Source organism: Schistocerca americana, chromosome 9, assembly GCF_021461395.2.
Source record: "Schistocerca americana isolate TAMUIC-IGC-003095 chromosome 9, iqSchAmer2.1, whole genome shotgun sequence".
Taxonomy (NCBI): domain Eukaryota; kingdom Metazoa; phylum Arthropoda; class Insecta; order Orthoptera; family Acrididae; genus Schistocerca; species Schistocerca americana.
The window spans coordinates 75,610,773-75,754,951 of record NC_060127.1 but is presented as its reverse complement, the minus strand read 5'-3'; the positions used below and the strand labels follow the sequence as shown (position 1 = coordinate 75,754,951).

Below are 144,179 nucleotides of genomic sequence, written 5' to 3'. Positions count from 1 at the left end.
CGTCTGGTCAATGGTGGCCGAGCAACTGGCTCGTCACAATACGGCAGTCACTACTCTTGATGAATTGTGGTATCGTGTTGAAGCTCTGTTTGACTCAATGCCTGGGCGTATCAAGGCCGTTATTACAGCCAGAGGTGGTTGTTCTGGGTACTGATTTCTGAGGAACTATGCACCCAAATTGCGTGAAAATGTAATCACATGTCAGTTCTAGTATAGTATATTTGTCCAATGAATACCCCTTTTATCATCTGCATTTCTTCTTGGTGTTGCAGTTTTAATGGCCAGTAGTGTACAATGTAAACTGTGTCTGTTGCAGGATTCTAGTGCGAGTCGTTTATGAGCTATCGTATTTTGAAAAATCCCCATGCCGGCACTTGTTCAGTACATATGGCAGCACACACTAAACAACATTAGAAGTGCATACACTAGTTATGTAGATTCTGACCAGTAAGGAGACAACTGACCATCAGAGGCTGTGTTCAAACTGACAACCGGCAGCAGCAATACCCGCTTCAAGTCTGGTATGGGTTGACTGCTGTACGCATGCTAGCGTTTCAGCGGAGATGTCCGAGCAGGCTGCAGTAACACGTCATTGGATATCATCGGGTGTAGTAGGTATGTCCTTGTAGACAGCCTCTCTCAGTTTTCCCCACAGGAAAAGGTCTACAGCTATCAAATCTGGGAAACGGGCCAGCCAAGCTACAGACATGTCCTCTGTGTCCAGTCTAACGATTTGGAAACAACTCGTGAAGACGTTCTGCGGTACTTCGTGCACTGCTGGCTGGACAGCCATCATGTTGATACCAGAGGTCACTCCTAGTCTGCAGAGGAACGTCTTTTAGCATCCGTGGAAAATGAGCTGTTAGGAGGCTGCCATACTTGCGTGGGTTCAGTGATCCGTCTATGAAACATGGGCCTATTGAGCTACTCGTTCATTATCCAATACCACACGTTTACATTCCATGGCCGCTAATGTTCCGCCTGAGGAAACCATCGGGGATTGTCAACAGACCAATCGAGCATGTTTTGGTGGTTTACCTGGCCATGATTACTAAGCAACATCCATGGTACATCTGCAATACGGAATTTAATACTATTCTGATAATCATTTCCATGCAGCTGCTGATGGAGGGAGATGTGACAGGGGTGGAATGTTTGTCGATGGAGAATGTGTAGGACACTAGCCTGACTCATGACACTTCCTCGTGGGATTGTGTGGGAGCTAACGTGCGGATCAGCTGCAACAACAGCAAGAACAATAATTTCCCCCTCTTCTGTCGTCACTTGTTTCCTTCTTTTATGTTGTCTAGGTGTTACACTACCACTGTCACGCCACTGGTTGAAGAGGATGATAAATAATTGCTGAGATGGTTGACGTTGTTATGCCAGAGACAAGGTAACCCCTGAGGGCCGGCAACCCATATTACACCACAGAGTTGTCTATGTCCAAGGCATACCAAAAGTACCATGGTAAACACTGACATCTTGGGTTGTCGGGTGTTCTGCCGGATATCAGCGTCGTACTTGCACGATATTTCGGTCACGTAGCTCGAGACCTTCATCAGGTGCGACCTGAGACTGCTCCTCGAGTGGACCTGGTCCAGTATTTATGCCTATGGACTGCCCCCTCCACCAACGGCTGCAGGCGCTTCCTCCGTGGTCCGCGCCCATTTCCTGTGACCTGCTGGAGCGTTGCTGCTCCGTTTTCCGTCCGCTGCGGTTCTAGGTGTTCCCTCTGCGGTCCGCGCCCACCAAACCCGCTCCTGGGGGTTTCATCTACGGTCTGGGGTACCAGGCGTTCCCCCTGCGGTCCGCGCCCGCTCACCACGACCTGTTGGAGCGTTGCCGCTCCGTTTTTCATCTGCTGCGGCTCTGGATGTTCCCTCTGCGGTCCGCGCCCACCAGTCCCACTTCTGGGTGTTCCATCTTCGGTCTGGTGCTCCTGGCAGTCCGTCAGGGGCTCGTTTACCATCTCCATGCCTCTGGTTCTTCTGTTTGTGTAGTGTTGCAGCTGGCCCCGTTGCTCCTTTAACAATTCCAGAGCCGGATCCCAGGCTCTGCTTAGCTGGTACCCTGTGTCACGATTCATAAGATTGGCCAGACGACAAGAACTGTGGAGATCAGGTGCAAAGAACATCAGAGGCACACTAGATTAAGACAGGTGACTAAGTCAGCCATTGCTGAACACTGTCTAGAGCTAGATCATGCCATGAAGTATGAGGACACCAAGATTCTAGCACAAACACCCAGATTTTGGGACAGTGTCATAAGAGAATCGATTGAGATTAAAATGGCTGACAATCTTATGAATCGTGACACAGGGTACCAGCTAAGCAGAGCCTGGGATCCGGCTCTGGAATTGTTAAAGGAGCAATGGGGCCAGCTGCAACACTACACAAACAGAAGAACCAGAGGCATGGAGATGGTAAACGAGCCCCTGACGGACTGCCAGGAGCACCAGACCGAAGATGGAACACCCAGAAGTGGGACTGGTGGGTGCGGACCGCAGAGGGAACATCCAGAGCCGCAGCAGATGAAAAACGGAGCGGCAACGCTCCAACAGGTCGTGGTGAGCGGGCGCGGACCGCAGGGGGAACGCCTGGTACCCCAGACCGTAGATGAAACCCCCAGGAGCGGGTTTGGTGGGCGCGGACCGCAGAGGGAACACCTAGAACCGCAGCGGACGGAAAACGGAGCAGCAACGCTCCAGCAGGTCACAGGGAATGGGCGCGGACCACGGAGGAAGCGCCTGCAGCCGTTGGTGGAGGGGGCAGTCCATAGGCATAAATACTGGACCAGGTCCACTCGAGGAGCAGTCTCAGGTCGCACCTGATGAAGGTCTCGAGCTACGTGACCGAAATATCGTGCAAGTACGACGCTGATATCCGGCAGAACACCCGACAACCCAAGATGTCATTAGATCGCCGGGAAAGCCTGAAGAGTTACATGGTAAACACTGGCTATTTACATACAAGATAATGGAAACAGGCATTCCGAGCACTTCTTCCTGCAGGGGGAGCTCGAGCCACGGCCTGCAGGAAGTATCACTACGCCAAAACATGATTCGCTGGAGACAGCTATTTAGGGGCTGGAACCAACCCCGAAGTTCAGTTCACTCCGGATGCCGACCTCGTGGACTTTGGCGGCTGAAGATTACGCCTTCGTCTCTGAATTGGACTTTTACTAGTGTGTGTGTGTTACCACGAACTTTTGTGGAAATTTAGAAGTGAACTTTTGTTTGCCTCAATTAGGAGACTTTTACTGGCATCGTTATTGTTACCTTTCTTTTGTTGTTCAGTCATCAACCTTGTAAACTTACATAAATAAAAGTTCAGTTTGTGAAAAAATGGCCAATGGCCAGTTACAACAGACGTCTATTGCGATATCTTTCCGCATACACCGTACAAGAACGAACTGCATTCTTATTACACTCTCCATGCACCATGAGCAAATGGAGTGTTCTTGCATTGGTAAATCGCATCGTCCACTCACGACCTACTGCTTGGGCTGTCACACACAGAGTGACCAGCAAGTCGCAGTGCACTCAAGGAACACGCAAGCACACTGGAAGCAAACATAACAACATCGCACTTACCTACCACGCAGGCTGAATGGTACAAACAAGTGTCGGCGTGGAAACTTTTCAAGAAACGATATCTCGTGAACGACTGATTCTAGAATCCTGCGACAAGCATGGCTGACTCCCAATTTACCCTACTTTTTGTGTATTAATTTCAATAGGCATCGTTCCATTTAAAAAAGTATATGTTAGAACAAAAAAAATCACTTTCTAAGTATTATTACACTCTGTAGATTTGCTGGCAATACGAGCCCCTGAGTACCAGTCCAGTTTATTTTGTTCATTTTGCTGGTCTCGCCGTTCCTATAACTGAGCTTCAGTGAATATATCTAAGCAGACATATATCTAGCTATTCTGTAATGACGTTGGGCTGATCGCACAAACTGTTGTGGAGTGGAGCAGGCTTAACGGGTCCCGAGACGTTCGCCAGCTTGCGGAAACACACGTTGGCCTACCTCTGTGCTTAAGTACACAACATCTACCGTTGCGTCTCCACCACGGCGGATTGAGCTCCTTTAATGGTCGCGGCGGAGAGAGAGAGGGGGCAAGCAAGCCGGAAGGAGAATTTCTGCACCTCTGGGTAACGTGTACTGGATACCGACAAGGACTATGGAAATTAGTTTTAGAGCAGTGCCCGACGTGATGGAGGGGGTACCCGGAATTAAACTACAAGGTGATAACACTTAAACTTGATAGGACCACAACAAGAAACAAGTGATCTTAGGATAATGAAACTTTGTGAAAATATTTATATAATTTACACATGTTGTTCAGTCGACCTCTGTTTACATATATTTTTTGTGAAAGCCAAAATCGCTTGATCTGAAGACCTGTATTCCAGTTACTAGTTTCGACAAAATTGTGCTGTCATCGTCAGATTGGCATTCTACTGTGTGAGAAGAAAATAGGTAGTCGGTAATCTGCTCAAGATACAACCATTGTTTGGGGCGACCCAAGTTTTACAAAAGCTTTTACATACGTTTGCATATATGTTCACACACATGTGTCGTCCACGTGAGATCGCCAAAATGGTTTGCAGTTTTAACTCTACTGGTGCTATAGATTTTACACTTTTACCTTTTATTCATTTGACAACCCATCTGGGAGCGCTCTGTTTTATAAATGACAAACCATGTGGAGTTTTTTAATGTATTTACACTTTGCTCTCAGAAGTAGTACCTGGAATAAAGGTCTTAAAATCAGGCGATCGTGGCTTTCACAAAAAAATAGACTCCTGGAAATGGAAAAAAGAACACATTGACACCGGTGTGTCAGACCCACCATACTTGCTCCGGACACTGCGAGAGGGCTGTACAAGCAATGATCACACGCACGGCACAGCGGACACACCAGGAACCGCGGTGTTGGCCGTCGAATGGCGCTAGCTGCGCAGCATTTGTGCACCGCCGCCGTCAGTGTCAGCCAGTTTGCCGTGGCATACGGAGCTCCATCGCAGTCTTTAACACTGGTAGCATGCCGCGACAGCGTGGACGTGAACCGTATGTGCAGTTGACGGACTTTGAGCGAGGGCGTATAGTGGGCATGCGGGAGGCCGGGTGGACGTACCGCCGAATTGCTCAACACGTGGGGCGTGAGGTCTCCACAGTACATCGATGTTGTCGCCAGTGGTCGGCGGAAGGTGCACGCGCCCGTCGACCTGGGACCGGACCGCAGCGACGCACGGATGCACGCCAAGACCGTAGGATCCTACGCAGTGCCGTAGGGGACCGCACCGCCACTTCCCAGCAAATTAGGGACACTGTTGCTCCTGGGGTATCGGCGAGGACCATTCGCAACCGTCTCCATGAAGCTGGACTACGGTCCCGCACACCGTTAGGCCGTCTTCCGCTCACGCCCCAACATCGTGCAGCCCGCCTCCAGTGGTGTCGCGACAGGCGTGAATGGAGGGACGAATGGAGACGTGTCGTCTTCAGCGATGAGAGTCGCTTCTGCCTTGGTGCCAATGATGGTCGTATGCGTGTTTGGCGCCGTGCAGGTGAGCGCCACAATCAGGACTGCATACGACCGAGGCACACAGGGCCAACACCCGGCATCATGGTGTGGGGAGCGATCTCCTACACTGGCCGTACACCACTGGTGATCGTCGAGGGGACACTGAATAGTGAAATGGAGTACATCCAAACCGTCATCGAACCCATCGTTCTACCATTCCTAGACCGGCAAGGGAACTTGCTGTTCCAACAGGACAATGCACGTCCGCATGTATCCCGTGCCACCCAACGTGCTCTAGAAGGTGTAAGTCAACTACCCTGGCCAGCAAGATCTCCGGATCTGTCCCCCATTGAGCATGTTTGGGACTGGATGAAGCGTCGTCCCACGCGGTCTGCACGTCCAGCACGAACGCTGGTCCAGCTGAGGCGCCAGGTGGAAATGGCATGGCAAGCCGTTCCACAGGACTACATCCAGCATCTCTACGATCGTCTCCATGGGAGAATAGCAGCCTGCATTGCTGCGAAAGGTGGATATATACTGTACTAGTGCCGACATTGTGCATGCTCTGTTGCCTGTGTCTATGTGCCTGTGGTTCTGTCAGTGTGATCATGTGATGTATCTGACCCCAGGAATGTGTCAATAAAGTTTCCCCTTCCTGGGACAATGAATTCATGGTGTTCTTATTTCAATTTCCAGGAGTGTATATAAAACAAAATCTTCATTAAGATATGTGGAAGAGAAATGAAGAATAAACAGTTGGAAGAAACACGTCTTAATTTCCAAAAGAGAGGGTAACATTTGTTAATTGTGTACTATGTTTACGTTCCAGGTTACAAGCGTTGCTCAGTGCGAAGACCATCTTCTTTCACGACAGCCTGGAGGTTTGTACGGATACCATTTCACAATTGCTCGCAGAACTTTTCGGACGGTGGACCGTGGAATGTCAAGCTGTCGTAACACAACTCGTTCACTGTTCGAAGATCATACATTGCGACCAGCATTGTCAACTGGGGACACAGTAACTTTTTCAACAACTTGTTGCACAATTGGCCGTCGGCCTTTCCCGAGAGCCTTTCTCAAATCGCCAATTAAATCCAACTTCCGACTCAGGTTCGTCACTCCCCGTGCGGGAAGAGGAGCCTTTTCGTATTCCTTTAACGCATCGATACCCGCGAGTAGCAGCAGCCTACGAGTAAAGCCCTGCTCACCTTGTTCAGAGCCACGTTGACTGCGTGACCTATAATGCACACTCATGCTTGCGTTTCAACCCTACATCACCGCACCAGTACCGGAGTCTAACGACAAGTCATAACACCAACACTACGAACAACGCAAATCCTGCAGCACACATTCCTATAAGACTTTGTACCGATACGATAGATAACATTCCATCAGAATTTCTAAAATCATTGGGGGAAGTGGCAACAAAACGACTATTCACGTTGGTGTGTAGAATATATGAGTCTGGCGACATACCATCTGACTTTCGGAAAAGCATCATCCACACAATTCCGAAGACGACAAGAGCTGACAAGTGCGAGAATTATCGCACAATCAGCTTAACAGCTCATGCATCGAAGCTGCTTACAAGAATAATATACAGAAGAATGGAAAAGAAAATTGAGAATGCGCTAGGTGACGATCAGTTTGGCTTTAGGAAAAGTGAAGGGACGAGAGGGGCAATTCTGACGTTACGGCTAATAATGGAAGCAAGGCTAAAGAAAAATCAAGACACTTTCATAGGATTTGTCGACCTGGAAAAAGCGTTCGACAATATAAAATGGTGCAAGCTGTTTGAGATTCTGAAAAAAGTAGGGGTAAGCTATAGGGAGAGACGGGTCATATACAATATGTACAACAACCAAGAGGGAATAATAAGAGTGGACGATCAGGATGAAGTGCTCGCATTAAGAAGGGTGTAAGACAAGGCTGTAGCCTTTCGCCCCTACTCTTCAATCTGTACATCGAGGAAGCAATGATGGAAATAAAAGAAAGCTTCAGGAGTGGAATTAAAATACAAGGTGAAAGGATATCAATGATACGATTCGCTGATGACATTGCTATCCTGAGTGAAAGTGAAGAAGAATTAAATGATCTGCTGAACGGAATGAATAGTCTAATGAGTACACAGTATGGTTTGAGAGTAAATCGGAGAAAGACGAAGGTAATGAGAAGTAGTAGAAATGAGAACAGCGAGAAACTTAACATCAGGATTGATGGTCACGAAGTCAATGAAGTTAAGGAATTCTGCTACCTAGGCAGTAAAATAACCAATGACGGACGGAGCAAGGAGGACATCAAAAGCAGACTCGCTATGGCAAAAAAGGTATTTCTGGCCAAGAGAAGTCTACTAATATCAAATACCGGCCTTAATTTGAGGAAGAAATTTCTGAAGATGTACGTCTGGAGTACAGCATTGTGTGGTAGTGAAACATGGACTGTGGGAAAACCGGAACAGAAGAGAATCGAAGCATTTGAGATGTGGTGCTGTAGACAAATGTTGAAAATTAGGTGGACTGATAAGGTAAGGAATGAGGAGGCTCTACGCAGAATCTGAGAGGAAAGGAATATGTGGAAAACATTGGTAAGGAGAAGGGACAGGATGATAGGACATCTGCTAAGAAATGAGGGAATGACTTCCATGGTACTAGAGGGAGCCGTAGAGGGCAAGAACTGTAGAGGAAGACAGAGATTGGAATACGTCAAGCAAATAATTGAGGACGATGAAGAGGTTAGCACAGGAAAGGAATTCGTGGCGGTCCGCATCAAACCAGTCAGTAGACTGATGACCAAAAAAAAAACCGATACGAGGTCTGTTCAAAAAATTCCGGAACTTTGTCCACAAAATTTTTCTACGCTTACCTTTTACTGATGATGGTCGAAGTAGAGAGAATATAAAATGTAGACTGGCAATGGCAAGGAAAGCGTTTCTCAAGAAGAGAAATTTGTTTAACATCGAGTATAGATTTAAGTGTCAGGAGGTCGTTTTTGAAAGTATTTGTATGGAGTGTAGCCATGTATGGAAGTGAAACATGGACGATAACTAGTTTGGACAAGAAGAGAATAGAAGCTTTCCAAATGTGGTGCTACAGAAGAATGCTGAAGATAAGGTGGGTAGATTACGTAACTAATGAGGAGGTATTGAATAGGATTGGGGAGAAGAGACGTTTGTGGCACAACTTGACTAGAAGAAGGGATCGCTTGGTAGGACATGTTTTGAGACATCAAGGGATCACAAATTTAGCATTGGAGCGCACTGTGGAGGGTAAAAATCGTAGAGGGAGACCAAGAGATGAATACACTAAGCAGATTCAGAAGGATGTAGGTTGCAGTAGGTACTGGGAGATGAAGAAGCTTGCACAGGATAGAGTAGCATGGAGAGGTGCATCAAACCAGTCTCAGGACTGAAGACCACAACAACAACATACCTTTTACTTATTGTGCATGGTTCAAATGGGGTTCAAATGGCTCTGAGGACTATGGGACTTAACTTCTGAGGTCATCAGTCCCCTAGAACTACTTAAACCTAACTAACCTAAGGACATCACACACATCCATGCCCGAGGCAGGATTCGAACCTGCGACCGAGCGGTCATGCGGTTCCAGACTGTAGCACCTAGAACCGCTCGTCCACCCCGGCTAGCTATTGTGCATGGTCTCCTTCGATTTACTCTCCTCCACAAATGATACGCCGCTCCCAACGCCGTTTCGACTTCGAGAAAGTCATCGTATGCCTCTTGCTGGAACGCGATGCGAATTTTCTTTTTTCTCGTGTATTGTTGCTAACCTCCGTCCTTCCAACGGGATTTTCAACTTTGGAAATTAAAAAAATGTCTGCAGGGGTCAGGTCTGGAGAATGCGGAGGATGAAGTAGCATAGCAATTCGCACTGATTTGGTTCTTTGTGCAATAGTCACGCACCAACAGGGATGAATGAGCAGGTGCGTTATCGTGATGCAACAGCCACGAATTGTCTCGCCACATTTCAGGCCGTTTCCTTCTCTAATTTTCTCACAGGCGTCGCAAACCCTCCGATACTACCGTCGATTAACAATTTGTCCCTATGGCATAAATTCATGATAAACTAATTCTTCAAAGTGAAAGAAAACTATCAGCGTAGCTTTTGACATTTGACCTGACCTGACGAGCTTTTTTGCTCCTGGAGAGAGTTTTCAGACCTTGGTCTCAACACCATAACCGTAGACTTACGTCTCTTCACCAGTTATGATTCTCTTAAGCACTGTCTCGTTCTCATTTGCGGAATCCAAAAGCTCTTCACAGATGGCTAGGCAAAGGTCTTTCTGGTCTTGACTCATGAGACGTGGGACGAACTTGGCGGCAACATGATGCATTCCGAGATGCAGCGTCAGTATTTCGCGACATGATCCAACTGAAATTTTACATTCTTCTGCAACGTCTCGGACAATCAGTCTTCGACTGGCACCCACAGTTTCTTTGATGTCCCTGACATGAGCGTCGTCGGTAGATGACGAAGGGCGCCCTGAACGAGGGTCATCATTAAAGCTTGACTACTATGGATTGTCCCTCAGACCGCTACAGTTTTTTTTTTCTCGTGATATTTCACGAACCCCTGTGAGGTGAAGTAAATTCCTGTGTGTACCTTGCTATTGGATGGCAAGCTACGCGTGCAAGGAATCTCGCATTGTTGTTGTAATTAGTTCCTTATTTTTGGCCCTTGGGTGGTCTCACAGACGTGTTTGGGTGTCATGTTTTTGTTGAACGTTACCATTTCTCGCTACAACGTCCTTGCCGCAGTGGATACACCGGTTCCCGTCAGATCACGGAAGTTAAGCTCTGTCGCTCGTAGCCGACACTTAAATGGGTGACCATCCAGGCCGCCATGCGCTGTTGCCATTTTTCGGGGTGCACTCAGTGTCGTGATGACAATTGAGGAGCTACTCGACCGAATAGTAGCGGTTCCGGTCAAAGAAAACCATCATAACGACCGGGAGTGCAGTGTGCTGACCACAAGCCCCTCCTATCCGCATCCTGAGCTGAGGATGACACTGCGGTCGGATGGTCCCGATGGGCCAATTGTGGCCTGAAGACGGAGTGCTGCTTTTACCGTTTCTCCGTGGTAAGGAAAGCTACGCCTTCCATGCAACGTTTTCTCTGCGAGACTGGTGTGGGTGTTCTCATGGTAGTCATACAAATTCTCATGCCTACTCTTCAAACAAATCGATTCCGGAAAATACAACGGATGAAGACTTAGATGACACTGGTAATTGACCTGATTTTGAGTATTTAGTGATCTCGATATTAATTAGGAGAAGGAAAATAAAAGTGATGAAGATGTGATAGATTATGACGGTGGAGAAGCGTATTTCTTCGGTAAGAACAGAAAGATGTTTTCGATAGAGGAAACAGAAGCTGCTACCTAACGTAAGAGCAAGGCAGCTCAACATTGTCTTGCAGCTGCCTGGACTGCTACATATTCCGACAAGTCTCAGAGAAAACTTACTTTTCTGGAGGTGTGAGCATCAAATACGGAAATAGTTAGCTGAAAACAAAAAACATCAGCCTTGCGTTGTCCTTTTTTGAAGTGAAAAACAAGGTATCCGTGTCAAAAGTGTGGTGTTCCGATTTGGTTGGAGAATTGTAGGATGGTCTACGTGAAATGCATGTAGGCTGAAAGCAATTAAAATTTTATTCAGTGCCTGAGAAGAATACATAAGGTAATTACTTTCTTCTCGATTTTTAATACAAAAATTTGGCGAAATTTCTTCCTTGATAGGAGCAGGGGATGGACTAATCGCTCTAAGGCTGAAATGATGAGCAGTGACTCCACATACAATTTGTCATAACTCAAATGTGTTTTTCCATACAGTTTTGTTGCGAATCTGTAATACCATGTCCTTGATGATAATTTGCGAGTGAGTAGAGAGGTAACTATGTGCTGTTGTTTTAGTAACACATAAAACAAAAATAAACTGCAAATTTCGCTATGTTTTAGTTTTCAAAGTTTTTTAAATTTTACACTGTTTAAAAAATGCAAATTTCCATAAAGTATATTTCCAAGAAGTGTAACGATTAACAGGAAGTCATGAAAATATGTATTCACCAAAACAGTGGTTTTATACATAAAAAATAAAAGGGCGGTATGAGAGACCCCTCCATAGTAATTGTGTTCCTGTCAACATCCGTAGCAGCTAAGGGTTAATACCCGTCCGGCCATTTTTAAACTGTGTAAACCATTCGTAATTCCGACTACGGCTTAAGCACTGATCACCGTAGGCTTCCTGCATCATTTGGTGTGTCTCTGTAAAGGTTTTCGTGAGCTTCATGCAAAATTTAATGCATACGCGTTGCTCCTCTAACTCTACCACCGCGAAATTCGCAAACTGTGCGACGCAACGTTGTACTCAATACACCACTGAACAATAACTGACAGACATACAACAATGGAACATCAAACACAGGCGTGTGCAGGGATGCCAACCGCATTTCGCTTCAACACACCATTGGCGCGAAATTACGAATATTGCAATATTATTGGATTTCAGATACTTTGCATTTGAGATATTTGTCATAAAAGAAAAGGACAGCCAACGAGCTGTAGTTCGTAAAGATGCTAAGCATCACAGTGCGAGAGTAAAGAGACGAAATATTTTTTAAATGTGCGCCTATACCAAGACGCGCGTCCAGCGTTTAAATACTCTAAATAAACACTATGACCCGCTGGGCGCAGATATTTAAAATCATTGCCGCAGCGCTTGATAGCAAGAAGCTGCGAAACAGAAGAAAGAACAATCTATCTTTTGTTAAGAAATATTCTAGAGACTTCATTATCCTTTTTACTTTTGGTCGCCGACATGTTAAGACGTACTACATAGCATTGTTACAACTTGTATTTTTATTTTGTGTAAAAACTATGTGAAACGACGAACAAACGTTTCGGTAACTCGGGTGCGGACACGCAAGGACATTTAATTTTAAGAAGGAACGGACTGACAAAGCAGCGATTATTGGACTGCGCCATGTACAAAAGAAATATGATGTATGTCATGTATTTATTGTGTATTTGTCAATGTCTAGAAGTTTAAAGCCAAGTTGTTCAAAATACATTAATGTTTTACGATGCAGTAATTTTCTTCTTATTCTTTTCTTTCACTAACCAAAAATGATGTTCAAATTGTGTATGAGCTTTGTTACAGGTTCGCTCCTTATCGCAGTGTCTCGATTGTATTTCGGAGACCACTAATGTGTTCAACTTCCGATCTGTTAATCTTTTTATCATGAAATTCCACTAATTTGCTTTCATTTCCATTTTTACATCCGCATAGGTCCATTAGGTATTTTCATCGAAGATTCTGATTTGCGTGAAGGCAATCCGGGTCAAAAGGTCAATTAGGAAAACCCCTTCGTGTAATCAATCCGTAAGCCTCCTTAACACAATCGAGAACCGACGCATTGGTGATCAATTAATAATCTCTCTCTATTTTTAAGTCGTACTAAAAAAACAACCACACGGGATAGCCGTAAGTACGCAATCTAGCGTTAGGTTACATTTTGTCACTAAATATTAACAACCAAGAGTTACAGCATCACTATTATTATTTACTACTATTTCTTATACAGAATAAGCAAGTTCCTAAACCCAGAATGTCCCGTAGTTTTTTGAACAGTCTTCGTACAATAGTTTTCCGTCTTCACTGGCTCAAGTACCGAAAGTTTAGTTATAACCGTGTTGTACATCTTACGCTACCCAGCATTGACAGAATGTCACGTGGTAGAGGACCCTGAGAATACGAAAGTGTACTTTGTACACCTGTTGATTGTCGATAACAATGTCGACGCAGACATTGTAGCTACTACAGACATTGTAGCTACTACAAAACTCATTTCCACGGACTTGCTGTGAATGAGAAGCAATTTAATATTATGCTGCTGAGTACAACACTTCACAGTCTGAGAGTCTAACAAGCAGGATTAATAGAAGAGCGACAGCAGATCGGGCTAAGAGCGGCGTGTCTAATCACTGAATCTTTCATAGGCGCCAGATCGTTATGGAGACACTCAACATAGTCCAGTCGCAGACATTATAAGAGACGCGTTGTGCATCACGTAGATGTTTTCTGCCGAAATTCCGACACGATACATTTCAGGAAGAACGAGGCAACATATTGCTTCCTCCGACGTACGTCTCGCAGAATGACGACAGCGAGAAAATGTGAAATGTTAGAACTAATGTGGAGCATTATCGACGCCGCGTTCGGTAATCGAACAGGGAAGGACGGAAAGGTGGTGGTACCAGGGGTACTCTTCACCACACAACGGCAGGTGGCCTACAGGGAGCAGGGGCAAATGTGGACAGCCGTGGGTAAACGCAGTTTTCCGAAATTCCTTCACCAGGCAAGACGAATGGAACATTCCAGAATTTGAAACACGAACAGCTGCTAGCTTGAGTTTCTTAGAAGTAGATACCTTAGGGGTTGTGAAGCAACTCAAATCGCTTGATAAGGGCAAGTCTTCAGGTCCAGATTGTATACCGATTAGGTTCCTTTCAGATTACGCTGATACAATAGCTCCCTAGTTAGCAATCATATACAACCTCTCGCGCACCATACCTACAGATTGGAAAATTGCGCAGGTCGCACCAGTGTTTAAGAAGGGTAGTAGGGGTAATCCATCGAACTACAGACCTACATCATTGACGTCGGTTTGCAGTAGGGTTTTGGAGCATATATTGTATTCAAACATCATATATCACCTCGAAGGGAACGATCTATTGATACGTAATCAGCATGGTTTCAGAAAACATCGTTCTTGTGCAACGCAGCTAGATCTTTATTCGCACGAAGTAATGGCCACTATCGACAGGGGATCTCAAGTTGATTCCGTATTTCTAGATTTCCGGAAAGCTTTTGACACCGTTCCTCACAAGCGACTTCTAATCAAGCTGCGGGCCTATGGGGTATCGTCTCAGTTGCGCGACTGGATTCGTGATTTCCTGTCAGGAAGGTCGCAGTTCGTAGTAATAGACGGCAAATCATCGAGTAAAACTGAAGTGATATCAGGTGTTCCCCAGGGAAGCGTCCTGGGACCTTCGCTGTTCCTGATATATATAAATGACCTGGGTGACAATCTGAGCAGTTCTCTTAGGTTGTTCGCAGATGATGCTGTAATTTACCGTCTAGTAAGGTCATCCGAAGACCAGTATCAGTTGCAAAGCGATTTAGAAAAGATTGCTGTATGGTGTGGCCGGTGACAGTTGGCGCTAAATAACGAAAAGTGTGAGGTGATCCACAAGAGTTCCAAAAGAAATCCGTTGGAATTCGATTACTCGATAAACAGTACAATTCTCAAGGCTGTCAATTCAACTAAGTACCTGGGTGTAAAAATTATGAACAACTTCAGTTGGAAAGACCACATAGATAATATTGTGAGGAAGGTGAGCCAAAGGTTGTGTTTCATTGGCAGGACACTTAGAAGATGCAACAAGTCCACTAAAGGGACAGCTTACACTACACTCGTTCGTCCTCTGTTAGAATATTGCTGCGCGGTGTGGGATCCTTACCAGGTGGGATTGACAGAGGACATCGAAAGGGTGCAAAAAAGGGCAGCTCGTTTTGTATCATCGCGTAATAGGGGAGAGAGTGTGCCAGATATGATATGCGAGTTGGGATGGAAGTCATTAAAGCAAAGACGTTTTCGTCGCGGCGAGATCTACACTCCTGGAAATTGAAATAAGAACACCGTGAATTCATTGTCCCAGGAAGGGGAAACTTTATTGACACATTCCTGGGGTCAGATACATCACATGATCACACTGACAGAACCACAGGCACATAGACACAGGCAACAGAGCATGCACAATGTCGGCACTAGTACAGTGTATATCCACCTTTCGCAGCAATGCAGGCTGCTATTCTCCCATGGAGACGATCGTAGAGATGCTGGATGTAGTCCTGTGGAACGGCTTGCCATGCCATTTCCACCTGGCGCCTCAGTTGGACCAGCGTTCGTGGTCGACGTGCAGACCGCATGAGACGACGCTTCATCCAGTCCCAAACATGCTCAATGGGGGACAGATCCGGAGATCTTGCTGGCCAGGGTAGTTGACTTACACCTTCTAGAGCACGTTGGGTGGCACGGGATACATGCGGACGTGCATTGTCCTGTTGGAACAGCGAGTTCCCTTGCCGGTCTAGGAATGGTAGAACGATGGGTTCGATGACGGTTTGGATGTACCGTGCACTATTCAGTGTCCCCTCGACGGTCACCAGTGGTGTACGGCCAGTGTAGGAGATCGCTCCCCACACCATGATGCCGGGTGTTGGCCCTGTGTGCCTCGGTCGTATGCAGTCCTGATTGTGGCGCTCACCTGCACGGCGCCAAACACGCATACGACCATCATTGGCACCAAGGCAGAAGCGACACTCATCGCTGAAGACGACACGTCTCCATTCGTCCCTCCATTCACGCCTGTCGCGATACCACTGGAGGCGGGCTGCACGATGTTGGGGCGTGAGCGGAAGACGGCCTAACGGTGTGCGGGACCGTAGCCCAGCTTCATGGAGACGGTTGCGAATGGTCCTCGCCGATACCCCAGGAGCAACAGTGTCCCTAATTTGCTGGGAAGTGGCGGTGCGGTCCCCTACGGCACTGCGTAGGATCCTACGGTCTTGGCGTGCATCCGTGCGTCGCTGCGGTCCGGTCCCAGGTCGACGGGCACGTGCACCTTCCGCCGACCACTGGCGACAATATCGATGTACTGTGGAGACCTCACGCCCCACGTGTTGAGCAATTCGGCGGTACGTCCACCCGGCCTCCCTCATGCCCACTATACGCCCTCGCTCAAAGTCCGTCAACTGCACATACGGTTCACGTCCACGCTGTCGCGGCATGCTACCAGTGTTAAAGACTCCGATGGAGCTCCGTATGCCACGGCAAACTGGCTGACACTGACGGCGGCGGTGCACAAATGCTGCGCAGCTAGCGCCATTCGACGGCCAACACCGCGGTTCCTGGTGTGTCCGCTGTGCCGTGCGTGTGATCATTGCTTGTACAGCCCTCTCGCAGTGTCCGGAGCAAGTATGGTGGGTCTGACACACCGGTGTGAATGTGTTCTTTTTTCCATTTCCAGGAGTGTATTTACGAAATTACAGACACCAACTTTCTCTTCCGAATGCGAAATTATTTTGTTGAGCCGAACCTACATAGGTAGGAATGATCATCAAAATAAAATAAGAGAAATCAGAGCTCGAACAGAAAGGTTTAGGTGTTCGTTTTTCCCGCGCGCTGTTCCGGAGTGGAATGGTAGGGAGATAGTATGATTGTGGTTTGATGAACCCTCTGCCAAGCACTTAAATGTGAATTGCAGAGTAATCATGTAGATGTAGATGTAAACAGCGGGCTCCTACTTCGGCTGTCCGCTAGAAAAAATGTGTTCGAAATCTTATGGAACTTCACTGCTAAGGTCATCAGTCCCTAAGCTTACTCAGTACTTAACTTAAATTATCCTAGGGACAAACACACACACACACACCCATGCCCGAGGGAGGACTCGAACCTCCGCCGGGACCAGCCGCACAGTCCATGACTGCAGCGCCTAAGACCGCTCGGCTAATCCCGCGCGGCTGTCCGCTAGAGATGACCAGTGTGTGGCTACGCTTCGGTGCGATGTCTTCTTTCCTCCTCCGTAACCTTGACAGCGGGCCAATTGCATAACGTCTTAGGCTGGGCTGGAATCTCGATGACGCTGTTATCAGCTCGTGAATTTTCTCCGAGCATATCTGGCGGGCCTGTCACCCGCATTACAGCTCAATAATCAGTCTCGAGTATCAGGGGGAAAACTTGGGGAAATCCTATCCGCTGTGTATGTGAGGTGCTTATCCGACATTCCCATTTAAGATTGCGTGTGAACCGTCAAGTCGCTTCCCGTTGCTCACGCCGCTAATAACTAATCCTTTCCTTGTCCGTGACGGACTGCTTCATCGTTAGCATTAACTTATGAGTGGTTAGCTGCCGTTCATGAACTGCATTAGATTCGGATGGAAGTGTTACTTTATTATATTTTTTTCATTTGTTGAAAAGTGTCAGTGAACTATAGTAACGAAAGCGTGCCACGGGAATCCAATCAAACTTGAGTTTCATGAATGCTTTAGTCTTAGACGTCATTCCCTCCTTGGGAACCACTGTAAAATTTTCTCTCGACACGCGCTACGCCACTCGGGACACTACTTTCTTCCGAATACCTCATGCAACAGTTCCGGAATGGGCCACAGCTGAAGACCCCACAGTTACTATACTGTGTGACTTATTTATTTATTTATTACCAAATTATAGAGCTGTTACCTGATGTTTAAAACAGGTCGTACATCTGAAAATTTTTGTGTTTCATCTTTTTACTGTTTTCTTTTCTTTTGCTTTATCTACAGCATTTACAAAGAATGATACTTTTCAAAATAATAATAATGTAAGGTTGATATATAAATAAAATTTTGTTGCTTTTTAAGAAGAATACAAAAAGAAGATAGGATAGAGGAGAGATTTGTTAGTACCATCACTGAATGTGACTGACCGTGAATACCTCGGAATGGTTTCTTCGAGCCGTTGACCGCCAGTCATACACACACACACACACGCACACACACACACACACACACACACACACACACACACACACACACACACAAATGGTTATTAGTAGAAATAATGTTGCTTATACTATTTATTACTTATCCTATGTATTAACTACACTATGTGATCAAAGCATCCGGACACCTGGCTCAAAATGATTTACAACTTCGTGGTGTCCTCCATCGGTAATGCTGGAATTCAATATGTTGTTGTCCCACCCTTAGCCTTGATGACAGCTTCCACTCTGGCAGGCATACGTCCAATCAGATGCTGGAAGGTTTTTTGGGGAATGGTAGCGCATTCTTCACGGAGTGCTCCACTGAGGAGAGGTATCGATGTCGGTCGGTGAGGCCTGGCACGAAGTCGGCGTTCCAAAACAGCCCAGAGGTGTTCGGTCGGGACTCTGTGGAGGCAAGTCCATTACAGGCGTGTTATTGCCATGTAACCACTCCGCCACAGGCCGTGCATTATGAATAGGTGCTCGATCATGTTCAAAGGTGCAATCGCCATCCCCGAGTAGCTCTTCAACAGTGGGAAGCGAGAACATGTTTAAAACATCAGTGTAGGCCTGTTCTGTGATAGTGCCACGCAAAACAACAAGGGGTGCAGGCCCCCTGTACGAAAAACACGACTACACCGAAATACCACCGCCTCCGAATTTTACTGTTAGCACTACACAAGCTGGGAGATGACGATCACCGAGCATTCACTATATCCACATCCTGCCATCGGATCGCCACATTGTGTACCGTAATTAGTCACTCCACACACCGTTTTTCCACTGTTGAATCGTCCAATAGTTAGGCTCCTTACACCAAACGAGGCGTCGTTTGGCATTTACAGGCGTGATGTGTGTCATACGTGCAGCCACTCGATCACGAAATCCAAATTTTCTCACCTCCTGCCTAACTGTCATAGTACTTGCAGTGGATCCTGATGCAGTATGGAATTCCTGTGTGATGGTCTGGATAGATGTCTGCCTACTACGCATTACGACCCTCTTCAACTGTCAGCAGTCTCTGTCAGTCAACAGACGAGGTTGGGCTGTACACGTTTGAGCCATATGTGTCCCTTGACGTTTCCACTTGACTACCACATCGGAAACAGTGGACAAAGGGATGTTTAGGAGACTGGAAATCTCGTGTACAGGTGTGTCACACAAGTGACACCCAATCACCTGACCACATTCGAAGTACACGAGTTCCACAGAGTGCCCCATTCTGCTCTCTCACGATGGCTAATGACTACTGAGGTTGAGAGAGTACAAGTTATTCTATCACCTATTTTCCGAATGCAGAAGATTATTGAAGATTTTGTTACAACCTGACACACCTTGAGCGAGATTCTAGAAAGTTAACAGCCTGAGCAGACACTGACGTAGCCTGGTAGGGCACTAAAAGCATGAGGTATTTTTATGGTTCTTAGCTCATAGAAACGGCATGTCTGGAGTTAAAAGCAATTAGCAGCGAGCCCATCTCTCAGCAAATCTTGCTCGACAGGTCTACAGCCGTACAAGGCAGACAGTAGAGCCCCTCCTCGAGACAGGTCTCCAGCAGAACAATGCCGAGCTACCTGCAGTGGCGCTAGGGGAAGGCTGGGCTGGGGGAGACAGACGGTGGAATTGTAAACCAGGCATTGTGTTCAGAACTACACGTAATAAAAATTCACAAGTTTTTGTGTTCGTCAGTACTGTAAATAGGCCTGTGAACCACTTCCATTGGCCGCTTCAGTTGTATAAGAAACTCCGGCGCCTGAGAAGTGTTTGGAGACAGTATCTTTATTACACTTCATAGCTAGCTCCAAGGCACATGTGATTTAGATAAACATCTTTAAGTTTACGTATCTTCGCTTGTTGGTGTGGGAAGTGACACGACTTTGGAGAAAATCATCTTCCACCTCTGCAAAAACTTTGAAAAATCTAGTAATTGGCGTTTTTCAACCAGAGACACAGATTTCTTAACTCTTGCCCTGGTTCGACATGAGTTTGTGCTGTCATGTGGGACAGTAGATTTAGCGTCTATATAGGCCTGTGATTGGTCCAAGACGGCGTGAAGGTGTCGTTTGTGCACTTTGTGGGAAAACTGTTTTTTTTTTTTTTTCTAAAGAGGTGCAAAGCACTCAGGTGCTGGACTTTGGTTTGGTAAGAGGACTTCTGGTTGAAGCTCTGGCATGTGTGGGTGGTATTTGGGACCTGTCATAAGACTGACTTCACTTGCGAGTAATTTAGACTGGGGAGCCTGTGGTGAAATTCTTACTGTAATGGCAGTGTAACTTCAAACGTCCTGGACTACTTATTTGCCATGGGCATGCTTATTCGTTTTTGGTTTACCAGTCTTGAAGTTTGGTATGCTTGTGCACTCTGTCGTATAAGTGGGTAAAATTGGTTCTTGGTACGACCAGCACACACTGAAATCTACCAAGATTTTAGGACTCTGGTAGAGAGTAAATTGTGATCCGTCTGCCTGATCGCTAGACCGTGAGATTTCTGCATTTCTTTTGTGGCCATGATCGATTCACAGGTGCCACCTCACGTGTCACCTCTGCCGTTCCCATTTCGCCAGCTGCAAGTTAAATCATTGCATGAAGCAAACAGGGTAACGTACTGCCGTTCTGGCATCGTCAGGGCGTACAGATCTCAATCGCCACTTGCTCTCAGCTGCACCTATGTAGTGATCAATCAGAGTCTACTCAGCGCCAGATCAATTCAGACTATGCTGTTCACAATTTTATGGCCAGAGGACTTGACTCACTTCTGCCACCCAGAATCCTTGTCCATTGTACTCTGTTAGTTGTTTACAGTATTCACAAATGATTCATATGGCTCTGAGCACTAGGGGCTTAACATCTGAGGTCATCAGTCCCCTAGAACTTAGAACTACTTGAACCTAAGTAACCTAATGACATCACACACATCCATGCCTGAGGCAGGATTCGAACCTGCGACTGTAGCAGTCACACGGTTCCGGACTGAAGCGCCTAGAACCGCTCGGCCACAGCGGTCGGCTACGGTATTCGATTAATAACTTGTTTAGCATAATTTGTCTCTTTTTTAGAAAAAAAGATATACTGTCAGAACACCTAACTTTTGCCTACATTCTCTTCATTTATATAGTCCCCACAGGGTTAACTTTCAAGGTTGCTGATATGGAGTACCTGGCAGTAGGTGGCAGCACAATGCACCTATATGAAAAACATTTGTTTTTGGGGTGTTGGGATACTTTTGATTACATAGCGTACTTCTGATCTGGAGCGCTCGAAATGGAGCCACCGTAAGACTCACCCCTCAGACCCAAGGATGCTTAACGGCCTGTTATCTCACCTTACATGGGTTGTATTTGTTCTCCTAGTGATGCAAGAAAGAAAGAAAAAAAGTCTGATAACACCGAAAAGCGAAACGTACTCACCGATTGAAATTGTGTACTGGTCCACAACCTTCCCATCTCGCATCCAATGTTCGTATCCACTGAGCTATCCAGGCACTAGTGACGACCCTCTCTCACAGCTCTATGTACAGGAGTCGAGGGATCCGGTCAGGATGTAGACGTTGTGGTTACCTGAAGCGATTATTCGAACAAAAGTATTGATTAAAAATTAGTGAGATTGATGAATTCGACGTTCAGAATACATAAGGGCGTGTCCAGTTTGGTACGTGAAGTCTTGGCAGCCGCCAACACTGTGAAGCGTCTTTGATGCTAATAAGACCTTATTAGAGTTCAGTAATTTATTTATAATGTTTACAAGTACTCGTTCATCAGCATCAGCCTCGGCTGATGCTCATTCACATGGATGTTTGATTCTATCTGACATTTGCTCTGTCGGCTCTGCAGTTGCACACCCAGGAGAAGCTGTTAGCTGGCGAGCAGGGGCATTACTTGCCTAGCATGAAGTGATCTCGCACTGGCTGTTGTAGTGTCCTCAGTCCCACTCCAAATTCTGTGATGACCCTTGATGAACCATTCGTGTTGTACCTTTCTTGACAGTCATGTGGTCAGTTGATCTTCTCCCTACCATCTGGTATGTTGAAGCAGCCTTAGGCCCCTGAGTGTTGAGTGGGGACATGTACCCCAAGAGGCCATCTTTCTGGCTTCTGGTTTGAAGTTCCATACTAGCACCACTCTGCAATGTGGTGTCGTTGTAAGACAGTTTCTCTGCCAGTACATGGTAGGTGGTGAGCAGTGTGAAATTCATCATGTTGAGTATATTGTCAGCTAGTTCAAAGACTGTGCTGGAGTATCTAGGACATAGATTCACTACAGCATCATAATCATGGAGTCGATTGCTGCTACTGTGAATGACATCGATCCCAATAACCAACTAACGATGAGAAAGCTGGAGTATTGAAAGAGAGCTAGTATGGGGCTAATATACAAGGCTTGGTTAATAATGATTGCAAGTGTTCTCCTTATTCTGCTGTATTCACTTAACAGGCTATTAACTTATCAGTCAGTTCCTCACTACATGCTCGCACCATATCTTACGAGCTAACAAATAACCTTCTCTCGCTTCCTTTGGTTTTCTCTCACAGTCTTCTTTCTGCTGAATGCATGCTCTGTCTCAGTAGATGCTGTTGTAATGTGTTGAGGGCCTGATCCACTCATGCCCTACTGTGTCACTTCCTACTTCATCCTGTCTCTCTGATACGAATTGATTTTGTCTGTGGCAGTGTTAATGAGTTTTAATAAAAACTTCTAATTTGCTTCTCTTTACTATTCAGTGCCATAAGACGTCTCTTCTCTTTAAAAAATTCGTCTCGAATTTTCCCTTCCTGTCATTGATTATTAAATAGCCTATGCCTGTATTGTAATTAAAGAAGTTACTCTATATCTGTGTTCCACATTCTTGGTTGTTCATTTGTATACAATTGTTGCCCAAATAATAACATGTTCTCTAATACAGTCTCTTAAATCTGCTACAGTCATAATGATATGATCATCTCTCTGTCTAGAAATTAATAATACTTCATGAGTTTGTATTTTTACCTATTTCCTAATTGTATTCTATTTAATCAGATATGGATCTATCGTGTAATACTGGTATTACACGTTGATGTCTACTACTGGAAATTGAGTTTTATTGCCATTTGGGGTAGTTTGTAGCATTGAAAGGTCAAAAGATATCCAAGACTAACATAGAAAATGGTTTATCAGTTTCAGGTAGTCTCTGTAACTGAAACTTCTGATGACTCAAATCTGCTCTTTGTGCATGTGGTATACAGTTCCCTTCATATTGTTCTACATCACTACAATGCGTTTTCCACCAAAATCTTTCAGCTATACGTCTGTCAGTTGCCTTTTTCCCTTCATGAGCTGATAAGAACTGGTTGTGCACTTGGCATAATACTTCCATTATCAGTGCTACAGAAACTACAATGTGAGGTCTGCACTATGTAGATCTGAATAGCAAGCCTTCTTGCATTTCAAACTGAGGTTGCTTTCAAAACAATTGACACTTACTGTTTGCTGATTGTACCCTTAACCAGTCTACCTATTTGTAATACTGCAGTCGTCCTGCTTAGGGTTTCAGCATTTTCGTGTACGACTCCCGGTTTATGAATTACTTCATAGTCGAACTCTAAGACCAATCTCGTTAATTGACTTGATTGATCTTTCAACTTAACTAATCATTTTAAAGATGTGTGGACTGTAATCACCTTTAATTATTGACTGTACAAATAGCAACGAAAACAAGGTATTCTGTAAGTAAGAGCTAACATTTGTTTTTCAGTTGTCGAATAATTAGTAACAAGCCTATTCCATCGTCTAGGTGCATATGCAACTGAATGTTCTTTCCTGTCAACATTCTGACTTAAAATAGAACCTAAAACATTGTTGGAGGCATCACACACATGTATGAACTGCTCAGAGTGAGGGAACATTAAAACAGGATCTGACCCTTGAGTTTATCGCATACTTCTTGTCACTGTGTGGTCAGCCGAAAGCTAACACTTTTTCATAGCCAGTTAGTTACTGGCTGTGCAATTTTGGCGAATCCTTTCACGAACTAGTGATAATAATTGTTCAATCCAATAAACGACACTATCTGTTTACTAGTTTTTGGCGTCAGAAAATCACTTATGACGGAAGTAAGCCGAGCATACCTCGCCACTCTGTCTTAACTGATAATACAACCAAGGTAACTAACTCATGTCTGAGAAAAATGGCATTTCTCCACACTAACATTAATGTGTCCTGTCCTCGATCTACATAATTCTTCATCCAGACATTTAACATGATCTTCTATAGTTCTCGAATACAAAATTATATAAACACATACAATACACACTCTTGGTCTTAATTCACAGATATCCCATCAAACAGGCATTGAAATGTAGTTGGAGCATTTTTAATACGAGGAGCATTCTTTGATATGGGTTATGCTCTGAACATTTTGTGAAATTTGTTTTGGGTGTGTCTTATGGAAACATTTCAAGCTTTTGAAAACTACTTCTCAGATTAATCGTAGAAACATATTTATGTCTTCATAGGTTGTGTAACATAGCCATGATGTTTGGGGTCACATACACCTCTGTTGTGGCTCGTGCATACAAGTAATCGTAATCCCTACAAAATCGATATTTTCGAATACTGTCGACTGAATTTTTGGGTACAATAACAATATTTGTTGACCATATGCTATCGCTAAGCTCGATAATACCTTTACATAATGGTTGATGTATAAATTCGTCTACTAGTAGCTGTAGGTGTTCCACTATTCTGTATCGTTTTCTATAGACTGGTGGATTATCGCCTGTTGGTATGCTGTGATGTGTGATAAGCGTTGCTGGTAGTGGACCAACTGAACTGAATGAAACAAAATATCCCAACAGCAAAGTTTCGATTGCTTCACGATCACCGTCTTTCAGGTGACGAACCTTGGCATGCAATACACACACATTGATGGGTTGATGCCTCAGTCACCTTGTTGTCTATTGATATCCTCATTTTCTAGTATACCTAACCTAGCTATAATTATTTCTTTCGGGAGATTCACTTCCCAACATTATCAAAGTTTGCCAAAATCATCTGATTATTGATAGTTACACTCACAATGCTTCTTGTATAAAATGGAGCGTTTCACCTAAGGTTTCCTTGTTCTGCAGTGGCTCAACCACAGATAATCTCTGCTGTGGCACATCGAAATCTGCAGACAGCAAAACAACTTCCATGTACCAGCACATACTTTGTCATGCATAATTGTCTTTAATATGCTATCATACTCAAAAGTAGACAGCTAATACTGTGGTTCAAAAGCATCTGAATTATTGCTTTGTGCCATTAAGGGCTCTCAACAAGGGAAGTGTCCAGGCATCTCAGAGTCAACCAAAGCAATGTTGTTCGGACATGGAGGAGATACACAGAGGTAGGAACTGTCAATGACATGCCTTGCTCAGGCCGCTCAAGGGCTACTACTGCAGTGGATGACCGCTACCTAAGGATTGTGGCTCGGAGGAACCCTGACACCAACGCCAACATGTGGAATACCGCTTTTTGTGGACCAACAGGATGTCGTGTTACGCCACAATCTGTGCACAATAGGCTGCATGATGCACAACTTCACTCCCAATGTCCATGGTGAGGTCCATCTTTGCAAACACGACACCATGCTGCTCAGTGGAGATGGGCCCTACAACATGCCAAATGGAGCACTCAGAATTGGCATCACGTTCTCTAGTAGTAAGTGGGGACATTGAGTGCACTAAGAGATTATTTAACGATCAAACCCAACCCTCAATCAAAAAGATATTCAAAAATTATATTTGAAAACTTAAACCTGAGATCACCAAGGGATTAAAAAATAAATTCAAACAATGAGGTCTAGATCGTGAAATTCGTTATCATTACTTTTAGTTCTCTTCATTCCTTTATACTTTAGTTATATATTACTATCTTAAAAAAACTGAAAGTCTGTTAGTTATTATTTTTTCAATCCTGTCTGGAAAAATAATTTTAAATTTATTATCAAGCTCCATACAAATTTTCTCTCCATATCTAGTTTTTAAATGTTCACAGCTTGTAATGTAATACAATTTATTTACTTCTAGCTCACTAATCTCTATAAACAAATTAGAATTTCTTGCATTCCTTAGCTTCTTCAGTAGAGTATCCATTTATATAGAATAAAAAATAATATTAATATTTTTAATCTTTATAAATATGACTAATGTGTGGATGAATTTAAATTTGATATTTTTGTTGATAGAAATAACAAATCAAGAGAGAAGCAAGTTCAATGTAATATTTGCAAAGAATATCTTAAACCATCTTTAATTATAGAACATTTGAGAAGTGAGGTCCATACTGAAAGTATTAATATATTAAAGCAAATTTACAAAGAAGAATACAGAATGAGATTTAATAGTTACGATAAAACTGATAAGGAAATAAGGGAGGAAATAGAAAACACAGATTCTCTCTTTTTATGACTTTAAAAAAGTAGCGAATTATAATTTAAAATAAGTAATGTAAACAATAATACAAAATATATTAAAATCATTATTTTTAATAGTTTCTCACTCAATAATTAGAGGTTTAGAAGATAGAGAATACAATAAAAATCAACTAATAAATGTATATTATTGGTATAAGAAATGTGGTATGAATTTTATTTTTACATTAGAAGGTGTAGAAGAAATCTAATCCTATTAAAATTTATTAAATAATAAACAATTTTTAATATCCATAAGGCACTGTATAACAATTTTCTAGAAATACTCTTTTATCATACTTAAATGAGAATTCTTACTTATCCTGTTTGTTGACTAGATTTTTAGTATCAATATCTCTAGTGATCTTGCTGTATTCTAGCTGTATCTTTTCCTTCATTTCACTTCTAGCTTTGAGTTCACTTACTTTCAAATTATCAACAGTTCTTGTAGGAGGACGTAAATTATTTGAAGCGATAAAAAAATCTAATCATCTTTTTTAAATCTGCTATAAATTCGTGAATTATTCCTTCTGCAATAATCATGGAGGTGAACGACTGTAACCTCTCTAAAAGCCTCAGTCATTAATTAAGGACAAAAAACATTATGTTTGTTAGAATGAGAAGTCTTGTCATAGTAGTAATTAATTAAATTTTACCTTCAGTTAATTTTATGCATTTTAGTGACTGTGAATGTCTTTTCCAGTCAGTTGTATTTATTTATTTCCCAAATTTCCACACCATTTTTCTTTTAGCTTGTATTCTAGTTGGCAAACCTTACATTTTTTTGAGAGTTTGTTCCTAGCTGAATGGTTAATATAAAAACTTAAATCTTAAATATCTTGACAGCCTATACAGTTTTTAGAATTAGGGTGGCTGGTTCAGCTGATGCTACATTAGTTTCTTTTTACCAATATTTTAGTATTCTCATAACCTGAAATTTGTTTTAAGAAATTCTTATAATCTGGTATACAATTTTCAAAAAGAACTTTCTTATTTTTCCATAAATTTCTTTTATAAAATTTTTCACATTCTTTACAAATATGCAAATGTTGTTTATCGTTTGTATACATGTGTGAATATAACTTATCAAGCAGTTTCTCTACTTCACATTTTTATTTCTTTTTGCCCTGTTTTTATTAAGACAATTTTTATTAGATTAATTAAAATTATTCCTTAGTAAATGAAACCGTTATCCTGTTGCTTTGGTGTTTATATTTGTCTAGATAAAATATTTACACTCTTAATTTTCTATCTATCAGTAGTATTTTTACTGTGCGTTTTATATTCCATTTATGAGTTTGCAGTACAGTACAGATTTCATGAAAAAGAATTTGTGCTCTATATTGACACACTATTAAGGAAATTACAGAACTAAATTTCAGATGTAATTCAAGGTGCCAAGAATCTGACACCTGAAAAATTAACAGAGTTCTTTAGAATTTTAACATATTTGTATTCTGTATTAAATGAAGTTAATTCCATCAACATAAAATACATGCACAATTGTTATTGAATCATCTATGAATTTATTAACCATCAAAATTATCACTTAAATCTAGGTAATTGGTTCAAAGCTATTTGGGTTCCATTATTTTAAGAGAAAAATGTATTGATCAAAAACGAAATTTTGTTTTTGATTGAGTATGGAATTACAGGAACGACGAGCATCAACCCTGAAAACATTAAACAAATAAAGGGAGTTTTTATTAAGTAAAGAATTTCAGGTTCCCTGAATTCCTGGGCCAAAGTTTTTAGATGCTGTCCCTCTATAGAATTTTAATCAAGCTAATGTATATTTTGTTCTATATAAATGGAGTCTATTCCATTAACAACTGCTGTGGCTTTTGAAAACCCAATGTTAAATGTTTTTTAAATTATTCAGAAAAAGAAATATCATTTAGATTTTGGTTCTTGATTTAGACATATATAGTTTCCATTATTTGGAGAAAAGAGAGTGTTGATTACTAACGAGATTCTGTAGTTCTTATACAGAATTCCAGGTGGTAAAGATTTACTGCCTGAAACATTACCACAATATAAAAAAATTATGTTAAATTTCTTGAAGAAAATGAAATAGCAAATGAAGAAATAAAATACAATAATAAATTAGCCTTAGAACACGAATATATTCAAGATGAAATAAAAATTTTAAGACCTAATTATCTTGTTCAAAGGAATTGGATTTTTTAACAAGTCACGATTTTAAACAGTTAAAGATGACATTTAAAACAAAGCAATATAAATAAGTACGAAAATATTATTTAAACATAGAAAAATTATTTGTACATTATTTGAAATATACAAAATAATATAGCAACAATCAATCAAAAAATTATAGAGCAGCTATCCATAGAAATACAAACAAAAGATCAAGAATTAAAAGAAAAGGAAAAAGAATGTCTATATTTTAAAGATATGGTATGTGATGTAGTAGAGATGAAGAAAGAGCAAATTATTTACATTGCCATGTTTAACCAATATGCCAAGAAAAACTATTATCTGAAAATCATTTTTCAAGAAGAGTGTCCAATTATAATAGTCGAAGGCCTAAAGACTATTAAATGTTTTATGTCAGAAAATAAAAAATTTACAGATTACAAATTAGTGGAGAATATGCTTAACACTTATTTTGGTGTACACAGAGTAGACAAAATAAAAGAAATATACAATATGCACTTCAACCTAGTATCTTACTGTGTTGAGAAATTATGTGACCAATCCAACGATATTATTGATGAAATAAATAATAACAGAAAAAATATTTACAACGAAATTATGAATGTGCCCACTACAGAATTTTAATTTACCTAAAACACATTTATTCTGTATAAATGGAGCCGGTTTTAGAACTCATCAACAACAACCTTATGTAAAGTCATAGGCAAGTTCTCATGATTACTTATGAAAAAATAATCCATGGTTTAAAGCAAAAGACATTTCTGAAATTCTTGATTATGAAAATACTGATCAAACCATCAGAGTAAATTAAGAAACAGATGATAAAGCAAACTGTGTAGATGTTTCAAGACCCTCACCTATCAGGGGCCTAACTTACAACAAAAAGAACAATCTTTATTAATAAAGCAGGACTTCATTCATTAATTTTATCTTTCAAGAAAGACGACGCAAAAATGTTAAAAAAATGGGTTACTCATGATGTTTTGCCAACAATACGAAAAACAGGTGAACATAAATCACAAAATACAACTAATTATTTAGAAAATAATAAAATAAATTTAAAAAATAAGGATGAACGTATGAAAAATAGTAATAAAAATATGTTAAAAGTTGCCAGAGATACAATACAAATGAAAAATGAAATTATTGATAATCATTCCACTCCTCTTACCTTTAATTGAGATAAACATAGTGAATTTATTTTAATCAAGAAAAAATCATATGTGGGAATGTCCATAATATGTTATAAGAACACAAATTTTTCTATAAATTTTAGATTGAAGTAATTACAATCAAATTATCCAGAAATAGAAATAACTTTGCAAATCAGGAATCGAAACTCAGTAAATCTGTATAATTTAATGAAAGAAAGATTACCAATCACTTCTCAAGGAAATCAATTTGATACAAGTTTAAATCAAGATACTCTCATAAGAGAAATAATGAATATGAAAACTGAGCATTATTCACCCAATTACTGTGTGAATTACCGAAAAACCCTACGAATTATCGTAAGATTTATCTACTTTCCTTCTCAAAACTTTTTCAACAAGGTATACATCTGGATATTTTGTTTTCTGTAATTCTTGTTCATAAAAATATCTGTTGATATCTTTCAAATTGTATATGACTGAATGAAAATAAATAACATCTTCAATTTCAAAAATTTCTGTTGAAGAATTTGCTGTACAACTTTCTTCAATCCTTTAAGTTTTCTAATTCTAGCTTTATCTCCTTTTTTAAATTTCGCATTTACATTAGACACAAATGTAGTGGGTTTATAATTCTTTTCATTAACTTCCATTGGTTTCATTTTTATAGTGTTATTGTATTTCTCAACCAGTTTTGAATCTAGTTCCAACCATTTATAGTTTAATTGAAGAGAAAATGTTCTATTAAATCTTTCAACAACAGATGCTTTTAATTTACTAAAAGTTGAATAATAATTAATGTTAAATTTTCATTAATTCCTGAATATCATAGTTTTAAAATTCTTGGCTAATATTTGTTTGTAAATTTTCTGAATTGTTGTCTTCTCTATAAATTTTTTTCAAAGGCATCAACTATATCTTTAACTAGAACTGCCCAAGCAATTTTAGAAAAAACATCTGTAACAGTTAATGCTTATTTATAGCCTTTATTTATTTTTGAATTTCTTTTAAACTCCAAGGGTTCATTTCAACTAAATCAGCTTGCCATAAATCATCTACAGCAAGTGAAACATTTATTATTTTAAAATCCTTCTCATTGATTTATTTAATTCATTAATATTTTGTTCACGAATATTAAAGGTGTCTGGTAGCCCTCCTTCACCTACAAAACCTTTTTTAACGAATTTACTCTTTTTTCTTTTAGACACTGTACAAAGAACTTCAGTTCTTTGTCTTCCATTTGAAGTTGTTAATTTGTGAGGATTATGTGTTTCAATAAACTTTTTACACTTCAAACTGTAGATGTGATTATGAATATCCATTTATATAGAATAAAATACATTAAACTTTTAACTTTGTTGCGCTTCTAGAAAGTTCTCACATCTCGAATTCAATGAGTTACGTTTTGTTTCAGGTATATCTATTTTAGTTAATGTGGTTGATCTTATTTTTTATATTTTTCATATTCTGTTTGTGGTTCTTTCTTCCATTTTGAAATTCATACTTTTAATTGTTCTTTTACCTTTAGATTTCGCCTAGTTGTTTTAACAACTTTTGGATCATGTTTTCCAAATATTTTTATTAGAGGTGGAAAAACACCAATTAAACATTTTTAATGTCTAACATTTATGTTTATGGTAAACTTTTCTGTTGTTATGAAATTCTGTATTTTATTTCTGAATTGACCTTCATTCAGCATTCTAGTCATATCTATTGCAAAAAATCCAAATTGATCATACCAGCATTTAGTACACATTTCTTTAAAATCATCAAACTTTAAATCACCACCAATCATGATAAATATGATTTAAATTTGTATCATCTTGTCTAAAAATAGTTAAAGATTTCAAATTATCTCTGACTAATTGCTTACAAATTTTTGAATATGTTTGACTTAAATAAAAACAATCTATTCCTTTATGTCTTCCTCTAGTAAAATGTTCTCTATGTCTTGATTTTCATGAATGAAGTCATTAAATACTACTACTGAATTATCTAGATATTTATCTAATGGAATAATTTCTTCATTATTTTCACTAAAAGTAGTAATTTTTTCCTATGCTTATCTTCAGTTTTTTCACAAGTTTTTATAAATTCTTGATATTTCGGTTGATTTAAACTTTTAGAATAAATTTACAAATAATTAATTTTACTCCAGTTCAACCAACCTTCTTGGTCCTATAATTGTAAATAGAATAGCATTTAGTAGAAGTCTACTGTGTTTATTTTCTGATTTTTTTCCTGGAATGCATATTTTTGGTTCCCAATCAGTTTTCATTTAATTAAATACATTTTTAATAGTAAATAAGCAGATTATTTCAACTGAGTGACAAGTCATCTCTTGTCAAAAAAAAATGAAATATACCTATACCAAATAACTTTAGCAATGTTGCACTGGTTGGTTTTCATTCAACATTTTTAACTCCAAATATTACACTGAAAAATAATAAATTATATTGTGATGGTGAAACGATAGATATTCCTATTGGTCAATATAGTTTAAAAACACTTAGAAAAATTTATTCATTCAAAAAATCCAAATATTCATATTATAGCAGATGAAGTTTTAAATAGAGTTGTAATCGAAAGCAACGTAAAATTGTATAGGGATGTAAAAGAAGATAATATTGCGAGTATGGTATGATTTAATAATCAAATTATTAAAACAAATAAAAACTGTTGCTAATGATGTTCCTAAAATCATTCCATTTTAATTGATTGATATAAATATTAATTTAGCTGATGGAATGTTTGTTAAACATACTGATCATTTTGATAGAGAAATTAATATTATTGTTCATTCAAACCTAATGCACAATTTGGTGTGCCAATAATTCATGAACCCCCATTATACTGTATATATTCCAATTTTTGAAACTATTCAAGATTTAAAAATTACCACAACTGACGAAAATTACAATTTGATTGACATTGATGGTGCTTATATAACAGTAATATTAGATATATCTTACTTAATTTTTTCTTAATGAATCATTAATAAAATCGATTTATCAGTTCTACTCATTCCCTGTGAATGAGAAGACAAAAATAATCTAAATGTCCCCAATAACAACACAGAGATTAACATAAATATTGGAGCTGAGTGGGTTCATTCAAATCACACACAAATATATATGAGTTTTAGTATTATTGGAGCTGATGGTACAGATTATCTATCATACAATGGAAATTCCAATAAAAAATTAGTTGGTAACTATGTGGCAAAGTTGTTTGAGGCCATCACTATAAAGTAAGGAAACAATATTTTGTCTAGAATGGAACATTCATTCATTTTTTCATCTGTCCTTATGAGATTAACTTCGACCAAAGCCCATGAGTTAACTACAGACAGTCATATCCTTAATAATTGTAAGATAAAAAATAAGAAAAATGAAGTACTTTCTCTTCTATATTTGTTTGGTGAATTTTTCAAAGATTAGTAAAAAGTGATGTAGGATGGAGGTTGAAATAAGATATTCACTTCCAAAAGAAGGTAAAATTGAGGTAGAACCTGTGGAAATTCGGGTTCCCGTGGTAAAGTATGAACCAGAATATCCACTAGGGCTAGAAGGAGAAAGTTTAAAACATTCAAAAATTCCAATTTCTTTCTTTGAATCACATACAGTTGAAATAACCCGATTAGAAGGAAAAAGAAATTTTGAGTTAGATATTACTAATTATTATAGTTCTTCAGAATCTGATATGCCTTACTTTAGTTGTTTTCCAAACTAATGGAAAAAATAATCAACCAATACATTCTTCTTTATTCGATCATGTTAAATTACAAAATATCTATGTGCAAAATGAAAGAAATGAAGTCTTTCATCCAGAATTTTGGAATATTTATCCACCAAATAATTATCGGAGAGCATATGATGCTTTTCTCGATTTTAACAGTCACTCAGTTAAATGACTATGTCAATGTAAATCCCTTCAGTTTTATTGAAAATTATACTGTTTTTGTTATAAATATGTCTATGAGAATGAACGTGTTAGCCACATAGAAAACTACAATGAAATCAGTTCCTACTTTTAATGTTTAAATTCTGAAAAATGCAGTTGTCTACATGTCACGTACGGTAAGATAATTTTAACATACGATACTCAGCATAAAATTTTGAGATAAAATTTTTAATATTATTATTTTTTATTATCTATAAATGGATACTCTACTGAAGAAGCTAAATAATGCAAGCAATTCTAATTTGTTTAAAAAGATTATTGAGCTAGAAGTAAATGAATTGTATTAAATTAAGGTCTGTGAACATTTAAAAACTAGATATGGGGGAAAAATTTGTATGGATTTTGATAATAAATTTAAAATTATTTTGCCAGACAGGTTTAATAAAATAATAACTAACTGGGACTTTCAATTTTCGGAACATGATAATATTAAAGTAAGGTATAAAGGAAAGAAGAGAACTAAAAATAATGATGATGGTTTCACAATCTAGAGTTCATTCTTTGAATAAATTTTTATTGATTTAATTTTTTACACCTTATTATTGTGGGTGGGTTGGGTTTGCTCAGTAAATTATCTTCTAGTGCGCTCAATCTATCCAATTACTTGTTTCTCTTCACCAATGAATTTCGGATATGCCTTCAACCAGACAATCGTATTTGGAGGCAACCCGGTCAGGCTGAACGCCTTAGACACAGTTCAGCGAGTGCCGCAAGATGGAGGTTCCCTGCTGTTTTGCGGTGGCATTATGTGGGGCGGACGTATGCCGCTTGTGGTCATGGAATGCGCTGTAACGTCTGTACGATACGTGAATACCATCCTCTGACCGATAGTGCAACCATATCGGCAGCATAGTTGCGAGGCATTCGTCTTCATGGACCACAATTCGCACCCCCATCGAGCACATCTTGTTAATGAATTCCTTCAGGATAACGACAACGTTCGACTAGAGTAGGCAGCATGTTCTCCAGACATAAACCCTATCGAACATGCCTGGGATAGATTTAATAGGTCTGTTGATGGACGACGTATCCAACAACTGCTCTGAGGGATCTACACCGAATCGCCACTGAGGAGTGGGACAATCTGGACCAACAGTGCCTTGATGAACTTGTGGGAAGTATGCCACGACGAATACAGGTATGCATCGATGCAAGAGGACGTGCTACTGGGTATTAGAGGTACCGGTGGGTACAGCAATCTGGACCACCACGTCTAAAGGTCTGGCTGTATGGTGGTATAACATGCAATGTGTGGTTTTCATGAGCAATAAAAAAGGCAGAAATGATGTTTATGTTCATCTCTATCCCAATTTTCTCTACAGGTTGCGGAACTTTCGTAACAGAGGTGCTGTAAAAGTTTTTTTGATGTGTGTATTTAGTACTGTGGCAACTGGGTCGAAACAAGTGGTTATTTATTTCTTTGTATTTCTAGGGAATACTTTTCAAATTAATATTTAATATCTACAGTTATTTGTAGATTGCACTAAATTAACTGATGGAGACATTACTTCATAACAGAAACTGCGTTGCATTACTTCATTTACCCGCGTTTAGCAACAACGCTTGAAAAATGGTAAAATTGGCGGTAAAGGCCACTTTCAAATCCAGAGGATTTTAATGCCTTTTGTTAAATATCACGACCTTTCTCTCCAGATGACTTGGTCGGCGACACCTGTTTCAAGTAGAAATACTGGAAGTAGTAGCCACATCTTTGCTTCTGATGGACATATTTGCTGTCATATCTCGCTCCACTTGATTGATATGGATATAGTGAAGTATTTGACGCAGTAGGGAACACCTTCTCGCCAATAAATCTAGTTTGTTCGCTGTATGAATGCGGTTTCCTTCTGTACGCCAGTGCGAAGTTTAACCTGGCAGCCTTATGTTGTTCTTTCAACATTTCCTTAAGCGCCGATTTTCGTCAAGCCGATTTTCATCAATACCTTCCTTTCTCGTTGAGACGACGTCGAGCGGTCGACCTTCTCACATTTATCTGGAGAATGCTCTTAATTTTTGTGCTAGTCCTGGAAGGGTTTTCACCGCTGTAGAGCTGTATACCATTGTCTTGATCCTCCGTGTACGTCGATGACGGGCAACTTGGCCTTTCTCCGCTATCCTCTTCACCCAGAGATATATCGCAGATTTTCTGTATCCTACGGTACGGAACATGGCACTGATACAGCATCCATCTCCATAAATCGCAAGAATACAATCGAATTCCTTGAGCTGTGCCATTACTCAAGCAAGAACGTGTTGTCAAGACACGAGAAAACGAAGTGCAATACAAAGTGGAGAGCAGTTCCTTCGCCTCATAACTCAAATTCATTCCTGATTACATGCTTTGAAAACATAATTAACAAATTAGCTCTCTGTGAGTATCGTTTAGAGTATCGTGTAAATGTATTTTCTCTCTAAACGTCATACCTAGTAGTAATCATGGCACCGTATTCAGAGACTACAGGTCAAATTTAGATCCACTTTCAGATTGTCTTGTTGCTTCGGCTATCGTATTTTAGTCACCTCTGTTACCCCAAAAGTCTCTAACAGCGCTCTATGCAAGTGGTGGGGTAGTGCAGTAATTAAGGCGGTGAATTTGTACTCTATTATCGAATCCTGCAGCTTCTAAAAAATTGTGATTCGTTGTAAACAAAGAATTGTAAGTTTAGGAGGAACATGGTCAATTGTAAGTTTCACAGCACTCCCATTATAATATTTATTCGTGTATATGCTTTCCAATGGTCGTTGGAGGAAGTCAACGACAAACAGTCTCACCTGGTTTCCTTACTATAAATACAAATCAGGCTGAAAATTATCTCAGCCTTCGGTTGTTAATCGTTTTATATTTTTAGCTGTACCATATCTTTAGATGTATACTCCCCTTCAACTAATGATTTACGCAGCTACAGGAACACAACACGTGATACTTCTTAGGCAAACTATAGTGCAATGCTATCAAACGAGATCGAGTGGGCTCAGAGTGTGCATAAATTGTTTTTAAAGCTTTTCCTACCTAGACAATAACCCCGTCTTATTCGGTTAATCTGTGAACGTTGCTGCTTAAGACGCTTTAAAATTAAACTAAATTCCTTCGCCTACGACAGCATCAAAAGGAATTAAATAGCGGTTTGTAAAGCGATTACTGACAGCATTTCGCTGGTTAGAAGAGAAAATGCTTACTGACCAGAAAACTAATCTCCCAGAAGAACAGGAGGAGCGAAAAGAAATCTCTCATGTAGGGACTCATGTGACTTTTATGTCAGTGATTGCAAAATCAAGTAAAATGAGCAATGAAGTTGGCAGTACGAGAACACTATTGGTGTCAGTATGACGTTGCAGTTCCTGCGGTCTGAAGCCGAGCCAGTTTACGTCAGGAACATACAGAACAGAGACCTTACACTGTTAAATTCTGCAATTCGTATGCATTGCTTGCTCACCAAATTACTGTAGCGGTATAATTACGGAGCCCAATAAGTTAACTACGTATTTTCCAACGAGAAGGAGCGGTGGTAAACAGTCTTCGCTTCGTCAGTTTACTGAAACTGGTATTCCACTGAGTTAGAATTTCTGCCTCACGATTAAGTGCCTCTGAGGCGGATGTGAGTTTTGCACAGTTGAAATACTTTTCTACATTGTTGAAGTGGATAGCAAGCTTGCTATCAAGTCTTCGAGTGAAGGACTTATGAAACGATTTGAATTAACGAAACCCAGGGATATATGGCGCTTTATGGCATTATCGTTTGAGAGATACAAGTGGGGCCTGAAGATGGGATAGTGGAATGCCGAAACTGGTTGTCGTCAATATAAAATAAAATAAAATAACATCTTAGTTACATGAAACCTTCGACAAAATGGGCTGAAAAGTACTGCCTCATCCCCTTTAGAGTTCTGGTTTAGCATCTAGTGATTTCCATTTGTTTGGTGCACTGAAGGAGGCATTGCGTGGGAAGAGATTCCAGGGCAACGAGGACGTGGAAAAGTTTGTGGAAAATTGGATCAAACATCAAGATAAAGAGTTCTTAGCAGCCTGAATAAAAAAGCTTGCAGCCCGTTGGAACAGGTGCATAAATGTTCAAAGGAATTAGTTGAAAAGTAGAAAGAGTATTGTTTTGTAAAAATAGACGCATTTTTTCTCCAGACCAATTTGCCTCTAATTTTTGAATGACCCTCGTAATCTCGCTTCCATTGGTTTTCTGCCACTCTTATTTCTGCAGAATGCATGTTTTTATTTGGCAGATGGTGTCGTAATGTGACGAGGACGGGACCTGCTCGTTGTGTACTGGCTTGATTCCTGCTTACGCCTCTGTCCGTGGAATTGCTTGATTTTGCCTGTGGCAGTGTCAATGAATTTTCATAAAAGTTTCTAATTTCCTACCTCTTACTCTTCAGTAGCGTAACAATCTTTCATGTAGCTTATTCTTCTACTGAAAAGGACCAAATTTAAGTTGTCTTACATGGTAACTTAAATAGCAAAGTAAAATTTGAAAGTTTTTTCTTTTGTGCTCTGAATGCATTGTGCTTGTATCTTTCAGTTTATCGTGGTCTTCAGATTTTATTAAGGAAACAGTAAATAAAATACATTTCTGAAATATATAATTTTATTCCCTTTGTCTGCTTATAACAGATAATTCCAAACAGGAAGTTATGCAATTCAGATTTAAAAAAGAAACGTTTAGTCACTATCGTGTGCTTGCTCCTGCAAAGTGAGAAAGGTCTTGTACCAATGTCAGACGGTAGGCCCTTGAAAAAATGGTGACACGCACAGGTGGAATGTAAATCTTAAATGTGCTTTTTCTTAGCTTTCGTTACTGGCTGAGGTTTAGTACAAAGAGGGCCCTCCAGGAGGTTAGAAAAGTATGTCATGGAATGGAGAGCTTCTCACTTAAGCCAAGTTCGTCACATTGCGCACCAGGCTTCAGAGTCTTTTTGGATACAGTATAAGGGTAACAGGAGATTGTACAGGGTGTTTCAAAAATGACCGGTATATTTGAAACGGCAATAAAAACTAAACGATCAGCGATAGAAATACACCGTTTGTTGCAATATGCTTGGGACAACAGTACATTTTCAGGCGGACAAACTTTCGAAATTACAGTAGTTACAATTTTCAACAACAGATGGCGATGCAAGTGATGTGAAAGATATAGAAGACAACGCAGTCTGTGGGTGCGCCATTCTGTACGTCGTCTTTCTGCTGTAAGCGTGTGCTGTTCACAACGTGCAAGTGTGCTGTAGACAACATGGTTTATTCCTTAGAACAGAGGATTTTTCTGGTGTTGGAATTCCACCGCCTAGAACACAGTGTTGTTGCAACAAGACGAAGTTTTCAATGGAGGTTTAATGTAACCAAAGGACCGAAAAGCGATACAATAAAGGATCTGTTTGAAAAGTTTCAACGGACTGGGAACGTGACGGATGAACGTGCTGGAAAGGTAGGGCGACCGCATACGGGAACCACAGAGGGCAACGCGCAGCTAGTGCAGCAGGTGATCCAACAGCGGCCTCGGGTTTCCGTTCGCCGTGTTGCAGCTGCGGTCCAAATGACGCCAACGTCCACGTATCGTCTCATGTGCCAGAGTTTACACCTCTATCCATACAAAATTCAAATGCGGCAACCCCTCAGCGCCGCTACCATTGCTGCACGAGAGACATTCGCTAACGATATAGTGCACAGGATTGATGACGGCGATATGCATGTGGGCAGCATTTGGTTTACTGACGAAGCTTATTTTTACCTGGACAGCTTCGTCAATAAACAGAACTGGCGCGTATGGGGAACCGAAAAGCCCCATGTTGCAGTCCCATCGTCCCTGCATCCTCAAAAAGTACTGGTCTGGGCCGCCATTTCTTCCAAGGGAATCATTGGCCCATTTTTCAGATCCGAAACACAAATGGTCCAGTCGTGTGATCACAGGTGGTCCTGGATTTTTGAGTGCGATCCTGAGATTAAGCGACAAAGCAAAGTGTGGCACTCTGAGACATCTCCTCAACCGAATGAAGCTCGAATGACCAAATCAAAGACCAAAACAAATCTGACTTGCTTTTTTGACAATAGGGGTATCACGCTATCTGGACATTCTTCGTGAATTTGTGGCGGTACAAACTGCCTTAGACGACACTGCGAACACCTCGTGGTTTATGCAAGATGGTGCCCGGCCACATCGCACGGCCGACGTCTTTAATTTCCTGAATGAATATTTCGATGATCGTGTGATTGCTTTGGGCTATCCGAAACATACAGGAGGCAGCGTGGGTTGGCCTCCCTATTCGCCAGACATGAACCCCTGTGACTTCTTTCTGTGGGGACACTTGAAAGACCAGGTATACCGCCAGAATCCAGAAACAATTGAACAGCTGAAGCAGTACATCTCATCTGCATGTGAAACCATTCCGCCAGACACGTTGTCAAAGGTTTCGGGTAATTTCATTCAGAGGCTACGCCATATTTTTGCTACGCATGGTGGATATGTGGAAAATATCGTACTATAGAGTTTCCCAGACTGCAGCGCCATCTGTTGTTGAAAATTGTAACTACTGTAATTTCGAAAGTTTGTCTGCCTGAAAATGTACTGTTGTCCCAAGCATATTGCAACAAACGGTGTATTTCTATCGCTACTCGTTTAGTTTTTATTGCCGTTTCAAATATACCGGTCATTTTTGAAACACCCTGTATTTCATAATGTAAACCATCTCATAGTAAGACAATTGATGCCATGACCAGCTACCACATATTTTATGTCCGTTACTGGATTATCCAAGTTTCTGGACGATAAGAAGTTTTAAAATTTCGTTTCAGTGACCTCAAATATAGGGACCATTTTGCCCACATCAAAAAAAGTTTTGCATCGCCTCGGTACCGAGAGTTTCCGAACATGTAAAGAAAATAGGAATAGAGATCAACAGAAACATCATTTCTGCCCTTTTTATTGCTCATGAAAACCACACATTACATGTTGTACCACCATACAGTGAGACCTTCAGAGGTGGTGGTCCAGACTGCTGTACACACGGGTACCTCTAATACCCAGTAGCACGTCCTCTTGCATTGATGCATGCCTGTATTCGTCGTGGCATACTATCCACAATTTCTTCAAGGAACTGTTGGTCCAGATTGTCCCACTCCGGCGATTCGGCGTAGATCTCTCAGAGTGGTTGGCGGGTCACGTCGTCCACAAACAGCCCTTCTCAATCTATCTGAGGCATGTTCGACAGGGCTCATGTCTGGAGAACATGCTGGCCACTCTAGTCGAGCGATGTCATTATCCTGAAGGAAGTCATTCACAAGATGTGCATGATGGGGAATCGCGAATTGTCATCCACGTAGACGAATGCCTTGCCAATATGCTGCCGGTATGGTTGCACTATTCACGAATCGTACAGCCGTTACGGCACCTTCCATGACCACCAGCGGCGTACGTCAACCCCACATATTGCCACCCCAAAACAGCAGGGAACCGCCACCTTGCTGCACTCGCTCGACGGTGTGTCTAGGGCGTTCAGCCTTCAAACACGTCTCCGACGAGTGTCTGGTTGAAGGCATATGCGACACTCATCGGTGAAGAGAACGTGATGCCAATCCTGAGGGGTCCATTCGGTATGTTGTAGGGCCCATCTGTACCGCGCTGCATGGTGTCGTGGTTGCAAAGATGGACCTCGCCATGGACGTCGGGAGTGAACTTCCACATCGTGCAGCCTATTGCGCACAGTTTGAGTCGTAACACGACGTCCTGTGGCTGCACGAAATGCATTATTCAACATGGTGGCGTTGCTGTCAGGGTTCCTCCGAGCCATAAGCCGTCGGTAGCGGTCATCCGCTGCAGTAGTAGCCATTGGGCGGCCTGAGCGAGGCATGCCATCGACAGTTCCTGTCTCTCTGTATCTCCTCCATGTCCGAACAACATCGCTTTGGTTCAATCCGAGACACATGGACACTTCCCTTGTTGAGAGCCCTTCCTGGCGCAAAGTAAGAAGTCGGACGCGATCGAACCGCGGTATTGATCTTCTAGGCATGGTTGAATGACAGACAACACGAGTCATGTACCTCCTTCCTGAACTGATCGACTGTCGAACCCCTCCGTCTAATAGGCGCTGCTCATGCATGGTTGTTTACATCTTTGGGTGGGTTTAGTGATATCTCTGAACAGTCAAGGGTATGCAAAACGTTTTGTGATTTGTGTATTTGCTCGTCTAACGAAGCCCATTTTTTTAAAAAATATTATGGGAATTAACTGCTAAGGTCATCAGTCCCTAAGCTTACACACAACTTAAACTAAATTATCCTAAGGACTAACACACACACCCATGCCCGAGGGAGGGCTCGAATCTCCTCCGGGATCGATCAGCTGCACAGTCCATGACTGCAGCGTCTCGGACCGCTCGATAACGAAATCCATTCATTAATTTGGTCTGCAAATATGCGAAAGTTTCCTAATGGCTTTCTTCTCTTAGCTAATGCCACTATCATCAAGTAAACAAGTGTGTCTTGGTAGCAAGAATTTGTGATCAAGATTTGAGGCTTCACGTGCACATCTTAAGACAACTTCGTGGAGAACGAAAACATTTTAATGTTCGTATTTTGGACGCTACAAGAGTCTGAATATAAGATAATTTTATTACATGTAGAGGCCACACACTCTTACAGTTCCTACTCCAGTAGTTAAGATATATTTGAACCTAACACCTTTAGGACTTTTACAAGACCTCATAATCGAACCTGATTGAACAAGTCAGCAGGAACCCTTATGCCCTCCCTTGCAGTACACTACTGCCCTCAGTTCTGTTTCCGTTGCCTCTCCACTCCTCTTCCACTTGTCAGGATGTCGAGGACGTCTCGTTCCTCCGCTCTCTGCTCCATCTTGACTGGAGACGTTATTGTAGCTTCCGCAGAAACACCACATTCCTCAGCAGCGGTGGCCTCTCCAGCTTTAAGTAAAAAATATGCTATCAGTTTAATAAGCCACGGCAGCAAAATACTAACACGAATTCTTTAGAGACTAATGGAAAAACTGCTAGAAGCCGACTTCGGGAAAGATCAGTTTGGATTCCGTAGAAATGTTGGAACACTTATCTTAGAAAATAGACTAATGAAAGGCAAACCTACGTTTCTAGCAGTTGTAGACTTCAAGAAAGCTTTTGACAATGTTGACTGGAATACCCTCTTTCAAATTCTGAAGGCGGCAGGGGTAAAATACAGGGAGCGAAAGGTTATTTACAATTTGTACAGAAACCAGATGGCAGTTATAAGAGTCGGGGGGCATGAAAGGGAAGCAGTGGTTGGGAAGGGAGTGAGATAGGGTTGTAGCCTATCCCCGATGTTATTCAATCTGTATATTGAGCAAGCAGTAAAGGAAACGAAAGAAAAATTCGGAGTAGGGATTAATATCCATGGAGCAGAAATAAAAACTTTGAGGTTCGCCAATGACATTGTGATTCTGTCAGAGACAGCAAAAGACTGGAAGAGCAGTCGAACGGAATGGACAGTGTCTTGAAAGGAGGAAGGAGGATATAAGATGAACATCAACAAAAGCAAAACGAGGATAATGGAATGTAGTCTAATTACATTGGGTGATGCTGAGGGAATTAGATTAGGAAATGAGACACTTAAGATAGTAAAGGAGTTTTGCTATTTGGGGAGCAAAACAACTGATGATGGTCGAAGTAGAGAGGATATAAAATGTAGACTGGCAATGACAAGGAAAGCGTTTCTGAAGAAGAGAAATTTGTTAACATCGAGTATAGATTTAAGTGTCAGGAAGTCGTTTCTGAATGCATTTGTATGGAGTGTAACCATGAATGGAAGTGGTACGCGGACGAAAAATACTTTAGACAAAAAGAGAATAGAAGCTTTCGAAATGTGGTGCTACAGAAAATGCTGAAGATTAGATGGGTAGATCACATAACTAATGAGGAGGTACTGAATAGAATTAGAGAAGAGAAATTTGTGGCACAGCTTGACTAGAGGAAGGGATCGGTTGGTAGGACATATTCTGAGGCATCAAGGGATCACCAATTTAGTATTGGAGTGCAGCGTGGAGGTTAAAAATTGTATAGGGAGACCAAGATATGAATACACTAAACAGATTCAGAAGGATGTAGGTTGCAGTAGGTACTGGGAGATGAAGCTTGCACAGGATAGAGTAGCATGGAGAGCTGCAGCAAACCAGTCTCTGGACTGAAGACCGCAACAACAACAATGCTAACGTACAATGACTGTGGAAACACCATAAAATATTTTTATTATCACACATTTAAGCTCTACAGACCAGTCTGGTAAGTAACTTTTAATTAATTCTCACTCATCAAATATACGTACAAAGTAATCACTAGTTTACTTTAGCTACAATGCTGATATTCCGATGCGTTATCTTCGATATCTTGAGAAGAATCACTGTTAATCATCAGCCCACTTTAATCAGAGTTCACACAAAGACAAAAAAAAAAGCCATACAAACTCTGACAATTTACACTCAACTGAGTTACTAGGCCTAGAACAGTTATTTACTGTATCTCTGGACAAGAATATTTTATGCTGTGAAAACAGCTTCGTAAATAGTACTTAAACGTGTAGTAGGTGCAATATTACCATAAAAATTGATTCGATTTCACTGTGTTGTGAACGCCCCATATTATGAGACAGAGGTAATAACATCACATTTTTAAAAAGAGAGTAATAATTCCAACTGCAAATAAAGTAGTTGTGAAAATTATGGACTATCAGTTTAATAAGTCACGGTTGCGAAACACAGACAGGAATTATTTTAGAGAAGAATGGAGGCGGTGATAGAAGTCAACCTTGGATAAGATCAGTTTGTTTAATGTGTTCTGATACACCACGTGATCAAAAGTATCCGGACACCTGGCTGAAAATGACTTACAAGATCGTGGCGCCCTCCATCGGTAATGCTAGAATTCAATATGATTTTGGCCCACCTTTAGCCTTGATGACACCTTTTACTCTCGCAGACATACGTTCAGTCAGGTGCTGGAAGGTTTCTCGGGGAACGGCAACCCATTCTACGTTGAGTGCTGCGCTGAGGAATCTATGTCGGTCGGTGAGGCACGAAGTCGGCGTTCTAAAACATACCAAAGGTGTTCTATAGGATTCAGGTGAAGTCTCTGTGCAGGACAGTCCATAACAGGGATGTTATTGTCATCTAACCACTTCGCCACAGGCCGGGCATCATGAACAGGTGCTCGATCATGTTGAAAGATGCAGATGACACCAACGCCTCCGAATTTTACAGTTGGCACTACACACGCTGGCAGATGACATTCGCCGGGCATTCGCCACACCCACACCCTGCCATCGGGTCGCCACACTGTGTACCGTTATTCGGCACTCCACACAACGTTATTCCACTGTTCAATCGTCCAATTTTTACGCTCCTTACACCAAACGATGCGTCGTTTGGCATTTACGGGCGTGATGTGTGGCGTATTAGCAGCCGCTAGACAAATCCAAGTTTTCTCACTTCCTACCTACTTGCAGTGGATCCTGAGGCAGTTTGGAATTCCTGTGTGACGGCCTGGATAGATGTCTGCCTATTACACATTACGACCTTCTTCAACTGTCAGTGGTCTCTGTCAGTCAACAGACGAGGTCGGCCTGTACGCTTCTGTGCTGTACGTGTCCCTTCACGTTTCCACTTCACTATTGCATAGGAAACAGTGGACCTAAGGATGTTTAGGAGTGTGGAAATCTCGCGTACAGACGTATGACACAAGTGACACCCAATCACTTAACCACGTTAGATGTTCGTGAGTTCCGCGGAGCGCCCCATTCTGCTCTCTCACGATGTCTAATGACTACTGAGGTCGCTGATACGGACTACCTAGCAGTAGCTGGCAGCACAATGCTCCTAATATGAAAAACGTATGTTTTTAGGGTGTCCGGATACTTTTGATCACATAGTGTATGTTGTTTGTAGCGAGAGGATCACTCTCTCACTGTCCATTACAGGCACCATAAAAGTTGTCACATTAATGTTATACTTAACTAAATTCTCATTCCAGAATCATCATCACACTTCATCATCAACAGTTTCAAATATAATGACTTAAACTTTGATTAGGGGCTTTGCTTCTATGAATGCTCAGTCAGCTGACTTTATTATTTCAGTGCCACTAGCGTGCATATGTGTATGTTCACTAGGCTTGAGGGCCGACCGAAAAAATAATCAATCATTTATCTTTGGGCCCATAGTAGCTGTAGGATAAATGAAGTACTCTAGTGTGGGGCGGCAGTGACTAATTGGTAGACATATTGGTGAATTGTAGTGATGTAGCTAAAAGAAAAGGGAAATGGAAATGCTGAGTATAGATAGGTGGGAGTCACTGAAGTGAAATGGAAAGAGTAGGTTAGTAGAGTAGATGAGTAGGTTAGTATCAACAGCAGCAAAAAATGGTATTATGGGAATAGAATTCATTATGAATAGGCAGGTTATCGAGAATAGGATTCATTACGAATAGGCAGGCAGGGCAGAGAGTGTATAGGCCAAACTGGAAGAGACTTCCAACAAGATATAATGAACATATAAATGCTTACTACACTAACAATTACAATAGATCAGCAACAGCCACCCACATAAAAGACGCAGGCCACCCATTCCATGATATTGCGAATCATCTCCATATACTACATAAACAGAATAAGGAACACCAAACGGACTTCTATGAAGAACTGGAAATCTTCATTCATGGCACAGCACATGGAGATGTATTATTAAATGATAAGCTTGAAAGTAATAATGTTAACTTCTTCCAAAATTTCTCCAACATTAAATGTTTATTTCGTTGACAGAATAGTTTTCATTAGGTATCCATGTAACATTTTCCATATTGCCATTAAATCTAGATAAAAGTCCTCATCTTCACTACAGGTATCTATTACTGTGTTTGAAATTGTAAGTAGTTTAATTTAGATTTTACAACCCTCTGTAAAGATGTTAACAGTCGTTGAAATTGTAAGTAGTTTATCTTAGAATTTAAACCTCTTTGGAAAGATGTAAGCAGATGCTAAGTTGTGATTTATCTGTTACTGTGCTCTATGTGCCAGAAAATGAAATCGCCAACATAAATGTAAGTAAACGTATTAATATATTACCTAATCATGCTATTCACATAATGTACACACTGTAACAGATTTATCCTTCCACAGAATTTTATTTTTCGATTCTTAACCCCACTGGCACACACGGCTGATGTACATAACTCATCAGCTGATGTATAAGTAACTGTACAATGCACCTGATGATGACAGCATGCTACCAAAATGCATTATGCTCGTAAAATATTAGTAAAAAGTGACTGCAGCAGTATAAATTGTTCCACATAATCATTTCTTTTTTGTAATTTTGTCTGTATCTAATGGTACTGTCAAGCATGTATCTAAGTGCTGCCTTCTATTGAGAACTGGATGTTGTCATGTCTCATGTATAATTGTGTCTGTTGTTGCCTGTTTTCGGTAGGTGCTAAATATGCGCCGGTTGTGTCAGAGCTTTATGGTGATGCCCAAGAAATTTAACTGTCTGTTTTGCTCTTTCTCTACTGTAAAATGTATCTTATCATGAACGGAATTTTTGTCTTTGTCTAACTGGTCAATTTTATTGTTTGATTCACAACATGTCATCCACATATTTAATCCAGAATAGGATATTTATTAAATATAATCTGTTCTATATGGTTTGCTATGGTTCCGGACTTTGGGAATCCCATTGGAAATCCTTCACTTTGTAAACAGAATTCATTATTGAACAGAAAATCTGTTCTGTTATTAGCTCTAGAAGCCTCACTGTTTCTTTGATGTATTCATGTGGAAGTGTACTGTTTGGTTTAAGATTTTTATTGTTTCAGTTATTGGTATACTGGAATACATATTCTCTATATAGAATCACTGGAGAGTGGCTTTATCTGGAACTTGCATGTCTTTCATGTACTGAATGAATTGTGTGGTGTAATTCTCTTTAATTAAACTGCAGCCAGCTAAAGACAGATAACCTATAGTAAGAGTTTTAACAGCTGCTGCGGAAGATGGCCACGTAAACGAATGGAATATGTCCAGTTTTTGCAGGAGGTATGAATTACTATTCACACACTTTTCTGGTCGTTAGTTTGCTCGAAGAGAGTATGGTTTTTATACACAGACCAGGAACAAAACGAAAGCAAGTTATTTTGACCAGATATTCGCCAAAAGCAGTACTCATATTGGACCGTGAATTTACTTTCAAAACCTTTTCTTAGAGAATTTACTTTATTTACTAGCGATTCATCAAGAACATTAACACATGTAATAACACCATGTGAGCGTGGAAGTAGTTGCCAGTGGGTAACCGCTGGAAAACAAATTTTTTTTCAACAAATGGAAAATTTATTCCTAAAAACCCTTTCTTTTTTTTAAAAAAAAAAAAAAAAAGATTTAAAAATTATAATCAGATAGCACCCTCTAATATCAAGTTACAATTTATTACAACAACCTCTGAAAGACAACACTGGTGCAAATCTGCAACACACCAGATTAAATTAAAAATTTTAACAACTCACACAAACACATAAACTATGTACCCCGTAAGAGGGATGGAAATGGTACAAAACAGTCACATTAAAAATTATTTGCCACTGAAAGTGCAACTTGTTTTTAAAAGAACTCTTACGGTGGAAGGGTGGCAACTTTATATAGTAAAATGACCATTCAAATAAAAACCCGCGAAATGCAGTCTTACATAAAATGTACAAACATGCTCTACATTACACTTATACCGCCTCTCAAGATGATAGGCAAGATAAAAACATATTTCAGGGATTCGGTCTTTACACCTTACGCAAAAAATTCGTTAACTCCGAATCCGACAAACATGACAGAGGCAGCTATTAACGTACGACAGACCGGCAGACAGATACTAAGTGCCTAACAAATGCGGACGAGAGACAGACGAGCAAGCTGGGGACGAGAGACTGACCAAGAAGACAAGTAGAATCTAACAAGTAAATGAAACAACATATCACGAATCATTTAACTTCTAATAAACTGCGATATCTGGCGAAGACCTGGCGCAGCACCCCCAAATCGCTCTCCCGAACCGTCCGCTGCCAGCCGCTTCAACGGACGCAGGAAGGCGCGCCGATCTCCCGTCTCACGGCGTCGCAGCTCGCGCCGGCCAGACCGATGTCGTGGGTTGACTCCTGTTGCTCTCGTGTCGGCCGCGAAGCCACTACCCCTCGCTATACGCCACGGCCCACTGGACTCACGTGGCGACCTCACATGCGCCGACGCTCAAGACGGACAAGTCATCTCTTGTCTCAGTGCGCGACCGACCAACCGATCGATCCAACCGCCAACGCCCATTGCCTGAGCAAACTCGAGCAGACTGACGGCCTAACACATAGTAGCACTCCGGACGACAGACAGACACTGACTGTCCCACACTCACCTGGCTGACCAACTGATCACACTCGCCGAGACTGACAGACTGACCAACTGTCGAGCTCTTAGCGCCCCTTAAATGCAAGTGAAGAGCCTACCTTTCCCCTTTCTCACCAGAGGCAGACACCAAAGCTGCGATTGCCGCAGAGGCGCCACCGCCAGAAACGGAGGGCGTAATGGCTCTGAGCACTATGGGACTTAACAGCTGAGGTCATCAGTCCCTTAGAACTTAGAACTACTTAAACCTAACTAACCTAAGGACATGACACACATCCATGCCCGAGGCAGGATTCGAACCTGCGACCGTAGCGGTCACGCAGTTCCAGACTGAAGCGCCTAGAACCCCTCGGCCTCTACGGCCGGCGAAACGGAGGGCGACTGCTTCACACTACGAGCTGCGGCGCGCTCTTCAAAACAGCAAATCTTACCAGGGCTCACGTACCATAGTTGTAGTTCTCTTACGCCCATTTCCCCACTCTTGCTTGCTGTGACTTAAATATCCCCTACTGCCCTTGCAAGCTCACACAGACAAGAAAAATTCGTAGGGGGCCAGAGCACCTCCAACTTTTTGCAGAGCAATAAATAACTTCCCAGCCAATTTGCTATTCAAATTAACAGTCCGCATAATGCGTTAAGGCATTGGTGTTAGTTGATCTTGATACAACTCTCTCAGTGTCTCGTTTCCAGGATTCCTTCCATATGGTTTTCCTCTTCAAATCCCGATTGGTCGGAGCTGAATTCCTTACTGGACGACTGAATAAGTTTTTTATCTCATTTAGAAATGTTCGGATCGATTCCGCAGTTAGCTGTGCATCGTCAGACGCATTCCCAGGCGTTTCTTCAGGATACGAAGCACAGTCGTATGCGCTAACCCGGTATTGTGGAAGAGCTCACGAATCGTTTGGCGTCGATCACTGTCCACTAACGTGGCAACAGCATGCACTTCTTCTTCAGAGCTGCTAGGGCGACCTGCCCGATGCACGTCTGCCACAATTTGCCGACCTTCGTTGAAGACTTTCACCCAACGCGCCACTGTTCTGTACGGCAATGCCGATTCCCCGCCCGCCTCTCGAAGATCTCAATGACACTGTCGTGCTGTACGACCTCTGGCACAGTCAATCTTGATCCAGCTCCGCTGTTCCTGTTTCGAAAACATAGTGACACCGTTACGTTAGACCGCTCGCTCACAAGTGACTGCGTTTCCCTCGATTGTGCGCGCGCAGGTGACGTGGGACGGGCGAGTCTACTTGCTCGGAGGTAAGGTAGGTATGTCATCAACGTGTGGTAGCAGCGACAATAGTAGATTCCATTGCATAGTGTCTCCACAGCAGTGTTGCCACTATTTAAGTTCCGTTGTTGTTGTTGTGGTCTTCAGTCTGAGACTGGTTTGATGCAGCTCTCCATGCTACTCTATCCTGTGCAAGCTTCTTCATCTCCCAGTACCTACTGCAACCTACATCCTTCTGAATCTGCTTAGTGTAATCATCTCTTGGTCTCCCTCTACGATTTTTACCCTCCACGCTGCCCTCCAATGCTAAATTTGTGATCCCTTGATGCCTCAGAACATGTCCTACCAACCGATCCCTTCTTCTAGTCAAGTTGTGCCACAAACTTCTCTTCTCCCCAATCCTATTCAATACTTCCTCATTAGTTATGTGATCTACCCATCTAATCTTCAGCATTCTTCTGTAGCACCACATTTCGAAAGCTTCTATTCTCTTCTTGTCCAAACTATTTATCGTCCATGTTTCACTTCCATACATGGCTACACTCCATACAAATACTTTCAGAAACGACTCCCTGACACTTAAATCTATACTCGATGTTAACAAATTTCTCTTCTTCAGAAACGAATTCCTTGCCATTGCCAGTCTACATTTTATATCCTCTCTACTTCGACCATCATCAGTTATTTTGCTCCCCAAATAGCAAAACTCCGTTACTACTTTAAGTGTCTCATTTCCTAATCTAATTCCCTCAGCATCACCCGACTTATTCCGACTACATTCCATTATCCTTGTTTTGCTTTTCTTGATGTTCATCTTATATCCTCCATTCAAGACACTGTCCATTCCGTTCAACTGCTCTTCCAAGTCCTTTGCTGTCTCTGACAGAATTACAATGTCATCGGCGAACCTCAAAGTTTTTATTTCTTCTCCATGGACTTTAATACCTACTCCGAATTTTTCTTTTGTTTCCTTTACTGCTTGCTCAATATACAGATTTAATAAGATCGGGGAGAGGCTACAACCCTGTCTTACTCCCTTCCCAACCACTGCTTCCCTTTCATGCCTCTCGACTCATAACTGCCATCTGGTTTCTGTACAAATTGTAAATAGCCTTTCGCTCCCTGTATTTTACCCCTGCCACGTTTAGAATCTGAAAGAGAGTATTCCAGTCAACATTGTCAAAAGCTTTCTCTAAGTCTAGAAGTGCTATAAACGTAGCTTTGCCTTTCCTTATTCTTTCTTCTAAGATAAGTCGTAAGGTCAGTATTGCCTCACGCGTTGCAGTATTTCTACGGAATCCAAACTGATCTTCCCCGAGGTCGGCTTCTACTAGTTTTTCCATTCGTCTGTAAAGAATTCGTGTTAGTATTTTGCAGGTGTGGCTTATTAAACTGATTGTTCGGTAATTTTCACATCTGTCAACACCTGCATTCTTGGGGATTGGAATTATTATATTCTTCTTGAAGTCTGAGGGTATTTCGCCTGTTTCATACATCTTGCTCACCAGATGGTAGAGATTTAAGTTCAAACCTACGTATTTTCTGGCCGGGACCCATTTTCAGATCATCTTAAAAGACAGAAAACCAAATTTACTCTCATGTACAATACAGGTATTACCAAAATTTTTAAGCACGTGTGAAGAATGCAGAGTATGTCGTGCAACACTTACGTAACATAGTCAAAAATGGTATTTCCGAAAATGCAAAAATGTCGAAAGTGTTCAAACGAACAGTTACAGCGCATACAGATAGCTGGTAGGGGGTCACCCTATCAGCGTAGAGGAAACCTTTTGTATGCAGAATTAATACACCAATTTTCTTTGTCTCTCAGTTTCCAAGTTGTGAAGTTTTGAAATGCAGTGGGACTTAACGGACGATTAACGTTACTGGAACTGAACGACATGTCGTCAGATTGTATTAGTGATAGACAGCGGCAGATAGCGTCAGTTAGCGACACAGAGCTCTTATCGAATCTACGACAGGCAGTCAGAGAGTTGCTAACTATGGTTCACCACGCAGGAGGCAGTGGCGGTATAAAAGGCGACGCGATGGCTGGCCAACACAGTGGCAGCAACAGCGGCGGCACCTGCAGCAGGAACGATGGCAGTGCGCGCCCTCTACTTGCTGGTATCTGCGCTGTTGGTTGTTACGGTGAAGACGAGTATTATCAGACGGGGTGAGTGTATCACTAGCAAAGACTACCTTTCACTGTGAAACGTGCAAAACGGCCTGTTGGTTTACTAGATATTTTATACCTTCTGTTGTCGTTTTCGCTGTCACTCTAAGCATCATTTGATTTCTCTTACTTTCTTCCAAATAGTTTGGGACGCCTTGCTACGTTTCCTCTCCATTACGAATCTCTCCACCTCACAGCAACAGTTACGCGTAATATCCTATATGTAGTTAGTGCAGATCACATGATTATCTTAATGAATCATAAACAATGCTGTTATTTCCAATAGTTGTTTGCAGTGTAATTGTTCAGAAACAAGTCCAGTGTATGAAGAATGAAGACTGATTTGTAGTGCACAGATAATATACACTCCTGGAAATTGAAATAAGAACACCGTGAATTCATTGTCCCAGGAAGGGGAAACTTTATTGACACATTCCTGGGGTCAGATACATCACATGATCACACTGACAGAACCACAGGCACATAGACACAGGCAACAGAGCATGCACAATGTCGGCACTAGTACAGTGTATATCCACCTTTCGCAGCAATGCAGGCTGCTATTCTCCCATGGAGACGATCGTAGAGATGCTGGATGTAGTCCTGTGGAACGGCTTGCCATGCCATTTCCACCTGGCGCCTCAGTTGGACCAGCGTTCGTGCTGGACGTGCAGACCGCGTGAGACGACGCTTCATCCAGTCCCAAACATGCTCAATGGGGGACAGATCCGGAGATCTTGCTGCCAGGGTAGTTGACTTACACCTTCTAGAGCACGTTGGGTGGCACGGGATACATGCGGACTGTTGGAACAGCAAGTTCCCTTGCCGGTCTAGGAATGGTAGAACGATGGGTTCGATGACGGTTTGGATGTACCGTGCACTATTCAGTGTCCCCTCGACGATCACCAGTGGTGTACGGCCAGTGTAGGAGATCGCTCCCCACACCATGATGCCGGGTGTTGGCCCTGTGTGCCTCGGTCGTATGCAGTCCTGATTGTGGCGCTCACCTGCACGGCGCCAAACACGCATACGACCATCATTGGCACCAAGGCAGAAGCGACTCTCATCGCTGAAGACGACACGTCTCCATTCGTCCCTCCATTCACGCCTGTCGCGACACCACTGGAGGCGGGCTGCACGATGTTGGGGCGTGAGCGGAAGACGGCCTAACGGTGTGCGGGACCGTAGCCCAGCTTCATGGAGACGGTTGCGAATGGTCCTCGCCAATACCCCAGGAGCAACAGTGTCCCTAATTTGCTGGGAAGTGGCGGTGCGGTCCCCTACGGCACTGCGTAGGATCCTACGGTCTTGGCGTGCATCCGTGCGTCGCTGCGGTCCGGTCCCAGGTCGACGGGCACGTGCACCTTCCGCCGACCACTGGCGACAACATCGATGTACTGTGGAGACCTCACGCCCCACGTGTTGAGCAATTCGGCGGTACGTCCAGGCGGCCTCCCGCATGCCCACTATACGCCCTCGCTCAAAGTCCGTCAACTGCACATACGGTTCACGTCCACGCTGTCGCGGCATGCTACCAGTGTTAAAGACTGCGATGGAGCTCCGTATGCCACGGCAAACTGGCTGACACTGACGGCGGCGGTGCACAAATGCTGCGCAGCTAGCGCCATTCGACGGCCAACACCGCGGTTCCTGGTGTGTCCGCTGTGCCGTGCGTGTGATCATTGCTTGTACAGCCCTCTCGCAGTGTCCGGAGCAAGTATGGTGGGTATGACACACCGGTGTCAGTGTGTTCTTTTTTCCATTTCCGGGAGTGTATATATGACTCGCCAGGTTAGCCAAGACCGCTAATGCGCTGCTTCGTGGACTTGGATAGGCGCGCCAGCCCCGTATAGAATCCGCCCGGCGGCTTAACGACGTGGGCGGGTGTACCAGCCAGCCTGGATGTGGTTTTTAGGTGGTTTCCACACCTCACTAGGTGAATACTGGGCTGGTCCCGCATCCCGCCTCAGTTACACGACTCGCAGACATCTGAAATACGTTCGCAGTATTCCATGTTTCACACTAGATGCAAACATCTGGGGTACACTGATTCCACCCCGAGGGGGTATGGGGTGGCGACAGGAAGGGCATCCAGCCACCCCTTTAAATTAACCATGCCAAATCCTATAGCAACAACGTGGACCTTGCGACCAATGCGGGATACAGGCACAAGCTAAAGAAGAAGAAGGTAATGTATATGATATGTTTCTATAAAAAAAATATACATGTATTCCAACCTGTCTTCTCTCTGCCAATTTTGCACTGACTAGTTCCCTCTAGTAAACTAATTTCCTAATACCTTAACATGTGACCCACATTCCTGTCCCCACTTTAATCAGTGTTTTTTATCTCTTTTCCGTGACGATTCTGTGCAGAATTTTCACATTTCCTATATAATCAACGCTTTTAACTTCTTGCATACTTCTCTAGCAACCCACCTCTATAGCTGACATCACTAACGCACGCTTGTGCTGTGTTTCTCGACTAGGTAAGCTGGTTCGAATATTGGTGGTGAAAAATTTTTTGCTGCCAGTAATTGGCCAGGAGATGGAGAACAGGAGGTGGCGTGAAGGTCGTGATCACCAGTCATTGTGCGAATGTCCTGGACGTGTCCGAACCTCTCTGCAGTGTCTCGTGAAGTTAGGGCACGTCACACTGTTGATGTTTGGACATTAATCTCGGTGGTCCACTCAGAGCTGTTCGGGAGGAGTAGATTTCTCACCGACACCGGCTTTCCCTCCTTCCATCCCTTCATCCTTGTCAACACAGACCCGACTCTGCCCTGTACAAGCAGTCACCACAGCTATACACACGACACAGATGAACACGTGACAGAACAAGGACGAAGGAAGGTAATGGCAAACCACCTTTACTTATAGCTCGCTTACAACGGCGGTGCAGGATTCCTGCTTCTGCTTCCTTGTGTCCATCCCCTGAATATGGGACTATCTTGTCTTTCACACATCTCAAACTTTTCAGTTCTCTGATTTACCGGTATTCCCACAGTCTGTGACTGATGTACATTCCGAGAAGACGGTCTGTGTTAACTTCTGGCGCTACAAAGAGTTTCTCCCACCGTCCTTACATCTCGGTCCCGTTGCTCTCCCATTCGCGAAGACAACTAAATTTTTAGGTCTTACATTTGACAGGAAACTTAGCTGGTCTCCACATGTGTCATATTTGGCTGCCCGTTGTACCCGTTCTCTCACAGTCCTCCGTGTTCTCAGTGGTACGTCGTGGGCAGCGGATCGAACCGTCCTACTTCGCCTATATCGGTCGATCGTCCGCTCAAAGCTGGATTATGGGAGCTTCGTATACTCCTCTGCACGGCCGTCCATCTTACGCCGCCTCAACTCTATACAACATCGGGGGTTACGTCTTGCGATCGGAGCGTTCTATACTAGTCCCGTCGAGAGTCTGAGCCGGTGAATTGCCACTAACCTACCGGCGCGATATACTGCTTTGACGGTATGCCTGTCGGCTATTGTCAATGCCCGACCACCCGTCTTATCGTTCCTTTTTTGACGACTGTCTCGACCGTCAATACGGGTTGTATGTATCTGCCCTGCTATCCCCTGGAGTTCGCTTTCGTCGCCTCCTTCAGCACCTTGGTTTTTCACTCCCTGCAACCTTTCTCGATTGGGCGAGAGCCAAACGCCACCTTGGCTCCAGGCTCAGGTTCGCGTTCACCTTGACCTCAGCTCGCTCCCAAAGGAGGTTACCCCAGCTTAGGTATACCGCTCCCGGTTTGTCGAACTTCGTTCGAAGTTCATTAATACGATCTTCATTTACACAGATGGCTCTAAGATCAATGGCGGTGTCGGGTGTTCTTTTATTGTCGGGGCACACAGTTTCAAATACCAGCTCCATGGCCATTGTTCGGTCTTCACAGCTGAGCTCTTTGCCCTCTACCAGGCTGTTCTTTACATCTGCCGCCACCGACATTCTGCTTATGTCATCTGCTCTGATTCCCTGAGCGCCATCCAGAGCCTCAGTGATCCGTATCCGGTTCACCCTCTCGTGCACCGGATCCAACGCTCTCTTCAGCAGCTGGCGGACGACGGTTCTCCGGTTAGCTTTATGTGGGTTCCTGGCCATGTCGGTATCCCTGGGAACGAAGCTGCAGATGCCGCGGCCAAGGCTGCGGTCCTCCAGCCTCGGACAGCTTCTTGTTGTGTCCCTTCATCTGATTGTAGCAGGGTCATTTGTCAGCGCATTTTATCGCTGTGGCGTGCCGATTGGTCTACACTTACTGAAAACAAGCTTCAGGCCTTGAAACCTCTCCCCACGGCTTGGACGACCTCTTCACGCCCTTCTCGGCGGGAGGAGGTCGTTTTGGCCCGGTTACGGATTGGACACTGCCGGTTCAGCCATCGCCATCTCCTGACGGCTGCGCCGGCGCCGTTCTGCCCATGTTGGCAATTGCTGACGGTACGCCACATTTTAACGTCCTGTCCGAATTTTAATACACTGCGAGTTGATCTTGGAATGCCATGTACTCTGGATGCCATTTTAGCGGATGACCTAGGAGCAGCTGCTCGCGTTCTTCGTTTTATCCACTTGACAAACCTGTCTAAGGACATTTGATTATGCTGTTTTCTTTTAATCCCTTGCCTGTTAATGTCTCTTTTATAGCGTTGTCCCTTTTAGTGCCTGTTTTAACCTTGTGCCTCGCAGTGCATTCGTAATTTAGTCCGGGTGCTAATGACCACTGTAGTTGTGCGCCCTAAAACCACAAAACATCTGGTGCTTCAAGAGTATATGCTCAGAAATTTCAAGTTATTGTCTATTTCTAATACTAGTAGCCTTCTTTTGTCGAGGGATGTTCTTTTTGCTGTGTTAGATGGCTTTTTACGATCTTCTGACTTAAGCTGCCAAACTTTAGTTTGCGTCCAAGGTGGCGCAAACCTTCATGAAGTGCGTGGTCTCCATTGTTGAAAAGGTTGAAAAATCAGCCAACCATCTGCAAACCAAAGGTTTATTTGCCCCAGCTTTCAACATTTATAAAAATATCTTCCTCAGAAGGTGTGGGCCCTAAAATGTATAAAACGGTTACAAACTATTTCACATGTATAACAAAATATTAATAATAGAAAAATATTTGTAGGGTAAGCGTACTCACTTGTTACATCACTTGGTGGTAAATTACATTAGCTGAACCTAAGCGGCTCTTGTCATATATGAAATTGATGTAAAAACCAGAAACTTCACATACCATGGCTTAAGACAGCAGCCATATTACACTCAGCGTACCTCACAATAACTGCACAAATGTATTCGCCCACTGACATACTCTATAGCATCCGGACGTCTGGCTCAAAATGACTTACAACTTCGTGGCCCCCTCCATCGGTAACGCAGGAATTAAATACGGTGTTGGCCCACCCTTAGCCTTGATGACAGCTTCCACTCTCACAGGCATACGTCCATTCAGATGCTGGAAGGTTTCTTGGGGAATGGCAGCCCAATCTTCACGGAGTGCTGCACTGAGGAGAGGTATCGATGTCGGTCGGTGACGCCTGGCACGATGTCGGCATTCCAAAGCATCCCAAAGATGTTCTATAGGATTCAGGTCAGTACTCTGTGCAGGCCAGTCCATTACAGTGATGTTATTGTCGTGCAACCACTCCGCCACAGGCGGCGCATTATCAACAGATGCTCGATCGTGTTCAAAGATGCAAGCGCCATCCCCGAATTGCTCTTCAACAGTGGGATGCAAGAAGGTGCGTAAACCATCTGCATAGGCCTGTGCTGTGATAGTGCCACGCAAAACAACGAGGGGTGCAAGCCCCCTCCATGAAAAGGACGACCACACCGTAACACCACCGCCTCCGAATTTTACTGCTGGTACTAAACACGCTGGTAGATGACGTTCACCGGGCAATCGCCATACCCACACTCTACCATCGGATCGCCACATTGTGTACCGTGATTCTTCACTCCTGACAACGTTTTTCCACTGTTCAATCGTCCAATGTTTACGCTCCTTACACCAAGCGAGGCGGCGTTTGGCATTTACCGGGGCTCACGAGCAGCCGCTCGACCGTGAAATCAACGTTTCCTCACCTCCCGCCTAACTGTCACAGTACTTGGCAGTGGATCCTGACGCAGCCTGGTATTTGTGTGTGTTAGTCTGAACAGATGTCTGCCTATTACACATTACGACCCTCTTCAATTGTCGGCAGTCTCTTGTCAGTCAAAAGACGAGGTCGGGCTGTACGCTTTTGAGCTGTACGTGTCCCTTCGCGTTTCCACTTCACTATTACTTCGGAAACAGTGGACGTGGGGATGTTTAGTAGTGTGGAAATTTCGCGTACAGACCTATGACACAGGTAATGCCCAATCATCTGACCACATTTGAAGTCCTTGAGGTCCTCCTTTCTCATGATGTCTAATGACTACTGACGTCGCTGATATGGAGTACCTGGCAGTAGGTGGCAACACAATGCACGTAATACGAAAAACGTATGTTTTTGGGGGTGTCCGGATACTTTTGATCATATAGTGTACGTTCTTGTCTGCATAAAATCATAAAATTAGCCCAAAGAATAAAATATTTACATTACATATGTATTCACCATTCCAGAGACAAAAGACAATCGTTCAAAGGTACGAGCTCAAGCGATAAGCAAAAATCGGTATTTAAAGAGCGCTCAATACATCCGCGTAAGAACTACGCTTTGCTTGTGTTAATTAATAGCATTTCACATTAAACTAAGAATGAATATTTCTTCTACAAGGCTACTAATAATGCAATAAATTTACCGGTATACATTACGTATAAAATTTCTAATACATTTGCTGACAGAGTAATACTGTACGTATAATTCAGAGTGCAGAAGCTAGAGTTCTATTTACAAAGGAGCACAGTTATAAACACATGGGGAAAGAAAAGCAAATATGAGCTAAAATAACGCCGCTATAAAAAGAAACTTCGGCTTAATACTACGGAAGCTTAATTGATACGGAAAAATTGCAATACAGTGGGCGCTATATACGTGCGCTTAAGCACTGCGTCTTCCCGGTGTGAAGTAACGTAATTTTACATTAAAGCAAAATGACAATCTCGTATAGAACACCTGTGATAAATGCAATAATTTTAGGGTTATAGGTTAAATATAAAATTATCTGTAAATCATTTATGTGGCAGAGTGATATTGTTAGTAAATTTCCGGCCGCTGTGGTCGAGCGGCTCTAGGCGCTTCAGTCTGGAGCCCCGCGACCTCTACGGTTGCGGGTTCGAATCCTGCCTCGGGCATGGGTGTGTGTGATCTCCTTAGGTTAGTTAGGTTTAAGTAGTTCTAGGGGACTAATGACCTTAGATGTTAAGTTCGATAGTGCTCAGAGTAATTTGAACCATTTTGTTCGTAAATGTAGCGTGCAGAAGATAACAATTCTATTAAAAAAATTATTTCTACTTCCAAAAGGTAGAATAAAGAGTGAAATGAATAAAGTAGCACCAAAATCAAAGATACTAATATTAGCTTTGTCGCCAGTCTTATTTCTGCTGTGCCTCAAATATTTCGTTTAGCCTCAGTCCATATTCTGTGCTTATAAGACTTTAGTTTTTCCTCACTTGGCCAGATACCATTAATAGCAAACTCATGAGAGTACCGGGCAGGGCCCTCGAACCTGCTTGAGCTTTTGAGGATCCAAGACGCCACGGAGTTTGACACGACTATGCTTCAGGAGGATGGCGCCTGGCACAACTATGCTTCAGGAGTGCATCCAACAACTGTCAATCAATGTCAGGCTGGTTGGCTACTTGCGTTCATGGATCTGTGTTTAACCTCAAATTTTAGTCCATCTTATGAGCCTTTAGTCTATTTCACTTTTTGCTTCTTCAGTATACAGGCCAAACACTAAGGACCCGTAGCTTGCTCTTACTGTAGTGGTCTTCAGTCAGCTAAGATGCAATTCTCCAACCTTCTCTACCCTGAACAGGCTTCTTCATCTCCGAATGTCGCGCGGAGTGGCCGCGTGGTTTGAGGCGCTGTGTCACGGATTGCGCGGCCCCTCGTGCATGGCTGTGTGTTCTGTTCTTAGCATTAAGTTAGTTTAACTAGCGTGGACGTCTAGGGACCGATGACCTCAGCAGTTTGGTCTCTTAGGAATTCACACACACACACATCTGCGAACAACCACCGCAACCTACGTTCATTTCAATATCCTCACTTTAGCGTTGCCTCCCCCCGCATTTCTACCGCGCGCATCTCTCTCCATTATCAAATGGACGACACCATTACCGATGTAAAACTCGTACGTGTGGCAAAGACGAAATATTTGTCGATTCCGACTATTTTTTGTGCGATACCTCTGGAAAACGTTAACTCACGCAGAGCTATGTTCGTGAATCTCGCGGGAAACAAAACGTGCCCGTTTAACAACGGTAAGGCGATTAGCGAAATATACAGAGATGACGGAGAACAGACAGAGCGTTCCGAAAGCGAATGGAGTGAATTACGCTTTCTGTTCGTAGCAAATGAAAATAACTGTAAAAGGTTCTAATTTTCGGACTGTTAGTCTGGTGAGACGGAACCTGCGGAAGATGCTTAAGTTGCTGATAAAAAGGCATGGCTGTCGTAACACGGTGGGCGCTACTAAAAATTGTACTTTCCATATACGACGAGCACACAGTTTTAATCTGCCAGGAAGTTTCAACAAAGTTGTTGTAAATTCCAATTTCTATGTACTGTGAAGCTTACCTGCGATTATTTGCGCTTAGCCATGAGGGCCTTTTTTGTGTTATATTACATGCAGTGTTGTAGACTCGGTTATTCGAGAAGTCACAACGATAATTAAACCTTTTTACCTCATTTGTGTGACTTTGTTACTAATTTGTTGGGGTGTTGTAGAGCCTCCATTTATTCTGTTACCTGACCCTGAGGTATAGCTGCGTACTGCGCCAGAACCCGTTTGACGAACTCACCAGCTGACCCTACCGTAACAACAGAGGCATTCGGCCTACCATTACAGCAGCAGCGACGAGGCCTTTACAAAACTGGCAACGAGGGTTCACAAAAACGCGTACACTTATTAAATGCAAAGGAAGGGAAAGTTATACTGTCACTGTTTATGGATGTCATGATTACATTCTGACAGAATGAAGTGGTGAGGTAAAAGGTGAAGGTTCTCCAAGAAGATTTCTTTCAAATGAAGCACATGTGCATTGTGTCGCACACGTTAGGACTGAATTGTGAAAACAGAACAGATGGAAAAATTAGTCTTTCACAGAGGGAAGTACGATGATGAAGTCAAAAATTGTTGGTATCGTGAGCTTATTGGTGGACTCCTTCACCTTTCACAGAGGACGAGACACAGCTTTTCCGATGGCAATGTCGTCACGGTGTGGTTCAAAACTGAACATGAACCACTGGAACGCAGTAAAACGGATACGTGAAGCAAACAGCACATCACAAATTCAGATATTACCCCTCTGGCGAAAAACCTGAAGAATTCGCTGACGCTTGTTGACGCGGGGTGTTCAAAAAGTCTCTCCGCAGTGCTGTAGGATTGTTAGCCACGCGTGCCGTATGCCGCAGTGAACTTACCGAAATGAAACTCAGCGCAATACAAGTTATTAATTTATTGAATATTCCTTTTTACTTACAAATTTTCACATTAAATGTTGAAAGTGTCCCCGCTGTTGTTGAACACACAATTCAATTCGTCTAATCATGTTTCTAAACACAAGCTGTAACATTTCTTCTGTAACAGAAGCAGTGAAAGTGGATACTGCAGTTTTCAATACATCGATGGATCTTGGACGATTGTTATAGACAGTTGCTTTCACTGCACCCCAGGAGAAAAAGTCAGGTGGTGTTAGGTCAGGCGATCGTGGAGGCCAAAGTCCCTGTGAAATTATGCGATCACCAAAAACATGAACAAGCATTGACATTGAAATGCGATCTGTATGCGCGGTTGCACCATCTTGTTGAAGATAACCGTTCAGTATTTCACAAGCTCTCCTATGAATGGGTACAGAATACCACTGCAGTATCGTTATGCGTTTATTGTTTCGTTGAAAAACATGGGACCCACAATCCGACGTCTAGAAATTTCAATCCAAACTCCTATTTTCACAGAATGAAGTGGTTCCTCATGAATACATAATGGATTTGCAGTACTCCTCATACGAGAATTTTGCGAGTTCATGTACCCGGATAAATGAAACCACGCCTCATCAGTAAAAAACGTTTCGTTAAGAATATCCCTTCCATTTTGTTGAACGAAATTTTTGAACTATTGACGATAATGCAGTCTCTTGCCATGATCACCATTTTTCAGTTCTTGCACGACTGTCGCTTTGTATCGGAAAAGTTCTAATTTTTTCCTTACAGTTGTTTGGGCCGTTCCGACACTAACATCCATTTCCTGGAGCCAGCCGGTGTGGCCGAGCGGTTCTAGGCGCTTCAGTCTGGAACCGCGCTACCGCTACGGTCGCAGGTTGGAATCCTGCCTCGGGCATGGATGTGTGTGATGTCCTTAGGTTAGTTAGGTCAAAGTAGTTCCAAGTTCTAGGAGACTGATGATCTCAGATGTCAAGTCCCATAGTGCTCAGAGCCATATGGAGCCATTTCCTGGGCAATTTTTCTTACTGACTTGTTCGGACTCGTGGACATTTTATCGTAAATATCGAGTAGTTTATCCTCAGACAAGACGCTAGGACGACTACTTCCCCGTGCAATTGTCACAGTATCGCGATGTGGAAGTGTTGTCTTCGGAAAAACTGAATTAAATGTTTGACAAACTGAAACTGTGTATTTACCGCCAGCTTTGAACACTTGTTCGACTAAAAACACACGTATTTCAATGGTTATCACTTTAACAGTAACAAAAACGAAACAAACGAACAAAGCAACTAAACTTAAACATTCGCGTCAACACGTCACGACACAAACCAACGATACTACTGACGCTGGCTGAGGTAAACGAAACAGTGGAATGTTGGGAGAGTCCACTTGAAGGGAAGTAACCCGGGCAGGCGAACAATCATACGACACGCGCGGCTGACAATCATACGGCACTGCGGAGAGATTTTTTGAACACTCCGTGTAAGTGATAGCAAACGCATTATCGCATCTGTGATAATACTGGAAAGATCTGCGGTCTACTGGAAGACTACCAAACAAACTGCAGTTGCACTGAGTGCAATGGAAGCAGAATACCAGTTAGTGCCAGACTGCGCAAGGGAGAGAGAGCTACTCAAGAGACGTGACCTGAAGGAATCCACTGGAGAGGGGACGCCTGCGTGCTGTGACAACCAGGCGCCAATTATACTCTCCAAGAGTCATATAGGTAGGTCAAGAACGAAGCACATCGGCATAAAACACAATTTCATCAGGGAGAAAGTAATGAACGGAACGACTGACCTCCAGTACATTTCGACAGAAAAAAATCAAGCAGACTTGTTAAAAAAGCCACTTAATTAGAATGTTGAGCAGTGTCGCTGTGAGAAAATTTTACTTTCGAAGTGATGATTGACACACACAGTGGTTACGGTTACTACAAGCCACACCACAAGTTGGGAAACGAGGCCAAATTTCTAGTAGTTTACTGTCGAGTTGAGATTTTCACAAATGTTTTATTCGTATCTTACAGAAACTGTGAGTACGGCAATAAACAGCCTTTTAAACACGCCGCTAACGGCAATCAAGTAATTTATAGCAATACAACAGTTTAAAATTTTAAAAAAAACACAGAAACTAGCAGTACGGCAATAAACTACCTTTTAAAGCACGCCGCTAACGCCAATCAATGTAATTTATAGCAATACAACAATTTAAAACATTTAAAACATATTAGTAAACAGGCTACTAAAGTAAATACGAACTTTCTTCATAAAGTACGGTGAGGTAGTGAAGCTACCAACACCGCCATTACAAAAAATTAAACAGGTCTCAGCAAACACCCGATTAATGGCAATAAAAGGAATTTACAAACTTGAAGGAATTTAAAAAAATTTTAAACAAAAATATCCTGGAATATCATTAGAACGTAACAGATATGACGGACCCGTGTAAGGCGGCCACAAATCACCCACTCAGGGATGCTCAGGCTAGACAGAATACTGACCAATTTAAATACGCCCGTAAACACAATTGCCACTCTAAGGCTGGTCACTGCACCGACTTTTAGCCAGTGAAAAATTATTATAACAAGGCTTAACTTGCTGACAGAATTAGAGCTAACCTCGTGCAAGGAAACATTACACCACACAGTCCTGAATGAACGACCTCATGATGAACCAACAAGAAGCGTGAATTTACTCATAACCCACGACAGAATAGCGAAACAATTAAACTGCCAAAACTGCACCTCCCATCGGACAGTAACGAGAGGAGGAGGAAAGATCGCGGTCTTCAATTACACCGGTGCCGAGGACAGGAAACCCGATTGCCGGAGGCCACAAGGCAGAGGAGACACTGGTTACACAAACTTATTACTTAATGATTAAACCTTCCACGAACTTAACTTGCAATTATGCTCGAACAGGCAGTACACGACCTCCGATGGCAAGGATCCACACATCCGACCGCGCACGCGTCGCCAGCGTACCCAACACGCCACGGTCACGCGACAACACGCTCTGTCACCGGAGTTCACGTCCGTTGACGGGTAGTGACCGCTCCATCATGTTAGGTGTCTCCTTTTTAAACTCCAGTGTTGAAACGGAGGACTTAAAGAAGCTTGTTAACGTCCCACCAAGGCGAAATGAACAGCAACTACTCGTGGGGCGATTCTGTATACAACCAACACGCGGGGAGCTCTTCTGTCAACTCGACCCGCTCGTTACACACAACCGACATACATCACGTGGCGACTCGGTACAACCGACCACGCCTGCTTCGCGCTGGAGAGCCACACTGTCCTCCCGTGTCCACCACACTCTCTCTGCGCGCAACGCCCCTACTTCCGCGCCACCACACGACGTTACCACCAGTCAACGATCTCACTTCCTCCATAGCCTTCCCGGAAGCAAAGCAGAGGGAAAAGACAACCAAGCAGCCACTTAATGACAGACAACATATCAAACAAACATGTCAGGGGAACAAAAGGAAAACCAATGCAATCTAAACACAAGGTGTAGCACGAGTCGATACACGGCTCAATGATATACAGTCGACTTTCGATAATTTGAATTTGAGGGAACCAGGGAGAAAGTTCGAATTTCCGGGAGTTCAACGTAATACGAGTTCAAGTAATGGAGAAGAACGGAGGAAAAAGCTCAAACAAACGAGAGTTTAAAAGTACACTGCGCAACAGAAGTAAAGGATCACTTTTTTTCGAACCCCTTAATTGACACCCACTGTGACACAAGAGTTTGAAATTTAGCCCAAGGGTTCCTATAACTTTACTTGTAAGGGTGCAATAGCGTGGCGCCCTGCGATGTCATCCTCGGGATCGATGACACTTCAACAAGAAGGTGTCGACAAGTGTGAGAAAAAATGCCACAGCTCGGAAGTTAGTGTCATGTGTAAAGTGGGTTAATGATGGGCAAGAATTTTCACCACAATTCTGTCCAACATCGCTGTGCACCCTTCACACGATGGGAAAGTCGTAACACTCCGTCTTACACACACTTCACCGCCATATTTTGACACCTCTGCGATGGAGGTCAGAACTGCAACACCCAGCTCTGAAATCACTCAGATTTGTTACGAGCGGCCGAGGACGACATTTCAGACACATCGTAGGTCAGAATCGACACGGAAAGGCCTCAGCGGTTGGCCGTCGAAAAAAGACAGCAGCAGGAAGACGTTCTTGACACTCTTTTATACTGCTGTCATCTCCCTGGCGCTTCAATTCTTCTCTAAGGACATCGTGGTCTGCAAACGCCATTGAACGTCATATCACCACTTTGGAGTGCAATGTGGCCGTAATTTTTGCTCTGGTCGAAAGGGTGGAACCGCTTTGGGACCGTCCAAAACCATTAGACGAAATTTGAATGTGATCTGAAGCTGCAAAAGGTTCTTATGCTTTTTCAGTGCTCCAGGTTCACTCCATCCTGTGGCCTGATCACGTAGGGGTTCTCGCGTGACAACGTGATTTATTGTTTTTTTACACAAATTATGGGTTAATAATGATGGAGTATTGTTGTCGTAACGTGGTGGGCTTTGCTCAAAATAACTGATAATTTGGTTTCGATTCTGAGTTACATTATATTGCGTTTGTGGAAATTGTCCGTTTAGTAAAAGTTAATCTTTAGCAAAATTGTTTGTCACGTTACTGACACTGATCTTAGAACATGGACGTATTCGTTGAAAAATGAAATAAACTTTTTCAGATTATTGCCTCGGCTAATTAGGATTTTTGATCAAGCATGAGATCTTAAATTATTAAACACGCGAGGCACACGCGAGAGAATTATTTCTTACCACTTTTAGAGTTTGCATTGTAGTCTGGGTCGGGGCTCTGGACCTCGGCTATTGAACTGAAAATAGAAATCTCTGCTGCAACGTCTGGCGGCTGTGAAAAACGTTCTTGTTTCGAGTGCATCTCTTTATTCTCTGCACTCGAAAATGATTTACAGAATTTTATATAATAATAATAATAATACGCATGAGAGAAAATTGTATCTCGCCTGAGCGGTTAGTATTCACTTATAATCTAACATTAAAATGTTTTGGGACGGTACAGGGTGTGACATTGACAAATGAATAAAACGGCAAAGGATCTCTCCAAAGCTCTCCAGTTCGTAAATAACCTCGATGATACCCGCCTCAGCATTTACTGAGAATTTAAAAAAAAAAAAAAAATACCTTCGTAGAGAAAACCTTCAAAGTAGCGCTAGGTGTCTGTGGGGTAGGCAACCACCTGATACACCTCTATTGCCAGTTGCCTTCCTGCTGGGTGCCGAGCACTTCTTCGAAGATTTTTCTCTCTAGAGGCACATTTTTAAAACTATCCCAACCATAACTGGTTCCAGCTCTGTAAGATCTGTCCATGTAACAAGTTAGGACAGTTATTCTGTTCTTGTTCAGCTTTCCACCATGATGCTTCTCGTCTTTGAACGCTAGGGTTCAAACAGGAAGACATTTATTAAAAAAAATCCCAGTTTCGTCCGCGTTTAATGTGTTGTGTGGCTCGTAGTCATTTAAAAGTTGGTTTACTTCACCAGTCCACTCAATACTTTCACAGGGTGAACTGTCCACGCTACCACGTGATGGTGGGACGTTTTTTAAAGATTAAGAAACACCCCTCACTTGCTGAAAATCCTTCAATCCTGAGACACTGAGTAAAACACTTTGCTTTTTCCTTGAACATGAAACTGGCCACAGGAACATTTCGTTTTCTACAGTACTTTGTTCACTTGAACAAGCACTCCTCAAGTGGGGGAATTCATCTCATTTTCTTCATATGGCTGAAACAGTTCCGTTGAAATGATCTTTAGTTTTTAAAATCATCAGTAATGCAGATGGTAAATTAGCGAACAGACCTGTAACACCATTTTTCTAAAGTTCACTTTCCACACCTTCATTTTTCATTAATTCAAAAACACTTGTTGTTTGTAGCAATCATGGCATTTCACAGTTTCAAGAAACACAGATTGACTGCAGTACAGTATGGAAGCAGGCTGTAGACTGAATGGAATATAGTTCGCAGAAACAGATGGTCTGAGTCTGTACTGAGAATCGCAGAATTTTAAGGGGACTTCAATTCCAATCACAGAAGTACTGAAGTTGAAATTATAAAGTGTGTGCCCTGAGTAGTGGGTAAAATGTCATTCTGGTGCAGTCTGCATTGTTGCCAAATTTAATCAAGACGGAGGCTCTTTCTGGGTGGTCCCCCACCTCCCCTTTGCGGTGGGGTAGATGTGTTATTGTCACATTGTGGATATCATCAGACCCACTCCTGCCCTCCCCCCACTTCCCCTCCCCTCCCTCACTTTCCTGTCTCATCCCACACTTCCTCCTCTTGTGCCCTAATTCCCCTCCCTTCCCCCACTTGAAAACTGGTTGGAAAATGTTTCAGTTTCTGCTCAGTTGCTGGGGGAGTATGTAAGGTACTTTCTTTGGAATTGTATTCATTTATTAATATGTGTATTATCTTGCTGGAAAAATTTCCTACATTTTAGAGGAGAAACCAAACTGACAATTACCTTACAGCTTTACTACTTAAAATTCAAATAAACAAAGATACTTAAAATTGGCAGGATGATATAAAAATGCTCTCATGAAATAATTGTCATCATTCACACATAGAAAAATGTTCAAATACCGGTAACTGAAGGAAAACCATAATTGTGGCTACACATCGAATAATGCTTTGTAACTCACTGCTTGTAATGGAAATCTTCGAACTACACAAACGTCGATGAGTAAAACACCTGTTCTAATAGCACATTGTGTGCTACAGATATAGGAACTTGTCTCCACAGGTATAAAAACACGTGTAGAAAAATCTCTTAAAACTCTTGCCATGCTCTAATGCAACAGGAAGTATTAAAAACGAAATTAAACATTACAAAAATTGCCCTCTTCCTCTGATCACATGTTTAGAAAAATCATACTTATCTCGAAATTCTCGCCCATGTCCTCATGTGCTGCACACTGTTAAAACCGAAAGAAAATATCACAATACTTGACCTTTCCTTCCGACTGTATTCAGAGAAAATCCTACTTACCGTGATAGACGATACTAGATATTGAAAAGCCACATTTTTGCAATGTTGCACTCGACATGAATTGTACTGACAGGAAATACATCCAATGACTGGTCAGATCTGTAAAATTTAGTAGGGTCCTTCAAAACCTGTCTTTTTGTGAAACCCAGTAGTCGTCCTATTGAACCCTTCTGGTTAAAATCAGTTGTTGCATTCGTTGCCTTTATTTCAGACTTAAATGTATTGATATTTATGTGTAGCACAACCCCTTTTCTAGAATGTTTTAAAACATCGTTTAAATCGTCAGTATTGTATGCACCAGGTTCTGTTTCCACAATTTCTTTTCCACCATTATTTGCCAGATCAAGTTTATTGTTAGCCTCTGTGATATTCGGAATGCTCCAGCCCTATCAGCGCAATACTCTTACTCTCCATTCCTGAAATCAATCGGTGGGAAGTAATTCACGTGTAATACTAACGATTGTTCTTTTAAAGTCAGAGTATACAACACTGCATGGGAATCTCGACTGACAATTTGATGCATAATGCATTTCCAATACGCTTCTTCGTAAATATTAAGGAGAACATGATACACAGATGCCCACACAAGTGAGTATGAAGGTCTTGGTAGCGATGAAAATTGTGAAACACACGTCTTCTGTCGGTGGAGAATCTTTGTAACTCTTCTTGTGGCTGCAGGTCTCGAAATGAGATGAAATAGTAGATTTCATTTCTAATTTGCTTACCATACGCCGCCCAGCGGGTTCCTGGCCCTACAGCGACATCTAAATTCAAAATTCCACTTTCTCTGGATTTCCACATAGTAATGTGTCCCACATAAAGACACCACGGAAATTTGGAATGCTGAATTTTTTCATAACAAACTTGAGCAGATCTGTATCTAGTTCGATAGCTAAATTCCCTTTTTTTTATTTATGCAGAGAGCTACTCCTTTCTTGTATGGTTTCAGTTACAGTCCTTTTCCTATGGCAGCTGCTTCCATCATGCAGTTACGTTACCTTGCCTCCTCTAGCTGCTTCTGGGAGTTTTGTGTGTTCTTGACTGTTCACTCAGTAGCTGTAGCACCACCAGCTAGTGAACTCATCGCCAAGAGACCTGCTAGGGCAGTAACGAGAAAGGGGATAATTCCGCATGATATCTTGGGTATCAGTAGAACCCTGGGTGCTTTAACAGGTCCTCTACCTTCATGGTGATTTTAGCTTAATACATCGCTGTCAGGATACAATTTTGAAACAAACCTGCACTGTCTTCTTCTTCTTATCGTTGTCTTCTTCAGCGCAATAAGTGTGGCGCTCATAACTTGTTTGAAATTCACACCCAAGCCCGACATAATTATAACATCCACGGTTTTATCAACTACAAATGCTACAATGCGCTGCACTATATCAGTACCCTTTCTCGCGCATATTACCTTGGCCTTACCAGTTACAATTCAATCTGCAGAGTGACTTCCTGAGAGACCTTCATATCTGCATACGCAATGTCGTGTACCAAACATGCCTCATCGAGTAGGCTAATCGCCTTCTCAACACAAGCCACAAGTATTTGAAACTCTGCACTAGGTCTGCAGTAATTACACCTCAGAATGTGCAATTGAATTGGCAGTTTGTTGAGAATACCACCACCTGCTGTAACAGTGGTTCCTCATCTTTCTGAGAACGTTATCCCTCGAGTGAAATAAGATTTTACCTTGTATCTCCCCCTTTCCCCTTACCTCCCCTCCACCATCATGAACATTAGTACCCTACTAAACTTTACAATGAAAAGAACTTTATTTGACACTTTTGTTTTTAAAATGACGGAAGATAAATGGTATTTAGTTTTTCTAAATGTTTTATTAAACCACAAACTAATGCTTTAACGAGACAATTGGCACTGCTTATTTCTAACTACCTTCCTTTTTATAGATTGATTATGTAATTCTCAATGCATCACAAGTAAGAACTCTCCACAGGAATGAGGACAGACACTTGTTACAAAACGTCTTTCCTGCGCATCATTCCTCTCCCAAGCAAATTTGTTTCAGCCCCGTTTAAAATGTACGACATCAAAATGTGTGAACTATTCTTACTATTTACAAACCATTTTATTGTGGGACTTCTTACTTGTGAGCTGGCAGCAACTGCAATACTTCAGGCTGCCAATGGTTGTGTATGACAGCAGCCACTACCACTAGTACTACTACTATTAAAATAACAATAGTAATATGACTACTGGCCATATATTTAGGGGGTCGATTGCTGACTTTTTTATGCTGGATGTCAATACCATCATCAATGCTGTATAAAGCATCTGATACAGGTTTTATAATGGTTCTGTATTTCACACTGCTTTCCTATGTACACCAGTCAGCTGCAGTATTTCACCGTTTTTGGGTGACTAATTTACAGTTTTTGTATCATTTAGGAAAAAGAGGTTCATTAAACCAATTGTTCTTTGAAATTACTTAACCTACCAATATTGTTTATACTTTTAAACTTATAGGCTGCATGCTCAACACTTATGGTTTTTCACCACTAACACGAAATGTTCTGTCTCTCCTAGCATCGCTGTGATGGTTAATGAAATTAGAGATGCTATTTTCATTGTGTAATATCGCTGAAAGTTCATTGAGAGATTCAGTAAGTGGTTAAAGGTTTCTCAGAGTGTCTGCTCTTGATCCAAATGTCCTAACCTTATCAGTTGTAACTTCTCTCGATCAGCCTTCCTGACACGATGATCTTATGCTTAGTTGACATCTTGTTATATACTAAGCAGACTCCTTCACAGGGTGCACCTTATATACATCCTGTCCAGTTCTATCAACCTTTTAAGTTAAATCATTTGCGTCTTTTCAAGTGGAGTAACCCTAGCACCTAATTCGTTGACCAGCCTCAGAAAGTTCTAGAAATACATCTCTAGAGCCTTACCTTTATGTGCGTGAGACTGAAATTTTCCATCTGTGTATAAACGAATTCTTCACCTATGTATACCCATCCTCTCTGGTGGAATGTCCAGGATAACTACGATCCTGTAAACTAACATACCCACCTGTTTCATAACTATATATATGAAAAAACTGGTAGTTGCATCTATACCTATCATCATTCAGTTTTCTTGTTTTATCAATAACAACAAACCCATACTGTGTGTGATTCCAGCAATTTGCACTTACCTTTACAAATTAATCGAAAGACATGTCAGTTCCTACTTAAGCATGGTAAACATACTTTGTATTCAAATTGTTTGAAGGCTATAATAAGCTTTGCAGTATCCCTTACCAACTATTTTTGGATTCTGGAGTACGTTTGACTCAAATAAAATACATCACCACCTATATGATGAATATCGTAGAATTTGATCCTGGTTTTCTACAGTGACATCATCAAATATGGATGTAGTGTTTGGTTTTACTTTTTCTGGCTGAGGGATTTCACTGCTTTGACTTAATTTCATGTATGATACACCACTGACACCTTGCAGTATCTTTTTGCAGCTGGTACTTGGGCTGAGACAGAGTTTTTGAAAATACACATGCATGCTCAAAATGTACTCTATCTGGGTTGTTAGCAGTGACATGAGAACATTTGTCTTGCCATAGCTGGAGGGACCTGCTATCATCACCTGTATATTATTGAGTAGGAGTATCCCATTCTTCTTCTTCTTCACCTGGTCTTCTTCCACACTGTCACAGGACCAGTATCTTACAAAGTCTTTGCGTCGAGGGTGCTTCACCACCCAGCTGTGATATCAGTTACGTAAGGTTTTTCCATTCAATGAGCTTTTACAGAAAATATATGTTACCAGCTGAGTTGCAGTGCTCAGAGGGTATATATACATGAAATTAGATGTGTTATTTAATTTAACAATGACTGAAGACGCTGACTGCGGTGATGAGGTGATTCAGACAGCTTGGTGCTGCTGTGGTGTTCTAGACATTGCTGTGAAAATACTGTAAATGGAAATGTGTGGTAAGTTCTATGGGACCAAACTGCCGAGGTCATCGGTCCCTAGGCTTACACTCTACTTAATCTAACTGAAACTGAAACTAACTAAAGGACAACACACATACCCCTTCCCAAGGGACTGTGGCAAGGCGCCCTAGACAGCATGGCTACCCAGCTTGGCTGTGAAAATACTGTTAACAGCAACATTATTATGAGAGTTACGAACAAAATAAGACACGGTTTGCAGTAATGTACATATTTCTATTCAACAATCATACACTGGGTGTACTACATAAAAAAAAAACCAGTTGGCTCTTCCTTTATCTTCACAGCTGCACAGAATTTAGCAAATTAAACTGATGGCTATTCCATTAGCTTCTTCTTTTGTCATCGTATTGATGCAGTGTTATAGATCGTCTGCATGCACACTTGACATACAAAGATAGTTCACAATGTTTTTAGACAGAGTTTGTACAAAAGGCAGTCATCTGTTCAATATTTTCAACACAAGGGATAGCACCATCCAAAGGCTGAAGAATTTTGTAATGGAGGAGTGTTGCAGATAAATGGATCAATCTTCAGACCTCACCATGAGTGCTGCACCCTTATACAATGATGTTGTAGATAGTGGCAGGCTAGCACAGTAAATGTCTAGGGGTGTGCGAGATGGGCAATACTCAGAGGTCATCTGTTGATTGATGTAGTGTTCTGCACAACATAGTTCATCCCATTCCAACTTCATAAATTACACTTTAACACTTTTGATGCATTTTCAGTCTCAAACACAACACACCACTCACTGCCCCCTGATGATTTTATACCAATATTTAAGGACTTTGAACAACTGGCTGCTAAATTATAAGTCGAAGTGGAAAGCAGTAGAGTGCTGGGAGGTACTGGCATCTTATCATCCACCACATCAGCACTCTGTCCTTACAATAACACCTGAATATTCTGGGATGGTGTGTATGTTGGAGACCAGTACTGACCTTTACCCTTTGGTATAGGTCTCCCAGCAGAATTCGTCTGAGAGTCAGGGACTGACTAGGTGTCTTCATTATGCAAATTCGCAACTGGGATTGATAATAGCAGCCAACTGTCCTGCTTTAGCATGCAGGTGTACTGCAGAATCCCACGGTGTTGCCACTGCTGGACCTGACGGGCCAGAGATCACTGGAGTCCTGACTAGCCAGTAGTGGCTGCTGCTGTCCAGGATATGTTCGTGGTCACTGTAGGTCCTGACCAATGCCAGGTTGCTGCCAGTCTGGACATGCCAGAGGTCGCTGAACAAAGAAGAACAAACAATAAGCATATACAGACAAAGACATGGAGTTGATCAAAGACATGAAATTAAACCACTGCAGTTCTTTTGCTAGGTGAAGGTGGAAGACAATCTCAATTGCTGTTCTGCGACTGCATTCATCTTATATTTCCCCAACGTCACAATCATGTGACCAGATGTAACATTATTGTGTATCTGATGGTTTCCCCTAATTTTCAGATGGGGGAGGCGTGAATGCTGCGCTCCTATTGGTTCCCAGTGGAACAAAACCCATTTCAAGCATTCTCTGGGAACTAACTCAGTCGAGCTCCATACACCAAGGCGAGCATCTCTGGTTCGTTTAGTCTGGGATCATGAAATAACACTAAATCGTCTCCTGCACTGTAGATTGACCAGCTATTTCAAAAAATAGGAACAGCTGCATCACAGGCAATAGTCTCCATGAGTTTCGAAATGCATCCTCAGCTATCCCGCTGCATCATCATTATTTGTTGACAAGTATTCGTGCGGCTCCAGACTGTAGCGCCTAGAACCGCTCGGCCACTCCAGCCGGCCTTTATATGAGAAATCGGTTGGAAACTTTCCTCATGTCAGCACGTTGTAGGTGTCGCCACGGGCGCCAACCTTGTGAGAATGCTCTGAAAAGCTAATCATTTGCATATCACAGCATCGTCTTCCTGTCGGTTAAATTTCGCGTCTGTAGCACGTCATCTTCGTGGTGTACCAATTTTAATGGCCAGTAGTGTACATATGAATGTTGGCGATGGTGGACGTAGAGACTTCTGTCTGAAGGTATTGATCAGCAGTAAACTGACAGTACTCAGACTGGTCGAAACAGCGCAGAATTCAGCAGAGATGCGTTTTGTTTCAGACGCGTGGAGCCCACCCAGAGAGGGGAGTGTTCGAATCACGGGCGGACATCCGGCTGGGGTGGGCCAGTACCCGTACCAGGCCCTCATCGTCTCCGACGATGTCGAGATGTGGGGCGGCTCGCTCATCACCAGGAAGGCGGTCCTCACCTCCTCGGGGTGCACCATCGGGTGAGTTGGAGCGGCAGCTGGCGAGGTGCTAACAAAGTGACACAGCCATGTGGGGGAACGACTAACTTCTGATGCTGCATTATGTCGCCGGCCGGAGTGGCCGCGCGGTTCTAGGCGCTACAGTCTGGAGCCGAGCGACCGCTACGGTCGCACGTTCGAATCCTGCCTCGGGCATGGATGGGTGTGATGTCCTTAGGTTAGTTAGGTTTAATTAGTTCTAAGTTCTAGGCGACTGATGACCTCAGTCGCATAGTGCTCAGACCCATTTGAACTTTTTTTTGTATTATGTCGCATGTTACACTTTAACAAATTGTATCCAATATCTTCAGCTGTGATTGCAATAAATTTGGTCTTTCAGTATTCCCAATATTCGTCGCGAGAAACGGAAGTGCAGAGTAAACTGTAAGACTGTTCATCGGGGACAGGGTGAGAACGCTGACTGAGCAGTTTATGGTGCGAAATTTACCTTTGGGCGCAAAGGATGGCCCGACATTGTAACTGTGGAGACATAAAATTAATAATTAAATAATGAAACCATTTACAGACACATAAAAACCATCTGCTGTTCACGAAGCTACACGTACGTACAACAACGAGACGCCCAACAATTCATCTACATCTACGGACCCACCAAGCAGCGTTTCTGGTGATTGGAAAACCTGGAGAATGCTTAACCGCATCAGAACTGGGGTGGCTCCTGTGAAATCTAATCTGATCAAATGGGGTTTGTTGGACGAAAATGACGACAAATGCGACTGTGGCACTCGACAGGACATGGAACATCTCCTACAATGCCCTGCCTGCCCTCACAGATGCACCCTCGATGATCTATGGCTGGCTAAAGAAGAAGCATTGGACATTGCCCAATACTGGGCGAACAAATTGTAGTTTCCGGACACGAAAAAGTAAAAGTAATCCACATCTACGCCTATACTCTGCAAACAACCGAGAGATGCATGGCAGAGGGCAAGTCCCATTGTAACAGTTATTAGGGTTTCTTCCTGTTCCATTCACGTATGGAACGCGGGAAGAATGATTGTTTGAATGCCTCTGTGGTGTGCAGTAATTATTCTAATCTTATCCTCACGATCCCTATTTGAGTGATACATAGGGAGTTGTAGTACATTCCTAGAGTCATCGTTTAAAGCTGGTTCTTGAAACTTAGCCAGTAGACTTTTTCGAGATGTGTGTACGTATGTACTGGACCGGGCACCGAGAAATGACGGAGAGGCTTCGTCTCCCATAGCCCTCAGTGGTTCACAACCACACAATAGGCCACAGCAGTCCACCCACCCTATTGCCGCCCCACACCGAACCCAGGGTTAATCTGCGGTTCAGCCCCCAGTGGACCCCCGAGATCGTCTCATACCAGACGAGTGTTACCCCAGATGTTTGCGTGGTGGAGTAATGATGGTGTACGCGTGCGTGGAAATGGTGTTTGCGCAGCATTCGCCAACACAATGTAACTGAGGCGGAATAAGGGGAACCAGCCCACATTCGCCGAGGTAGATGGAAAACTGCCTAAAAACCATCCACAGACTGGCCGGCATACCGGACTTCGACACTAATCCGCCGGCCGGATTCGTACCAGGGACCGGCACACCCTCCCGCTCGGGAAGCAGCGGTTCTTGGGATAGTTTACGTCTATCTTCAAGGGTCTGTCAGTTCAGTTCCTTCAGTAGCTCTCTGACACTCTCCCACGGATTAAACAAACCTGTGACCATTAGTGTTGTCCTTTACTGTATACGCTCAAGATCCCCTGTTTGACCTATCTCGTACGGGTCCCACACACTTCAGCAATACCCTAGGATATCTCTAATGAGTGATTTGTAAGCAATCTCTTTTCTAGACTGATAGTATTTTTCCAGTATTCTGCCAATAAACCGAAGTCTACCACCTGCTTCATCTACGAATTCAATTTCATATCCCTATAAAGTGTTACACCAGGTATTTGGATGAGTTGGTCGATTCCAACAGTGACTCATTGATATTATATTCATAGGATACTACGTTTTTTCGTTTTGTGAAGTGTGCAATTTTACATTTACGAACATTTAAAGCAAATTACCAATCTTTGCACCACTTTGAAATCTTATCAATATATTGAATGTGCAGCTTCTGTCAGAAAGTACTTGGTTACAGATAACTGCATCATCTGCAAAAACCCTGATTTTACTTTTAATATTGTCTGCAAGGTCATTAATGTACAACATGAACAGCAAGGGTCCCAACACACTTGCCTGGAGCACGCCCGAAGTTATTTCTACATATGACGGTGACTCTCCACCCAAGATAACGTACTGCGTCCTCCCTACCAAAAGGTCCTCAATCCAGTGACAAATTTCACTTGATACCCCATATGATCCTACTTTTGGCAATAAGCGTAGGTGCGGTGCTGAATCAAATGCTTTTCGAAAATCAAGAAACACTGCATCTACGTGGCTGCCTTGATCCAAAGTTTTCAGTATGCCATGTGAGAAAAGTGCGAGTTGGGTTTCACATGATCGACGTTTTCGAAATCCATGCTGGCCGGCATTGAGGAGAACATTCTGTTAAAGATACCTCATTATGTTTGAGCTCCAAATATGTTCTAAGATTCTTTGACGTTGATATGGTTCAAATGGCTCTGAGCACTATGGGACTTAACTTCTGAGGTCATCCGTCCCCTAGAACTTAGAACTACGTAAACCTAACTAAGCTAAGGACATCACACATATCCATGCCCGACGCAGGATTCGAACCTGCGACCATAGCGGTCGCGCGGTTCCAGACTGTAGCGCCTAGAACCGCTCGGCCACCCCGGCCGGCTGACGTTGGTATATTGCACCACAGATACACTGAAAACACTCGTGAGTCGTAAGTGGTCATGCTCTCAAACTGACATGAATTCAACTATCACGTGTCTATTGCACCATTTGCTACGGAACAAATAATTAATGCCCTTATATCACATTTGATTTCAGTAATTATTATTTTGGCACCACATAATTTACGAGCTGGTTCCTTTAGTTGATTCAACATATTGCTGTCACAGTTCTTGCCACAAACCTACTCGCCAAATTTTAGTTAAAAACTGGTATTCTTTTTATGTAAGTTGCAAACGCAGTTACGATATCAGTCTCCTCAATGGGTCTCATTAACTAGTAGTATGAGCGTAAGAAGGTTCACTCAAGTTCTGATTTTTTTCACTTGTTCTCGATCTTTTGTGCATCACTGTAAGAAGAATATGTGATGCATAATTATGCTTCGTTATTGATCGACACCGGACTCGCATTTGATCCACAGTTAAGGTCTGTCCACTCCTGTTATCATTCCGTGCGTGTTTAGTGAAACACAACTGCATAGCGGAGAGACACATAGAGCTGTCTGTGCCGCTGATAGTTGTGCCTATTAATACACTATGAATTAGTTATCGTACTTCACGTCGCTAAGATACAGATGCGAAATGTTAATTAATTAACAGTAATCCTAGTGTCTACATAATAATCTCAGAGTCTATTCCTATTTCTTTCAGGATTTCTAATATTAACTTTAACACTGAATCGTCTGTATGACCATATCACAAGCATATACCACCACATCATTAATTTAAAAAAATAAAATAAAATCAGAGTGCTCATCTGCAATCAACACGAAATTAGCTGAGTGTTTGCTATCCTGGGACCTGAGGTGTCGCAGCTAGGGCGCGATCGCCAATTTGTCTATTAAAGCTTTCTTGTATGAATGTATTTGGGCTCCACTATAAGTGTGTGAGAATCTTATACGATCTGCAGTGGGCGAACTGTGTCCTGCAGACGTGCGTCATGAACATATGGCGTAACTGCAGCGTGTAAAAGTAGCGGAGAGACGCTTACAGAGTAGTTACATTCTCTGGAATTATAAAAATTAATAACTGATCTAGAAATAGCCTGAGGAACTTCATATTAGGTACATAACCTTTTATTGTGTAAAGGAACAATCTGTCAAAATCTGAAGTCAATAACTGTTATAATTTGGAAGTTACAAAAAAAAGTCAGTAAAAAAGGTAATTATCCAACACTTAAAAAACTAAATCAATATATATATATATATATATATGTTAATAGTTCACCAACTGTGACTATTCGAAAAGATATGATAACATCTTCAGTGTTTAGGTTCAAATTTGGAAAGTTCTCATGTTAGAAAACCTTTCGTAATTTTGCTGTAGTAATAACTTTAAGAATGTCAAGTGGATATTTATGTTTTGTGTTAAGGTGAGTGTGAAAGAGAGTAGTTGTGTGAGTGTATGTGGGACATTCGCCAATAGGAACTTGCAAGTGTTCCAGCTTTGTATCGTGGGAACGAATCCACCAGTGGTTCCCCTACTAGTGGATGACGGATGTCCAAGCCTGTTTGAATATGTAAGAGACAGCCAGAACGTTCGCGACTATATAGTTAAATTCCAGACGTAAAGTACAGCTTAAAGTTTATTTCATTTTATTTCTTTAACAAGAGAGTTTTGAGTTGCTTATTTTAATGACGTCAATGAGCTGAGAGCAGTGGTTGGTTCTTGCTAGATTTTGGCACGAGCCGCGCCCTGAAAGACAGCTCTGATTGGGCGTAATTCTGTACAGCCAATAAGAAGTGAGACGGTTTGCCACCTAACGCATGGGATAGAGGTGCTTGTAGAGGGAGAGAGAGAGAGAGAGAGAGAGAGAGAGAGAGAGGAAGAAGAAGAAGAAGAAAGTGGTGGACTAACTTTCGAAGGAGCCGGTCATGCTGAAAGTGTCCGAACTCACTATGTGTGAAGTGATATTGTGACTTCCGCGTTTCGATACAGTGATAAAGATAGCTAGTGTTTACCATTAACTATTTGTGAAATGTTAAGAGTCGAGAGATATATGTAAGCAAGCGTCATTCTTTATTAGCATACTGGTATTGCTTTTAAGTACGATATATGACCCCATTGCCTTTACGCATATATGACACATTACTCAATAAAAATGTGTGCGGTGTAGCCGTGTGCTCACTGGTATCCAGTCAGAGCAGGACACCGCTTACATCAGAATACTTCAGTTCTGAGAGCTGCAGGAATCAAGATGTGTGGACTGCACTTTGTAGACCAGCAGAGGAGACCCTCAGGCATTACAAACTGCGGCTGCAGTTTAACATTTGACGTTTACTGCCAGCGGCCTATGACTTTTTACATCCTGTTTGACTCTTATCTAATGCCTGTAATCCAGTACTTTTCTACTTAGTGTGTCTACATTTGTATGCTTTGCTCCGAGCCTGTGAACCACATCACAATCAGTCTCATTCAGCGGGAGTACCCATCTTATTCGAACTGGCCTGAAGGGTCTCTTATCTTAGGCCTAACAACCACTTCACTGATGTATGATCGATCTGTTATCACTGCAAATTTCTGACCATGCAGATGTCAACAGAAATAAGAAATCCCTTATATTACTGCCAACACTCTTCTTTGATAGTTGAGCCATTCTGTTCAGTCTTGTTCACCTGCCTAAATTTATGTGCCACTGTGTGTTCCTTTTCAGTGCAATTCTGATTCAGAATACAGCCCTCACACACTGTTACTAGCATTACAGGAAAGTATGAATTCCTTCTCGAAATCAGGCAATACTAATGCAGGATCTGATATAAGATTATCCTTCGATTTCTGAAAAGTTTCCTGCCAGTCTGCTATCCATCGAAACTTAACTGCACAGTGAAGTAACGGAGTTAATAGTTGTGAAGTTTCAGCAAATCCATTTACAAAATTACAATGGAAGCTAACAAATGATTGCAATTGTTTTGTTGTCTGGTGTGCTGCAAAATCATGCACAGTTGATGCGTGATGAGTACCTGTCCTCACTCCATCTTGACTGAAAATATGTCCAAGGTATTTAACTTTAGTTTGAGGAAAGTGACATTCCCTTAATAAGTATAAAACAAGCAGTCTTCAGTCTTCAGTCTGCTTCATCCAACCATTAACATTCTCTTCTACATTTTTAATAAAGTATTATATCATCAAGATACACAATATATATCTTTGGTTTTAAGCCATGAAGCACTCCATGTAACAAGCGCTGGAATGTAGCAGGAGCACTTTTTAATCCAAATGAAGTCCTGCTGTATTGATAACGAGGGTGAAGTGAATGTTGTTTTAGATCCGTTGTTGAAAATGTTTGCATTGCCCCAAGTTATCTAATGTTTCAGTGATGCTCGGGACTGGATACACAACTGTTATAGTGCATGCATTTGGGAAACTGTAGTCACAGCTGAATCTGTACTTCTCGGTTGCATCAGATTACGTTTTTGACTTAGTGGCAATATTGGCTGACCAGGGACTAGCACCATGTTCCATAATGCCAACAGTTACTTGTTGATCTATAAATTCATCTGCCAACAGTTGTAGGCACATTGCTATCCCATATCGTTTCTTGTAGGTTGGTGTATTATCATCTGTTGGAATGCATTGTTGTGTTACAGGTGTTGTTGGTAAACTACCATCTGATATAAACAAGACTGAGCGTTTTAGTAACAACTTTTCCATGCCTTCCAGTTCACAGTCTTTCAAGTGACGACAAACCTAGGCACTTACTGCAGATACACTGACAGTTTGCTTGACATTGCTGATCTATTGATATTATCCTAATCAAGTATCTCTAAATCTGGTAATATTAATCCCTTAGGGTGACTCACATTGTCCATCCCAAAAGTGCCTTCCATCTAATGCTTAACTGCTCTGCGGTGGTTCCACCACACACATAATACTTGCTGTGGTACGTCAGCATACTCCGTCACCCAGATCAGCTTCTCTGCACCAACTGGTACTTTGTTGTGCGAAACCATCTTTAATGCAAGTGTCCGTAGTTCAGCTGGTGACACTTTAGCAAACAGTGTACCTTGCGACATAGAAATATTTGCACTTTTTGCACCCATTGGAAGCGTATTCCCGCTAAGTCAACTGTGCAGTAGCATGTTCCCTATCCTGGAAGTCAAGTCTGAGAACAGTGGAATATCCCCGACCCACAGTTGGCAACCCTTCCATGTGCTCATAAAACCCTTTAGCTGCTACCTTAAAGCTGAGCTGTGTTGCCCCCAACGGCTCCACGTCTTTGTTTCCTACCCCATTTGATCTGTACTTTGGAGCGTTTACACTCCCCCTGCCCAAGAGGTCCAGACTAACGGCCGACACTTGTGTACCAGCGTCTACCAGAGATGTACGTTCTCTTCTCTGTACTAAGCCTATGAAGCAGCAGTCCATCTCTGCACACATGTTTGCAGTATCGTGGGTTATCGGGAACGTTTCCCTACAGATGAAAAAATTCCAAGTTGCTTTTAACACCTTCTTCTGTTTGTTTCATTTAACCTACTTATTTCTGCATTCTTTTGGCTTGTTGCCAAAGCGTTCACAACTATAACACTATGGCTGTCGTTATTGCGCTTTCAAATGATCGTTCTTCCCACACTGATAAAATTCTTTTTCGGAAGCAAAGATTCGTCGATCACTGCATATTTTGGTGGCAATGTCGATTTCCTGCAGGGTTCATGGCGATGTGAAGCGCTGCAGCTAACTCATTTAACTTTCCATAAGGATTCTGTACGAAAATTCCCCGGGAGTTCCCCGTAGAAAGATGTCTAGAGCTTTATTTTCCGCTTCTTTGGACGCGAGTCGACCAACTTCTGGATTTTGTGCCAACTCATATGCCTGCACGTTCAGTTTTCGAATTAGAAGAGGGTTCAACAGTTTCGTTAGATTTCTGCACCAATCCACTCAACATCTCTCCAAAAAAAATCAAGCGCTATCCGGTTCACGGCGTCTGTATTGTAAACCCTCTGCTTCACTCGTTACTCGTTGAGTGCCCGTCCACAGACTCGTTTCATGTGACCAATTGCTTAGATCGTCTGTGGCTATTTATGAATACTGTCACGTCATGTGTTGTACATGAGGGTGTTATTAGGTTAGCTGCTGAAGGATCTATAGGAGAAGGAAGGAAGGAAGATTGCGTTTAGCATCCCGCCGACATCGAGGTCATTAAAGACACCGCACAAGCTCGGATTGTGTGATTTAAACCGTCGTCCTCCCACATGCGAATACACTGTGTTAACCACTACGCCACCTCGCTCGGTGATATTCGGGGCAGGAGGGTACACTCACTACTGCCTCAAGCTCATCTGAATCCGACTGTGACTGTTTCACAGATCGCAAAGTTTCGAGTTGTTCACTTAACTCACTGTTATACAATGACAGTTTCGATGCCTGCTCCATCAGGTTGGTTACTGCATCACTGGTCGTCGTGTTTATGGCATCTTTGTGCTATTTATTACCACTTTTATATTTACAAGACTAAAAGAAACGAAACACTACCTCTTTCAAAAGCAATAGAAAAACTCAAGAGAGACAATCGTACGCAAAACTTAGACAAGTAATCTTAACTAATCTTTATGTGTAATCATTGTCCAGCGACACTCGGCAGAATCGTGTGCTGCATTACCATAAAGAGCCGGCCGCTGTGGCCGAGCTGTTCTAGGCGCTTCTGTCCGGAACCGCGCTACTGCTACTGTTGCAGGTTCGAATCCTGCCTCGGGCATGGATGTGTGTGATGTCTTTAGGTTAGTCAGGTTTAAGTAATTCTAAGGGACTGATGACTTCAGATGTCAAGTCCCATGGCGCTCAGAGCCATTTGAACCATTTTTTTTTTATCAAGAAGCCTACAAGTGGTAAAAGTTACTGGTGCCATTCTACGTCCAGTTAAATTACAGTTCTTACACTTCACAGGTAACAAATAAGTTTCCTTACAGTCCCCTCTAAATTGTGACAACCTACAGGTGATTCGGGTTTGACAAAACAGATTTCCGTCTTGTATGCCGATTTCTACATCTAGTCCTGGCCATAACAAAACAGGAAAAATTGAAAGGCCAGTAGGAAATGATCGTGGGACTAACCACGTTGTGGTCATGGCTCAGCCATGTGGACTCCATTCGAGGCATCAGAAGGCTATTGTTGGTACGTTGATCACTATAGAAAATTAATGCCATATTAATATCGACAAGGATCCACTTCTGGCCCAAGCTGTAATGATGCCAGGAGGGGACACCTTTACGTTGTCAGGATAGTGTTGTGAAACCTGTAGCGTGACTTGTGGCGCTAATAAAGGAAGATTAGCAAGTCAGTACTTATTCATTCAGATTTACAGTTCTGTGTCTTCTCGGCAGACTCGGCTGACGCCGCGTGTTCGTTACACGCAGAAATTCCACTGATTCGTGTCGTTGGTTCACCTTTACTCGTAGCCAAGGTTGCTACAACTGCTGTTTGGTCCAAGTGTTGCTGGCTGTTGTGTGGCAGGTGAAGCCATAGTGTAACATTGTGCACCCACTCCCCAAGATGGCCGTGAACTGCGGTTACCCATTGGGATGTACGATGCTGTCGGGACTCAGGCAATCGGCTGATACTGGCCTTACGGGACATGTAGGCCTTGGTACCTAGGAGTGCCTGCAGCCATGAGCGGGAGCAGAGGCACTCGACGGCCCAATCACCCAATAGTGAGGATGATAAGGCAACAAGCAGTATGAGATATGCTGGTGTTGCAAGATGCTCAATCTACCATCACCACTGTAGTAGGTACCCAATGGGATGTCCCACGAGTGACAGATTGTGGTTACTTGGATGTTGTCATCTCTGGACTGGCAAGCAGCATATTCACGTGAGGTGCTGCAGGATCTAATACACAGATGTCAAAAAAAAAAAAAAAAATGGCTCTGAGCACTACGGGACTTAAAATCTGTGGTCATCAGTCCCCTAGAACTTAGAACTACTTAAACCTAACTAACCTAAAGACATCACACACATCCATGCCCGAGGCAGGATTTGAACCTGCGACCGCAGCAGTCGCGCGGTTCCGGACTGAGCGCCTAGATCCGCTAGACCACCGCGGCCGGCTACACAGATGTCATTACACCGTAATAATCACTGGATTATGTGCATCGGTATGACTGCCGTCGATCCTATTGTCCAACTGAACTCAAGAGCAATGGAGATGGGCAGGAGGCAATGGCGCGAGGCTCTGTTCATTATGAGTAAGTATGGCCTGCTTCTTTGCTGTTGGTCAGCGGTCGTCATTCCTCTGTGTTTGCTTAACAATTTGTTACAGGCTATTAATTGCACTGTCGAGTCCCTGATGTTATTGTATTTGAGGTGACACTTGTTGCTTCACGTAACAAGAGCAAAGGAATATGTCTTCCTCTATGTCTCTCTCTCTCTCACACTCTTTCTCTCTCTCTCCCTCTTTCTCTCCCTCTTTTTCCCTCTCTCTCTCTCTGTCGGTGGTTTCTCTTTGCCTATCTCTCTGTCTCTACCTCTCTCCCTACTCTCTCTCTCAGCTGTCGCTCTCTCTCTCTCTCTCTCAATGTGTCTGTCTCTCTCTCTCTCCCTCAATGTGTCTCTTTCTGTCTCTCTCTCTCTCTATTCCTCAATGTGTCTCTCTCTGCCTCTCTCTCTCTCTCTCTCTCTCTCTCTCTCTCTCTCTGTCTCCCCCATCTCTCCCTCTCTCTCTCCCTCTCTGCGTCTCACTCTCTGTCTATCTCTCAATATATATATAATCAATCGATGTTCTACTGAATGAGCTTGTGCCTGGCCTGGTGATTGGTGCCGAGATACCAGCTCGCGCTCATGTCCATCATTGCCTTTCAGTGTTGATTTGATTCCTTCTTTCTGCTGCATAGTTAGGTCATCACCACTACCTGAGGTTCCTTGTGGCTGTGCTAGCGCGAAATTAAGGAAAATTTTAATTTCTGCCCCTTTTCTACATTTTTCGTAACATTAAAAAGTCACCAAATATTCTTAGCATGACACAGATGTTATTGAACAATTGATCAAAACAATTCAATAATTTATGTATAGACATTAGAAAATGTTTAGTTGGACATACGAATAATCCTTGAACTTCAGCATAAAATATTGACACTATATTAAATAATCCTCAAATAGAAATGTTGACATTAAGTAAATCACTTATATTAATCATTATCAAATCCCAATGCAGCGAAAGTCTTAACATAAACTTGGAAGTATCCTGTATCATCACACATCAGAGTATTTGCTATTTTTGACATTTGTTGTTAGAATATTTGTCAGTGTTATCACATATTTAGTCTTAAATTAATGCATCCTATGAACTAGCCTCTAATGAGTGAAATTAATCTTCACCCACTCACAACTCGTTTTGGACTAATACTGCTGTCATCGTCTCATTTGTGCGCTTTATGTAGTACATCAGTGGTAGTTAGTGTCAGGGGTTGGTATCAATCGGCCGTTGTCTAATTGCTGGTGTGGAGAATGTGTGTTCAGATGCAATATAGCGACTGTGACTATTCACATCCGATTTTAAAGATCTTAAAAGTTTCTATGTGAAGCGGTTAATGTTGTAGTATATCATATGGGATGTTACTAAATCAGAGGGTAGTTTCAACTGGTTTTAAACTAGGAAAACGTCAGTAAAATGATCCCACATGGTCAATGGAATGACGCTCAGCCAAGGTTTTCATTTTTTTTATCAACTATATCTAACAATGTCTACAATGAAAAGTTTTTTTGTTAAGGTACTTCAGCAGTTTTATGTTATGTTCCTCCCAGTTGAATTTATTATAAAGCCATTACACCAAGAATTTACTACTTTTAATATGTTGTTTTTCGTCATGTTTTAGGAACACACAGGGGGGGGGGGGGGGGGGGGGGGGGAGAGACTTCTACCAAATTATGAGCACCATATAGTATGTTTTATCAAAGTTTACTGACAAAGAATTCGCTACAAACCATTTACTAATGAACATGAAAATTTCATTAACACATATCTCCAAACCCTTCCTCATTTGCTATTTATTGAAATGTCTTTTATCTCTGAAAACCAAACAAACTTGGCATAAGGTAACATTATTGATAAGAGGTCGTCGACATACATAAAAAAAATATGGGCTGTAAGAAAGAACCTTTTGGGACAGCTACCGCAAACAGTTCTGAGCTGTATGATCTTTGACGGTGTAATACCAAACCATTTTCTACTGACGCCTTTTCTTTACTATCACAGAGATACGGTTTGAAGCATTTTGTAAGCGTTCTTGTTACAATTTTCTAATTTAATGAAAAGGATATTGTGATTTGCTTCATCAAATGCCTTTGACAGGTCAGAATGTATACCAGCAGACGTATAGCTTATTGACTAGTGGATAAAGTTCATTATTTTTATATGGGTAAATAGCCTTCTTAGTTTCCTAATTCTTTAGAAATCCGAACTGCGACATTGACAGTGTATTATTACTGTAGTAGTCTCCGCCCCCGGCAGCTGAGTGGTCAGCACGACAGAATGTCAATCCTAAGGGCCCGGGTCCGATTCCCGCCTGGGTCGGAGATTTTCTCCGCTCAGGGACTGGGTGTTGTGTTGTCCTTGTAGACATCATTTCATCCCCATCGACGCGCAAGTCGCCGAAGTGGCGTCAAATCGAAAGACTTGCACCCGGCGAAGCGTCTACCCTATGGGAGGCCCTAGTCACACGACATTATTATTGTTACTGTAGTAGTCAGGTAGCTAAGAAACTGGTTGTGTATTACCTTTTACAAATTTTTTCGAATGCTGGCAAAAGTGAAACTAAACGGAAATTTGACAGCATTTCTTTATTTTAGCTTCAACGTATTAAAACCATTCAGGAAATATTATACTGACAAATGAGTGATTACAAAAACAACGTGATATGTTACGGATTTCAGAACACCATGTAATTAATTTTGCTGATAATTCGTTGCTTTTGAGAGCATCTATCGATATACAAAAGAAAAAATTCCTAATACAACTTGTATAATAATTCCAATCCCAGAGAAAGCAGCTGTTGGCAGGTGTGAAAATTACCGAACTATCAGTTTAATAATTCACGGCTAAAAAATACCAACACGAATTCTTTACAGACGAATGGAAAAACTGGTAGAAGCCGACCTCGAGGAAGACGAGTTTTGATTCCGTAAAAATGTTGGAACATGTGAGGCAATATTGACCCTACGATGTACCTAAGAAGATAGATTAAGGAAAGGCAAAACTACGTTTCTAGCATCTGTAGACTTAGAGAAAGCTTTTGACAATGTTGACTGGAATACTCTCTTTCAAATTCAGAAGGTGGTAGAGATCAAATACAGGGAACGTAAGGCTATTTACAGTTTGTACAGAAACCAGATGGCAGTTATAAGAGTCGAGGGGCATGAATGGGAAGCAGTGGTTGGTGGCAGGATTGTGGCCTATCCCCGACGTTATTCAATCTGTACATTGAGCAAGCAGTAAAGGAAACAAAAGAGAAATTAGGGGTAGGAATTAAAATGCATCGCAAAGAAATTAAAACTTTGACGTTTGCGGATGACCTTGTAATTTTGTCAGAGACAGCAAAGAACTTGGAAAAGCAGTTGAACGGAATGCACAGTATCTTCAAAGGAGGATATAAGATGAACGTCATCAAAAGCAAAACCACAACAATGGAATGTAGTCGAATTAAATTAGGTGATGCTGAGGGATTTAGATTACGAAATGAGACACTTAAAGAAGTAGATGAGGTTTGCTATTTGGGGGAGCCAAATAACTGATGATGGTCAAAGTAGAGAGGATATAAAATGTAGACTGGCAATGACAACAAAAGGCGCTCCTGAAGCAGAGAAATTTGTTAACTTCAAGTATAGATTTCATGTGAGGAAGTCTTTTCTGGATGTTTTTGTACGCGGTGTAGCCTTGTACGGAAGTGAAGCATGGACGATTAACAGTTTAGAGAAGAAGAGAATAGAAGCTTTTGTAGTGTGGTGCTTCAGAAGAATACTGAAGATTATGCGAGTAGATCATGTAACTAGTGAGGAGGTACTGAATAGAAATGGGGAGACGAAAAATTTGTGGTACAACGGTACAACCTCACTAAAATAAGGGATCGGTTGGTAGGACACGTTCTGAGGCGTCAATGGACACCAATTTAGTACTGGAAGGAAGCGGTGGGGGGGGGGGGGGGGGGGAGGGTAACAATCGTAGAGGAAGACTAAGAGACGAATACACTAAGCAGATTCGGAAGGTTGTAGTTTGCAGTAGGTCCTTGGAGTTGTTGAGGCAGCTTTCACAGGATAGGGTAGCATGGAGAGCTGCATCAAACCAATCTCTGGACTGAAGACTACAACAACAACTGCTTGACAAGGAGCAGTTGAATTTTCAGCTGCTTTTGAATGTTCCTGGTACTCATTTCATCAGCCATTACCGAGCGAGGTGGTGCAGTGGTTAGCACACTGGACTCGCATTCGGGAGGACGACGGTTCAATCCCGTCTCCGGCCATCCTGATTTAGGTTTTCCGTGACTTCCCTAAATCGTTTCAGGCAAATGCCGGGATGGTTCCTTTGAAAGGGCACGGCCGATTTCCTTCCCAATCCTTCCCTCACCCGAGCTGGCGCTCCGTCTCTAATGACCTCGTTGTCGACGGGACGTTAAACACTAACCACCACCACCACCACCACCACCATCAGCCATTCCTAGAAATTAGTACTGTCGATAGCCTGCTACGCAGCTGAAATTTGGAAACTTTCTGTCACAGGCGCCAGAAATTCGTCGTCCGCCTGGGAGGCATTCATCGGACTGAGACGGAGAGCACCGCCTGGATCGTGGAGTCCAGCTGGGCCCTGACGCACCCGGACTTCAGCATGTTCGCCTACTACAGCCACAGCGTGGCTGTCGTGTATCTGCCCGAGGAAGCTCCTCTGAACAGTGAGTGGCGCAAAAATCACGCACCATTCTTGCCTTGCAGAGAAAGCGAGAGAGAGGGGGGGGGGGGGAGAGAAAGGAAGTGCAGTGACAGAGTAGAAGTCACGTGATGGCTGTCTGGGAAGCAATAGTCAGTGAAGTTAGTATGTCTCTCACATGGAAGTGAGTCGTTCTTATTCTCAATGTTTACACTGATATTCGTACACCTGTGTCCTTCCTACGCCCTTTTCATCTTAAAAAAATCACGTACCGTTCTTGCATTGCAGAGAAAGCGAGAGAGAGAAAGAGAAAGGAAGAGTAGTGACAGAGTAGAAGTCACGTGATGGCTGGCTGGGAAGCAATAGTCAGTGAAGTTAGTATGTCTCTCACATGGAAGTGAGTAGTTCTTATTCTCAATGTTTACGCTGATATTTGTGTACCTGTGTCCTTCGTATACCCTTTTCATCTTATTTAATCCGCTGCATGTGACTGCAACGGGCGAAGAGTAGTCGGTATCTACTTCGATAGTTGTGGCAGTAATTGTGAAACATCCCCTTTCAACGAAACGTCCCCTTAGAAAAATTACAAATGACTGTGCTTAACCTGACACACAATATTTTTAGCGCAACGCAATCTGACTATCAAAGATCCCTGCAAAAGAATGGCCCTGTGTAACATTAAACTATACCTTTCAGAAATCACTTACCTCACAAAAAATCTTCATTACTCGAACTACTGCAATACAGCGAGCGCCACTACTGCCAGCTAAATAAAAGATTCAAACTACGGAAGGCACTAACTACTGATAGGGATAGTTAGCAAATGAAAGATATTAATAGAGAACAAACAATGTATTTACCTTGATAGTCATAATATATATAGCAGTTCATGACAAATTACAAAACTCCGCCATCTCTCTCCCCACATCCACCACTGCTGGCGGCTCACCTCCAACTGTGCAACGCTACGCGCTGTTCACATCCAGCTGCCTAACACTACAATGGCGAGTATTACAACAATGCAAAGCAGCCACAGACTGCTACGTAACGTTGCCAATAAGAAAACATAAACAGCCTACTTACATAGCCCCCACGCTCCCCACAAAAAATTTTACAAATTGTTTTGGGCAGTGGCCAATAATGATTTGATAAAATTTTTCATAATTACAATAACAAAGATATCAAATGCACACACTTATTGATACAATGTTGGTCAAAAGCTAAAATTTTCTCGCAGTCTATAAAGACAGTCCTGATTCATTCATCACAGTAACCTTGCAGTGTTTTTCTCAAAGTCTGAGCAGTAAAAGAAAATGCATACGGAAGTAGTGGATTTCCATGCAGTCTTGAAGAAGTAGTGTTGTCCTTCCAACGGAAAGACAGGACTGACTCTCGACATGCAGACAGGTAATGGGCCACAACAGAGCAAACCCACAGCAGAGTCAGTCGACGTTTTGAAGAATATTGGTAGGTAGGTCATCACAGAGTAGACCCACTGTAGTCCTGAAAGAGATTACGGTATTGGTGGGCCAGCAGAGGCGCAGACCCACTGCAGTCCTTGTAGAAATAATGGTACTGGTGAGTCAGCAAAGGTGTAGACCCACTGTAGTCCTGGTAGAAATGGCCAGCAGCCATCTGTTGCGACTGTGCAGGTGCACAATCACCATTGAAGAGTCTTGCGGAGAATAGAGCAAGTCCATAAACCACCGTATGTGCACTCACAAAAAGTTTCTGGAATTGTCCTTAGAACCAGCAATGCTGTTATCCAGACCCTTGCTGAATCATTAACACAGGTGCAAACACTATCAGTCCCTACTTCTCACATATTGTCCATATACTATGACCAACAGAAACGTGTGCAGTGAAATGATACTTAATTTGAAGAACTGGTGTCTATACAATTATAAATTTACAACATAAGAATACAATAACACAGATACAAAATACATCATTAAAGAACATAACAATACAGATAACATTTGTAGTAACACAGGCTTTACAAAAGAATAGAAATAAACATATACATCAGTGTTACAGGAATTATGACATAAGTACATACATAAAAGATCAGAATAACTTTCGAAACATCAATTTCACACATGAGCATTAAAACAAAACAGAACAAGTAATGTCTAAACATCTTTACAAAGTAAATGACATAGTATTAGAAAAATTCTACAACATAAATCTTATTAGCTAAACACTTAAAGACAGGAAAAAGACAAATACACAATGGTACATACACACATAGCAAAATAATACAAAAGGAAAGGACAGGGTTTGTTTTACTGCAGTATTTTGCATGGAGATCTCCCTTGGTTCATCATTATTCCCAAAAGTCCTATCTATACCTGATTTCTGTACTTTTTTTTGTACAACTTCTCAATGCATTTTTTTCCTATTGTCCATAGTCAGTTTCTTATGTAGTCTACCCCCCCCCCCCTTAAGCTAACTTAAATCTACTGAGCTCAGATGCTAAACTAAGGGACGAGGCAATGCAGCAGCACAAAACAATTAACACACACAGCAATGATCAAAAATACAAATGGCGAAGCAAGCAGCATAAATTACAACTAATATAAGGCAATGAGCAGCAAACAAGAAAAATAAATCAGTAGTAAACTGGCTTAGCAGAGTAACACGAATTAAAATTCAGTAGCACTATGCCTGGCAAACAGCAGAAGCAAATGATATAACTAGTACCTAAACATGACAAAGCTCAAACAGAAAAAATTTTACACTAAAGACAACAATGCAGATAAGGGAAATGTCTATTCACATCTTAATGTCTATGTAATTAAAGTTGTGCACCACCAGAAGTTATTCTACCAAAAAAGTTACCAAGTACTTGAAAAGAAAATTGTGAATGCAGTTCCTGTGAAGGTAAATGTCTTTTTGTACTCCCTCATTTTTTTAAAAAAAATATTATTTACTCAATCTGTAGACAGAAAATATTTATATTAGTACATCTATAAAATTTTATTTTAACCAATACTGCAGTGCAGCTAGAAACTAGATATTAAACAAAATGAGTAAATAAATACATAAAGGCAAGCCATATGGCATTTCTCTCAATTAGCAAGACAATAGCCGTGAAATGTTTCTCCGTTTCATTAGGCATTTTAGTAAATATCATAAATTAAGAGCTCCACAGTGTAATCATGTTTTCAAGTTTGAGGGTGTCGTATTTACGATGCTTTCTACAAAGGAATGTCGATAGCGAGGATAATGGCCTCCCTTTTTTTTTTTTTTTTTTTTTTTCATCTGTGCCTCTCTTTTGTCAGGTGACAACCTCTCAGCTGGGCGCCCAAAACGCATTACGTCAAGGTCACTTACCTTTCTTACTGAAATATTTATGACAGCAGTTTCCGCTACAGTGACAGTCTCATATAAAAATTTCACAGGTCGAAAATTTGTGTTACAAATGTGTAGAAACAAAATCCTGTAAATATAACAGCGTCCAAAAAATTTTCACCAGCATTGTGATACATTCACGCATATACACACATTTCATAACTCTTAAAGTAAGATTCTTGGTTTCCAACATCCTTTTTCACAAACCAGAGTCCCTAACCACTACTCATTATTCTTTACCTTATTCGTTGACACTTCTTCAATATTTCATCATTACAGATATGTAGCATAATCAAATAACTCATATAGCATCAGCTTACTGATCATAAACATACCGCAACAGCATAATACACATAGTCATCGTGATAATAACATCATAACACCTCTGTCAACTCTCAAAATCATCGTAGCTTCCTCCAATAATTTCAAAACCTAAAAAAATTCTCTGCTCATGTCAAAAGTGTCATCTGCCTCAAACGCACTTCAAAAATCATGATCCTATACCAAATATATCATTCAACGCTCTCATAGTATCACAATGGTTCCGAAAAAATATGAACAGTTCACAAAGCACAGACAAAATACAATTTCGTAAGTGTGAAGTTATACAACGATGTAATTACGTAAACATCTGTCACTGATGTAGAAAAAAATTTTTGTTTCTGTGTCAAATAATCAGATAGCTGTGTAATTCTGTGTTACAGAAATATGGTACCGATGTGTAAAGTTGTATAAGCAAATACCATATTAGCTAGGGCTCCTTGTGCTTGCCAAACACATGGTACACAAAGTAGGCGTGTACCCCCCTGAGGATTAATGTAATTATACCCTCAGGTGTTACAGATTACAGCAATGGAATGAAATGTGTCACGGAAAACCTTTGTATCATTGTGCTTCAAATATCTTTAAAAATAAATGATTTAAGTGCAAAATTAATCACTCAAATACGTGTCCTGTAGCGCTAAATGTGCGTCTTGCTGTAAGATAATCTCTGTGGAAGTGTCGTAGTTATCGTCCTCCGAAAGCTAAGTTCTGCAGAAGCCAATGTACTCACCTCATGATACACCAAATTTCAAGTAAACCAAAATGTTGCATTAAAATCTCATTAGCAGTACTGGTAAATGTTCTAAGTATGTAAGCCTTATAGTCGTTACGTAATTGTACAACTAACAAGCAAGAATGTACAAATAACAACATTGCGTCGTCTGTTCACTATAACAATGCATTCGTAATTTCTGTTTAAATAAGTTCTCTTGGTTCTTGATTGGATATTTAACTTCAAACATTGTTGTATGTTAACAGATTCTAAGTCTGACAAAGCATACTAGCAATGTAAAGTGAAAAGTTATATGGCAAAGACAAAGTTAAAAAGCAGATTATCTTTCAATAAACGGTTTTACATGTGAAATGTGGTGTAAACCTTTACTCTTCCTAGTACGCAGAGTTTCAACTTCAACGCAATTATCATGTGGTATACGTCGGATTCTATAAGGTCCATTGTAAACTAGAAAGAATTTGTGACTCAGGTGTTTCTTCTTATGTGACAATGAATGAGCTTTAATGAGAACTTTCTGACCAATTTCTTTGCATTTGCTTTACCGTGTAGTTTTCTCCTTTTGTCTGCTGCAGATTTTATATTTATAATAGCCAAGCCAATTATGTCTTTGTGTCGAAGTTTACGTGTATTCGGGAAAGGTACAAGGTCTCTGATTCTGTTCGGTGGTTCTTCATTCTTTAGTACAAGAGTAGGTGGTAAAGCAGTGGAGTCGTGAGGCATTTCATTCAGCACGTTTTGAAATAAGTGTAAATATCTGTCCCAATGCTGATGCTTTCTGTGACAATAAAGTCTGCAAAGCTTATTGATTTCTTTCATAATCCTTTCGGACGGGTTACAATGTGGTGAGTACAATGAAATAAAAACAGGTTTGATTTTATGATTCTGAAGCATGCGTGACCAAACAGCAGATCTGAATTGCGGTCCGTTATCTGAAATGACTTTACTAACGTGTCCAACTTCACGTAAGAAATTTTTAACAAAGGCGTTGGATACAGACCATACAGTGGCTTTACGTAACGGAGTGAAAGAAACAAATTTTGAAGTAAGTTCAACAGCGACTAGAACGTACGAAAATTCATTAGATGTTCTGACAAGCGGTCCCAAGAGATCAACAGCAGCAAATTCTTTTAATTTAGAAGGAATAATAGAAAACAACGGAGCACGATGTGAGACAGTAGATGGTTTCTCCTGAATGCCTTCAGAAGAAATAATATGTCCCAAAAACCTCACCTTTGACCTACCGAATTCAGACTTTTCCAAGTTAACAGTAATTCCAGATTCTGCAAAAATACGTAACAAACTGTTAAGGATGCGATTATGTTGTTCCCATCAGGCTTCTGCTATCAGAATATCGTCCACATATAAGGTGATGAGACGTTTTAAGAACTCAGGTAATATGGAATTTAGTCCGCGAATGAATGCTGCCGAAGAAATGTTCAAACCAAAAGGAAGTTTCCGAAACTGATAACAAGCGCCGAAACAAAGGAAAGCTGTGTATTTTCTACATTCTGGATGAAGTTCGATCTGATAAAAGCTGGATCTGAGATCAAGAGAAGACAACACTTTTACGTCATTAAAATTTTGAAGAAGTTCTTCCATCGTTTGCGGCCTGTCTGTTTCAGGAATGATGATAGTATTGATTTGTCTCGAATCTAAGACAAGTCTGATCGATCCATTTTTCTTCTCAACAACATGTAATGGATTCTTGTATGAGCTTACTGCAGGCTCAATAATGCCCTCATTAAGCATAGATTGTATTTCTGTTCTAACACGGTCCCTATAATGTGCTGGAATTACGTATGGTCTAACACAAAATTTAGTATGCTCACGAACACGAAATTGGTATTGAAATCCCTTGATTGTTCCTGTTTTGTGAGTAAAAATTGTGGAACGTGCTTGTAAAATCTCAAAAAGGTCTTGCCTATCAGTGTCATTACAATTCTCAATTGTTCGAATTTTATTCTGAATTAACTCATTAGTATCAAATATGTCGTCGATATCATCCCTGTCAGGACTTGCAGAGTGATTGTTAGTGTCTAGTGTCGTAGAAAACTCCGAACTGTTGTCTAACAGAAGGTAAAGCCGATTAATTTCCTCGTCATGGTTTGAGAGCCAATCTTCAAATTTCAAAGCTATTGACTTACCTTCTTTCTCTAAACTTATTTCAGCATCGTGAAAGTTTAAGATTGCTTTGTATTCATTCGAAAAGTCTACTCCCAATATAATTTCCGTCGACAGTAATGGAACAATAAGAAAGCTCATAGAGAAGCTGTGGCTTTGACAAAAGAGTTCTAAGTTGGTTTGTTGGCGTACATCTACACTTTTTCCAAAGATTGCACCTTGTAATTTAATCTTACGTAATGGAAGTGTGGGACAATCGTAGATTTGTTGCATTTGCTAAAGGCTGTTTCACTAATTACTGAAATGGGACTGCCAGAGTCAAGTACTGCCGTTAATTTTTCATCATTTACTGTAATGTGAATCACAGGATATGCAATCTTGTTATGTTTTACGTCGTGTTCCTGGAGTAAAATGTCCCTAATGTCTTCCATTTTGACATAATTACTAGCTACGGCAGCTGCGTCGTCAGTTTCATACGTACGTTTCGTGGCTGCCAGCGGTATGAGTCATTGCCTTGTCTCTTTGTTGGCGCGCGTCGTTATTGGGATTTGGAGACCTAACTTCTACAAATTCACCTCCTCGAGAGGGCCCTGCTCTGTTTGAATCCCGCCAGTTCTGATGCAATTCAGGTCTGTCGGTACGATCATGTCGTCTGTCGTCATGTCGGTAGATTCCATAGTTTCTTTCTTGTCGGTCACGTGGTGGAGAACTTCTCCCTGAATCGTAAATGCGCGCTGGTCCTTTGCGTCTAAAGTTATTCTGTCTCCCTTGATAATATTCATTTTGGTTCCCATATTGTCTGTTTCTCTGATTGTCTCTGTGATAGACATTACCGCAGAGAGGTGATCTTTCCCCGTAATTATTACTACTCTGCCAACGGTTGTCATACGGGTGGTGTCTGTTTTGGTCACGATTTGTGTTGTGAGAATAGCCTTGTCCTGTCCAGTTATTATTTCTTTCATTGCAGAATTGCGACGGATGTGACCTGTAATTGTTGTGCTCCTGTTTCCGCGTTCCCCGATTGTCAGTGTCAATTTCCAGTTCTTGTAACAGTCCCTGAAAAGCCTCAATGTCTTCTTTGCAACGTCCTGCTAAAATAATATGTCGTAAATGTTCAGGTAATTTGATTAAGCAAATGCGGATGAGTTCTGAGGGGCTGTATGGGTTTGACAGGTACTGATTCTTGTGCAACATGTCTTCAAAATATTGCACAAGACTGGAGAATTCAGATTGTTCGAAATGTTTCATCATTATGATGCCATGTTTTACTCGGTCTTGTGTGGCTTGAGACCAATATGCTGAGAGGAAGGCATGGTAAAATTCTCCTTCACTGTGGCAATCGTGAATGACCGATCGCATTCTTACAGCTGGTTCATTCTCTAAGTAGCCACACATAAATTCTAATCTGTGTACTAACGACCAGTTGGGAGGAAAACAATGAGAGAATTGATGGAGCCATGCTTGCGGATGAATGTCGTTGCCAGAATTCTTAAATGTTTTGAATTTACGTGTAGTAATGAACAGCTTATAGTCAAAATCATCATGTCGGCGAGTCGCATATCGGTCATTGTTAGGTCGTGTCGGCCGTTCCATCTCAAAATTCGGTGCACATTGCCAATTTCTTTCATAACTTCCGAAATGCCCTGTGTTATTATTTTGCGGCTTTTCCGTATTTCTAAGTCCCTCTTCCCATGTTGGAGCGCGAGTGTCCTCTGAAATTTGTAATTTTTGTATTACTTGTGCCATCTGATCTTGTACTTCCCGGATTTCTCTTTTGTACTGTATATTGATTTGATTTTGATTGAATTTCCTAATTTGTTCGCACTCTTCTGTGTCATTAAGGACTACCGGTTTTGTGTCATTCAGATTATCATCTACCTTCGTAAATAAATTAGTGAATTGATCCGAAAGTTCGGCTACTTTCTTCGATAGTGTACTTATTTCCTCAGTGTGTTTTTCTGAACCAAGTTTCAGAGTATCTACTGTGTCCTTTAAGTTTTCCTGAGTTTTTGCAAGTTGCGTAACCGAATCGGTAGATGCAACTGAGTCAAATTTAGCTTGCAAGGTCTCATGATTTTCATGAACAATAGTTTGCAGTTCTTTTATGACTGCTTCGTGATTCTGTAATGCATTTTCATGCCGCGAAAAAATAGGTTGAAAATGCTCACAAATTTGAGTTTTTACGTCATTACAGACTTTTTGACATTTCGATTCAATGTTATGTAACTCAGTAGTTAAATCTTTACGTGTTTGTTCAAGAGTTTGTTCCAATGAATCTAACTTTTGAAGCTGTTGCTGTGTTTGTCTCTGATTTTGTTCCATCGTGTCTAACTTTTGAAGATTTTGTTCCATTGTGTCTAACTGTTGCTGTGTTTGTCTCTGATTTTGTTCCATTGTGTCTAACTTTTGAAGATTTTGTTCCATTGTGTCTAATTTTTGTAGCCTTTGTCCCATTTGTTGCATTAACTGTAATAACAATGCACTGGTGTCTGAAACATGTTCCTCAGTGCTTTTCGGCAGTGAAGTTGCACCGGCAACATTCACATTTTGACAAGCAGAAAATGTTTCTTGACTCATTTGAGAAAACGGTGAGAACCCAAAACCTGAGTCTACAGTATTTGCAATATTGTGTTCTGTCACTCCCGATTCCTGAGGCGAGCTGTTGCCGACCGATCGATCGATAATGCTTCCCTGTTCACTACCTGTTTCACTGTCTACACCATTATTTGACGCCCGCTCCATTTCCCTATGCACAGTTACCAAATTACTACTTTGAATGTCTGTTAATTCATTACACAGCGGTGCTGGTAAGCTACACTCGTCGTCACTATTATTTCTCAGTTTACTTTGGAGCCTAGTGTTACGTTTTTCACACGCCATTATTGTCACAATATTTCACACGATAACACAGAAAAGCACAATTTGAAGAGCAAAAATAAGAGAACACATTAACATAGCACTGAAAATAATATGTAGTTAATTGCAAGCGCAGCAGCGAAATACTTGGTGCAAATCTACGTGCATGCCACAACTATTTTACTGTACAACAATGAAAGGCTGCAACTATAAAGGAGATTCTCTCTACAATTACGCGCTAGCAATAAACAATAGCTACACTAATTACACAAACTACAAGAAAAAAATCAGAAGATTCCAGTGAGGTATCCTGGCAGGGTCGACATATGAAACGTCCCCTTAGAACAATTTATACATGACTGTGCTTAACCTGACACACAATATTTTTAGCGCAACGCAATCTGACTTTCAAAAATCCCTGCAAAAGAATGGCCCTGAGTAACATTAAACTATACCTTTTTGAAATCACTTACCTCACAAAAATCTTCATTACTCGAACTACTGCAGTACAGCGAGCGCCACTACTGGCAGCTAAATAAAAGATTCAAACTACGGAAGGCACTAACTACTGATAGGGACAGTTAGCAAATGAAAGATATTAATAGAGAACAAACAATGTATTTACCTTAGTATCATCAAAAGTCATAATATATATAGCAGTTCATGACAAATTACAAAACTCCGCCATCTCTCTCCCCACATCCACCACTGCTGGCGGCTCACCTCCAACTGCGCAACGCTACGCGCTGTTCACATCCAGCTGCCTAACACTACAATGGCGAGTATTACAACACTGCAAAGCAGCCACAGACTGCTACGTAACGTTGCCAATAAGAAAACATAAACAGCCTACTTACAATTGTAGCTACTGCGGAAAGACAAAGAGGTTTAGCGTCACTGTAAGTCAGATATCTGAGCAGTTACACAGTACATTGACAGGAGGGGCCGTGCTAATCTGGGACCATCACTCTTCACTGGAAAGTGGAAAACTCTTAGACCCATATTACACTACTCAATTTCCCTGATAAATGTTTTTTAAAAGCTAGGACCATGTTCCATAAAAACACGGGAGAACTGCCGGATGTCAGTAACGTCCTGGCACGATATTTCGGCGCAGAGTCTTCTGGTCATCTTCAGGTGAGTACCACTGAGCTCTGCTATTTAAAGCCATACTGAGGTGATATTGTGCATGCGCTGCTCAGCGTGCGCGTTCATAACAACTCCGTGCGCTGCGCCTCACGCCCTCCACGGTGAAAGTTTGGCGTATCGATATCAGGTCGATTTTCATCTTTATTCAGATAACTACGTCGACTACGAAGTTTCTCTACAACAGGATTCCAAGCAGAGTTTAGCTGATAACCGCTATCTTGATTGATGAGAGTCTCGTTGTCAGACAATCTTATTTCCACAGATTCATTGATAATCCAGCTCCAAAAGTTTGATGTATGGGCCAAAATTTTTGTGTCGTTGTAATTCATAGAATGGTCTGTGGAAATACAATGTTCGGCGATTGCGGACTTGGTGGGTTGGAGAAGGCGAGTATGCCGTTGGTGTTCCACTAAGCGTTCCTGCACAGTTCGTGTTGTTTACCCTATATATGATTTGCCACATTCACACGGAATTTTGTAAACACCTGATTTACGCAGGCCCAGGTCGTCTTTAACGGATCCTACCAGTGATGAAATTTTGGAAGGAGGGTGAAAGATGACTCTCACTTGATACTTTCTCAATATTCTGTCTATCTGTGAAGAAATATTTCCAATAAATGGTAGATAAGCAGTCGACCTGAAGGCCTCTTCCTCTTCCTTGTTCCGTCGTTTGTAGGTCTGCATCCCTCTGTTCACTTGCCTAGTTGAAAAGCCATTCTTCAGAAATACTTTTTGCACGTGTTCCAGTTCCGCTTGAAGACTGTCGGCGTCAGAGATGGTATGGGCACGATGGATCAAGGTTTTGAGAACGCCCATTGTTTGTACTGGATGGTGGCAACTAGTAGCTTGTAGATACAGGTCTGTATGAGTGGGCTTTCTATACACCGATTGACCAAGTGTGCCATCACTCTTACGTCGCTTCAAGACGTCTAAAAATGGCAAACAACCACCTTTCTCTATCTCCATGGTAAACTTTATGTTTTCCTGTAAGGAGTTCATGTGACGTAAAAATTCTTGGAGACGGTCCAGACCATGAAACCACACTATAAAAGTGTGGTCAACGTACCGCCAAAATACTGTCGGTTTAACAGTGGCAGAGTCGAGTGCCCTCTCCTCAGAATCTTCCTTAAAAAGATTGGCCACCAGGGGAGACAAAGGACTCCCCATGGCGACACCGTCAGATGGTTCGTAAACTTCATTGTTAAATATAAAATATATAGGGGAGAGAGTGTGCTCAAACAACGCTGTAATGTCTTCACCAAACATATTGCCAATGAGGTGCAGTGAGTCCACAAGAGGCATCTTTGTGAAAAGAGAAACCACATCAAGACTGACCAATAAGTCGTTACTTTGCAGCTGTAGTGACTGAAGTTGGCTGATAAAATCATTAGAGTTCTTCATGTGATGTGCACACTTGCCTATCACTAGTTTGAGCAAAGATGCTAGGTCGTAGGTGGCTGCTCCAATGTTACTCACAACTGGACGTAACGGCACATTTTCCTTGTGGATCTTAGGCAGTCCATATAGCCTACGTGGAACTGAACTGTTTGGTTTCAGTCTCTTGATGACCTCCTTCGGTAAGAACTATTTGATAAAAGTTCTCCTGTTTTTCGCACCACTCGGCTCGTGGGATCCTTATCGATTTTGAGATACGTTGAGTCACATAATAAAACACTGATCTTATTAATATAGTCATCCCTTGGTATGAGGACAGTAGCGTTTCCTTTGTCACATTTTAAGACTACTGTATCCACATCTGCTCGTAAGTTACGGAGGGCTATCCTCTCCATGGGCGAGATGTTACTCTTCATTGGTGCACCTCTAGTCAACACACGGCAAGACCCTCGACGAACTTCCTCCGCTTCATCTGTATCAAATACCGTAGTACTTTTATATTTTATTAAACGTCTTTTATAAAAGATACTTGACATAAATGTTACTGTCTCGTCTCCTACAGCATTCTGCTGCTGTGTGTTGGTAAGAACAATTGTCCATCTGACAGTCTGTAGATGGAGGTATTGGACTGTGCTAGTCAGTAATATTCTACCGTCTTTATTTCAGCCTTTGAGGTTTAGGAGGAAATCATGTTATGTTAGTTGTGGTAGGAGAAATTTTGGAGTTGCATTTATCATTGTTTTTGGGCTTTTGGAAGGAAATTGTTGGTAACCATGTACTGTGCAGCACAAAGGAACATCATACTCCCATATACTTAGCTAAGTGAAATAACTGTTCTCAGTATCTAAAATAAATGTAATTTGCAACAAGTGCAGGACTGAATTTTATGTTTTTCATAAGTTTTTGGACTTGGAAGTAGATGGCTTTGTTCAGCTACTGTGACACACGGGTAGTGATTTAGTTTTCAGTAGACACTTGCACATTCAGTGCTTAAGTGATTTTTGTCGAGATTATCAATTTTAAGCTGATTTTTCTCGTGAAGCAGATGAACTTTCTTCGCATCAACCAGGATGTACTTATGTACTTAACCTCATGTCGCTCAAAGTATATCAAAACTTAATTCTCTCTTTATCATTTTGTACATGTAAATCTGCAGAGTAGAGTGAATACCTGTACAGGTGTATTATATTTTGTCGTCGTGAAGTTGTGTAATTTATTGGATTCCTCGAGGTTTGAGGACTTGTTCGGATTACATACATTCCTTGACTAATTACTCGTTAAGTAGCTGCACTTCAGTACTCACATAATGTATGTGAAGTATTTCAATTTTAAGTTGAATTTCCTTGAGGAAGAGACAGGGTTTCCTTTGTATGTGTAGCAAGATGTTCAACCACATGTTACTCAGAGTGCATCTAAATTCACTTCTTTCGTAATCATTGATTAGATATATATTGCTGAATAGAACAATTACCAGCATGTGGCGATTATTTTTCTTTATTGTTTCTTGTCTTGCCAGTAGCTCGTGGTTGAGGTAGGACTTCTCTGCTGATTATTTAATAGAGTTCATAGTAGCCCTCAGCAGTGAAAATCTACTTTCACACGTATTTCTTGATACATGAACGTGAATGTGATTGCGTTTATCCTAAATTACTTGTCCTTTTGTGAACATATCCAAGCTCTCCCTTATCACTTTCAGTGTACATATAAATTTACATAAAGATAAAAGCAAGTATATATACAATAATAAATGGTCAAAGAGCACAATGGCATGAAAGTGTTACAACCTCCATCGGTTCAGCTTTAAACAACTGCTCATTTCATCTGAAAATGGAACACACTGGGCAGTATTCAAGTTGTCTGAATACTTATGTGTAAATAAAATATAAATGTCTTTCTATTTTTATAACAATAAAACTGAAATTAGCTTGTATCATATTCTTCTCAATCATCAGATCGAAAAGTACCGGCTCTCCGGACAGTTTTATGACGAAATCCCACAAACGTTGTGGTCTTAACGACTGCCGCTTTATCACAATTTGTGATCGTTCATTGAATTTTTCTCTTCAGTCCCTAGTTGGCCTGTCCAGGTCACCTGGCGACGGTCTGCAGTCGCTGGCGTCCGATAATCATACATCATGCTCAGTCAACACCATCCCTTATTGTATTGCCTGTGAATGGAATTATGCTGACACTAACACTTGGTTCATACGTTTGGTAGCAGCTCATGTGCATTTATCATCTGTGGCTGCTGAACCAAACATTTATTCTTCACACTCGTGCACTGAGCACTAAATTTGTGAATGGAAATGGAAAGAGAAGTTTCAGTTCGCTTAGCACTATGATGATGACATAGCTTTTGATTTAAACAAGATTCATATGGAATTAAACATTTATTATACATCACTGAATTACTGAGCTGGAATAACTCTAGTAATTAAATAACTAAAACTACTTTTTTTAGCAATTGATATGAATGATTCTCTAGTTTCATTTCAAATAACACATTAGGTTAAGTTACAATGTCCAGTATTCCTTTTCTTTCTGCCAATTCTGTTCTTGAATTTGTTTTCCAGACCCTTTTCGAAAGTTCGTTGCTTTTAAGACAGATATATTCTCAAATTACTTTCAGAATTTCCTTCCTTTCAGACAATCATATTTACAAAAGACCTACTAAGATTCATTGTCTTCCGACCTAAAAGACACGACGTCTCTCATACGTATTCATATTAGAATTTTTCATTATTTGGTGTGATTCTAACTGAGAGTTTGTCAGTGGTATGTATCGTTCCTGGCTCGGGAGCTGCGCTCTATTGGCAAATATTGTAATCGTTTTGGAGACTTTTTTCTTCACAGAATTAACGTAAATCACCACACCTCATCTCATTCATATTAGAAAAAAAAGACTACAGACTCTTATTTCGTATGCTAATATTTATTCGTACTCAACTCTCTTCCTTTACTACTAACACGGTAAAGAGTAAGATGAAAAGGGAAGAAAAATAAATACGTAACCACTGCAGTTGTCAGATAAAAGTATGGCCTGCCAGTGAGTGTGGTATTTAGGGGTGCAGTGCATTCCAGAGATTTCAGAGTTTATCATTCAATAAAAATGAGCTATTTTTTAGTAGGATTTCGTGGAACAGTTGGCATCTGCCTTGAAGCATCTGCCGCTATTATTCTGCAGCCGCCTGTGTTATACCGTCTCACAGCAATACATATTAGGAAATGTCGAGTAAAACAGAAGGGATTTCAGGCGTTCCCCAAGGTAGTGTTATAGGCCCTTTGCTGTTCCTTATCTGTATAAACGATTCGGGAGAAATCTGAGCAGCCTTCTTAGGTTGTTTGCAGATGACGCTGTCCGTTTATCGACTAATAAAGTCATCAGAAGACCAAAACAAACTGCAAAACGATTTAGAAAAGACATCTGAATGGTGCGAAAAGTGGCAGTTGACCCTAAATAACGAAAAGTGTGACGTCATCCACATGAGTGCTAAAAGGAACTCGTTAAACTTCTGTTACACGATAAATCAGTCTAATCTGAAAGCTGTAAATTCAACTAAATACCTAGGTATTACAATTACGAACAGCTTAAATTGGAAGGAACTCATGGAAAATTTTGTGGGGAAGGCTAACCAAAGACTATGTTTTATTGGCAGGACACTTAGAAAATGTAACAGACCTACTAAGGAGACTGCCTACACTACGCTTGTCCATCCTCTTTTAGAATACTGCTGCACGGTGTGGGATTCTTACCAGATAGGACTGACGGAGTACATCGAAAAACTTCAAAGAAAGGCAGCACGTTTTGTATTATCGCGGAATATGGGAGAGAGTGTCACAGAAATGACACAGGATTTGGGATGGACATTACTAAAAGAAAGGCGTTTTTCGTTGCGACGGAATCTTCTCACGAAATTCCAATCACCAACTCTCTCCACTGAATACGAAAATATTTTGTTGACACCGACTTACATAGGGAGGAACGATGATAAAGATAAAATAAGGGAAGTCAGAGCTCGTACGGAAAGATATAGGCGTTCATTCTTCCCGCGCGCTATACGAGATTGGAATAATAGAGAATTGTGAAAGTGGTTTGATGAACCCTCTGCCAGGCACTTAAATGTGATTTGCAGAGTAGCCATGTAGATATTAAGCTAACATGCTGATTTCGAAGCTGTAGTATTTCATTTAATGTCCTTAGTTTGATAGTGCATTCTACATTAAGAGACTCCAAATATGACGTACCTTCAATGTGATTTGATGGTTTGTGGCATTTTGTCCTCAAGGTTTCATCGGCCTCGTGGCGCTACCTTCACCTCTCGAGGTCAACGACACCTTCGTGGGAGAAAACGCGATCATCGCCGGCTGGGGATGGCCTTCTCAAAGTAAGTGAGCAGACCTGATTCACACTGAGGCACAATGTCTTACGTAGAGCAATAGTCTACCTAGAAACTTCAGATTTTTTTTCTCAGACTAGTGACAGACTTCAGAATCATAGATCGCCATGAGCGGTTCCCGCCTTTTGCTGTGTTTGTTGTTTTTGCAAAACATGAGGTTGCGTTTTCTGCAGCATTTGCAAATATTTCTAGCGCAAAATATGTAAGTGCTGATGTATTCACTAAAGCTATTTGGAAAATATTGTTAATTCTCCAGTTACAGAATTTTGTGGCAAGTAAAATTATACAAATTTCATAAACTACTTATGTCACGTGTGGACGCTTGAGCTAACTTTGTCGTTCGCGCACTGGCTTGCTTCTTGCAACAAAAGAAGGTATTTTAGCTGGAAATACGTAATATTTGCAAATTAACGCACTTTCGTTAATGTTCTTACACTTCTACCTGTGTTGAAAATGGAAATTTGCAATACTTTCAAAATAGCTTCAGTTTAATACGTATTTAATTTGTAACTGGTTTCTGAGAATACATAATCAATCATTATTGATATGTAAAAGAGTAACAAAATTGCCGCCGGCCGGGGTGGCCGAGCGGTTCTAGGCACCACAGTCTGGAACCGCGCGACCGCTACGGTCGCAGGTTCGAATCCTTCCTCGGGCTTGGATGTGTGTGTGAAGTCCTTAGGTTAATTAGGTTTAAGTAGTTCTAAGTTATAGGGGACTGATGACCTCAGAAGTTAAGTCCCATAGTGCTCAGAGCCATTTGAACCATTTGAATAAAATTGACAATATTTTCTCTATTTCAAAGTGTTTAAAATTCAATCGAATTTTTTTTTCTAAGCGCATGACCACGTTGTATCTGGGAACATGATTCACACCTGTAAAGAAACCCAATTTTCAGTAGTATTCTTTTTTTAATTTCACGAAAAGGCTGCAGCACAAACGAACTGAATGCCAACACTTAGCAACGGTTAAAAAAATTGTATTCAACTTCTATATTAGGACTACGTAGTGTGAAAAATGTAGCACGTTGCAGTAACTCTGCCCTGCATGATTCGTTCTGTTTTCCACTCTTTACAATCATTTGTGTTCCTTGCCAGTGTGAAAGTTTTCATTGGGTATCATCACATGCTGGAAGTATGGCACTGTTAATCATTTCTGACTGGCTTTCATGGCAAAATGTAGCTGGAAAACTCCACAAGTTCAGTAACGACACCGGCCGCGGTCGCCGAGCGTTTCTAGGCGCTTGAGTCCGGAACCGCGCGACCGCTACGGCCGCAGGTTTGAATCCTGCCACGGGCATGGATGTGTGTGATGTCCTTAGGTTAGTTAGATTTAAGTAGTTCTAAGTTCTAGGGGACTGATGACCTCAGATGTTAAGTCCCATAGTGCTTAGAGTCATTTGAACCATTTTCAGTAACGACCATCAACACATTAATAAAAATTTTTTCATTTCGATCTGTAGCTTTATCCAGCGTTGAACGCTCTCGAGTTCACTTTTTGTCGAACTACTTTGTTTTTGGATGTTATGTAATTAGAGTAAAGAAACACTATCGGTTTTATAAGCACATAACATTTCTTAAACAAAAGTACCCTTGAACCACAACCTAAAATTCCGGCATATTATCGAGCTGAAAATATAGAAAAAAAAACATCTGCTGGCGCTCGTCTGGTTCTTTCGAGAGCTTAACGTTAACTTCCGCTATCGTCCAAAACGTTTCTATTTCAAGTTAACGGCGTCTACAGAAATCAGTTAGGAGTCAAAAGTCATTACGTATTCGTTATTTTGGACTGAAAATCAGACTCAAACATAAATTTATTTGAACAATGTTAGTTTTATTACTTTATTATCACTAATGGACTGTTGATAAAATATAGCTATATCGATATTTTATCCAAAAACTATCGGTATGCATCGTCAATACTCCTTACGCTGTATATCGATAGACAAATGGCAATTTAGAGAGCCGAAATTTTTTTTATATTATATTTTTTCACAAATTTTAGGTAAATATTTGAAGTCGTTCTTTTGAAATTGTAGTAGATCATAACTTTACTTTTACTGTGTAAAAGAGTTTTACTGCTTTTTGAGCTTTCATCACGTCCAGTCTTATACAGCTCTAAAACTGATAGTGAACTCGTATTTACAATGTGCAGGGAATATGTAGGTACGTCGATATTTTATCTGTCGAAATGTGGACATATCGATCCTTTTTTTAGATATATTTGGGGCCATAATAATTTTCAAATGTCGATATATCGGATTCCCGATTTTTTTAGCATTATCAACAGACCTAATCACTATTTGCGGAAATGTGATTGACCCAGCTTGGCAAATTGAAATCTGTGGCGCTGTTATTGTGGTGGTGGTGGTTGTTGGGATGTTTAAGGGGGACTAAACAGCTAAGGTCATCAGGCCCCCAGCTGTTATTGTCTCCAGCCGCGGACTGGTCTGCTACAGCTCTGCAAACCTGCGTGCCCTCTGCAAGTCTGTCCACCTCAGTGTAACTCCAGGAGCCCACATCCATTTCAATCTGACTACAGTAGTCAAGCTATGGTGTCTCTCTCTAATTCTCACCCCACACTTCCTGCCATTACCATATTCATTATTCCTTTGTGCCTCAGGACGTTTGCTATCAACTGATCTCTACGTTTAGTAAAGTTGCGCCATAAATTTCTTGTCTGCCCAAATCGATTTAGTACGTCTTCATCAGTTAGCAGATCCACTCAGCTAATCTTCAGCATTCTTCTGTAGCACTACATTTCAAAAGTTTATACTCTCTTCTTGTCGGAAATGTTTTTCGTGCACATTTCAGTTCCGTATTGGGCAACACTCCAGACTAATGTCATAAAAAAAGACCTCCTAATGCTTAAATTTACATTCCGTGCTAATAGCTGCAAGTAAACTTTAGCATAGGCTGATTTCATTCTACCACATTCTGTTACCTTTGTTCAAGGCATTATGCGATCCGACCATTTCATGTTCCGAGTCCTTTGTCGTCCCTCACAGAATTAAAATAAGGATACGATGTGGATGATATTTAAATATAGCAATAACTGCCTTTTCCATAGAACATAGAACTCTGAAAATCATTTTCTGTTACTTTCACATTAATTTTCAGCATATTGATTATTTTCTTTCTGTAAAACCTTCATTGCGCTGTCTCTTTGAGATACTTGATGATTTAATGTTACTGTATTGATAATTTAATATTAATTACAATATAGCTTTTTACATGCATTCTATCGCCTGTGCGCGGGTGGTCAGACAATCTGTGATGTTTACACTCTAACAATAACTACGGTATGTGCTGTAATAAAAATTACGCACATCATCACATATCAGGTGCGAGGGATTTGTGAAACTAAAATATATTATGCCACTACGAACTGCGTGTCTTGCAGACTTGCAGTTACCGATAGAGTGATGTGGTGCATCCGCAAAAGTGAGAACTGGATGTGTAAACAGGATTCATTAACCGATATCCATCCAAATAAATGCGTTTAATATGTTTCGCACAAAATAAATCAAAAAATTATGGGCAAAAGGAAGATTTTATTGAAAGTATAATGTGTGAAATGAAACATAATTGACATGTGAGGTGAATTTACTTAATGCCCCAAAGATATTCCGGTATAGAAGAGGCAACCGGTTGTCACCTTTGTACATTGAACTGATCTACTTAATATGGCAGACAGCAGATAACTGGAATTATATCACATAACAAGTTATTTTGGACACCCATCGACACTATACCGCCTTGCTCTTCTATAAATAATAAATAAATAACAAAAAATTGTCCATGGATGACTGTAACGATTTATACTTCGAAACCATCTTATTTTGTAAAGCTATACACTCAAGTCAGAAGCTGATAGCAGCAATACTGCAGTACTAACAAAAGCTACGGTTTCCTCGTGCGGTACTGGTACAGCACATATCGTTTGCGCCTCGAATTGACCATCTAGAAACATGTAACAGATATGGAATTAAAGACCCCTGAAATATTCCGGTAACAAGAAGAATAAAGCATAAGTTCCGAAATGGACCTGGAATTGCTTTTCACCCATATTCTAACAGACATCATGACACTATTTTTACTATACAATAGCTATCACATTGCTGCGCTTAGCATTGTTGTTGCCGGCAGCTGTGGCCGAGCGGATCTAGGCGCTTGAGTCCGGAACTGCGCTGCTGCTACGGTCGCAGGTTCGAATCCTGCCTCGGGTATGGATGTGTGTGATGTCCTTAGATTAGTTAGGTTTAAGTAGTTCTAACTCTAGGGGACTGGTGACCTCACAAGTCCCATGGTGCCTAGAGCCATTTGAACCATTGTTGTTGTCAGAATTGTAAGATGTCACAAAATACTGACGCCTAGTGTCTTCCAACTTTTACTGACGTCTACAGATACAAAAATAGGAACCGCAGTGGTTACGAAAGCTTTAACAGGTAGAGCCATTCCAAGAATTTTTTCATCACTCATCGGTAATGTACTGACGTTGGATTTTGTTATTGACTAACGTGTAACATACTGACGTAGTTTCTTCCTCCTTATGCCACAATATCTAAAAAAGTATTATCTCCCGTCTTCATTCCAAGACAAAATAGTTTCCTTCACCAATACTGATTATTGTAACCAATCATCGTCCTCAAATGTAACAAAAGAGCCATTCCCGATGCGCAAAGGCGAAGGAAAAAAGATTACTGTTTATTGTCCATCGAAATGAGTTGTTTTCCACCCTGCTTAGAGTAGAGAGAACACAGTTCCTGACCTTTTGCGCTGGCTACGATACAAAGACTTTTGGAGGTTACAGAGTGAAGGAGTGAAGCCGGAAGCAAACTCCACAGCATAGTTGGCGTGTCGCAAAAGCCGTAAGCAGCGATGCCACACTGCAACACACCGCTGTCGGGCTGGTTGCCGGCACAGCCCCTGCGACTACTCGATGTGCCGACTGCGTCACTTGCAGCGCGACGTGCGGCGCGTACACCGGACCAAAGAACGGAGGGCGCGCAAATCAGCAAGAGAGGTCTCTCATACCACGAAACTTTTGCTTCATCCGCCAGTGTCACGGGCAACCAATCAGGAGGAAGGGTACCTCCATCTTGCGGGTATTTAGGACCGCGCCCGTGACGATCACGTACCCCTCACCTCCTGACCCCCCCCCCCCCCCCTTCCCAGCAGAAAGTCCATTCCCGCCTCCTGAAACTTCTATCTGGCCCGACATGGGGATTGCACCCTTCTACCATCCTCCACATCTCCAAATCCCTCATCCGCAAGGCGTTCGATACAGTTCCCCACAGTCGTTTAATGAACAAAGTAAGAGCATATGGACTATCAGACCAATTGTGTTATTGGATTGAAGAGTTCCTACATAACAGAACGCAGCATGTCATTCTCAATGGAGAGAAGTCTTCCGAAGTAAGAGTCATTTCAGGTGTGCCACAGGGGAGTGTCGTAGGACCGTTGCTATTCACAATATACATAAATGACCTTGTGAATGACATCAGAAGTTCACTGAGGCTTTTTGCGGATGATGCTGTGGTATATCGACAGGTTGTAACAATGGAAAATTGTACTGAAATGCAGGAGGATCTGCTGCGAATTGACGCATGGTGCAGGGAATGGCAATTGAATCTCAATGTAGACAAGTGTAATGTGCTGCGAATACATAGAAAGAAAGATCCCTTATCATTTAGCTACAATATAGCAGGTCAACAACTGGAAGCAGTTAATGCCATAAATTATCTGGGAGTATGCATTAGGAGTGATTTAAAATGGAATGATCATATAAAGCTGATCGTCGGTAAATCAGAGGTCAGAGTGAGATTCATTGGAAGAATCCTAAGGAAGTGCAATCCGAAAACAAAGGAAGTGGGTTACAGTACGCTTGTTCGCCCGCTGCTTGAATACTGCTCAGCAGTGTGGGATCCGTACCAGATAGGGTTGATAGAAGAGGTAGAGAAGATCCAACGGAGAGCAGTGCGCTTCATTACAGGATCATTTAGTAGTCGCGAAAGTGTTACGGAGATGATAGATAAACTCCAGTGGAAGACTCTGCAGGAGAGACGCTCAGTAGCTCGGTACAGGCTTTTGTTGAAGTTTCGAGAACATACCTTCACCGAAGAGTCAAGGAGTATATTGCTCCCTCCTACATATATCTCACGAAGAGACCATGAGGATAAAATCAGAGAGATTATAGCCCACACAGAGGCATACCGACAATCCTTCTTTCCACGAACAATACGAGACTGCAATAGAAGGGAGAACCAATAGAGGTACTCAAGGTACCCTCCGCCACACACCGTCAGCTGGCTTGCGGAGTATGGATGTAGATGTAGATGTAGATCTGTCCTATCTACTGTTGTGCCAGCGTTGTTAACTGGATCTCCGTCCACCCGCCCCCCTCCCCCCCCACACGCACACTTTTACAAGGCCCTCCAAATCCTCGAATGCTATGTGCTCCGCCTTGGCTTCTGTATCCGCCTTCCTTCCCCCACACCTGTATGACCTCATCCCTTCCCCCCACCTCCTCCTTTTCCTCCAACATCTCTGTATCCTTTACATTATCTGCAGGCTTGATTCCCCCCCCCCCCCCCACTCCCTGATTTCCTCCATCCTCTCCACCCCCACCCTTTGCCGTGTTTCTATCTCTGTATCCCTGCCTCTCTCCATCACCTTCATCAGGGCAATTTCCAGCACCTTCCCCTCCCGGATGTTGAACTTCACCGTGACGTCAACCTTTCCTTCCATCTGTAGCCTGGCCTTGTTCCCTCACCTCCCCAGGGCCCTCCTTTTCCTCTCTCCTACTTCTCCCAGAGCATATTTTCCTCCTTTCCCCCCATGAGTCCCTGTACCCCTTCCTCAACTGTGTCCCTCCCATGCCCTTCCCTCCCCAGCCTTCTTCGACGTGCCCCCACCCATCTCCCCCTCTCCAATCCTCCCTCCCTTCTTCCCTCCTCTCCTCCCCTCCCTCACGATTTCCCTCCTCCCTCGTATGTATGCCCCTGGCACATCCTCAGCGTCCTCAGTGTACTATGTCAGCGTTGTGTTTTGGAGCTGTTCTCCTGTGCCTCAAGTCCTGTGATGTTAATTGTGTGCTGGACTTGTACATAGTGTTTTGTCAGTGATTGTTATGTGTTACACCGTCCATCGATGCTTTTATGATCCAGTGTGTGGTTTTGCTTTGTGTGCGCTTTTTTTTACGGTTTTTATCTCCAATTCACAGTCCCTCCTTCTTTGTCTGTTCTCTTCCGTACTGTTCCCCATTCTTTTTTATATCTATGTACGCCATATTTTCTCCATTCCGTTATTTTAAATGTCTTATTTATATAATTACTGTCTTTCGGCTGAAGAGCGGCACATATGCTGCTGCCAGCCCGCCCCAGTTGGGGGACCAAAACACAATAAAGGAAAAAAAAAAACGATCACGGTAGATACGACGCAGGCAGCCTAGAGAGAAAGTCTACTCTAGATCCAGCACCACCGACCGACGCCGACGCCGCCGTCGCCTCTAAGTGACCCCGGAACCTGCTCACGGGCCTATTGGTATTCTGTCAGACTCACCTGGCAAGACTGTAGAAACTGAACTCGTACAGGCCATAACTTACTTGTTAGTCTGTTCCAGCGTGTTCCGCTCAAGGAGAGAGTAGAATTAAACATTTGATAGTCTACTAGTAAAGAACGAATTCTGTCTGTGAAAGCCTTCCTTTTCTTGTTCCAAATACTTTCGTGTAATTGTGAATTTCTTTCCCTGTTAGGAAAGAGTTACAAAGTTGCTTTCTTGTTTCTTTTGACGATAAACGAAGGCCATTCATATTGAATTCATTGTGTTCTTAAATATAGAGGATGAACTACATGCTCGTGTGTTTATTGTAGAAGTGTTCAAAATTTGGATACTTCAGTAGTGCAGGTTATCGCAAGCGTGTGGAAATAGTTGAGGGAGTGATCCGATCGAAGATCACTGTGCAACCATTGGTGTACTCCGAAGGCTTCAAAGAATAACTAGAGCTGCTGTGGTATTTACATGCGCTCTCGCACGAGTGCACGGAACCATCTTACATGTCTGTGGTGCGACAGTGCCATCCCCGGGTGCGAGCTGAGTCCGTGGTATGAATCCCGAGTATATCTGACCCTCCCTCCATATTGATACTGAGGCTGGGTTGGGAACCTGAATGATTGGAGAGTAAACCCCCCTTAATCAGCATGTAGGGTCGAAAATGCCCCGGCCTGTGCCGACTGACAGAGGAAATGGAGAGAGGTGCTGGAATCCGTGACAAAGGCTCCCATAGTATTTCCTTGTCACGATCTTCCAGGTCGGGTGCGGCACTGTCTAAAGTGCGTATTACACGACGATCAGCCGCGAAAGGCACTGGTCTAGCGCGACAGCGATCTAGCGGTAGAAAGGTTGAACCTACGAAAATTAGGAGACGCGTTATCCGCGCGCCGGAATAGAGAGCAGTTCTAAACAGCTGTCAATCTGCGCATGCGCACTAGCAGCGATAACTCACGCATGTGCAGAAGGGGGTACCGCAGTGCTTTTTGCTTATTACTTGGTTATTGTTAGGTGTGTTGTGGGTTGGCAGAAGAGCCAACACCGGGCACTAGAGGAAGCCGAAAAGGCACGCGTTTTAGCTCACGCAGGCTGGCGTGAGGTCTGGAACAGGACAAGGAATAAAACGGACGTAGCTGGTGGAATACTTAACTTTAATCCATTAATGATGAGCGTCGCTCTTGACTGTACATGACTCAGTATCAATAGTAACTGGTAATGGCGCCTTGCTAGGTCGTAGCAAATGACGTAGCTGAAGGCTATGCTAACTATCGTCTCGTCAAATGAGGGCGTATTTTGTCAGTGAACCATCGCTAGCAATGTCGGCTATACAACTGGGGCGAGTGCTAGGAAGTCTCTCTAGACCTGCCGTGTGGCGGCGCTCGGTCTGCAATCACTGATAGTGGCGACACGCGGGTCCGACGTATACTACCGGACCGCGGCCGATTTAAAGGCTACCACCTAGCAAGTGTGGTGTCTGGCGGTGACAACACAAGGTGTCTAGTGGCTCATTTGGGATTTTCGTATGGGGGATTTTTCCGCATTTTTTTTTCTCGGCAAGTTGTTGTTGTTGTTGTTGTTGTTGTGGTCTTCAGTCCTGAGACTGGTTTGATGCAGCTCTCCATGCTACTCTATCCTGTGCAAGCTTCTTCATCTCCCAGTACCTACTGCAACCTACATCCTTCTGAATCTGCTTAGTGTATTGATCTCTTGGTCTCCCTCTACGATTTTTACCCTCCACGCTGCCCTCCAATGCTAAATTTGTGATCACTTGATGCCTCAAAACAGGTCCTACCAACTGATCCCTTCTTCTAGTCAAGTTGTGCCACAAACTTCTCTTCTCCGCAATCCTATTCAATACCTCCTCATTAGCTACGTGATCTACCCACCTTATCATCAGCATTCTTCTGTAGCACCACATTTCGAAAGCTTCTATTCTCTTCTTGTCCAAACTGGTTATCGTCCATGTTTCACTTCCATACATGGCTACACTCCATACAAATACTTTCAGAAATGACTTCCTGACACTTAAATCTATACTCGATGTTAACAAATTTCTCTTCTTCAGAAACGATTTCCTTGCCATTGCCAGTCTACATTTTATATCCTCACTACTTCGACCATCATCAGTTATTTTACTCCCTAAATAGCAAAACTCCTTTACTACTTTAAGTGTCTCATTTCCTAATCTAATCCCCTCAGCATCAGCAGACTTAATTCGACTACATTCCATTATCCTCGTTTTGCTTTTGTTGATGTTCATCTTATATCCTCCTTTCAAGACACTGTCCATTCCGTTCAACTGCTCTTCCAAGTCCTTTGCTGTCTCTGATAGAATTACAATGTCATCGGCAAACCTCAAAGTTTTTACTTCTTCTCCATGAATTTTAATACCTACTCCAAATTTTTCTTTTGTTTCCTTTACTGCTTGCTCAATATACGGATTGAATAACATCGGGGAGAGGCTAGAATCCCGTCTCACTCCTTTCCCTACCACTGCTTCCCTTTCGTGCCCCTCGATTCTTATAACTGCCATTTGCTTTCTGTACAAATTGTAAATAGCCTTTCGCTCCCTGTATTTTACCCCTGCCACCTTCAGAATTTGAAAGAGAGAAAGTAGGTTTCATAAATGCAGAAAAAAATTTTTGCTGGTAGACTCTTTTACGCAAGCTGTTCGTGAAAGTATATTTTCTATTGATTGCTTCGCATTCTAGAAATGAAATGGTGCAGAGAGGCGTCAAGCTTCTTAATTCAGGCATATAGCGAGGAAAGGTGTATATATGACCCATTGTATTATAATAACGTATGTCGGCAATCATTTCTTTCTGAGTAATATGCATATAACGCTACACGGTGATTTTCGATTTGTATCGTAATGTCTTACTTATGAAAATTCATGTTTTATTTGATTGCATCTCTTGCGTTATTTCAGCATACCAGAAAAGAGAAACTGGCAGTGATAGCGTAGAAAGTCGCCAGGAAACGTAATGTCAGAACCAGTCTGCAACATAACAGGGCTGTTACCGGTACTTTATTAGTGACCTGGGCTGGTATGAGCACAAAACGTGTAAACATATGATTTAATTCTTCCTTTCGAGAATGTGAGACAGCCTCCCTCATACCGAGCGAGGTGGCGCAGTGGTTAGCGCACTGGACTCGCATTCGGGAGGACGACGGTTCAATCCCGTCTCCGGCCATCCTCATTTAGGTTTTCCGTAATTTCCCTAAATCGTTTCCGGCAAATGCCGGGATGGTTCCTTTGAAAGGGCACGGCCGATTTACCTTCCCAATCCTTCCCTAACCCGAGCTTGCGCTCCGTCTCTAATGACCTCGTTGTCGACGGGACGTTAAACACTAACCACCACCACCACCTCCCTCATAACTGCGTCACACGTGTTACTTCCATCTTCTATCATAGACTGCAGATTCTCGAAACAGGCCATGTCCATCCTCACGAAGTTTCGAAATTCTTGCGGATCTTCGAGCCTCAGTTCTTTCATAAGCAACCAATACAATCCCTTCCCTTCGTCCCTCCTTTTCAGCCAGGGTCGAATTCAACGAACTCAGGCTTTTCGTTTTCGTCGTCCGTCTCCCCTAAACTTAAGATTTACTGTCACTGCCAGGGCAATAGCTCAAAAAAACAAGTGGGTCTTCCATGTGCAAAATGCTGTACAAATACACATACCTTAAAACTAACTGTTGAGTCTGTAATTCAGAAGAGTGGTAACGTAGATAAGAGAATAAAAATTAATAAGTAATGATAAAACAATTTCTTATTAAATAGGAACTCCGAGCTCACACAAATAATTTGGACGAATGACGTTCCAATATGTCACCCAGTCCCCCTTGCGTTTTGCGCGGTAGACTTCAGAAGAGACAGTTCTACGTGCGTTTCGCGCGTTTGCGCCAGGTATATCACGCGTTGATGGTGTAATAGATCCACGTGAACCAGTCTGTAGTTACAGATATGCACGCTTGTGGCGCTAGTGCACAGGTGTACGGTTTAGTAGCATCGTGTAATAGGGGCTTAAAGAATTGGTGGTCCTGCCTGCAGGGCACTGCATTCTGGCTGTAGCACGGATGTGGACAATGATTCACGCTCCTTTGGCGCCTCAGCAGATTATTTGATGAGGGGGCGCTGGTGAGAGCTGGAAGTGGCAGAGGTTGGAAGTGGTTCCACGTCTGTTGGTTTGCACTGATTGACGATTTTGATCCCACGATACAACCTGCAATGGTGGCAGAAGTTGTAGCGATGTGAAGCAGGCTGGTGGGCAGGTTTGGCATGGGCGACGCCAAATCGTCTGCTGCAGGGAAGGGGCCAAAGCTGATTTTGATACCTGAATGTAAACTCCGGGCTGCACGCAACCTTAAACATTTTCCGCCACCTGCTGCCGACGACGATGCCTTGTGTTCAATTGGGGTTGCGAGCCAACATCCTAAAGATGTTCAGGCTCACAGGTGGTTCCTCTTCATCGAAATGTCTTGGCTGAAACTCGTCTAGGAGCTGAAGCGCACGAGTCGCATTACACGCCCTAAATTAGACCCTTGTGACCCTTTGGTTAAATTGTCTGGCTGATGGCAAGTTTGCGAAACACCCAGTTAATATAAAATACAATAACTGTAATAATAATATCGGGAACTAAATTAACGACCCTTAAATGATGTAGGCCACTCAGTTGCGATTTGGTTAGAATAATGTTTATTCAGAGAGGAAAATAATAGCGAAAGTGGTCGTATTTAGAGTTACTGTTACACTCGAGCACATATTCATTTAACACAGTTCGATCATTCACAATCTCATCGCTAAATACAGGTTATCTACGCGAAAAGTTAGAGTTCTCACCAGGCGTGCGGCTGCTCCCCGCTCAGAGACTAAGTCCCGCGATACCTCACAACGCGAAATTTTCTAAGTCGTTTCACTTCCTAACCGCCTAAAGACCGACTGTCTGCTTTCGTAGCTCAATCCCAACTGTACCCTTTGGTGTCTTCCTCCGAACTGTCCGCTTTCGCTTCCGCACCAGCACTCTCCCCCTCGGCCCGTCCCCGGCCGCGTTTCCCGCGCGCCGAACATCCTCGCTCAACTGACTAGTGCAGTTCCCTTTCCCGCAGCTGTCCATCTGATTGGCTACAGCTTGTTCTACATTATTTTACATTTTAACATATTTAAATAAGCAAAGCTGGATCACTTTCACGTTCTAAATAAAGTAGCAATAATATCCATCACACAACAAACTTTAAGTTCTTTTACATAAAACCAATACAATTTCCTTCTTAACTTTGAATTTCACGGCCAGCAGCCTTGCACCAATGTGCTTTCTGATAAATAAATAAAGAACAAAAGTAACTATTATGCACTAAACTTTACAACAAATATTCTATTACCTAATGATTCAATGAGGTGTCATGGGGTCATCGTTCAGTGTGCTTTGTGTGGAGGAAATGGTGATCTGATGCTTAAATGAAAATACTGATAATTTAAACTTACTATATCTTTTAAGTCAATAAAGTTACAGATTTGATATTTACAACTTCTGTCATTATAAATATGCGCTTCTATAAGAAGTGTCGATCGTTAATGTCGACCAAAGCGTTCAGATTTTAGCATTCAGGTCTTTGTTACAAAACTTGTCAATATCACTTTAACAGTAAATCCTAACCTATTATAGACATGATCAATATTCAAGTTTTATTGGGATCACCATGAAAATTTATGGAGGATGGCAGATTAAAATTGCTGTGGCTTGCCTCCCTACATTACCACAGAATTATGGCTAATCTTAGGTCCGCCATATTTAACACTGCTACGTCTCCTTGGCCACAAAAGCCTTCCACTGGGTTTCCCTATGACGTAGGTTCTCGTCTCTCTCACTCGCACGTTACAGCGCTTAGGCGCAAAAAGACAATAGACGTCTGTGAATTTCCCCATCTCGTGGTGAATCTACGCCCTTTGTGGCATCGCGTCCTGGATGACAGGGTTTCGGCCACATACTTAAATGAGAGCAAAATGCTCGTTAACTCACAGGGTACTGTCCAAACGTCAAGCCCATACGTGGGGAACCGCGGTGTGATAAGGGCACGTGTGTGTGGAAAGAGGACTTGCTGAGTCAGGTGCAGCATGTCGAAAAGATTGCGTGGGCTAAACTCGTGTAAACTTTCGGCCGGCTGGAAAATAGTGTCGGAAGTTCCATGCGGCTTTTCGAGGATGATACTGTAGTATACAGAGAAGTTACAGCATTAGAAAATTGCAGCGAAATGCAGGAAGATCTGCAGCGGATAGCCACTTGGTGCAGGGAGTGGCAACTGACCTTCAACATAGACAAATGTAATGTATTGCGAATACATAGAAAGAAGGTTCCTTTATTGTATGATTATATGATAGCGGAACAAACACTGGTAGCAGTTAGTTCTGTAAAATATCTGGAAGTATGCGTGCGGAACGATTTGAAGTGGAATGATCATATAACATTAATTGTTGGTAAGGCGGATACCAGGTTGACATTCATTGGAAGAGTCCTTAGAAAATGTAGTCCATCAACAAAGGAGGTGGCTTACAAAGCACTCGTTCGACCTGTACCTGAGTATTGCTCATCAGTGTGGGATCCGTACCAGGTCGGGTTGACAGAGGAGATAGAGAATATCCAAAGAAGAGCGGTGCGTTTCGTCACAGGGTTATTTGGTAAGCGTGATAGCGTTACGGAGATGTTTAGTAAACTCAAGTGGCAGACTCTGCAAGAGAGGCGCTCTGCATCGCGGTGTAGCTTGCTGTCCAGGTTGCGAGAGGGTGCGTTTCTGTATGAGGTGTCGAATATATTACTTCCCCCTACTTATACCTCCCGAGGAGATCACGAATGTAAAATTAGAGAGATTCGAGCGCGCGCGGAGGCTTTCCGGCAGTCGTTCTTCCCGTGAAACATACGCGACTGGAACATGAAAGAGAGGTAATGACAGTGGCACGTAAAGTGCCCTCCGCCACACACCGTCAGGTGGCTTGCGGAGTATAAATGTAGATGTAGATGTAGATGTCTCTCTCACTCGCACATTACAGCGCTTAAGCCTCAATAGACTATAGACGCCTTGAGTTTCCCCGTTTCGTGGCGAATCTGCGCCCTTTGTGGCATCCGATCCTGGACGACAGGGTTCGTTTCACAATTCGTGAAGGCTGACTATTTCGGCCATATACTGAAATGAGAGCGAAATGCTCGTTAGCTCACAGGGTGTAAACTCGTGTAAGGAAGCGTGCGAGTGCTTCCACAGAGTCCGGTGTCATCGTTATCTTGCGCATCTGCGTTTTGAAGGTCTAGACTACCAACTCGTCTTCCGTACTGTATGGAAAGGAATGGTGATCGAGTGGTCACTACCGTTCTGTTTACAAAAACACTGAATCACAGATGCTGTGGATTGAGAAATGTTGTCGAAAAGCGGGCGGAAGTTCCTCCCTCTATTTCAAACGTGATGGAGAGGGCAACGATGCAATGGTGGTAGCTGCTGTAATGGGGGTAGCCACCTGTGCCACATGTGGAAATTTAGAAGGGGCACCAGCATCTAGCAACCATCTTGCTCCTCTGAATGGTCCGGCTAAATCAATATGCACTCTTTTTCAGACGTGGCCAGAGCACAGCCAAGAGCTAAAACGTTGCAGCAGAGCTGGATGATTGTGGTCGTAGGCCTGGCAGTTGTGGGCCATATGTTCTGTGGTGTCAACGTCAGGCTAGTAAACATGACTCCACGCTATTGTCTTTTTTCTGCACATCCGTCAATGTGCATTGTAGAGGAGTTCCAGTATGACAGGCTGGAGCGTAGGTGCAATCACAACTCGCGTTAACATTCGTCCGTGGCTAACCACAAGGCAGCATCGGATGTGTTAAGCGGGTGTCGTAACGAAAAACCTGTGCACCACGCCGGGTTTGCACCTGCGAGCAGGGGATCTAGCCAGTCCCGCCACGCGGCAGACAGCACTGCATTGCGCGGTGTTCCTGCTGCTGCTGCGACTGCCTTAATTGGCAGATCGTGCAGTCGCTGATTGGCCTCAGACACAAGGCACAGTACTTTGTGCCCATCAAACGTAGCATCTGGACTGCACGGAAACTGTTGCTAAACTGTTACAGAGCTATCTCTCCTCTGATATCTTGAAAAGACTGGAATAGTCGGACTTACAAGGGGAGGCCGCCAATTGTGAAATTCAGATTCGATTCATACTGCGCATAATAAAAGCTCATGGCCAGAGGTGTAATGTGGCAAAGCACCAAGATGCACTTCTCAGCCATTGTCGAGAAAATCGACAGTTAATAGAAACCGTTGTGGTGAAATACTCTCTACGATGTATAACTCCCTGTAGCGTCGTGGTGTAGCGGTAAGTGCTTGGGTTCGCAAGTCAAAGGTCGCCAGGTCGAATCTCGCGCCATGCAATTTTTTTTAGTATTTGTTTTTTGTAATTCAAATATATATATATATATATATATATATATATATATATATATATACATATCATGGGGTCTCTAATTCGAACGTTTGACTTACACTATACGTATTCGTTTCGGAATATCGTTTCTACGTCTTCCGTTGACTACACGTGTAAACATTATGAAGACAATTAATAACATTTGTGAAATACAACATTGTTTGCAGAAAACATAATCATGTTCGAAGTCGCCAGTTTTTCCACGACAAACTACTTTCAACAACTTATTATATGCATAATTGTTGCAACTGATTGCCGGGAATTTTATATATATATATATATATATATATATTTTAATTACAAATAACAAATACTAAAAAAAAAAGTTACATTGCGCGAGATTCGATCCGGCGACCTTCGGATTACGAAACCGAGCGCTTACCGCTGCGCCATGACACTGTAGGAAGGTACAAATCGTAGAGAGTATTTCACCTCAACGGTTTCTTTTAACTGTCGATTTTCTCGACAACGGCTGAGAAGTGCATCTTGGTGCTTTGCCACATTACACCTCTGGCTATGAGCTTTTATTATGCGCAATATGAATCGAATCTGAATTTCGCAATTGGCGGCCTCCCCTTGTTAGTCTCATTATACTTTTGATTGCAAATTTAGTAATACTCTCGTAGTTATGACTATGAACCAGCTAACTGATTGTCATCACATATTTTCATTCAGAAGGGAGTTTACAATAAAAATGGGAAATGTAGTCCCATTTATATTTTGACGTGCAGAGTCAACTATAGCCAAGAATATCTGTTAAGAATAATAAGGAATCTATCAATCAACGATACAGTTCTGTGAGCAGTTGACACACCCCTCCCAAAATTAATGCCTCTGACAAAAAGAAACCGCGAGAAGAGTTTGATAAATCACTGATAGTCTTTGTAAAGTTTCCGCCATTATTAGGCAAAAGTTTTTACCAAATTTTAATAACTTGATATTGCACAACATCAGTTGGGATCCTTACCAGAGAGGACTGACGGAGTGCATCGAAAAAGTTCAAAGAAAGGCAGCACGTTTTGTATTATCACGAAATACGGGACAGTGTGTCACAGAAATGATACAGGATTTGGGTTCAAAATGGCTCTGAGCACTATGGACTTAACATCTATGGTCATCAGTCCCCTAGAACTTAGAACTACTTAAACCTAACTAATGCAACACCCAGTCATCACGAGGCAGAGAAAATCCCTGACCCCGCCGGGAATCGAACCCGGGGACCCGGTCGCGGGAAGCGAGAACGCTACCGCACGACCACGAGCTGCGGACACAAGATTTGGGCTGGACATCATTAAAAGAAAGGCGTTTTTCGTTGCGATGGAACCTTCTCACGGAATTCCAATCACCAATCCGAATGCGAAAATATTTCGTTGCCACCGACCGAATAAGGGAAATCAGAGTTCGTACGGAAAGATATACGTGTTCATTCTTTCCACGTGCTACACGAAATTGGAATAATAGAGAATTGCGAAGGTGGTTCGATGAACCCTCTGCCAGGGACTTAAATGTGATTTGCAGAGTATCCCTTTAGATGTAGATGAAGATGTAGAATTATGTGCCAAGAAGTACCCATTCGAACATTTTACACAAAGCGCCCAGAAATAGAGCGGCAAGCTTCATTCAGCCCTAAAAGAAACTTATGACATGTGTTCCCAGTTGCGATTATGGACTACCATCAGCTAGATAATGGAATGACAATGAGAATTTTTGCCGGGCCAGGAATCGAACCCGGATATCCCGCTTATTGCGAGCGCTGTCCGAATACGATTCCCTACTAGACCCTCACTTCCATGTACCGTCAAACATACATGCATGTCCGAAGGAGCTGAACAACATGACTCGGAATAACAGAGGCACTGAAATATTATATTTAACCGCCGACACCAGGCAAGCGACTTTCAGGTAAAAATGTCTCCCATGTAAAGGAACATGGGATAATGCATGTACGAGCACAGGTTGCAAACATGTGGGTGACGAAGTCTGGGAGTTTTGTTCTGGCTCTGAATCGCGATGCGATAGCCAAATAGCAAGGCGGCCGTTCGATATAAGTGATAAATCGAGGATCGAGATCCACTCCGGAACAAATTTTCATTATCAGCATTCCATTACACAGCTGATGGTTGTCTGTGTTCGCAATAGCGAACACATTTCATACGTTTCATTTAGGACTGACTGAAGCTTTCCGCTCTGTTTCTGGGTGCTGCCTGTAAAATGTTCGAATGTGCCGTCCTTCCAACATAATTACTGATGTTATCCAATACCAAAAGCTATTAAAATTTGACAAAAATTGTTTCCCAATCATGGCGGTAACTTTACTAGGACTATCAGTGATTTATAAAACTTTTCTCGCAGCTTCTTTTCCATCATCTCATTTCTACACTACTGGCCATTAAAATTGCAACACCAAGAAGAAATGCAGATGATATACTGGTATTCATTGGACAAATACATTATACTAGAACTGTCATGTGATTACATTTCCACGTAATTTTGGTGCATAGATCCTGAGAAATCAGTACCCAGAACAACCACCTCTGGCCGTAATAACAGCCTTGATACGCCTGGGCATTGAGTCAAACACAGCTTGGATGGCGTGTACAGGTATAGCTGCCCATGCAGCTTCAACACGATACCACAGTTCATCAAGAGTAGTGACTGGCGTATTGTGACGAGCCAGTTGCTCGGCCACTGTTGGCCAGACGTTTTCAGTTGGTGAGAGATCTGGAGAATGTGCTGGCCAAGGCAGCAGTCGAACATTTTCTGTTTCCAGAAAGGCCCGTACAGGACCTGCAACATGCGGTCGTGTATTATCCGGCTGAAACGTAGGGTTTCGCTGGGATCGAATGAAGGGTAGAGCCACGGGTCGTAACGCATCTGAAATGTAACGTCCACTGTTCAAAGTGCTGTCAATGCGAACAAGAGGTGACCGAGGCGTGTAACCAATGGCACTCCATGCCATCACCCCGGGTGATACGCCAGTATGGCTATAACGAATAAACGCTTCCAATGTCCGTTCATCGCGATGTCGCCAAACACGGATGCGACCATCATGATGCTGCAAACAGAACCTGGATTCATCCGGAATTATGACGTTTTGCCATTCCTGCACCCAGGTTCGGCGTTGAGTACACCACGGCAGGCGCTGCTGTCTGTGATGCAGCGGCAAGGGTAACCGCAGCCACAGTCTCCGAGCTGATAGTCCATGCTGCTGCAAACGTCGTCGAACTGTTCGGGCAGATGGTTTTTGTCTTGCAAACGTCCCCATCTGTTGACTCAGGGATCGAGACGTGGCTGCACGATCCGTTACAGCCATGCGGATAAGATGCCTGTCATCTCGACTGCTAGTGATACGAGGCCGTTGGGATCCAGCACGGCGTTCCGTATTACCCTCCTGAACACACCGATTCCATATTCTGTTAGCAGGCATTGGATCTCGGCCAACGCGAGCAACACTGTCTTGATACGATAAAACGCATTCGCGATAGGATACAATCCGACCTTTATCAAAGTCGGAAACGTGATGGTATGCATTTATCCTCCTTACACGAGGCATCACAACAACGTTCTCCAGGCAACGCCGGTGAACTGCTGTATGGGAAATCGGTTGGAAACTTTCGTCGTGTCAGCACGTTGTAGGTGTTGCCACCGGCGCTAACCTTGTGTGAATGCTCTGAAAAGCTAATAATTTGCATATCAGAGCATCTTCTTCCTGTCAGTTAAATTTCGCGTCTGTAGCATGTCATCTTCGTGGTGTAGCAGTTTTAATGGTCAGCAGTGTACCTACTTCTCCTTCTCATTCAATAGCCTTCCATATATCGTCCACTACCTTCAGGCTTTTCTTCGCTTGGCACTGGCTTGCTAACTGACAGGGAGCTCTTCATGTATTTACAGCACCTTCGCTTTCGTCCAAGCGTTTATTTAAATCTCCTGTATGCTACATTTACACTGAAGACCTAAGGAAAGTGGTACACCTGCCTAATACCGTGTAGAGCCCCCCGCGAACACGCAGAAGTGCTGCAACATGACATGACATGATTCAACCAATGTCTGAAGTAGTGCTGATGGCAAACTGACACCATGACTCAAATACGCAAGAGTACGAAGGGCTGGAGGTCTCCTCTGAACAGCACGTTGCAAGGCATCCCAGATACGCTCAATAATGATCATGTCTGGGAAGTATAGCGGCCAAGGGAAGTGTTTAAACTCGTAAGTGTGTTTCTGGAGCCACTCTGTAGCAATTCTGGACGTGTGGGGTGTCGCATTGTCCTGCTGGAATTGTCAAAGTCCGTCGTAATCCGCAATGGACATGAATGGATGCAGGTGATCGGACAGGATGCTTACTTGCGTGTCACCTGTCAGAGTCGTATCTAGACGTATAAGGGGTCGCATGTCACTCTAGTTTCACACGCCCCACACCATTATAGAGCCTCCACCAGCTTGAACAGTGCCCCGCTGACATGCAGGGTTCATAGATTCATGATGTTGCCTCCATACCTGTACGCGTCCATCCGCTCGACACAGTTTGAAACTAAACTCATACGATCAGGCAACATGTTTCCAGTCACCAACACTCCAATGTCGGTGTTGATGGGCCCAGGCGAGGCGTAAAGCTTTGTGTCGTGCAGTCATCAAGGGTACACGACTGGGCCTTCGGCTCCAAACGCCCATATCGAAGATGTTTCGCTGAACGGTTCGCACGCTGATACTTGTTGCTGGCGCAGCATTGAAATCTGTAGCAATTTCGAAAGGGTTGCACTTCTGTCACGTTGAACGATTCTTTTGAGTCGTCGTTGGTCCCGTTCTTGGAGAATCTTTCTCCGGCTGCGGCGATGTCGGAGATTTGATGTTTCACTGGATTCACGATACACTCATGAAATAGTTGCACAGGAAAATCCACACTTCACCCCTACCTAGGAGATGCTGTGTTCGATCGCTCGTGCGCCGACTATAACACAAATTTCAAACTCACTTAAATCTTGATAACCCGCCATTATTACAGCAGTAAGCTACCTAACAACTGCGCCAGACACTTGTCTTATACAGGCGCTGCCAACCGCAGCGTCGTATTCTGCCTCTCTACGTATCTCTGTATTTGACTATGCATACCCGGGTTCCCGGGTTCGATTCCCGGCGGGGTCAGGGATTTTCTCTGCCTCGTGATGGCTGGGTGTTGTGTGATGTCCTTAGGTTAGTTAGGTTTAAGTAGTTCTAAGTTCTAGGGGACTGATGACCATAGATGTTAAGTCCCATAGTGCTCAGAGCCATTTGAACCATTTTTGACTATGCATACCTACACCAGTCTCTTTGGCGCTTCAATGTGTTTTTCCTATAGGAATGCATGATTACAAATTTTTGTATCTCTCCTCCTACCATTCCTGCTTTGCCCTTCTGCAGTTTGTATGTAGATAGTAATAATTTCAAATATTGCTATTGCAGATGAAGAGTAGTCTGTGAAAAAGACAGTGTAAGACTTTTTTTAAAATACATATCGATCTTGCTTTCTGTAATGTCAAAATAAGTTGCTAATAGTTTTGTTGTGCATTTGAAAAATTGTAATATTCACAAACATACAAAAACTGTTTACTTTATACCTCTATTTAGATACTTAGCCGTGCATAGAGCACATCACACCGTCACATTAATCCATCCCAAAAGAAAGAGGCATCAAGGATTGTGTAATAAACCCTTCATTTAGTGTGCAACTCCTGGTTTTGGACTACTTGTATGAATGATGAATTTTCGATAAAAACAATTTATGTAGACAATGGACAGGATTAACATCTGTACTTATTCAGTTTAGATCTCACCAGCCTCATGTTATTTGCTGAGGACTATTACGTATACGGTTGATACTGATGTTTAGTACCTTTCTCTATGGTGTTCATTTATCTGACAATAGTCCGCCCCTGGTTGTAGAGTGGTCAGCGCGACGGAATGTCATACCTAACGGCCCGGGTTCGATTCCCGGCTGGGCCGGAGATTTTCTCCGATCAGGGACTGGGTGTTGTGTTGTCCTAATCATCATCATTTCATCCCCATCGACTTGCACCAGGCGAACGGTCTACCCGCCGGGAGGCCCTAGCCACACGGCACTTCCATTTCTATCTACATCTACGTGATTACTCTGCTATTCACAATAAAGAGGGTTCGATGAACCACCTTCAAGATGTCTCTCTACCGTTCCACTCTTCTTTTTTTCTGTGCGAGCCTTGATTTCTCTTATTTTATCGTAATGATAATTTCTCCATATGTAGGTGGGTGCCAACAATGTTTTCGCAATCGGAGGAGAAAACTCGTGATTAAAATTTCATGAGAAGATCCCGTCGCAAAGAAAAACGCCTTTGTTTTAATGATTGCCACTCCAATTCACGTATCATGTCTGTGACACTATCTCCCCTATTTCGTGATAATACTAAACGAGCTGCCCTTCCTTGTGCTTTTTCGATGTCATCCGGCTGTCCCACCTGATGCGGATCCCACACCGCACAGCAGTACTCCAGAATAGGGCGGACAAGCGTAGTGTAAGCAGTCTCTTTGGTAGACCTGTTGCACCTTCTAAGTGTTCTGCCAATGAATCGCAGTCTTTGGTTTGGTCTACCCACAATATTATCTGTATGATCGTTCCAATGTAGGTTATTTGTAATTGTAATCCCTAAGTATTTAGTTGAATTTACAGCCTTCAGATTTGTGTGACTTATCGCGTAATCGACATTTAGCTGATTTCTTTTAGTAACACGTGAACAACATCACACTTCTCCTTATTCAGGGTCAATTGCCAGTTTTCGCACCATACAGATATCTTATCTAAATCATTGCAAACACGATTTACTCTACTTATCTGATGACTTTACAAGACGGTAAATGACACAGCATCATCTGCAAACAATCTGACAGGGGTATTCAGATTGTCTCCTAAGTCGTTAATATAGATCAGGAACAATAGAGGGCCTATAACACTTCCTTGGGGAACGCCGGATATTACTTCTGTTTTACTCGATGGCTTTCCGTTTATTACTACGAATTGTGACCTTTCTGACAGGAAATCACGAATACAGTCGCACAACTGAGGTGATACTCCGTAGGCACGCAGTTTGATTAGAAGACGCTTGTGAGGAACGGTGTCGAAAGCCTTCTGGAAATCAATTTGACATCCCCTGTCGATAGCACTTATTACTTCATAAGTATAAAGAGCTAGTTGTGTTTCGCAAGAACGATATTATTTAAATCCGTGCTGACTACGTGTCAATAAATCGTTTTCTTCGATATACTGCATAATGCTCGAATACAGTATATGTCTGAAAACCCTACTGCAAATCGACGTTAGTGATACGGATCTGTAAGTCAACGGATTGCTCCTACTTCCCTTTTTGGGTATCGGGGTGACTTGAGCAATTTTCCAGTCTTTAGGTGTGGATCTTCCTGTGAGCGAGTGGTTGTATGTAATTGCTAAATATGGAGCTATTTTATCAGCATACTCTGAGAGGAACCTGACTGGTATACAGTCTGGACCGGAGGCCTTGCCTTTATTAAGTGATTTAAGCTGTTTCGTTACTCCGAGGATATCTACTTCTACGTCTCTCATCTTGGCAGTTGTTCTTGATTAGAATTCAGGAATATTTACTTCGTCTTCTTTGATGAAGGAGTTTCAGAAAACCGTGTTTAATAACTCTGCTTTAGTGGCACTGTCGTCAGTGAATTCACCGTTGTTATCGCTCAGTGAAGGTATTGATTGCGTCTTGCCACTGGTGTGCTTCATGTATGACCATGACAATAGTCGGTATGTAACTATGCACACAAACATAAAATTTATTAGCGACATGGAAACTGAATCAGTCTGTACCATAACGAAAAATTTGGGCAAATGGAGTTCGGTAACTAATCCAACAGCATTCACTAATCGTAGTGAAAATTATTACAGTGATTTTAATAATTCATTACTCAAGGTTCTACTTATTTATTTTTCTTTTACTGCTACTGAAGTTCATGCTGAGCGTGCATGCTGGTAAAGTGGCACAAAGGTGATATGATTTAATTATTTTTATTACAGCTGGAGAAGCTTCAGAGACTCTTCAGTGGACCGATGTGACGGTTGTTCCCAACAAAGTATGTGAGCAGTTCTACGAATCAGGCGCCGTTATTGAAAGCACACTGTGCGCCGGAAACGAGTACACTGGCTCATGCTGGGTGAGTAGAAAGTGTGGTTCATCTTGACCACTAACTTCTAAAAAACTTCTTGTTCTGCGGTGTATTAAACTCTGCGTACTTGTGAAAGTGTAAATGCTTTAGGCAATACACACTTGTAATTGATTAATGTTGCAACGATTTATTTATTCGAATTAGCAGAATTTGGTGTGCCTGAACTTAGAGGGAGGTGAATATGTTGATACCACACCAGCAAGTAATGTAGGTGGTGATGGAATTATTTATAGCTAGACGCTGTGAAGTTATCAAATATTATTAATTACATAAAAATTAGTCTTGAATATGGCATTTTCAATCTAGAACATAAATAAGTACTAAGAGAACAAGTCTGTGAGACGTAATCAGACAGTAACACAGCTATTTTACTTCCATAAAATGGCTAAGGAGATATGGCTAGAGGACAAATCTAAAGATTTAGAAGCATACATCACTAGGGGTAAGATAGATACTGCCTCCAGGAAAATTAAAGAGACCTTCAGAGAAAAGAGAATTACCTGTACGAATATCAAGTCAGATGGGAAACCAGTCTTAAGCAAAGAAGGGAAAGCAGAAAGGTGGAAGGAGTATACAGAGGGTCTATACAAGGTACTTCAGTACAATATTATGCAAATGAAAGAGGACGTAGAAGATGAGAAGCGAGATACGATACTGCGAAGAATTTGACAAAGTACTGAGAGACTTAAGTCGAAACAAGACCCCGGGAGTAGAAACGCTCCATTAGAACTACTGATAGCCTTGGGAGAGCCAGTCACGACAAAACTCTTCCATCTGGTGAGCAAGGTGTATGAGACAGGCGAAATACCCTCAGACTTCAAGAAGAATACAATAATTCCAATTCCAAGGAAATCAGGTGTTCACAGGTGTGAAAATTACCTAACTATCAGTTTAAAAAGTCACGACAGCAAAATACTAACACGAATCCTTTACAGAAGAATGGAGAAACAAGTAGAAGCCGACCTCTGGCAAGATGAGTTTAGATTCCGTAGAAATATTGGAATGCTCCAGGCAATACTGACCCTACGACTTATGTTAGAAGATAGATTAAGGAAAGGCAAACCTTCGTTTCTACCACTTGTAGACTTCGAGAAAGCTTTTGACAATATTGACTGGAATACACTTTCAAATTCTGAAAGTGGCAGGGGTAAAATACATGGAACGAAAGGCTATTTACAATTTGTACAGAAACCAGATGACATTTATAAGAGTCGAGGGGCACGAAAGGGCAGTAGTGTTCAAAAAAATGTTCAAATGTGTGTGAAATCTTACGGGACTTAACTGCTAAGGTCATCAGTCCCTAAACTTACACACTAATTAACCTAAACACACCCACCTATGCCCGAGGGAGGACTCGAACCTCCGCACAGTCCATGACTGGAGCGCCTTAGACCGCTCGGCTAATCACGCGCGGCGGGAAGTAGTGGTTGAGAAGGGAGCGAGACAGGGCTGTAGCCTATCCCCGATGTTATTCAATCTGTATAATGAGCAAGCAGTAAAGGAAACAAAACAAAAATTTGGAGTAGGAATTAAAATTCAAGGAGAAGAAATAAAAGCTTTGAGGTTCGCCTACGACATTTTAATTCTGTCAGAGACAGGAAAGGACTGGGAAGAGCAGCTGAACGGAATGGACAGTGACTTGAAAGGAGGATGTAAGGTGAACATCAACAAAAACCAAAACGAGGATAATGGAATATAGTCGAATTAAATAAGGTGTTGCTGAGGGAGTTAGATTGGGAATGAGACAAAGTAGTAGAGCAGTTCTACTGTTTGGACAGCAAAATGACTGATAATGATAGAAGTATGCAGGATATAAAATGTGGACTGGCAATCGCAAGAAAAGCGTTTCTGAAGAAAAATTTGTAAACATCAAGTGTAGATTTAAGTGTCAGGAAGTTCTTTCTGAAAGTATTTGTTTGGGGTGTAGCCATGTATGGATGTGAAACATGGACGATAAGTGTAGTTTAGACAAGAAGAGCATAGAAGCTTTTGAAATCTGGTGCTACAGAAAAATGCTGAAGACTGGATGGGTAGTTCACGTAACTAGTGAAGAGGTACTAGGTAGAATTGGTGAGAAGAGGATTTTGTGGCACAACTTGGCTAGAGGAAGGGATCCGTTGGTAGGACACGCTCTGAGGCACCAAGGAATCAGCAATTTAGTACTGGAGGGAAGCGGGGGGGGACTAAAAACGTACAAGGAGACAAAGATTTGAATACACTAAGCAGATTCAGAAGGATGTAGGTTGCAGTACGTACTGGAAGATGAAGAAGCTTGGACAGGATAGAGTAGCATGGAGACCTGCATCAAACCAGTCTTTGGACTGAAGACCACAACAACAACACAAAATAGATGCAATTCGAATACGTATAGCTTTATTGCAGTGAACACTTACAAAGTTTATTTTCACGCAATTAATATATTTTATGAGGCAGTAGACTCAACAACCACTAACATTCCCCCTCCATGAGTACCACATTCCTGGATGTAAGTCTTTACAGATTTTGGATCGGAGAACCGTAGTGCACTTCATTAGTGGTTCCTGCAGTGGTGGTTAACTGCCACTGTGAGAGTGTAGCAGCACAAAGGAAACAGTGCCTTCTATACTCGTATTCTTTGGTTATTATGTACTAGGCCGCGAGTCTGATACTCTGGAACCTTTGGTATGCTACGTAACTTTTTCGAGCAGCAGGGGCATTGCGACATTGTTTCAGTACGTAATAAGCAGACATGCCAGCAGGTCTGTGCCGGGAGTTGGAAGTGTTAGTCAGGACATAAAGATTGGGATCAGTTGCTGTAAAAGTTAAAACCGGTGTTCAATGGAAGGTTTGTACTATGAAGTTGAGTCGTTATTCTTTAATAATTACATATGTCCTACTCGCTAGAATTTACGCCTGTAATAAACGTAGGAACTGTCATCGAAGAAAGAATTAATATTAATATGATAGTGACCTTTCCAGGCTGATAGCTTGTCACTGTCAATTGCGAAAATGTGGGTGAGGAATGCATAAACAAGGAACTAGAATTCGTGGAAATCAGTATACCGAGTTCATGTACGTCATATTTTCTTTTTCAAGAGATCCTGATGACGTGCAGTTATACATTTGTTGACAGTTAATTACAGACAAATCATGAACAATTAGGTACATCGCTTTTTCTATTTTGGACATGATCTGTTGTTAGTCGTCTCCTTTAAAAGTCCAGTCATCAGACAATAAGTGCTTGGTAATGCAATTGACTGGAATACTCTCTTTCAAATTCTAAAGGTGGCAGGGGTAAAATACAGGGAGCGAAGGCTATTTACAATTTGTACAGAAACCAGATGGCAGTTATAAGAGTCGAGGGACATGAAAGGGAAGCAGTGGTTGGGAAGGGAGTAAGACAGGGTTGTAGCCTCTCCCCGATGTTGTTCAATCTGTATATTGAGCAAGCAGTAAAGGAAACAAAAGAAAAATTTGGAGTAGGTATTAAAATTCATGGAGAAGAAACAAAAACTTTGAGGTTCGCCGATGACATTGTAATTCTGTCAGAGACAGCAAAGGACTTGGAAGAGCAGTTGAATGGAATGGACAGTGTCTTGAAAGGAGGATATAAGATGAACATCAACAAAAGCAAAACAAGGATAATGGAATGTAATCTAATTAAGTCGGGTGATGCTGAGAGAATTAGATTAGGAAATGAGACACTTAAAGTAGTAAAGGAGTTTTGCTATTTGGGGAGCAAAATAACTGATGATGGTCGAAGTAGAGAGGATATAAAATGTAGACTGGCAATGGCAAGGAAAGCGTTTCTGAAGAAGAGAAATTTGTTAACATCGAGTATAAATTTAAGTGTCAGGAAGTCATTTCTAAAAGTATTTGTATGGAGTGTAGCCATGTATGGAAGTGAAACATGGACGACAAGAAGAGAATAGAAGCTTTCGAAATGTGGTGCTACAGAAGAATGCTGAAGATTAGATGGGTAGATCAGATAACTAATGAGGAGGTATTGAATAGAATTGGGGAGAACAGAAGTTTGTGGCACAATTTGACCAGAAGAAGGGATCGGTTGGTAGGACATGTTCTGAGGCATCAAGGGATCACCAATTTAGTATTGGAGGGCAGCGTGGAGGGTAAAAATCGTAGAGGGAGACCAAGAGATGAATACACTAAGCAGATTCAGAAGGATGTAGGTTGCAGTAGGTACTGGGAGATGAAAAAGCTTGCACAGGATAGAGTAGCATGGAGAGCTGCATCAAACCAGTCTCAGGACTGAAGACCACAACAACAACAACGACAACAATGTAACTGAAATTACGGAGGGATAGTTTTCAACTCTTGTACTGTGTTACGACGCAGTTTCAGGCCCAACACCCGGCATCATGGTGTGGGGAGCGATCTCCTACACTGGCCGTACACCACTGGTGATCGTCGAGGGGACACTGAATAGTGCACGGTACATCCAAACCGTCATCGAACCCATCGTTCTACCATTCCTAGACCGGCAAGGGAACTTGCTGTTCCAACAGGACAATGCACGTCCGCATGTATCCCGTGCCACCCAACGTGCTCTAGAAGGTGTAAGTCAACTACCCTGGCCAGCAAGATCTCCGGATCTGTCCCCCATTGAGCATGTTTGGGACTGGATGAAGCGTCGTCTCACGCGGTCTGCACGTCCAGCACGAACGCTGGTCCAACTGAGGCGCCAGGTGGAAATGGCATGGCAAGCCGTTCCACAGGACTACATCCAGCATCTCTACGATCGTCTCCATGGGAGAATAGCAGCCTGCATTGCTGCGAAAGGTGGATATACACTGTACTAGTGCCGACATTGTGCATGCTCTGTTGCCTGTGTCTATGTGCTTGTGGTTCTGTCAGTGTGATCATGTGATGTATCTGACCCCAGGAATGTGTCAATAAAGTTTCCCCTTCCTGGGACAATGAATTCACGGTGTTCTTATTTCAATTTCCAGGAGTGTATATGGATGATCGGGAAGAACTAGGAAACTATTGACTGAAACAGGGGAAATGAACACAGTAGAAGATGATTGGGTAGACGAAATAGTGACTGCAGACGAGGATCAAATACACTACTGGCCATTAAAACTGCTACACCACGAAGATGACGTGCTACAGACGCGAAATTTGACACACAGGAGTAAGATGTAGTTGTGGTACAGGTTACCCTCCTCCACGTACCGTACGGTGGCTTGCGGAATATGTATGTAGATGTAGATGCAGATGCAGATGTAGACCAAGTGTAGGCGTATTACATTACGTCCCTGGCAGTTTCTGCTATGGGAGTGTCTGGTATCATCATGCTTACGTCATGTGTAAACAGACAGGTGCGCCATTTGTGTAGCTTACGGTGTAATATGGTTCGTAAGCATTCTTAATATGTGCAGCAGAAGTGTAAGGAAATAACTGTCTGTACTGCAGGGGGACCTCGGCAGCCCGCTTGTTGTCAAGACCGGCGGAGGCTACAAGCAGATCGGTGTGTCCAGCTTCCTTCCGGAGGGGGAAGGCTGTGACGTGGCCGGGGCAGCCGCTGCCTACGTCAGAATCACCTCCGTCCTCGACTGGATCACCAGCAACGCCATTAGCGTTTAGCCACAAACTGGTGTTGCCTACGACGCACATCCGTTGTGGCGCCTTCTCCCAGTGTTTAACTAAATTCAACAGCATTTGCTTCTAATGTACTTCTGTTGCTGTTTCATCGCAAATCTGGTGGTGTAGGTACTGAATTTAACTGTATAAAGGTTCATATTAAAACTGTATAAAGGTTCATATTAAAAAATCAGGACGTAAGATTCAGTGATTTGCAACCATATGGTCTCGAACCTCTGTCCTCAGTCTTCATGTACCATATATGTTACTTCCATCTTTCACGTTTTTCTAGCTCAGGAAATAAACTAAACTCGCAGTGCTCGATTACCGCGTGTCCTTCCTGTGCACCATTTGTTTTCGCTTCCGCATGCTCCCAACAGGTGGCAGCATCTGCTTGAAGAAAGCTACTTAGCTCTTTGTAGGCATTTCTTCTGTTTGTTTTTAGCAACTTTTCAGTAAATTGTTAATTAATTGAAACCCTCACCTGCCGACAGGTGATACTGATGTACCTCGATGGGGACATCTGAAAATGAGTGCCCCGACCGGGACTCGAACCCGGGATCTCCTGTTTACATGGTAGACGCTCTATCCATCTGAGCCTCTGAAGACACAGATAAATAGCGCGACTGCAGGGACTTATCCCTTGCACGTGTCCCGTGATCTCCACATTCCCAACTGTCCACAATCTACATACGTATTGTACCTAATAGATATTTGCCCATCCACTCATTAATCGCGCACGCTTTGGCGATTCCCGTAAGAGTTCGGGTAACCTGTGCGCATTCGCTCAGACGAAGGTCAATGGCTGGGTAGCCTTTAACTATATATATGAAGACAGTAACTGTTGTCGAAAGAAGAGATACCATTGATGACCGTGCAGTTTCTATACAATAAATGATAATACCCATCGAGGTATATCAATAACACCTGTCGGCAGCTGCGGGTTTCAAATAATTATCATTTATTCTAGAGAAGCTGCACGGTCATCAATGGTATCTGTTCTTTCGAGAACAGTTACTATCTTCATTTTCAGTAAAATGTGTTTAGAATATGTTATAGTATGCTAACACACCCTATTCTATCGAATAAGTGGATCTTCACTTGATGACAACATTACAGAGTTATATTCCTTTGCATCTAGCACCAGGTCAACATCCAGGAACGACCTGTACTTTTACATTAAAGTGACATTTTTTCATAGTTTTAGATGTTTGACATAAGTTTTTCTGAACATTGCAAATATATCAGTTACTTTCTAACATGAATAGTATTCACTTCAAACACGTCCTAATACTTAGTGAATCACACCGATGTTTTCAAATTTAATATTTTTGTCTCATTTTGTCCCAGAACGATGCAGGGACCACTAATATAAATATTTCATTAATAAATTGTAAGGTCAGGACTGTGGAAGTTATACAGACTATGGGTACAGAATTTGGATTAAGATGTTGTTCCACAGCTCATTGTAATTTAAATTTCCTTAGTGGTTGTTTCATATACATAACCCATAGGAGTGGACTTGAGGCTTTCAGAAATCTGAGCTTCCTTCTACTCGTACTATGAGTTCAAAACAGATAAAATGAAACATAATAGGAATAAGGCATTGTTAATTTTGGGCAGAAAAGTCCTGACAGCATCATCCATTTTTTTCAGTGTCATTACGACAGACACAATTGCACGTGTTATATTTCGCTGACATGTGCGTCAACACTTCCTTATCTCCAAGGCAATTACAGGTATTATTGCATCCTGCCACATGCCAAGGCCAAGGGTGGCATGGGAGGGGAGAGGAGGGCCCTCCCCCCCTACACACCTACATACTTTGATAAAGCACCCCCATACTGAGAGCCCCCTCTCTGTCGCCAAACACAGCAAAGTGTCTGAACTGCTAAAAATTTGTCAAATTTGTTTGCATTACTGACTCCCAGAAAGTCGTTTAAAACTGGCTAACCAATCACATTGGTAATTTTGATTTAAAACTCCATATCATTTGCCGTGGATATTGGAAAGAGTAGACGATAAATTTCTCTATTAATTGCTAAAAACCGACATTTACTTATAAAATATGAATAATAAAATAAGAATTTGAATTGGTTGAAAACGATTTTTACATTAAATATTATCCCATAAGCTCTATTTCACATCCCAGTACCTCCTGTCACCAGCAGATGGCTATACTGAAAAATTGAGTGTACTCCGATATCTGTACCGCATCAATAGACGAATCCACTGTTTACATCGCCCGTAGTTCGTTGGTCGGACCATAAGTAAGTAATTATCCTTTTACCAGTAGATGGCTCTACACTACAAAAACATAATAATGGTAAATTAATCATTTTCCACGGCTAAGACGACGTAATATTGTAAAATGTCAGCAAACTACGTCGTCACAGCAAAAACTGCGATGATCACACCGAGTATGCAGGACTTAGTTGACGTTAATACGCAAAAAACACTGTAAGACTCAAATCAATTAATGAGACGTCAAAATATTGCAAAAACATGTCTGCAATGTATTCAAAAATGTGAGATAATTTCCGCATATGCACATATTCTCTTGACTCGTGACAAAAATTCAAAAGTGTGTACCCCATTGTTTAATTCCATGTCTAATAACAGATGACATTTTAGAAGTTAGACTTAATAATTACATGTAATAAAAATAATCTAACCACGCTTGCAATTGCAGAAAAAACGTGCTGCCTAAAATACTACGCTAAGCATGCGGATCCCCCCCACCGAACCATGGACCTTGCCGTTGGTGGGGAGGCTTGCGTGCCTCAGCGATACAGATAGCCGTACGTAGGTGCAACCACAACGGAGGGGTGTCTGTTGAGAGGCCAGACTAACGTATGGTTCCTGAAGAGGGGCAGCAGCCTTTTCAGTAGTTACAGGGGCAACGATCTGGATGATTGACTGATCTGGCCTTGTAACACTAACCAAAACGGCCTTGCTGTGCTGGTACTGCGAACGGGTGAAAGCATGGGGAAACTACGGTCGTAATTTTTCCAGAGGACATGCAGCTTTACTGTATGGTTAATGATGATGGCGTCCTCTTGGGTAAAATATTCCGGAGGTAAAATAGTCCCCCACTCGGATCTCCGGGCGGGGACTACTCAGGAGGACATCGTTATCAGGAGAAAGAAAACTGGCGTTCTACGGATCGGAGCGTGGAATGTCAGATCACTTAATCGGGCAGGTAGGTTAGAAAATTTAAAAAGGGAAATGGATAAGTTAAAGTTGGATATAGTGGGAATTAGTGAAGTTCGGTGGCAGGAGGAACAAGACTTTTGGTCAGTTGAATACAGGGTTGTAAATACAAAATCGAATTGGGGTAATGCAGGAGTGGGTTTAATAATGAATAAAACAATAGGAATGCGGGTAAGCTACTACAAACAGCACAGCGAACGCATTGTTGTGACCAAGATAGACACGAAGCCCACGCCTACGACAGTAGTACAAGTCTATATGCCAACTAGCTCTGCAGATGACGAAGAAATTGAAGAAATGTATGATAAGATAAAAGAAATTATTCAGATAGTGAAGGGAGACGAAAATTTAATAGTCATGGGTGACTGGAATTTGATAGTGCGAAAAGGAAGTGAAGGAAACGTAGTAGGTGAATAGGGATTGGGGGAAAGAAATGAAAGAGGAAGCCGCCTGGTGGAATTTTGCACAGAGCACAACTTAATCATAGCTAACACTTGGTTCAAGAATCATAAAAGAAGGTTGTATGCATGGAAGAAGCCTGGAGATACAGACAGGTTTCAGATAGATTATATAATGGTAAGACAGGGATTTAGGAACCAGGTTTTAAATTGTAAGACATTTCCACGGGCAAATGTGGACTCTGACCACAATCTATTGGTTATGAACTGTAGATTAAAACTGAAGAAACTGCAAAAAGATGGGAACTTAAGGAGATGGGACCTGGATAAACTGAAAGAACCAGAGGTTGTACAGAGTTTCAGGGAGAGCATAAGGGAACAACTGACAAGGATGGGGGAAAGAAATACAGTAGAAGAAGAATGGGTGGCTTTGAGACATGAAGTAGTGAAGGCAGCAGAGGATCAAGTAGGTAAAAAGACGAGGGCTAGTAGAAATCCTTGGGTGACAGAAGAAATATTGAATTTAATTGATGAAAAGATAAAATATAACAATGCAGTAAATGAAGCCGGCAAAAAGGAATACAAACGTCTCAAAAATGAGATCGACAGGAAGTGCAAAATGGCTAAGCAGGCATGGCTAGAGGACAAATGTAAGGATGTAGAGCCCTATATCACTGGGGGTAAGATAAATACTGCCTACAGGAAAATTAAAGAGACCTTTGGAGAAAAGAGAACCACTTGTATGAATATCAAGAGCTCTGATGGAAACCCAGTTCTAAGCAAAGAAGGGAAAGCAGAAAGGTGGAAGGAGTATATAGAGGGTCGATACAAGGGCGATGTACTTGAGGGCAATGGTATAGAAATGGAAGAGGCTGTAGATGAAGATGAAATGGGAGATACGATACTGCGTGAAGAGTTTGATAGAGCATTGAAAGACCAAGTCGAAACAAGGCCCCGGGAGTAGACAACATTCCATTAGAACTAATGATGGCCTTGGGAGAGCCAGTCCTGATAAAACTCTACCATCTGGTGAGAAAAATGTACGAGACAGGCGAAATACCCTCAGACTTCAAGAAGAATATAATAATTCAAATCCCAAAGCAAACAGGCTTTCACACATGTGAAAAATACCGAACTATCAGTTTAATAAGTCACGACTGCAAAATACTAACACGAATTCTTTACAGACGAATAGAAAAACTGGGAGAAGCCGACCTCAGGGAAGATCAGTTTGGGTTCCGTAGAAATATGGGAACACGTGAGGCAATACTGACCCTACGACTTATTTTGGAAGCTAGATTAAGAAAAGGCAAATCTCCGTTTCTAGAATTTGTGGACTTAGAGAAAGCTTTTGAAAATGTTGACTGGAATACTCTCTTTCAAATTCTGAAGGTGGCAGCGGTAAAATACAGGGAGCGAAAGGCTATTTACAATTTGTACAGAAACCAGATGGCAGTTATAAGAGTCGAGAGGCATGAAAGGGAAGCAGTGGTTCGGAAAGAAGTGAGACAGGGTTGTAGCCTCTCCCCGATGTTGTTAAATCTGTATATTGAGCAAGCAGTAAAGGAAACAAAAGAAAAATTCGGAGTAGGTATTAAAATGCAGGGAGAAGAAATAAAAACTTTGAGGTTCGCCGATGACATTGTAATTCTGTCAGAGACAGCAAAGGACTTGGAAGAGCAGTTGAATGGAATGGATAGCGTATTGAAAGAAGGATATAAGATGAACATCAACAAAAGCAAAACGAGGATAATGGAATGTAGTCGAATTAAGTCTGCTGATGCTGAGGGAATTAGATTAGGAAATGAGACACTTAAAGTAGTAAAGGAGTTTTGCTATTTGGGGAGCAAAATAACTGATGATGGTCGAAGTAGTGAGGATATAAAATGTAGACTGGCAATGGCAAGGAAAGCGATTCTGAAGAAGAGAAATATGTTAACATCGAGTATAGATTTAAGTGTCAGGAAGTTATTTCTGAAAGTATTCGTATGGAGTGTAGCCATGTATGGAAGTGAAACATGGACGGTAAATAGTTTAGACAAGAAAAGAATAGAAGCTTTCGAAATGTGGTGCTACAGAAGAATGCTGGAGATTAGATGGGTAGATCACGTAACTAATGAGGAGGTACTGAATAGGATTGGGGAGAAGAGGAGTTTGTGGCACAACTTGACTAGAAGAAGGGATCGGTTGGTAGGACATGTTCTGAGGCATCAAGGGATCGCCAATTTAGTATCGGAGGGCAGCGTGGAGGGTAAAAATCGTAGAGGGATAGCAAGAGATGAATACACTAAGCAGATTCAGAAGGATGGAGGTTGCAGTACGTACTGGGAGATGAAGAAGCTTGGACAGGATAGAGTGGCATGGAGAGCTGCATCAAACCAATCTCACGACTGAAGACCACAACAACAACAGCAAGCAAGCGGATAGATTGACTGAATGTAACTAATTAAACCTACTACTGTTGTAAGTCACATCACACCCTCAAATTGAATATTTCCACATTTAAATTGTCCTGAAGCATAATTTTAGGAAGTACAGGATAACTCCTCATGTTATTCACTAAATGACACATAATCGATCAAACTCATTGAAACGTACTATTATTATTACAAATGACACAGGCCTAGTGAAGGCTATGCATAATAACTGAGATTTGCAATCATAAGAGTCTCTAAGAGCCTTATATATTGCAAGTTTTCTAAATTATTGCGTACAGTATTCTAAAATAAGTCAGCAACGTAAAAAAGTGCGATATTCACGTTGCAGTAGTATGTCAATATATAAAGTGTGTATTCAGTCTGTGCAATTGTATTTCTGAAACTATAGCTCGCAAAGATTACATACATTAGATTCAGCTTTCGTTCCACAGATCCTAAAATGAGATTATTCTCGTGGGTGTGGAACATGTCAGAAATTATAACATAAAAAATATAAAGCAATTGAACTACCCTGATCATTTCTCAGGAGAGTGTCAAAACAGGTTAATACATTACAGAAAAAGGGAACAGCTAATACCTACAGAATTAATACACTGTCAGAATAAGTGTTGTTATGCACTTTTAATAAATTTTTCATACACAAAATACCTAATGTTAGTGTTGTAATCAAATGTCGTCAAAATTAAAATCTAACAGACATTTTTACTTAAGCTGGTCTAATAGTCCCTGTTGAGATATTCATCTATAGAGTTGAAGGAGTTGCCTATCAAAAAGTCTTTCAAACTCTGTGCTGTATCTGAAACCAAGTTTTAAGTGGTTGGTGGTAATTTATTGAAAATGTGTGTTCCTTTTTGGACCAAGGTAAGTGATTTCAGGTCTTTACAGATGTTCTTATTCCTAATATTGATACTATGTATTGAGCTATTGGTTGGAAGTAGACATTTATTACTTGCAACAAATATTATTTAGAAATAATACACTGAGAAGCAGTGGCTAGAATACAAAGTTCCTTGAACAGGTTTCTGCATAATGTTATCGAATTTACACCACAAATGATTCTTATCACACGCTGTTACACGTTAAAAACTTTACTCGTTTTGATGAGTTACCCCAAAATTAAAGTAAACTAAGTATGCAAGTTTTTTTATATTTAAATCTCCTACATCTGACATCATTCTCTTTCTGCAACTACAGACTTTAAACTTCCTGGCAGATTAAAACTCCTGGTTCGCAGGAGAGTTTCTGTTAAGTCTGGAAAGTAGGAGACGAGGTACTGGCAGAAGTAAAGCTGCGAGACAGGGGCGTGAGTCGTGCTTGGATAGCTCAGTTGGCAGAGCACAGGCAAAGGTCCCGAGTTCGAGTCTCGGTCCGGCACACAGTTTTAATCTGCCAGGAAGTTTCATATCAGCGCACACTCCGCTGCAGAGTGAAAATCTCATTCTGCCAACTACAGACTTGCTTAGTGGTTCTGTAATTCTGTGGTATGCCGTTCCCAGCAGAATTTATTGTCGAGTTGCAATACCAGAAATTTAACACTGTCGACCTATTCGATCTACATGTCTCCATATGTTATACAAAAGCTGAATGAAATCTGTTACAGGTTCTGAACTGCATATAATGGATCTTTTCAAAGTCTGGTGACAGTGAATTAGCTTTAAACCATTTATTAATGTCAGTGAAAATTTGATTAGCAGTTATTTCTAAATCTATACTTGATTTGCTACTTATTGCAATGTTTGTATCATATGCAAACAAAACAAACTT

At 42.0% G+C, this 144,179-nt stretch overlaps 1 protein-coding gene and 2 non-coding genes across 3 annotated transcripts; all 3 read left to right on the top strand.

Moving 5' to 3' along the window:
- Positions 1-52,594: 52,594 nt before the first annotated feature.
- Positions 52,595-121,951, top strand: LOC124550666 (serine protease 44-like). Its single transcript, XM_047125390.1, has 5 exons — positions 52,595-52,670; positions 75,377-75,545; positions 90,109-90,278; positions 106,471-106,569; positions 121,731-121,951. The coding sequence occupies exons 1-5, from the start codon at positions 52,595-52,597 to the stop codon at positions 121,949-121,951; spliced, it is 735 nt and encodes a 244-aa protein (XP_046981346.1).
- Trnaa-cgc lies at positions 89,780-89,852 on the top strand. Its single transcript has one exon. It is a non-coding gene; the product is annotated as a tRNA-Ala (tRNA).
- On the top strand, positions 117,254-117,326 carry Trnaa-cgc. Its single transcript has one exon. It is a non-coding gene; the product is annotated as a tRNA-Ala (tRNA).
- Positions 121,952-144,179: the final 22,228 nt, after the last annotated feature.

Bases quoted from the DNA above. Each gene is read 5' to 3' on its own strand.
- LOC124550666 (XM_047125390.1), top strand. From the start codon at position 52,595: ATGGCAGTGCGCGCCCTCTACTTGCTGGTATCTGCGCTGTTGGTTGTT. The intron at 90,279-106,470 runs GTGAGTGGCGCA...TTTGTCCTCAAG, and splicing joins CGAGGAAGCTCCTCTGAACA to GTTTCATCGGCCTCGTGGCG. The intron at 106,570-121,730 runs GTAAGTGAGCAG...ACTCTTTTTCAG, and splicing joins CTGGGGATGGCCTTCTCAAA to ACGTGGCCAGAGCACAGCCA.